The sequence below is a fragment of the Electrona antarctica genome (assembly GCF_951216825.1).
Source record: "Electrona antarctica genome assembly, chromosome: 20".
Classification (NCBI taxonomy): Eukaryota; Metazoa; Chordata; class Actinopteri; order Myctophiformes; family Myctophidae; genus Electrona; species Electrona antarctica.
The window spans coordinates 2,057,653-2,188,392 of NC_136801.1; the positions used below are offsets into that span (position 1 = coordinate 2,057,653).

At 45.9% G+C, this 130,740-nt stretch overlaps 3 protein-coding genes and 1 pseudogene across 6 annotated transcripts in view; 3 read left to right on the top strand and 1 right to left on the bottom strand.

Moving 5' to 3' along the window:
• LOC306913526 (guanine nucleotide exchange factor VAV3-like) overlaps positions 1-15,210 on the bottom strand; it is a 76,107-nt gene extending 60,897 nt beyond the window's left edge. For both annotated transcript variants that reach the window (XM_079490243.1, XM_079490244.1), the window contains exon 1: positions 14,676-15,210. In XM_079490243.1, coding sequence (XP_079346369.1) covers positions 14,676-14,885 — 210 coding nt within the window. In that variant the 5' untranslated portion in view covers positions 14,886-15,210. The remainder of the gene's footprint in view (positions 1-14,675) is intronic.
• A 20,342-nt stretch (positions 15,211-35,552) lies between these two features.
• LOC306912691 (crystallin J1B-like) lies at positions 35,553-65,956 on the top strand (annotated as a pseudogene). Its single transcript, XR_013792583.1, has 11 exons — positions 35,553-35,609; positions 37,601-37,667; positions 51,542-51,721; positions 54,293-54,391; positions 58,868-58,963; positions 60,020-60,176; positions 60,404-60,519; positions 61,319-61,396; positions 63,092-63,231; positions 64,050-64,113; positions 65,849-65,956. The product of XR_013792583.1 is annotated as a crystallin J1B-like (transcript).
• Positions 65,957-73,167: 7,211 nt separating this feature from the next.
• On the top strand, positions 73,168-94,995 carry sh3glb1a (SH3-domain GRB2-like endophilin B1a). Of its 2 annotated transcripts, XM_079489074.1 has the most exons (9): positions 73,168-73,363; positions 75,621-75,762; positions 76,465-76,593; positions 78,440-78,573; positions 80,501-80,593; positions 89,769-89,858; positions 91,424-91,524; positions 91,755-92,040; positions 93,369-94,995. In XM_079489074.1, the coding sequence occupies exons 1-9, from the start codon at positions 73,301-73,303 to the stop codon at positions 93,474-93,476; spliced, it is 1,146 nt and encodes a 381-aa protein (XP_079345200.1). In that variant the 5' UTR covers positions 73,168-73,300; the 3' UTR covers positions 93,477-94,995. The 2 variants fall into 2 exon arrangements, with proteins under 2 accessions (XP_079345200.1, XP_079345201.1); XM_079489075.1 differs by lacking the exons at positions 73,168-73,363; positions 75,621-75,762 and adding an exon at positions 75,896-75,909.
• A 15,374-nt stretch (positions 94,996-110,369) lies between these two features.
• Positions 110,370-120,046, top strand: nrros (negative regulator of reactive oxygen species; the record flags this gene model as incomplete). The annotated part of the gene is made up of 6 exons (XM_079489629.1): positions 110,370-110,478; positions 112,289-112,546; positions 113,770-113,973; positions 115,680-115,846; positions 116,433-116,627; positions 118,858-120,046. Exons 1-6 carry the CDS (start codon positions 110,422-110,424, stop codon positions 120,044-120,046), a joined length of 2,070 nt encoding a protein of 689 aa, XP_079345755.1. The 5' UTR covers positions 110,370-110,421.
• Positions 120,047-130,740: the final 10,694 nt, after the last annotated feature.

Sequence of the window (130,740 nt, forward strand, 5' to 3'; positions counted from 1 at the left end):
CCATAGGGCAGGAGCCATGAGGCCCATAGGGCAGGAGCCATGAGGCCCATAGGGGCAGGAGCCATGAGGCCCATAGGGCAGGAGCCATGAGGCCCATAGGGCAGGAGCCATGAGGCCCATAGGGCAGGAGCCATGAGGCCCATAGGGCAGGAGCCATGAGGCCCATAGGGGCAGGAGCCATGAGGCCCATAGGGCAGGAGCCATGAGGCCCATAGGGCAGGAGCCATGAGGCCCATAGGGGCAGGAGCCATGAGGCCCATAGGGCAGGAGCCATGAGGCCCATAGGGCAGGAGCCATGAGGCCCATAGGGCAGGAGCCATGAGGCCCATAGGGCAGGAGCCATGAGGCCCATAGGGGCATGAGCCATGAGGCCCATAGGGCAGGAGCCATGAGGCCCATAGGGCAGGAGCCATGAGGCCCATAGGGCAGGAGCCATGAGGCCCATAGGGCAGGAGCCATGAGGCCCATAGGGCAGGAGCCATGAGGTCCATAGGGCAGGAGTCATGAGGCCCATAGGGGCATGAGCCATGAGGCCCATAGGGCAGGAGCCATGAGGCCCATAGGGCAGGAGCCATGAGGCCCATAGGGCAGGAGCCATGAGGCCCATAGGGGCAGGAGCCATGAGGCCCATAGGGCAGGAGCCATGAGGCCCATAGGGCAGGAGCCATGAGGCCCATAGGGCAGGAGCCATGAGGCCCATAGGGCAGGAGCCATGAGGCCCATAGGGCAGGAGCCATGAGGCCCATAGGGGCATGAGCCATGAGGCCCATAGGGCAGGAGCCATGAGGCCCATAGGGCAGGAGCCATGAGGCCCATAGGGCAGGAGCCATGAGGCCCATAGGGCAGGAGCCATGAGGCCCATAGGGCAGGAGCCATGAGGCCCATAGGGCAGGAGCCACGAGGCCCATAGGGCAGGAGCCACGAGGCCCATAGGGCAGGAGCCATGGGGCAGGAGCCATGAGGCCCATAGGGCAGGAGCCATGGGGCCCATAGGGCAGGAGCCATGAGGCCCATAGGGCAGGAGCCATGAGGCCCATAGGGCAGGAGCCATGAGGCCCATAGGGCAGGAGCCATGAGGCCCATAGGGCAGGAGCCATGAGGCCCATAGGGCCATGAGGCCCATAGGGCCATGAGGCCCATAGGGCAGGAGCCATGAGGCCCATAGGGCAGGAGCCATGAGGCCCATAGGGCAGGAGCCATGAGGCCCATAGGGCAGGAGCCATGAGGCCCATAGGGCAGGAGCCATGAGGCCCATAGGGCAGGAGCCATGAGGCCCATAGGGCAGGAGCCACGAGGCCCATAGGGCAGGAGCCATGGGGCAGGAGCCATGAGGCCCATAGGGCAGGAGCCATGGGGCCCATAGGGCAGGAGCCATGAGGCCCATAGGGCAGGAGCCATGAGGCCCATAGGGCAGGAGCCATGAGGCCCATAGGGCAGGAGCCATGAGGCCCATAGGGCAGGAGCCATGAGGCCCATAGGGCAGGAGCCATGAGGCCCATAGGGCAGGAGCCACGAGGCCCATAGGGCAGGAGCCATGGGGCAGGAGCCATGAGGCCCATAGGGCAGGAGCCATGGGGCCCATAGGGCAGGAGCCATGAGGCCCATAGGGCAGGAGCCATGAGGCCCATAGGGCAGGAGCCATGAGGCCCATAGGGCAGGAGCCATGAGGCCCATAGGGCAGGAGCCATGGGGCAGGAGCCATGAGGCCCATAGGGCCATGAGGCCCATAGGGCAGGAGCCATGAGGCCCATAGGGCAGGAGCCATGAGGCCCATAGGGCAGGAGCCACGAGGCCCATAGGGCAGGAGCCATGGGGCAGGAGCCATGAGGCCCATAGGGCAGGAGCCATGAGGCCCATAGGGCAGGAGCCATGAGGCCCATAGGGCAGGAGCCATGAGGCCCATAGGGCAGGAGCCATGAGGCCCATAGGGCAGGAGCCACGAGGCCCATAGGGCAGGAGCCATGAGGCCCATAGGGCAGGAGCCATGAGGCCCATAGGGCAGGAGCCACGAGGCCCATAGGGCAGGAGCCACGAGGCCCATAGGGCAGGAGCCATGAGGCCCATAGGGCAGGAGCCATGAGGCCCATAGGGGCAGGAGCCACGAGGCCCATAGGGCAGGAGCCATGAGGCCCATAGGGCAGGAGCCATGAGGCCCATAGGGCAGGAGCCATGAGGCCCATAGGGCAGGAGCCATGAGGCCCATAGGGCAGGAGCCATGAGGCCCATAGGGCAGGAGCCATGAGGCCCATAGGGCAGGAGCCATGAGGCCCATAGGGCAGGAGCCTGAGGCCCATAGGGCCATGAGGCCCATAGGGCAGGAGCCATGAGGCCCATAGGGCAGGAGCCATGAGGCCCATAGGGCAGGAGCCATGAGGCCCATAGGGCAGGAGCCATGAGGCCCATAGGGCAGGAGCCTGAGGCCCATAGGGCCATGAGGCCCATAGGGCAGGAGCCATGAGGCCCATAGGGCAGGAGCCATGAGGCCCATAGGGCAGGAGCCATGAGGCCCATAGGGCAGGAGCCATGAGGCCCATAGGGGCAGGAGCCATGAGGCCCATAGGGCAGGAGCCATGAGGCCCATAGGGCAGGAGCCATGGGGCCCATAGGGCAGGAGCCATGAGGCCCATAGGGCAGGAGCCATGAGGCCCATAGGGGCAGGAGCCATGAGGCCCATAGGGCAGGAGCCATGAGGCCCATAGGGCAGGAGCCATGAGGCCCATGGGGCAGGAGCCATGAGGCCCATAGGGCAGGAGCCATGAGGCCCATAGGGCCATGAGGCCCATAGGGCCATGAGGCCCATAGGGCAGGAGCCATGAGGCCCATAGGGCCATGAGGCCCATAGGGCAGGAGCCATGAGGCCCAGAGGGCAGGAGCCATGAGGCCCATAGGGCCATGAGGCCCATAGGGCAGGAGCCATGAGGCCCATAGGGCCATGAGGCCCATAGGGCAGGAGCCATGAGGCCCATAGGGCCATGAGGCCCATAGGGCAGGAGCCATGAGGCAGGAGCCATGAGGCCCATAGGGCAGGAGCCATGAGGCCCATAGGGCCATGAGGCCCATAGGGCAGGAGCCATGAGGCAGGAGCCATGAGGCCCATAGGGCAGGAGCCATGAGGCCCATAGGGCAGGAGCCATGGGGCCCATAGGGGCATGAGGCCCATAGGGGCAGGAGCCATGGGGCCCATAGGGCAGGAGCCATGAGGCCCATAGGGCAGGAGCCATGAGGCCCATAGGGGCATGAGGCCCATAGGGGCAGGAGCCATGAGGCCCATAGGGCAGGAGCCATGAGGCCCATAGGGCAGGAGCCATGAGGCCCATAGGGCAGGAGCCATGAGGCCCATAGGGGCATGAGGCCCATAGGGGCAGGAGCCATGAGGCCCATAGGGGCATGAGGCCCATAGGGGCAGGAGCCATGAGGCCCATAGGGGCATGAGGCCCATAGGGGCAGGAGCCATGAGGCCCATAGGGGCATGAGGCCCATAGGGCAGGAGCCATGAGGCCCATAGGGGCATGAGGCCCATAGGGGCAGGAGCCATGAGGCCCATAGGGGCATGAGGCCCATAGGGGCAGGAGCCATGAGGCCCATAGGGCAGGAGCCTGAGGCAGTTTGATGTACAAGTACAGTTGGGTGCCACCGATATTGTCCCTTATCATTTGACCCATTTAGGCCTGACCTCAAAACTTTTAAAAATCCTTCTAAAACCTCCAGTTTTCTGAAATAAATATTTTCACGATTTTTCAAAAATAGCAGACCTACAAGCTCGTAGCGCGCCACTCGTGGCGCGCTATGAGCTTGTAGATCTGCTATTTTTTAATAGCTAAATTATAACATGTTTAAAACACCAAAAGGGGTTCCCGCCCAAAATGGGTTAACTGTCCTTTTGCGCAGATCACGCAAACCTCAGCAAAAAGAAAAGGACAATATCGATGGCCTCCAACTGTACACCCCCTGGACATTACGCTAGTATGTCGCAGGGACTTAACCCCATTCAACCCTTGATGCCGAGTGTCAAGCAGGGAGGCACTGGGTCCCATTTTTACAGTCTTTAGTATGACCCGGCCGGGGATCGAACCTCGACCTCCCAGTCTCAGGGCGGACACTCTAACCACAAGGCCACTGAACTGGTCTATATTCAACTGAAACTATCAATAGGCAGAAAAGCAAAAAAAAAACAAATCTTTGGTTTCAGACAGAAACCACATCTGTCTTTTAATCCGTCTCTCTAAAAAGATAAAAAAGACCTGGACGATGAAGTGCATTCCTTTGTTTTCATTTATTTTCTCTTTCGCTATGAGATCAATACAGTAAGAGATACTGTATGCTGTTTGATCCAGATGTTATGCTTCATCATCGTTCAACAGCGCTAGCTAACACCTACATGTGTATGATCTGCTATTTTCAGTTTACACTAAAGTTCCTTCCACACTAAATGCAAGCACACTTAAATGACCACTTCAACAATAAGGTCTATCTATCTTCATATAATTGGTCCTCACTATAATCTTCATGATAAAATCCCACCATTTCTTTCCACTCGGTCTGTGTCTCATAGGAGGGCTGTCTTCCTGTGACATCATCATTAGGCTGATTTTTATATATATTTTTTAAATTTGTATTATCGTGAGAACGATGTCTTCCATTTTCGCATTGTAACTTTTCAGGAACAGAAAGCCTGAAGTTTCTATTAGCTTGGATTCCCCAATCGATGATGTCACTGGTTTCTGAACTGCCCACAGCCCTCCTATGAGACACAGACTGGTTTCTGAACTGCCCACAGCCCTCCTATGAGACACAGACTGGTTTCTGAACTGCCCACAGCCCTATGAGACACAGACTAGTTTCTGAACTGCCCACAGCCCTATGAGACACAGACTGGTTTCTGAACTGCCCACAGCCCTATGAGACACAGACTGGTTTCTAAACTGCCCACAGCCCTCCAATGAGACACAGACTGGTTTCTGAACTGCCCACAGCCCTCCAATGAGACACAGACTGGTTTCTGAACTGCCCACAGCCCTCCTATGAGACACAGACTGGTTTCTGAACTGCCCACAGCCCTCCTATGAGACACAGACTGGTTTCTGAATTGCCCACAGCCCTCCAATGAGACACAGACTGGTTTCTGAACTGCCCACAGCCCTCCAATGAGACACAGACTGGTTTCTGAACTGTCCACAGCCCTCCAATGAGACACAGACTGGTTTCTGAACTGCCCACAGCCCTCCAATGAGACACAGACTGGTTTCTGAACTGCCCACAGCCCTCCTATGAGACACAGACTGGTTTCTGAACTGCCCACAGCCCTCCAATGAGACACAGACTGGTTTCTGAACTGCCCACAGCCCTCCAATGAGACACAGACTGGTTTCTGAACTGCCCACAGCCCTCCAATGAGACAGACTGGTTTCTGAACTGCCCACAGCCCTCCAATGAGACACAGACTGGTTTCTGAACTGCCCACAGCCCTCCTATGACACAGACTGGTTTCTGAACTGCCCACAGCCCTCCAATGAGACACAGACTGGTTTCTGAACTGCCCACAGCCCTCCAATGAGACAGACTGGTTTCTGAACTGCCCACAGCCCTCCAATGAGACACAGACTGGTTTCTGAACTGCCCACAGCCCTCCTATGAGACACAGACTGGTTTCTGAACTGCCCACAGCTCTCCAATGAGACACAGGCCTGTTTCTGAACTGCCCACAGCCCTCCAATGAGACAGACTGGTTTCTGAACTGCCCACAGCCCTCCAATGAGACACAGACTGGTTTCTGAACTGCCCACAGCCCTCCAATGAGACACAGACTGGTTTCTGAACTGCCCACAGCCCTCCAATGAGACACAGACTGGTTTCTGAACTGCCCACAGCCCTCCTATGAGACACAGACTGGTTTCTGAACTGCCCACAGCCAGACACAGACAGGTTTCTGAACTGCCCACAGCCCTCCAATGAGACACAGACTGAGTAGAAACAAATTGTGCTATTTTATAATGATCATTAGTGAGGACAAATTGTATAAAATAGGTTGAAAAGTGGTCCTTTAACGGTATGTATGGTTTCACTTTTGTGCCATTATTATAATTTTTTTGTAAAGAAAAAGGAAGCTGTGTGGAGTTTGCATGTTCTCCCCGTGTCCCCTAGGGTAGGTACCCTCACAAAAAACATGCCGTAATCCTGGTCTCTGAACTGCCTCCCCCTGGCCAGCCGGGGCGCCTGATGGAGGGGAAAGGAACTGGTCGGAATAACGTGTTCCTTCCACGAGCTACGTCCGGCCGGGGAAACTCTCCCCTGTCAGGTGAAAAGAAGCAGCTTGGACTCCTCATGCATAGAAGGAGGCATGAGGTCAGTCCGCTGCCCCCCCCCCCCCCCCCCCCCCCGTTGGCAGAGGAAGTGTAGATAATTGACACTGGGTGAAGAAATGGGTTACAAAATTGTGGGATGAAACATTTTTAAAAAAAAAGGAAAAAGGAAGCTGCCTGGAGGGAGCGGACGGTGGCAACATCACATCTCCAGAGTTATACAATGCATTGTGTTTTAATTACACTTCACACGCGCTGCGCGGCACAGCTTTGCCAGCCCTTTAGCCCCCCCCCAGCCCCCCTTGCGTCCTTGGAGACCATCCTTTGTAGGCCGTCCCGGCTGCGCTGCCTTTGTCTCTTCCATCTCGCCGTGGTCCCCTGGGTGCAAGGCCACAGCCGCGTCTCGTCTCCCGTGCGCCCTTATTGGCCAATGATAAAATAGCTGCCACTTGCGCTCATGAATTATGCAGAGCATTTGGGGGGGAAAGTTATGTAAATTTCAAACCCGCCCTATAGCTGCCAGACTCAAGGTAAAGGCGTAAAAGTCAAATGCTTATTGCTTATTTATCTGATAATATTCACACTCATCCATTCGGCCGAGCAGTGACAGTAAGTAAAACATCTACTTAATCCATTTTGGGCGGGAACCCCTTTGTGTTTTATTATGTTATGCTTTAGCTATTGAAAAATAGCAGATCTACAAGCTCGTAGGTCTGCTATTTTAGAAAAATCATGAAAATGTGCCTCACATCGTTGAATATATATTCTTTCAGAGTGAACGTTTTTAACTCAAATCTTTGCTTCTGGGGGGGGGGGGGGGGGGGGGGGGGGGTCCCTGGAACATATTTTCAGGTCGGCGGCCAACTTCATATAATCTTTGGGGTCCTTGACATGAAATACTGATATAGAAACATAGGTATTTCAGAAAACTGTCATGATTTAGAAGACATTTTTTAAAATTTGACGTCAGGCCTAAATGGGTTAAGCTGATGCACAAACTTGGACACATCGTCAGCGTTGTATACGTCTGGAATCGGTGGGTGTTTCAGAGACAGTCACTGGTAAATGGTGCATTTATATAGCGCCTTTATCCAAGGCACTTTATACATACATTGTGCATTACATTCACCCATTCACACACACATTCATTCATACACCGATGGCGGAGGAAACCACGCAAGGCACCAACCAGCACATCAGGAGCAATTCGGGGTTCAGTGTCTTGCTCAAGGACACTTCGACACTAACTCTGGGGGAGATGTCTTGATGAGATGTTGGGAGACACTAGGAGCCTCCAGACATACAGTACTAACCCATAACTCTGCATAACAGTGTATGGGAGTGGGAATAGAGGACATTTTTTTCGGGATTCCCGCTGGTCCCGTGGGATTCCAGTAGGATGGGATTAAAAATTGTATTAACTCTGGACTCTCAGTCCACAACAGTTGGCCTACTCCATCAATAGTTTTAATCTTTTCTTATGTTGTGTTGTGTTTGAAATGCATTATGTTTCTGTATGCCGTCCTCTCATGCCTTGTTATGTCAGTATTGTTTAGTGTTTATCGTTTAGTCCGGGGACTATTGATGGAAATTTGCATTTCTGCTAAATCCGTTGGATTTACGCAATATGTTTAATGTAATGTTCATTAATATACTCTGTCCCGTCCAAATAAACCAATACAAATAAAGTAAAGTAAAGTGCACAGACCCGAATGGAAACAAGACCGCAAGGTCTTTCTTCGGTGCTGTCCTTTTGGACCAATGTGCCCGACTGTACCCTATACTGTACCCTATACTGTACCCTATACTGTAACAATGTGCCTGACTGTACCCTATACTTTTTGCATTTTTTATTGTCTAATAAAATAATCCATCCATCCATCTTCAACCGCTTATCCGTGGTCAGGTCGTGGGGGCAACAGCTCCACCAGAGTAGCCTGGCTAATAAGCCAGACCGAATCAGCCGAATCTGCCTGCCGGCGGATTACGGTCTGGAGAGGCTCAATTGTACGCCCATTTCCTACACCAGAGAACTGGTGTGGCCAATCGGGACACGGTATGCAATATGGGTGGGCTTTGGTACAGTGACGTTCAATGCTTGAGACCTTTGACTGACAGTAGCTCTGACCAATTGCATCAAAGAGAAAATGTTTGAACCCGCCCCCCGGGAAACAAGATCCATACACAGCATCTCCAGACTCCAGACTCATATACCATACGACAGTGTGATTTGAGTCTGGCTTATTAGCCAGGCTACCACCAGAGAGCATCCTAACCAGATGCCTGAACCACCTCAGCTGGCTCCTTTCCAGGCGAAGGAGCAGCGGTTCTACTCCGAGTCTCTCTCGTGTGACTGAACTTCTCACCCTATCTCTAAGGAAGATGCCAGCCACCCGTCAGAGAAAACTCATTTCGGCCGCTTGTATTCGGGGCCTTATTCTTTCGGTCATGACCCACAATTCACGACCATAGGTGAGAGTAGGAGCGAAGATTGCAGATGAACTGTTCCTGGTACCATATCGTTTTAATTAAAACTGCATGAAACACAGCAATCTAAAAAGAACACAAAATCCATTGCCTTTCCCATGATGACTAACTTATTAATAACAATCAAACTCCTGTGAAGTGTGGGGCGCTCTTATCGGCATACATCATCATACAACACATTCTGTGCTGCTCAGCCAATCAAATCATCACAAATGTGGTGCACTTAAACACACAAAGCTGGCCATAGGAGGGGCTGGCACCCCTCAAAAGAACAGCAATAATGATAATCACACCTGTGTGAAGTGAGGGGCGCTCTTATTATCATACATCATCATACATCATCTCATCACAATTTGCGTCCTCACTTTTGTCTTCAATGTTTGCGTTGCTTATATAATGTTTGTGTTTACACAAACACTCAGAAATGGCTACTCACTTTCAATGGCATTCAATGTTTGTGTTTACAGGACACCCTCAAAGCTGAACATAGGAGGGGATATAGCGCCCCTCAAAAAAACAACAGGAGCGGGATGGGATCAGGAGTCATTTTACCAGGAGTGGGATGGATTTTGTTTTACTCTCTATATAAAGTACTAGTTTACACTTCACCCTTTTTGCAAAAACATACATGTAAATGACGTTTAGAAGATTTAGAACACTTCCCTGGGGGTCTTTATGTGTGTAATATGTGGTTTTAGATATTTTAGATTTTAGCAGTGAGCCCAGTGTCTCTGATGTCATGGACACTGGACTCACTTACTTCCTGGACTACATGTTGACTCTAAAGCGTTATTCATAGTCTGGATTTTCGGTGGTGGGGTGACCACCGAACTACAACATGACGTCACGAGCCGCGGTGAAGAGCAAACCACCGCCACCGCCCCAGCCCTTCTCTCTGTTTTTACTCAACACCGCTCAACGTTATTTCAGCTCCGGTGGTCACCTCACCACCGGAAATCCAGACTATGAATGAGCCTTCAGAAAGACAGCCCTCCACCTATACACAAGGTGGAGCAGTGCACCAAAGCATTATGGGAATTGTAGTCATTAACACATATTGTTTTACAAAAAGGGTGAAGTGTCCCTTTAAGTCTGTTAACTACACTACACATACATTTGGTACAGTATGTGTGCGCTACAAGTGCACGCATGCATACACGCTAGCGTGTATATATATATATATATATTGTGCTGCACGCACCTGCTTATTGTTTTTACACCAGTACACTTCATGCATAATGCATACTTGCATGTTCATGTTCAAATGCACTACCATGTTGTCCATTGTTGTCGCTGTGTGTCGGAGTGTGACTGCACTGTGTGACTAAAAGGCAACCGACCAACCATGCGAGTAACAAGCTCTGTGCTATAAATAGCCCACGACGTGAGCCGAGCCAGGCCAGGCCAGGCCAGGCCAGGCCAGGCCACGCCAGGCCCTGGGGCTAAACACAGGGCACAAGTTCAACCACCCCTTCTCTACGCATACATGGCCACTCCTCCGCTGTGTCTGTCATCATGTCATGACTGAGAGCACATGTCTAGAGCCGTCACCATTACACATTGAACCTGACGATGAAATTGTCAGCTTACATGACACAAATAATTGCCCCCTTTTGGTGTTTTTAAGCATTAGGTTATACTTTAGCTATTGAAAAATAGCAGATCTACAAGCTCGTGCCGCGCTAGGAGCTTGTAGATCTGCTATTTTTTTGAAAAATTGTGAAAATGTGGCGCAAATCTTTGAATATATATTCTTTCACAGCGAACGTTTTTACTCAAATCTTTGCTTCTGGGGGGGGGGGGGGGGGGGGGGGTCCCTGGAACAACACATTTTCAGATGGGGGTCCACGGACAAATTCAGATAATTCCGGGGGTCCTTGACATGAAGGCATTTTTTTTAGAATCGTCCTCAGGTCTAAATGGGTTCATTGTGTGGTTTTTAGCATAGAACATTGGGACGTTACAATGTGTGTTTCTGTTTGCCTTTAAGGCTTCGTAGTCACAAATTGCACAGGAGCAGATATGACAAATAACTGAAATATACAGAGAGATCACTGACACATTCAATATAAATTACAAAATAGCTGCTATTTCTGCTATTTTTGAAAAAATGTTTGAAAATGTATGGACATTTCTCCACATGGAAACGAGTGATGATTCCTTTGTCAAGTCCCGCCTCTTGGTACTCCATTGTTTGCTGTGCCGTTGTTGGGACAACTCTCTCTCTCCATCTCTCTCTCCATCTCTCTCTCTCCATCCACTACCATTGAAATAAGGTGTTTTTTCAGTTGCTTCGTATTGATATTCTGTACGTTCAATTCTTATTTTAACTTGGTGGTGTCAGTAAAAAGGAACATCACAGCTGCAGGATGGTGACTGGCCATATCATTTTTGGGTTTTGTTTTTTTTTACAAAAATGATGTTTAAGCAAATTCAACATATTCAAGGCGAAACCAGGGTGGTACAAGGCAGAAAGAGCCTGCTGGTTGGTCAGTCAGGGACCAATCAGAAGGCTGACAAAATGGTGAATTGTGATTAGGCGATCATGTTATTGTGACAGGCCTGATAACGACCTGCATTTATCAATCATTCATTGGACAACAGGACCAGAACCCTTACAGACAGCAGCCTATAAATCCACCAATCAGCTGTCTCCATAACCCTTACAGTAGCCTAAAATCCACCAATCACGTGTCTCGTCTTACAGCGGCAAATCTAATTTCACTTTGAGATCTCTGGGTAAACGGATCCTCCGTCGATGAGGGCTGAAAGCAATAAAAGCGATTATTATTATTTTACTTTAGCATCGTCCATGGATGTTCATTTGAATGCACGTTTGATCCATATATATAGGTTCACGTCGTCGAGACAATTCAATTGTAGAAGCGTCCCCGTACGAGAAAATCAATTCACGATGGTCGATCTGGAACAAAATGCACTCTGACATTTCCCTCTATATACTCGCTAGCTGTGCCATTGAATCCGGAGTGCTGTTTCCCCCCCTCCCCAAGAGGCCAGATCGAGTCAACGTGCTTTCCATCAATGCCTTGCCTTTTATGTCTTTTTCTCTGTGCGCGTGGCCGTGTGTGCGTGTGCTTGCGTGGCCGTGTGTGTGCGTGTACGTACGCGTACAGTACTTCTGCGTTATTATTGTTGTTTTTTCCAGGGCAGGTCTGTGGCCCCGCGGGGGAGAGTGCTGCTCTCGCTGTGTGTTGTCATCACGCCAGTACAGGCGCTAGATTTACTGTCATGAAGGAGAATTTTAATCTGACCCCGGCTCTGGCTGCCTTGTTACAGGAGCAGATGGTATTTGACAAGCTGCGGAGGAGCCACTTGGACGGCGTTTCTCTCCATCTATGTACCTCTCTCTCTCTATGTGTGTCTGTGACTGCGTAAAAAAGTCTGTCCGTCTGTCTGTCTGCCTTCCTGGCCGGGACATCAAACCATCTATCTGGTAGTTCCGACTGTCGGGGCTTGGCTTTCACACACACACACACACACACACACACACACACTGCACTGCGTGCATGGCAGGGAATACAATTAATTAGACGGTAACCCGGAATGCTCGCCTTAAAAACACGCTCGCCCTCAGTTTCTCATTTGTTTTTTTACTGAGAATAAAGGTTAGAAAGAAGTTTAGGGTTGGTTTTACTGGGGTTACGTTTAGGAATAGGGTTTTGGTACCGATTTACTGCAGGTTAAGGTTAGGAATAAGGTTAGATTTAGAAATATTTTCACTGAGGTTATGTTTAGGAATAAGGTTAGGTTTAACCGTTTAGGCATAGTTTACTGAGGTTACGTTTAGCAATAAGGTTAGATTGAACTACTTAGGCATAGTTTACTGAACTTAGGTTTAGGAATAAGGTTAGATTGAACTACTTAGGCATAGTTTACTGAACTTACGTTTAGGAATACCAGACCTGGGCTGTACACTGTACAGACCTCGGCCACTGTGTTTTGAGGAGAGCGCTCCAAGTACTCAATTAGACAATAGTAGACAGTTCTTGTTGTTCTTGTTGTTCTTGTTGTAGCCTAATGTTACAAATTACAATCACAAGCTAACTACAGATTTAGAAGGCATTTGTATAGAATCAATTTGTCTTAATAATGCAATCTTTCCAGTGGAAAAACATTGCATCTAAAGTAATCAAAAAAAGTCAACCAAACAAGAAGATCTTTGTACAAGACCTCCTAACTGGTCAGTAAGGATAGATAGATAGATAGATAGATAGATAGAGAGATAGAGATAGATAGATACCTTTATGAGTATAAGAAAAAGAAGACTACATGAGAAATGCACCTCAGGGTACCACAGCACCACAAAGGCCCTAGAAACAAGGCTCCAGACATCCCTCAGGGTACCACAGCACCACAAAGGCCCTAAAAACAAGGCTCCAGACATCAGGGTACCACAGCACCACAAAGGCCCTAGAAACAAGGCTCCAGACACCCCAAAACAAACTGCTCAGAGTACCGCTGCTTTGCATCCCATCCCTAGAACCCACTTAACCCCTGCTCACTGTGTTAATTAGGATGGGACGGCTCAGGGTGGAAGACAACAGGCCTGGTCTACAAGATACAGATACTCATGTTTGAACCTGTCGTCAATCAATCAATCAATCAATCAATCAATCAATCAATCCCACAACCACAACAGAAGAGGGGAACTGCACGGTTTTCATAATAATAATGGATTGCATTTTTATAGCGCTTTTCTTTGCACGATGCACGCGCTTACTCAAAGCGCTTTAGTAACAACGGTTCATTCATTCATACATTGGGAGGTGAAGCGGCGAACAGTCGACACCAGCATCCTCATGTCACACACCGATGGTCATGGTGGCGAGCTCACACCGACCAACTCACTGGAGGCAATGTAGGGTTCAGTGTCTTGCCCAAGGATACTTCGACATGTGGACAGGAGGAGGAGGAGCCGGGATTCGAACCTCCGACTCATATGGATCATGGGACGACCTGCTCTACCTCCTGAGCCACAGACGCAACCAACCAGTGGTCCGGGGACCACCAGTGGTCCTTGAGGAGGGGGTTCCAGGTGGTCCCCATACAGCTCAACTTAAATGATGGAGAGTTGGTAACCCGATCGACCCTTATTAGGCCTATAAATCCTTAACTCTAGAGAGCGTAAAATGAACACGGGTCCATTTGGTTTCATGTTACGCCCTCAAGAGTTAAATTAATGCCAAACATCATTACTTAATTTACAAGAAGTGTCCTGTCATCTCTCCTATGGATATTCGTATAGCCTACCACATCAATACAGCATGGAATTGTGGACAACATCTAAATGAATCAACAAAATATTCTCAGCCGGAAAGTTTTGGGTCTGAGAGGATAAACCTCATCAAATGGTGGCTCTTAATGCTGATGAATAAATAATGGACCTTGACATGAAAACCACTGCTGTGTATCATTATGGCCAAAAGGGGGCAGGCAGACAGAGCTGAGCAGCAGTTCACTCACTCACTGACTGTTGGCCAAAGTGGTCACTTACTTCACTTCCTCAAATCCAATATAGCTAAATAAATAAGCACAGAGGAGTCCTAAAAATCACTTACAATTAAGTTTGAGGACTTGAATCAACAGTCAGAATTAAGTAACCAACACATAAATCCCGTGTTTTGCGCACAGGCACATGTCTTGTGTCAGTCTGTTTAGTCTGTTGTGTTTACAAGCGGGTTCTCTCTCTCTCAGAGTCGCTTTCGGGACCTTTTAGGTCACCGTTTCTGTATTTGGGACATCGGTACCTACGTCCCAAATACAGAAACGGTGACCCAAACGGTCCCGAAAGCTTGATCTCAAAGTAAACGGTACAAGTAAACGGTTTCTCTCTCAGTTTGTTGTTTGTTTGTTGTTGCTTTGCCTTACCTGTGACATCTGCGGCCTGAGGTTGATCTCCTTCAGGTTGATGGCGGACCCCCCGCGCAGGTTGTTGAGGAGCTGACACAGCAGCACGCCGTCGCGGAGGGTCTGCGCCAGGTCGAAGACCCCCGCGGACCCCCACGTCACGCGGTGGCTGGCCGGCAGCACCTTGCACTGGATGAGCCACAACGCGCACTGCCGCCACCCCTCCATCATAGTGGAATGGATGGGGAGGGAGTGGGAGTACCAACGAGTTTAAATTAATTTAAAAAATAAAAGCCCCTATAAATACTGATTGGAAAGATCTAGATCTAGTTAATCGTGGTTATTCCGTGTCCATGTTTCGGTTATAATTCGCGTCGCCACGGTGAGAACGCGATATTGCGAAGCGAAAACTAACACATGCAGGAATAAGGAGGAGCGACGGAGGTGTGACTGCACTTTATTTCCTCTCTCGATCCGATCCGAGTCTCACACACTCCACTCCGTATAGGCTACTACCATGAATAAGAACAGCAGAATAGGGAAGCGTCCACTTGGTTAGTCCACGACTCCACGCACGGATGACACGCACACGCTCACGCTCTCACACACCATACACACACAGCTGCTCCGAGACCGAGGATGTAATGATGATGATGATGACAGAGAGAAAACCCGTTATTTGTGGGTGGTGCTCTGCTCTCTCTCTTCCTCTCTCTCTGGCGACTGACTGACTCTCTCTCTCTCTCTCTCTCTCTCTCTCTCTCTCTCTGCCATAACCAACCACTCATATTAAAGCTGACAGCTGACTGTGAAGTTTCAATTTACAGTAAAAGACACAATAATAGTCTGATGATCTGCACTTAAAAGGAACCCTGGCTATAAGACAAATATGCCTTAAAACATTATACTTGCCCTCTACAGCTAAAATAAAAATAAATAAAAACACCTTCAATATTGTATTTCTTTCATAAATAGAGAATCTTCCACTCAATAGGAGCTGCTCCTGACTGTCGCAAGTTGATGTGTGGTCCAGCCCTATCTATGGAATGTATGGAATGTACATGCTAATAAAATGTATATGAAATATAGCTTTGATGCTCATATTATCCTTAGGAAGCATAAAGTTGGTTTTTATTAGCATACACATTCCATACATTCCATATGGACTAGAGTCACTAGACCATATGGACATGTGACATCATCAACTTGCGACAGGAGCAGCTCCTATTGAGTGAAAGATTCTCTATTTATGAAAGAAATAAAATATGATATACTTTTAAAGCTTTAAAACGCACAGATTTTGAACAAACCTAACAGCCTTTGAAGTGACCATATATATTATTGATTGATGAGGTTTCTGTCTCATTATTTATACACTTTACCAAACAGTGGATTTCTCGAGTAAAAAACGTAATTTCCCTTACCTACATTTAGGTAAACTAAAAATATTATCATTTTATATATGTCAAAACAAACAAATAGCCTAAACAAATCTAAGAAATTACATAAATTAGCCACGGTTGCAAGCTTGTAGATCTGCTATTTTCACTATAGTTTGTGTCGCGGAAAAAATATATAATCTCTCTTCTTGGTCTCGACCTGAAACGTTTGGGAATCACTAAATTAGTTTTAATTGGCACAGTAACAGGGGACATTTTCTGTGGAAAACGTCAAAGAAATTCCAATGAAAAGCATGTTGGCAACTAGAAAGGGCACAGAGCTTATCTACGCCAGGCTGGGTGGCCTACCCACGACTGTACGTACTGTATAAGTCCTAGTTTTTGGACATGCCTGGAGTCGCAGGAAGCCAAGAAGCCTGACGCGCTTCCCATATAGGCTCAGTGCATGACTGTATAGTTCCCCTTTCTAGAAGGTTCCATTCCTGTTTCCAGAACCGGAAACACATATATGAAAGTCTCACAGTGCTACACACAATGTATATGTAAGTGCAAGCGTGCAAGCTTGCGTGCGTGCGTGCGTGTGTGTGTGTGTGTGTGTGTGTGTGTGTGTGTGTGTGTGCGCACGCGCAGCCGTGCGCATGTGTGTGAGTATGTACCCTATGTGTATGTGCAAGGCCTATGTATTATTTATAGGCAAAAATAACCATGTCTCCTGGCAAAAATAAAAAGTGTAAATCTTTGAGAATAATAGGCGATGTTTAGTCCTTGCCTGTGTAGCAGAGTGGTTAAGATGTTGGACATTCACGCGGGACGCCCAAGTTAGAATCCCGGGCGTTACGCCTGTCAAAGCCATTGAAGGTCAGTAGGTCACTAGCAACCAATTAAATTATATAAAATGTTCAGTGGTGATATTTTTGTGATGTTTTGTTTTGTATTTGGCAAATTATAGGCCAGTTCTGACCTTCTGGCTCCAGTAAAATGGGATTCCGCTTAAGTTCAGCTACTTAAGAGGGCACGGTGGCACAGTCGGTAGTGCTGTCGCCACACAGCCAGAAGGCCCTGGGTTCGATTCCCGCTGGGGACGCTGTGGGCGCTGGGGGCGTGTTTTATCCACCGCGTCATCAGTGCCCATACCCGAGGCAGGGTTGGCGAAGAGCCTTTCTGTGTGGAGTTTGCATGTTCTCCCCGTGTCCCCTAGGGTAGGTACCCTCACATGTTCTCCCCGTGTCCCCTAGGGTAGGTACCCTCACATGTTCTCCCCGTGTCCCCTAGGGTAGGTACCCTCACATGTTCTCCCCGTGTCCCTTAGGATAGGTACCCTCACATGTTCTCCCCGTGTCCCCTAGGGTAGGTACCCTCACATGTTCTCCCCGTGTCCCCTAGGGTAGGTACCCTCACATGTTCTCCCCGTGTCCCCTAGGGTAGGTACCCTCACATGTTCTCCCCGTGTCCCTTAGGGTAGGTACCCTCACATGTTCTCCCCGTGTCCCCTAGGGTAGGTACCCTCACATGTTCTCCCCGTGTCCCCTAGGGTAGGTACCCTCACATGTTCTCCCCGTGTCCCCTAGGGTAGGTACCCTCACAAAAACCATGCAGTAATCCATGGTCTCTATACTGCCTCCCCCTGGCCAGCCTGATGGAGGGGAAAGGAACTGGTAGGAATAACGTGTTCCTTCCACGCGCTACGTCCGGCCGGGGAAAGAAGCATATTGGACTCCTCATGCGTAGAAGGAAGCATGAGGTCAGTCCGTTGCTCACCCCAGGTTGGCAGAGGGAGTATAGAGCCCAGGATTACATTAGATAGATTGACACTGCGTCACAAAATCGTGGGATAAAAATTTGAAGGAATAACCCTGTCGATATGCATTCATAGCACAGCCACCCACCACCCAGTGCCTGAATGTGTGACTGGCATGACTGAATCAATCTGCTTCATAATTAATGCTCTGCATATAGATTATACCGTATTCTAAAAGTGCGTGCGTGCGTGCGTGCGTGCGTGCGTGCGTGCGTGCGTGCGTGCGTGCGTGCGTATATTGCACAATAGCCTTGAAAGGAGATAGAAATTGCCTTGGGATCCAACTGAATGGTCCAGTTAGATTTTCTAAATCCCTGCAGGATAATGACGGGGAATGGAAAGGATGATTGTATGAGTAAGCATGGGGAGCTGTGGTGGTGTGGGCAGTGGCGTGCACAGATAGACACTTACATCATCATCTTAAATGCAAATGATGAAACTTAACATGTAAATGTAAAGCACCGAAATAAACTATTCATTCATTCCGGCCAATCACAATTTGCGTCTTCACCTTCGTCATCAATGTTTGTGTTACGCAATGTTTGTGTTTACACAAACACTCCAAATTGTCCATTCATTGTCAATGGCATTCAATGTTTGTGTTGGGACAGAATTTGGGTTACACAACACACACACACACACCAAAAGCTGGACATGAAACACACTTGTGTGAAGTGTGGTACTACATGTGGTTGTGACATGCAAACGTAAAAAGTCAATAGACTTGACTGCCACATGTGGGTTCTGTTTTTTTTAGCGGGGCATGAAAGTCCATAGACTTCATAGACTTGGTTGCCACATGACATCATTAAGACATGACATCATTAAGACATGACATCATTAAGACCCTCATCGCCCCTCAGAAACTAAAAGCAGCTTACCCCATTAACGGTTCGGTTATAGATTTTTGGCTAGAGCAACTGAAAAATGGGTGGTTTAGATTAACATCAAAATTGCAGATGTACAAGCTCACCGCGTGACACTTTGTGCCGCGCCGGCGCTGCAACTGCAAGTTTGTACATCTGCTATTCTTTGAACATGTTTATAGAAAAATCTTGAACGGGTTCGAAAAACACAAATGTATCTTGTCTGGAGGCTGTAGCTTCACCATGGCTCCTTCTCCCTCGGATGGGGCCAGGCTGGAGGCTGCAGCTACACCATGGCTCCTTCTCCCTCGGATGGGGCCAGGCGGAGGCTGTAGCTACACCATGTCTTCTCCTCCCTCGGATGGGGCCAGGCTGGAGGCTGTAGCTCCACCATGTCTTCTCCTCCCTCGGATGGGGCCAGGCTGGAGGCTGCAGCTCCACCATGTCTTCTCCTCCCTCGGATGGGGCCAGGCTGGAGGCTGTAGCTCCACCATGTCTTCTTCTCCCTCGGATGGGGCCAGGCTGGAGGCTGTAGCTCCACCATGTCTTCTCCTCCCTCGGATGGGGCCAGGCGGAGGCTGTAGCTTCACCATGTCTTCTCCTCCCTCGGATGGGGCCAGGCTGGAGGCTGTAGCTACACCATGGTGGCTCCACTCCCTCGGATGGGGCCAGGCTGGAGGCTGTAGCTACACCATGGTGGCTCCACTCCCTCGGATGGGGCCAGGCTGGAGGCTGTAGCTACACCATGGTGGCTCCACTCCCTCGGATGGGGCCAGGCTGGAGGCTGCAGCTCCACCATGTCTTCTCCTCCCTCGGATGGGGCCAGGCTGGAGGCTGTAGCTCCACCATGTCTTCTACTCCCTCGGATGGGGCCAGGCTGGAGGCTGTAGCTCCACCATGTCTTCTCCTCCCTCGGATGGGGCCAGGCTGGAGGCTGTAGCTCCACCATGTCTTCTCCTCCCTCGGATGGGGCCAGGCTGGAGGCTGTAGCTCCACCATGGTGGCTCCAGTGGTGATTTTCACTGGCCCACAACTTACACGCTATAAAGACTGACTGTGGTTTGGTTTCACAACCAGGTTTATTCCCACATGTGAATGTTTGTAACTGTTACCCATGGAAAGCACTGAGCAGGGCATTCTCTGCAGACACAGGCAGGCAGGCAGGCAGGCAGGCAGGCAGGCAGGCAGGCACTGCCTGCAATATTCCGCCGTAGTCTGAAAACCCACTTCTTCAGACTCCATCTTAGCCCGTAGCACTTGCCCTAGCCCCGTAAGTCATTTAGATAGCATTTTATGTATAGACACAGGCAGCACTCAATAGTGTTGATCACTGTACAGATACTACTGTCAGAGAGCTGTTACGTTCTTAGCTTGATGATTCGTGATGACTATTTATATGCACATGATGTATTATTGCCATGCGTTGTTCTTGTTTACTGTAAGTCGATCGCTCTGGATTAAGAGCGTCTGCTAAATTTGTAAATTGTATCGTTATACCTTTGTGGACGAATCCACGGGAAAGGCTTGGCATTGTGTTGTTTGCTCCCCAGTGTGGAGATGAACTGCCCTTCAACAGAGCTGTGATGAACTGCCCTTCAACAGAGCTGTGATGAACTGCCCTTCAACAGAGCTGTGATGAACTGCCCTTCAACAGAGCTGTGATGAACTGCCCTTCAACAGAGCTGTGATGAACTGCCCTTCAACAGAGCTGTGATTAACTGCCCTTCAACAGAGCTGTGATGAACTGCCCTTCAACAGAGCTGTGGAGATTAACTGCCCTTCAACAGAGCTGTGGAGATGAACTGCCCTTCAACAGAGCTGTGATGAACTGCCCTTCAACAGAGCTGTGATGAACTGCCCTTCAACAGAGCTGTGATGAACTGCCCTTCAACAGAGCTGTGATGAACTGCCCTTCAACAGAGCTGTGATGAACTGCCCTTCAACAGAGATGTGGAGATGAACTGCCCTTCAACAGAGCTGTGGAGATGAACTGCCCTTCAACAGAGCTGTGATGAACTGCCCTTCAACAGAGCTGTGATGAACTGCCCTTCAACAGAGCTGTGATGAACTGCCCTTCAACAGAGCTGTGATGAACTGCCCTTCAACAGAGCTGTGATGAACTGCCCTTCAACAGAGCTGTGATGAACTGCCCTTCAACAGAGCTGTGGAGATGAACTGCCCTTCAACAGAGCTGTGGAGATGAACTGCCCTTCAACAGAGCTGTGATGAACTGCCCTTCAACAGAGCTGTGATGAACTGCCCTTCAACAGAGCTGTGATGAACTGCCCTTCAAAAGAGCTGTGATGAACTGCCCTTCAACAGAGCTGTGGAGATGAACTGCCCTTCAACAGAGCTGTGGAGATGAACTGCCCTTCAACAGAGCTGTGATGAACTGCCCTTCAACAGAGCTGTGATGAACTGCCCTTCAACAGAGCTGTGATGAACTGCCCTTCAACAGAGCTGTGATGAACTGCCCTTCAACAGAGCTGTGGAGATGAACTGCCCTTCAACAGAGCTGTGGAGATGAACTGCCCTTCAACAGAGCTGTGATGAACTGCCCTTCAACAGAGCTGTGATGAACTGCCCTTCAACAGAGCTGTGATGAACTGCCCTTCAACAGAGCTGTGATGAACTGCCCTTCAACAGAGCTGTGATGAACTGCCCTTCAACAGAGATGTGGAGATGAACTGCCCTTCAACAGAGCTGTGGAGATGAACTGCCCTTCAACAGAGCTGTGATGAACTGCCCTTCAACAGAGCTGTGATGAACTGCCCTTCAACAGAGCTGTGATGAACTGCCCTTCAACAGAGCTGTGATGAACTGCCCTTCAACAGAGCTGTGATGAACTGCCCTTCAACAGAGCTGTGCAAATACATCATCATAATGTCAGAGGAGGATCAGGTGTCACAGAGAACGGTTTACAGTATAGATGATATGAATGACAGCCTGAGAGCAAAAGAATGGCACCGACCGCGATACTGATGGACTGTCTGTCTGTGGACGATGCTCCGAGGCCTTTAACCATTAAGACCTGAGATCAGATTCTAAAAATGTCTTCTACATCCTGACAGTTTTCTGAAAAAGCTATGTTTCTATTATGTCAGTGGTTCTTCGATTTTTTCAAAAATAGCAGACCTACAAGCTCGTAGCGCGCCACTCGGTGGCGCGCTATGAGCTTGTAGATCTGCTATTTTTCAATAGCTAAAGCTACACCAAAAGGGGTTCCCGCCCAAAATGGGTTAACCATTTAGTCCTGAGGACGCGTCTGTGTCACCTCATAGCTTTTACCCATTTAGACCTGACGTCGAAATTAAAAAAAATGTCATTTAAATTCTGACAGTTTTCTGAAATACCTCATGTTTCTGTATCAGTGGTGCTCAATATTTCATGTCAAGGACCCCAAAAAGTATATGTATTTGGCCGCCGACCCCCCATCTGAAAATATGTTGTTAATTCCAAGGACCTCCTCCCCAGAAGCAAAGATTTGAGTTAAAAACGTTCGCCCTGAAAGAATATTATATTCAAAGATTTGCGCCACATTTTCACAGTTTTTCTAAAATAGCAGACCTATACAAGCTCGTAGCCGCGCTATGAGCTTGTAGAGAATAACATAATGCTTGAAACACCAGAAGGGGTTCCCGTTTCAGAATGGGTTAAATATCCTTGCTGTTGAAAAATAGCAGATCTACCCCCCCCCCCCCCCCTGTCAGAAATAGCTAAAATCCCTGAAACGAAAGAAAGCAGCAAATGGAAAAAAAAATGAACTCATCTTTTACTTTCTCTAATAACCTAAAACATGAACCTTGGTTGAACAAACTATTCAGTTCAGTATTTAATCCATGAGGACGATTCTACAAATGTCTTCTAAATCATGACCGTTTTCTGAAAAACCCTATGTATGTCAGTGGTTCTCAGTTTTTCAGTTTTTCATGTCAAGGACCTCCAAAAATGAAAATATGTTGAAAATATGTTGTTGCAGGGACCCCCCCCCCCACCCCCAGAAGCAAAGATTTGAGTGAAAAAACGTTTGCTCTGAAAGAATATATATTCAAAGATTCGCGCCACATTTTCACGATTTTTCAAAAATAGCAGATCTACAAGCTCGTAGCCGCGCTAAGAGCTTGTAGATCTGCTATTTTTTCAACAGCTAAAGTATAACATAATGCTTAAAACACCAAAAGGGGTTCTCCTGTCCTGAAGGGGTTCAAGTAAATGTACTAATACTTTCCACATGAGGGGATGCCATGCCACGCCATGCCATGCCATGCCATGCCATGCCACACCATGCCATGCCATGCCATGCCATGCCATGCCACACCATGCCATGCCATGCCATGCCATGCCATGCCATGCCACACCATGCCACGCCATGCCATGCCATGCCATGCCATGCCATGCCATGCCATGCCATGCCACGCCATGGCATGCCATGCCATGCCATGCCACGCCATGGCATGCCATGCCATGCCATGCCATGCCATGCCATGCCATGCCATGCCATGCCATGCCATGCCATGGCATGGCATGGCATGGCATGCCACCTGGGAATTCTGTGCCACGTCTTGCAAATAGCCTGCATATGGTGGAAGGTGAGGACAGGCAGGCAGACAGACAGACAGACAGGCAGACAGACAGATAGGCAGACAGACAGACATATGGTGGAAGGTGAGGACAGGCAGACAAGCAGACAGACAGACAGACAGACAGACAGACAGACAGACAGACAGACAGACAGATGGTGGAAGGTGAGGACAGGCAGGCAGACAGACAGGCAGGCAGACAGACAGACAGACAGACAGACATATGGTGGAAGGTGAGGACAGGCAGGCAGTGACCCTGCAGAGCAACACCCACACGTCTATTCTTTATTCCTGTACGTGGCGTACAGTACAGTACAGTACAGTACAGTACAGTACAGTACAGTACAGTACAGTACAGTACAGTACAGTACAGTACAGTACAGTACAGTACAGTACAGTACAGTACAGTACAGGACGCGTGTCCCCCAGACAGACAGACAGACAGACAGACAGACAGACAGACAGACAGACAGACAGACAGACAGACAGACAGACAGGCAGGCAGGCAGGCAGGCAGGCATGCATGCAGGCAGGCAGGCAGACAGGCAGGCAGGCAGGCAGGCAGACAGACAGACAGACAGACAGACAGACAGACAGACAGACAGACAGACAGACAGACAGACAGACAGGCAGGCAGGCAGGCAGGCAGGCAGGCAGACAGGCAGGCAGGCAGGCAGGTCAACCCTCTCTCCTTCAGACCACGGGCTAAAAGTCTGCAATTTCGGCGACGCAAACCCAAACACACTGCATGACATGTCGTCAGAAGCTGACCCTCCCTCCCGTAAGAATGTCAACTTCTTGCCAGTAACATGTGAGTGGCAACCTTGTGCCAGTCACCTACTGTACACAGCAGTGGTTCTCAACCTGTGGTTCGGGACCCCTGCAGGGGGGGGGTCCCCACGTGATTTTGGGAGGGTCACCAGATGACGGTGGCGTGACAATTTAAGGAAGGAAAGACCCTTACTTTACTGCATCAAAAGTTATCAACAAGCGATACTACAGTCTAAAAACAGGTAAAACATTAGCCAGATTGTTATAATATAAGAAAGAGGCAAACATTTTGAAAATAGCTGATCTTGTAGATTGTGTATTTTCCACAACGTCAAACTAAATGTAACGACTCCTACAATTCAACAAGTGCTTGTTGGGACGGTGGTTCCATGTTCTTTTTTTGTTTTTAAATGTTTTTTTTTGTGGCTTTTGCCTTTATTTTATTATTTGTTTATGGAGGGACAGACAGTAGGCTGACAGGAAATGGGGAGAGAGATGGGGGGAGTGACATGCAGTAAAGGCCGTCGGGATCGGGAGTTGAACCCGTGGCACACTGCCAGACTGGATTACCAGCCAAGGTGCCTGGACCGCTGAGCCACGGCCCAGGCCGGTGGTTCCATGTTCAAACATGACTATTGTGGAGATCCCAGTCGCACCACTCCCAGTCGCACATTTTTTTTGGAGGGAGTAAGTATAAGTATAAGTATTTAAATTTTGAAATACTCTAAATTGTACTTATACGTACAGTAAATGTAACTAGTTACTTTCCACCACATGGCCTTCTTTTCCCCCGTGGCCATGCACCTCTAAGGCCCCATTTACACTGGCAGACAAATCCAGCCTGAATCAGATCTGTGCCACATCAAGATTGAAATCCGATTGGTTTAAATGGAGTTGGTACAACATAAGTTCAGGAGGAAGACCACGCCTTCAATGATAAATCGTTGACTAACACTGCTCCTCCTCAATCTACCCTAAGCTCCATCCTCGGCCAACTTCCTGCAACACTCTGTGATCAATCACCATGGTAACCCATCCAGTACCTCCCCTCGACTTATCTACCATGGTAACTGATAACCTTCCACCCAAACCCCTCCCCTTTCTCCACGTATTTGTACCTGCACGTCTACCTGCCATTTCGTGCTTGGTTCTTCGTATGACTCACGTCACGTATCTCTCAGTCACACGGCCGCTTCCGTGTTTGCTCCTCCGCCGAATCCCCGTCCGATTTCAAAGTAATCATTACTTAACTTACCCTCAACTTAAGTTACCTTGCCACCACGGACGGACCACACTATCAGCATTCAGCACCGTCCCCGTCGGAGAAACCTCGGACAGACGCCACCAACGCCAGCCAGCCACCCCGTATTCCAGCGCTGACACCCCGCCATCAACTGCTTCCTCATCGATCTCGTTAATGCCGTCTCACTGAACCGCCGTTCAGTTTATTCTTCCAACGCCAACCTGGCCCATCGACGTCGCGGGACACAAACACCACCGCGATCCGAGAGACCACCTCTCTCCCCCCCCGCTGCAACTTCAAAACCGGCACACTTCTTGCCACGGACCTGTCACCTTCGCTGATTCGATGACGTCACTCCCAAATGCTGCGCTGACTGAGGCTGAGTTACACACCCGCCCACCAAGCAACTACAACACACAAAGCTAAGTTTCCTTCAACACCTTTCATTCATACTACCCAGCCAACATGTCCATCTGGGCCCCACATGGGTTTTGACATGGGCTAATGGGCTCGGGTTCCAAGTGGGCCGTGCATCCAGTTTCCACAAAGGGCCCCCCCTTACAAACCGCCGTGTAAGCACAGCTGGACAACGTTCTCTCTGCGGTGCCCTTCACGCCCACTCGCCGTAGCTATTGGCCGTACTGACAGCCTCTAGTTTTCATCACAACCACGCATTCTATTGCGCTACAATTCAATCATCCGTGTGTTCGTTTCCTCATGCTCCACGATCATGCAGATCACCCCCTCCTAACCTATTGAATTCATTCACCCTCCATTCAGCCTTTTACCCACCCACCCCTCACCCACCCAGTTCTACTAGTCCCCTCTCTTTGACATCTACAGTCAAAACAATTTACTGATCGTCTGCTCATTAACATCTGATGTAACGAGCATTTACCCAGTTATCTGCCCGCATGCTGGGCATCCGCTAACATCATCGGACATCTTCAGTCTAAACAATTTACTGATTGTGTGCTCATTAACTTTGACTTGCAGCCTTCATCCAGCCCTCCTTCCCCTCCCCCCCACCTCTCCTGGCACTGCGTGCTCCCTCCTTCCCTCCCTCGGCAGGGCGCTTCCTTCCCGCCTCCCTTCCCTCCCTCCTTCCCTCCCTCGGCACAGGGCGCCTCCCTCCCCCTTTGCAGCCTTCTTCCAGCCCTCCTTCCCTCCCTCCTTCCCCTCCCCTCCCGCCTCCCCCGGCACAGCGTGCTCCCTCCCTACCTCCCTCGGCAGGGCGCTTCCTTCCCGCCTCCCTTCCCTCCCTCCTTCCCTCCCTCGGCACAGGGTGCCTCCCTCCTTCCCTCCCTCGGCACAGCGTGCCTCCTTCCACCCCTTCCTACCTCCCTCGGCACAGCGTGCCTCCTTCCACTCCTTCCTACCTCCCCCGGCACAGCGTGCCCCCTTTACTCCCTCCTTCCCCTCCCTGCCTCCCTCCATCGACACAGCGTGCCACCGCCCCTCTGCACTACATGCTCAAGAATCGATTACCCCGTGATGCCGTTCGATGACAAGGATCAACTACCCAGTGACATCGGTCCATTACAAGAATCAATCGAATCTACCAGATCATCGTCGCGGCTTCCTTTGGGCTTAATTGACCAGCCGCCCGCTTCTCCACGCTCAAACAACCATCACAGTTCACAACACCAAACGGAAGCTCGTCCAGACCATTAAACTCCACCCTAACCACCTCCAACCTACCATTCCGTCCCAAACCATCATGGGGGGAAGACCCTACGACGACTCATCCCGGGTCACCGGCACGACTATAAACCACACCTACCTACCAAGCTCTCCGTCGGCGCTACTCACCCCCATTCTCTAACACCATAGACCTGCTTCGCAAATCCCACCATCAAGCAACAACTTCCCTACAGACTCCTGTCGGAAGCTCCTACCCCTCGTCTCATTCCACGTCACCCGGCTTCCCGAGAGCCTCTAAAGAACTAGTCACGTCATCCTCCTCGCCTCAAACCATCACCTCAAACCCACGTAGGACGAATCGACTCTCTCCTCGGACCACGTCAACCTCTCCTGCATTCCCTGGGTTCCTAGGGTACTCGGAATTCAGTACTTCAATCTCGCATGCAACCTCGCACGCATCAGACAAGGCGCCCTCGGGTCTAAGAAACGCCCACCTCGCCACCGTCAAGTAACTGTTTCTTACGCACTCCTCTCTTGGGGTCCTGTAATGACGGAGTGCGCCGTCTCAGACGTCAGCCTAGACGGACGCCTCTCTCTCCGGGCCGTCTCAGATGTCAGCCAAGACGGACGCCTCTCTCTTCGGACCCCAGGCCAATACTCAGGGTCCAATACCCCCATCGGAGCCCACACGGGCATCTCTCAGGGCCGCCGCCCCTCAATCCCGGGCTACGCCCTTCATCCTCCCCCCTCAGGGCTTCGCCCTTCATCCCCCCTCAGGGCTTCGCCCTTCATCCTACCTGGCCTTCGTCCACCACCTCCCCCCCCCACAGAGCTTCGCAACGAGCTGGCTCTTCCTTCACCTCCCCCAGGGGCTTAGTCTTCACTATCAGGGCTTCGCCCTTCATCCCCCCCCTCACCCCCTCCCCCCTCCTGTAACGCCAAATCATCCATGTCTCCCTCACCCCTCGACCCTCCCCCCCCCCCCCTTCACCCGTCACCCAGCCCCTCGGAAACCTCCTACATCCTCACTCCCCCCCTCCTTCCCCTATTCCCAACCCCTCATCCTCCTCCCTTCCCCCTCATCCCCACGGACAGCCAAGGCCATCCCACGCATATCAATATGCACGCATATCAACATGCACCTCATTTCTATCATTCCTTTTCATGTTCCACTTCTCTTCTAAATAAACGCTAAACCATGTCAAACGATGTTCGATTGAATGTGTGGTCTGTACTAGTGAAATGGAGTTGGTACAACATAAGTTCAGGAGGAAGACCACGCCTTCAATGATAAATCGTTGAATAACACTGCTCCTCCTCAATCTACCCTAAGCTCCATCCTCGGCCAACTTCCTGCAACACTCTGTGATCAATCACCATGGTAACCCATCCAGTACCTCCCCTCGACTTATCTACCATGGTAACTGATAACCTTCCACCCAAACCCCTCCCCTTTCTCCACGTATTTGTACCTGCACGTCTACCTGCCATTTCGTGCTTGGTTCTTCGTATCCCTCCCTCCCTCCCTTTTCCAGACCTAGAGTCTGGTCAGCCTGACTTTTCTTCCGCCGCCAAGGGGAAGTTTTTTGTCACCACTTCAGAAATTGCTTGCGCCCCGTCGCAATTGCCTACTCAGGATAGGACAACATCGGGTCTCCACAAGAGTGCACCGAGACAACTTGCAGTGTTCCACACCTTAACCAGTTTAATTGCAACCATATCCTCATTTTCAGGTTCCAGATGGGGGTCCTGTAATGACGGAGTGCGCCGTCTCAGACGTCAGCCTAGACGGACGCCTCTCTCCGGGCCGTCTCAGATGTCAGCCAAGACGGAAGCCTCTCTCTTCGGACCCCAGGCCAATACTCAGGGTCCAATACCCCCATCGGAGCCCACACGGGCATCTCTCAGGGCCGCCGCCCCTCAATCCCGGGCTACGCCCTTCATCCTCCCCCCTCAGGGCTTCGCCCTTCATCCCCCCTCAGGGCTTCGCCCTTCATCCTACCTGGCCTTCGTCCACCACCTCCCCCCCCCACAGAGCTTCGCAACGAGCTGGCTCTTCCTTCACCTCCCCCAGGGGCTTAGTCTTCACTATCAGGGCTTCGCCCTTCATCCCCCCCCTCACCCCCTCCCCCCTCCTGTAACGCCAAATCATCCATGTCTCCCTCACCCCTCGACCCTCCCCCCCCCCCCTTCACCCGTCACCCAGCCCCTCGGAAACCTCCTACATCCTCACTCCCCCCCTCCTTCCCCTATTCCCAACCCCTCATCCTCCTCCCTTCCCCCTCATCCCCACGGACAGCCAAGGCCATCCCACGCATATCAATATGCACGCATATCAACATGCACCTCATTTCTATCATTCCTTTTCATGTTCCACTTCTCTTCTAAATAAACGCTAAACCATGTCAAACGATGTTCGATTGAATGTGTGGTCTGTACTAGTGAAATGGTCACATGACTCATTTAGACAAGTCAGATTCCAATCTGGATGTGGCTCAGATCTGATTCAGGCTGGATTTGGCTGCCAGTGTAAATGGGGCCTAAGTCCATTCTCCACTAGACACTATGGATTGGTTTCTACGTCCGGACGGATACCCCGTCCGTCCAGGAGGCTCAGATCTGAACCCATATTGATTTGGCTTCATTAGGAACCCGTTGCGACTGCATGCCAGGCAGGGATTCGAACTCACAACCTTCCACATGAAAGGCATTATGCTATTGTAGTTGTAGGTTGTAGGTTTACACTCTACAACATACGACGAATTAGACCGTTCCTCACCCAGGAGTCAGCCCAGCTCCTAATCCAGACAACAGTCTTGTCAAAACTTGACTATTGTAACTCCCTCCTTACTGGCCTACCGGCATGTGCACTTAAGCCCCTCCAACTGATCCAAAATGCCGCAGCCCGCTTGGTCTTCAACCAGCCAAAATTCTCACACGTCACCCCCCTTCTCCGCTCCCTCCATTGGCTCCCGGTCGCTGCCCGCACAGAATACAAAACTCTGATGCTGGCATTCAAAGCAACCAAAGGCATGGCCCCCCCATATCTCACAAGTATGATCGTACCCTACAAACCCTCCCGCGCACTCAGATCAGCCAACGCAGGGAAGCTGGAGGTACCTTCACTAAAAACGCCAGGACAACGCTCCACACGTCCCAAACTCTTCTCCCTTCTGGCTCCAAAACTATGGAATGCACTTCCCATCACAGTCAGAACTGCAGCCTCACTCCCAATCTTCCGCCGTAGTCTGAAAACCCACCTATTCAGACTCCACCATGGCCCGTAGCACTTGCCCTAGCCTAGCCCCTTAGATAGCACATTATGTAGACTTAGATAGTATTTTAAACAGACTTATAGCTTGTTACGTAGACAGCTCTAGAATTGCACTTTATGTAGTCATAGCACTTTATAGTACACATGTATAATATATTATATAGTATAGTATGTATAGTTTACATAGATACTCCACTGTTACGTTCTTAGTTTACGCATGATTCATGATAACTACTTTTTATATATGTAAATCGCTCTGGATTAAGAGCGTCTGCTAAATGCCTAAATTGTAATTGTAAATTGTATTTGGCGTTCATCACATTGATTGATTGATTGAAATATTTATTAACAGTTAACAGCAGAATTTACAGTACATTTCAAGCACAAACTCAATACAAAGACTGTTAACTGTGAGTGGACGACCCAATAAAGCATTACACTTGTTTACAAGAGGGTCCACCTTGTTCAATTCATCAAAACATTTAGAGACGTACAAATAGACACTTCTATATACCGGTAGGAATAGTGATGACTGTCCTACCAGTCCGGAGGGGGTGACGGGGTGGGGGTGACGGGAGAGCGGGGGGGGGGGGGGGGGGGGGGCTGAAATTAGAGAAGGGTGCTGAGAGGTATAGAGGCTACAGTACACTGTGCGGTATGCCTGCTAGTCTAGCGTCCGGCCATTCAGCTTCGTTCTTCTCTCCTGTCAGCCATTCAGCTTCGTTCTTCTCTCCTGTCATCCGTGCAATGAAAGTCGTGGCATTCACCGAGTCAGGGACGTGCAGAGGGTGTTAGAGAGGCAGGGCTGACATCCCGTAAGACGGCACTTTTGGACCAAAAAAATAGCAGATCTACAAGATCTCAACGCGTCTCGCTGCGACGTGTTAGAGCTTGTAGATCAGCTATATTCGGGGCGCAACCCAGCACTCTTTAGCTAGTATAGAGATGCAGGTGTAACGACATGGATTTATAAACAAATTTGTTCAACGCAAAATACTGTGTTCGAGTTCAGGAGACGTTATGGAAAAAACAAGCAATTCTCCTGAATGCTGCCTTCCGGCATGGCATTGAATTCCTGTTCTGTCCTTTGTCTATAGAGAAGTGTCTATTTGTACGTCTCTAAATGTTTTTGATGAATTGAACATTGTGGACCCTATTGGAAACAAGTGTAATGCTTAATTGGGTCGTCCACTCACAGTTAACAGCCTTTGTATTGAGTTTGTGCTTGAAATCCCCCGCTTGAAATGTATACTGTAATTCTGCAAACTGTTAATACATTTTTAAATCAATCAATCAATCAATCAAAAGCATGGCATGGAAAGGAGTGTAATTTGCATTTCTTTCACCGTATAGTATAAATGCTGCATTCGTGGTCTGGAGAGGGCAGTTGTTTTACAGACGGGTAAAAGGGCAGGGGCCGGAGCCCCCTTTGATGTCTATGTGTGCACGACCCTGCACTGAGACAGCAGACAGAAAGCATGTCAACAGGAGAGCTTTACTTTTGTGGTTAATTACTAACCCGACGTCTCTATATTTTGGGCATAATCATTAGCCTATTTATAGGTGAAAATGTTAAAAAATTAGGGAAATAAACAGATCCACACTAGCTCATAATTAACCCATTTTGGGCAGGGACCCCTTTTGGTGTTAGCATTATGTTATGCTTTAGCTATTGAAAAATAGCAGATCTACAAGCTCATAGCGCGCCACCGAGTGATTTTTGAAAAATCGAAGAACGACTGACATAGAAACATTGCTTTTTCAGAAAAATGACAGGATGTAGAAGACATTTTTAGAATCTGATCTCAGGTCAAAATGGGATAACGCATGCATTGTGAGCTTGTAGATGTAACTATTTTATACACATGGATGAATAGGTACGGTAGAAATAACCTCGGCTTACAGAATTCCTGGTAAAATGCCCGGTTGTTACAGACTAAAGTATGCCAGGATATATGGAGGACTGTGAGCCATTGTGTCGTTGCTAATAGAGAGCCCATGGCTGCAGTGTTGTCTGTTCATTGTTTTCCATGGCATTATGTATTGATTCGTTGTAGGATGACATGACCTCTAAATACACTCCACTTGGCCCGTGTGGAAGGGGGGGGGGGGGGGAGAAATCGATGCCGCCCGGGATGGGGTCACAGTGGAGACCCCATGAGAGTCCAGGCATCAGTAGACAGTGGCCAGGGAAGACATGGAGGTGCATGACCCCCAGTGGTGTGTGTGGAGGCAGAGTGCTATTACTGGGAAGCCAGTGTTTGGTTTCGTTGACGAAACATGTTCTGCCGACTACCTTTTTTTCCCCACTGACTGCATCATGGCGGGTGATCCATCCATCCATCCATCTTCAACCGCTTATCCGTAGTCGGGTCGCGGGGGCAACAGCTCCACCAAAGAGCTCCAGACTTCCCTCTCCAGAGCAACATTAGTGACTTCCTCCTGGGGGATTCCGAGACGCTCCGAGGCCAGTGAGTCGATGTGTTTCCTCCAACTGCGCTTTGGTCTGCCCCGGGGTCTCCTCCCAGTGGGACGTGATCCTTGGTCTGCCCCGGGGTCTCCTCCCAGTGGGACGTGCATCAAGGACCTCCCTAGGGAGGCGCCCGAGAGGCAGTCCTAACCAGATGCCCCAACCACCTCAGCTGGCTCCTTTCCAGGCGAAGGAGCAGCGGTTCTACTCCGAGGCATGGCGGGTGATGAGCTCTGAAAATAGCAGATCTACAAGCTCAGAACACGTCCCGGGCAGCACAACGCGTTGGGAGGAGGCTATCTCTCCTGTTTCTGTAGCGTGACACAGCTTGATGTACAAGTACTGGAGATGGCGCTAGTATGTGGCAGGGACTGACCCCCCCAATCCATCCCTTGATGCTGAGGGAGTTCCAGGGGGTACGTCCCCTGCAGCTGAACTGTAGTTACTGTAGTTACTTTGGAGATTTAACTTTTTTTTTATCCCATGATTTTGTAACCCATTTTTCACCCCTGTGTCAATTATCTAATGTGATCCTGGGCTCTACACACCCTCCGCCAGCCTAGTCCCCATATATGGGGGACATGGGGAGAGCAACGGACTTGAACTCATGCTTCCTTCATGCCTGAGTGTCCCAAGTTGCTCCTTTAAACCTGACAGGGGGGGGGGGGGGGTGTTTCCCTGGTTGGACGTAGCGTGTGGAAGGAACACGTTATTCCAACCAGTTCCTTTCCCCTCCAACAGGCGCCCCGGCTGGCCAGGGGGAGGCAGTTTGTTTAGAGACCAGGATTACTGCATGTTTTTTGTGAGGGTACCTACCGTAGGGGACACGGGGAGAACATGTGAGGGTACCTATAGTGGACACGGGGAGAACATGTGAGGGTACCTACTCTATAGGGGACACGGGGAGAACATGTGAGGGTACCTACCCTAGTGGACACGGGGAGAACATGTGAGGGTACCTACTCTATAGGGGACACGGGGAGAACATGTGAGGGTACCTACTCTATAGGGGACACGGGGAGAACATGTGAGTGTACCTACCCTAGTGGACACGGGGAGAACATGTGAGGGTACCTACTCTATAGGGGACACGGGGAGAACATGTGAGGGTACCTACCCTAGTGGACACGGGGAGAACATGTGAGGGTACCTACTCTATAGGGGACACGGGGAGAACATGTGAGGGTACCTACCCTAGGGGACACGGGGAGAACATGCAAACTCCACACAGAAAGGCCCTTTCGCCAACCCCGTCTCGGGTATGGGCACTGATGACGCGGAGGAGGAAACACGCCGCCAGCACCCACAGCGTCCCCAGCGGGAATCGAACCCAGGACCTTCTAGCTGTGAGGCGACAGCACTACCAACTGTGCCACCGTGCCCCCTGGAGATTTTAATTTTGATTAGAACAAACAAAAAGGTAGGAGCGCACACCAGTAGTGGGGAGGTGCTGACCGCAGGAGATACAACTTTAATATGTCATAATAATAATGTCATAATGTCATATACCCTGAAGAAGGCAACCTGTTTGCCGAAACGTCGGTAAAATAAAGTTTATGGCATCGTGACAACGAGCTGTGCGGCCTCTTTCCTTTCTTGTCAAAACTTTGATTAGAAAACATACATTAACCACTTCAACCCTATACATTTCGGCCATTTGTACTTTTACTTTTAGTACTTTAAGTACATTTTGATGCCGATACTTTTGAACTATTACTCAAGTACTTTTACTTGTAACGGAGCAGTTCTAAATTGCAATATTGGTACTTTTACTTAAGTAAAACAATTCAGTACTTTTTCCACCACTGGTATACGTACGTAGGCCTACATTTACTTAAGTAAAAGATCTGAGTAGTAGTACTACATGACTGTCTGCCTAAATATGTCCCAAACCGCCCCTCAAGTCTTCGGGGCGACTCACACGGTCGCAACAGATTGATGTATGCTTGTTGTTGTATGAGATGTATAGCTGATGCAAGCTCGCAATGCATTTCCAATGGGAGTCACATGGTTTGACACAACATTTGTGTTGTATGAGGGGGAGGGGGGCAGTCGAAACACAGCCGAAAGCCATACAACAGCTTGTAGTCCAAAATGTTGTATCAAACCATGTGACTTCCATTGGAAATGCATTGGGGCGGCCATGACACTTACATCTTGCTTACATCTAGCATGAATCAATGTTGTATGCTAGATGTAAAGGTGTGAGTCGGGTCTTCCACTGCTGGCCTGCTCGCTGTGCCTAAAAACAAATGGCAACTAAAAAAAACACGGTGAAGCAGCTTTCTGCTTCTAGTGGCCAACGGCGTGGAACAAACTCCCACTGTACCTTCCACAGGCAGCCTCTGTAGACATGTTTAAAGCGCAGCTCAATACCTATACTTCTACACTCTTGCTTTTAATTGATCTTTTAAATTTCTTGTTATTTATGTCCTCACTGTATTGCATTACTGCTATTATTTTAATGTTTTATGCCTTGCTTTTCTTTTCTTTTTTTTCTCTCCATTGCTCTGTAAAGCACTTTGAGCTGCATTTCATGTCATGAAAGGTGCTATACAAATAAAGTTTATTATTATAACTTCTCTTCCCACACTGGAGTAAAGTTTGATCATCATGGCACTCTGCTGTGTTGGAGGAGACCACGCCCCCTGCTGGTCAAATGTGGCCCCTGGCCCTTTTCTCTCTCTCCAACAGCAGAGTGCGTGTGTGCGTGTCTGTGTGCTTGCGTGTGTGTGTGTGTGTGTGTGTGTGTGTGTGTGTGCGTGCACGTGCCTGCATGTGCGTGTGTTATCAGCCAGCTGGCCAGATGGTGGGTGCTCCAGTGCTCCACCCTCACCCGTATGTCACATAACTGACAGCGTCAGTCAAACTGGACAGTGAGTGGAAGACGCTGAAAAAGGATTTCTGTGGTAAGTACACTGTAGTTGTATACTAGTGAGAACATACTAGTTTAGTACTGGTACGTAGTGAGTGTCTATGTGGTAAATACACATGTAGTTTAATACTATAGTGTATACTAGTGAGAACATACTAGTTTAGTACTGGTACGTAGTGAGTGTCTATGTGGTAAGTACACATGTAGTTTAATACTATAGTGTATACTAGTGAGAACATACTAGTTTAGTACTGGTACGTAGTGAGTGTCTATGTGGTAAGAACATACACTGTATAGTTAAATACTATACCTCACTAGTAGGCCTACTAGTGAGGGTCTATGATTCTATCTATGTGGTACGAACATTAAAGTACTCGTATATATACACTAGTGACAGAAGCAATAATTCAACCCTCCTCTGTGCTGCATGATTGGCTTCTGTAAAGATTGATGCCATTCAGGTGATGCTAGTATAGCCTACGCGGTATATCCGGAGAACCCGCCAGTTTCCTTCCTTCATCAATGTCTTCATCGTTATGCTAACGTGCTGTCTTCATCAATGTCTTCATCGTTATGCTAACATGCTCTTCATCAATGTCTTCATCGTTATGCTAACATGCTCTTCATCAATGTCTTCATCGTTATGCTAACATGCTCTTCATCAATGTCTTCATCGTTATGCTAACATTCTCTTCATCAATGTCTTCATCGTTATGCTAACATGCTCTTCATCAATGTCTTCATCGTTATGCTAACGTGCTGTCCTCATCAATGTCTTCATCGTTATGCTAACGTGCTGTCTTCATCAATGTCTTCATCGTTATGCTAACGTGCTGTCTTCATCAATGTCTTCATCGTTATGCTAACGTGCTGTCTTCATCAGTGTCTTCATCGTTATGCTAACGTGCTGTCTTCATCAGTGTCTTCATCGTTATGCTAACATGCTGTCTTCATCAGTGTCTTCATCGTTATGCTAACGTGCTGTCTTCATCAGTGTCTTCATCGTTATGCTAACGCGCTGTCTTCATTAGTGTCTTCATCGTTATGCTAACGTGCTGTCTTCATCAGTGTCTTCATCGTTATGCTAACGTGCTGTCTTCATCAATGTCTTCATCGTTATGCTAACATGCTGTCTTCATCAATGTCTTCATCGTTATGCTAACGTGCTGTCTTCATCAGTGTCTTCATAGTTATGCTAACGTGCTGTCTTCATCAATGTCTTCATCGTTATGCTAACGTGCTGTCTTCATCAATGTCTTCATCGTTATGCTAACGTGCTGTCTTCATCAATGTCTTCATCAGTGTAGTATAATGTCAAACCCACAGACGTTATAGTTCATTCCCAAAGTGATGAAATGGTCAGCTAGATAATGATAAAAAGTGTGAATACCAAGTAAGTAGGTCTACCATTTCAGTATTTAGTTTACTAATGAATTACATTGTTTCGGTACTTTAGCATTCCTACTTCATAGGGTAAACTCTAAACAACTATCCTCTCTCTCTCTCTCTCTCTCTCTCTCTCTCTCTCTCTCTCTCTCTCTCTCTCTCTCTCTCTCTCTCTCTCTCTCTCTCTCTCTCTCTCTCTCTCTCTCTCTCTCTCTCTCTCTCTCTCTCTCTCTCTCTCTCTCTCTCTCTCTCTCTCTCTCTCTCTCTCTCTCTCTCTCTCAATTCAATTTCTGAGAAGTCTGAGAAAAATGAACAGGGATTTCTTTTCCGGGTCTCTCGAGGGGGCGGGGACTGTGACGCTCTATAGCGCCTTTATCCAAGGCGCTTTACATAGATTGTGCATTACATTCACCCATTCACACACACATTCACACACACACATTCACACACCAATGGCGGCGGAAACCATGCAAGGCACCAACCAGCACATCAGGAGCAATTAGGGGTTCAGAGTCTTGCTCAAGGACACTTCGACACTAACTCTGGGGGAGCCCACAGGGTTCGAACTGGCAACCTTGCGGTTACCATCCAGCAACTCCCCCTGAGCCACCGCCCCACGTGTATACGTTTGTTTTGCAGATGGCCGTGGATGTGTCAGACCGAGCCATCGGGGCCATCATCGGGGCAGCGGTGGCTGACGCAGCAGGTGAGAGCAGATCAACAGCACTTTCAGATCAACAGCAGACCTGCATGAGGCCCATTCTACAAACACCTTCTAAATCAGTGGTTCTCAAACGCTTCCGCTCACATGTGGTGTCTGTGACCCCTTTTCCACCGGTTGGTTCTTTGGTTCAGTTCTTTTTGGTTCTTAGTCCATGAGCCAGAGCTCCAAAACTGGTGGGAAAAAACTAGACCTATATACAATTGTTCATAGGTTCAATAGTCCTGCCTCAGGGCGGACCAGAGGTAGAAAGCTGTCGTTCCCTGATGTCATCGCTATACGGACACATGCTTCAGTAGGCAGGAACTGGGGGTTGCAATGAAGGACCGGGAAGTCTGGCGTAGCATTGTGGAATCCATGATCTCGACCGCGGTCAAAAAATTATGAATGATGATGATGATAAGTAAATAAATATATGATAAGTCTTCCACAGTAGTAGCTTTTTCAAAATGTATTTTTTTGTATGCATATTTTCTTATATAATGCAGATCATTTGCATATTTAAAAATAATAAAATTTGTAATACAATAAATCATTGTCTTAGTGTAAGTAATCAACTGGGGAAGTTTCATGGCGATAACAATCTAATATAGGTATGGTTTTGCACACTCATTTGCTATTTGGAGCTAAGAACCAAAAATAACTGAACCGGTTCCCATTGGGAACCAACCGGTGGAAAAGGGGTCTAATGAGTATGTGTAGATCAGCTAGTTATGATGAAAATAGTGGTGCCAGGTTAAAATCAATATAAGTCACATGTAGATCACATATTGGACTATATGTTTGACAAGTCAATAATTTGACTGTGAGTAAATGTAATCACATCAATGCCATAAATGTTCCATGAAGCCAGAAGTGGGGCACGGCACGGCGCGGCGCGGCGCGGCACGGCACGGCACGGCACGGCACGGCACGGCGGGCACGGCACGGCACGGCACGGCACGGCATGCAGCCCTGGTTCTGTGATCTAGTTCAGGGGTTCTCAACGTTTTTGGCCGGGGACCCCCGGAAATGCTTTGGCAATGTCTCGGGACCCCCGCCCCGCCCTCTCCCGACCCCCAATATAAATTAACTGCTACAATAACCTTAAACCATTTTGGGCGGGAACCCCTTTTGGTGTTTTAAGCATTGTTATAATTTAGCTATTGAAAAATAGCAGATCTACAAGCTCATAGCGCGCCACTCGAGCTTGTAGGTCTGCTATTTTTGAAAAAAAGTGAAAATAAAATTTAAAAATAAATCTTTTATTTTATTTTATTTTTTTTAAATAATTTGGGGGACCCCCTAAAATAATTTGGCGACCCCCCCGAGGGGTCGTGACCCACGGGTTGAGAACCCCTGATCTAGTTCCAGAACAGGCTGTGATGAATGTGGGTTACACACTATGAGATGGTACGATATATCTCCTGTTGTGGTGGAAGAAATACTCTCATTTTCTTTACTTAAGTAAAAGTATCAATACTATCATTTAGACAAGTAAAAGTAAAAGTCTGGTCTATTCCACATTTACCTGAGGAAAAGAACAAAAGTAAAATCACTCATTATGCAGTACTGTATGACATGTCCCATTTCAAAAGTGTGTTGTCATGTACTGTATAAACATCTTTTGAAAATAGCAGAAGCGGCACACTGTGAGCTTAACATCTGCTATATTCAAATAGGCAAAGTACTGAGTAGGATTGAGGTTGAAGTATATGTTCTGTAATACTATTGCAAATATTTTAAGTGAAAAGTTAAGTGAAAAGTTTTAAGTGACTAGTTCACTTAAAAGTTTTCAAATAATTGTAGTGGAGTAGTAAAAAGTAAAATGTTTGTCTCTGAGATGTAGACTAGAGACGTACATTTAGGCAAGAACAAAAGTATGGGAATACATCACATATATAAATGCATTTTATATATGTGATGTATTCCCATACTTTTGTTCTTGCCTAAATGTAAATCGCTCTGGATTAAGAGCGTCTGCTAAATGCCTAAATTGTAAAATTGTAAATTGTATTCAAAATTGGACATATATATAAAAAACAACCTCAACTTCAGTACTTGAATACATGTAGCCTACAGTAGCCTACAGACAGGAGTCAGTTACTGTGTTGTGCTCAGAACACAATCAGCAGGACACACACGTGCATGTTGTCCTGCTGATAAGGCTGTTCCTCACCAGAATGACTCGTTTCGTTCATGTCCACTTAAACCAAGTATACGCTCATAAACAACTGGATGTTCCTCACCAGAATGACTCGTTTCGTTCATGTCCGTTTAAACCAAGTATACGCTCATAAACAACTGGATGTTCCTCACCAGAATGACTCGTTTCGTTCATGTCCGCTTAAACCAAGTACGCTCATAAACAACTGGATGTTCCTCACCAGAATGACTCGTTTCGTTCATGTCCGTTTAAACCAAGTATACGCTCATAAACAACTGGATGTTCCTCACCAGAATGACTCGTTTCGTTCATGTCCACTTAAACCAAGTACGCTCATAAACAACTGGATGTTCCTCACCAGAATGACTCGTTTCGTTCATGTCCGTATAAACCAAGTATACGCTCATAAACAACTGGATGTTCCTCACCAGAATGACTCGTTTCGTTCATGTCCGTTTAAACCAAGTATACGCTCATAAACAACTGGATGTTCCTCACCAGAATGACTCGTTTCGTTCATGTCCACTTAAACCAAGTATACGCTCATAAACAACTGGATGTTCCTCACCAGAATGACTCGTTTCGTTCATGTCCACTTAAACCAAGTATACGCTCATAAACAACTGGATGTTCCTCACCAGAATGACTCGTTTCGTTCATGTCCGCTTAAACCAAGTACGCTCATAAACAACTGGATGTTCCTCACCAGAATGACTCGTTTCGTTCATGTCCGTTTAAACCAAGTATACGCTCATAAACAACTGGATGTTCCTCACCAGAATGACTCGTTTCGTTCATGTCCACTTAAACCAAGTACGCTCATAAACAACTGGATGTTCCTCACCAGAATGACTCGTTTCGTTCATGTCCGTATAAACCAAGTATACGCTCATAAACAACTGGATGTTCCTCACCAGAATGACTCGTTTCGTTCATGTCCGTTTAAACCAAGTATACGCTCATAAACAACTGGATGTTCCTCACCAGAATGACTCGTTTCGTTCATGTCCACTTAAACCAAGTATACGCTCATAAACAACTGGATGTTCCTCACCAGAATGACTCGTTTCGTTCATGTCCACTTAAACCAAGTATACGCTCATAAACAACTGGATGTTCCTCACCAGAATGACTCGTTTCGTTCATGTCCACTTAAACCAAGTATACGCTCATAAACAACTGGATGTTCCTCACCAGAATGACTCGTTTCGTTCATGTCCACTTAAACCAAGTATACGCTCATAAACAACTGGATGTTCCTCACCAGAATGACTCGTTTCGTTCATGTCCACTTAAACCAAGTATACGCTCATAAACAACTGGATGTTCCTCACCAGAATGACTCGTTTCGTTCATGTCCACTTAAACCAAGTATACGCTCATAAACAACTGGATGTTCCTCACCAGAATGACTCGTTTCGTTCATGTCCGTTTAAACCAAGTATACGCTCATAAACAACTGGATGTTCCTCACCAGAATGACTCGTTTCGTTCATGTCCGTTTAAACCAAGTATACGCTCATAAACAACTGGATGTTCCTCACCAGAATGACTCGTTTCGTTCATGTCCACTTAAACCAAGTATACGCTCATAAACAACTGGATGTTCCTCACCAGAATGACTCGTTTCGTTCATGTCCGTTTAAACCAAGTATACGCTCATAAACAACTGGATGTTCCTCACCAGAATGACTCGTTTCGTTCATGTCCACTTAAACCAAGTATACGCTCATAAACAACTGGATGTTCCTCACCAGAATGACTCGTTTCGTTCATGTCCGTTTAAACCAAGTATACGCTCATAAACAACTGGATGTTCCTCACCAGAATGACTCGTTTCGTTCATGTCCACTTAAACCAAGTATACGCTCATAAACAACTGGATGTTCCTCACCAGAATGACTCGTTTCGTTCATGTCCGTTTAAACCAAGTATACGCTCATAAACAACTGGATGTTCCTCACCAGAATGACTCGTTTCGTTCATGTCCACTTAAACCAAGTATACGCTCATAAACAACTGGATGTTCCTCACCAGAATGACTCGTTTCGTTCATGTCCACTTAAACCAAGTATACGCTCATAAACAACTGGATGTTCCTCACCAGAATGACTCGTTTCGTTCATGTCCACTTAAACCAAGTATACGCTCATAAACAACTGGCTGTTCCTCACCAGAATTACTCGTTTCGTTCATGTCCACTTAAACCAAGTATACGCTCATAAACAACTGGATGTTCCTCACCAGAATGACTCGTTTCGTTCATGTCCACTTAAACCAAGTATACGCTCATAAACAACTGGCTGTTCCTCACCAGAATGACTCGTTTCGTTCATGTCCACTTAAACCAAGTATACGCTCATAAACAACTGGATGTTCCTCACCAGAATGACTCGTTTCGTTCATGTCCACTTAAACCAAGTATACGCTCATAAACAACTGGATGTTCCTCACCAGAATGACTCGTTTCGTTCATGTCCGTTTAAACCAAGTATACGCTCATAAACAACTGGATGTTCCTCACCAGAATGACTCGTTTCGTTCATGTCCACTTAAACCAAGTATACGCTCATAAACAACTGGATGTTCCTCACCAGAATGACTCGTTTCATCATGTCCACTTATACCAAGTACGCTCATAAACAACTGGATGTTCCTCACCAGAATGACTCGTTTCGTTCATGTCCACTTAAACCAAGTATACGCTCATAAACAACTGGATGTTCCTCACCAGAATGACTCGTTTCGTTCATGTCCACTTAAACCAAGTATACGCTCATAAACAACTGGATGTTCCTCACCAGAATGACTCGTTTAGTTCATGTCCACTTAAACCAAGTATACGCTCATAAACAACTGGCTGTTCCTCACCAGAATGACTCGTTTCGTTCATGTCCACTTAAACCAAGTATACGCTCATAAACAACTGGATGTTCCTCACCAGAATGACTCGTTTCGTTCATGTCCACTTAAACCAAGTATACGCTCATAAACAACTGGATGTTCCTCACCAGAATGACTCGTTTCGTTCATGTCCGTTTAAACCAAGTATACGCTCATAAACAACTGGATGTTCCTCACCAGAATGACTCGTTTCGTTCATGTCCACTTAAACCAAGTATACGCTCATAAACAACTGGATGTTCCTCACCAGAATGACTCGTTTCATCATGTCCACTTATACCAAGTACGCTCATAAACAACTGGATGTTCCTCACCAGAATGACTCGTTTCGTTCATGTCCACTTAAACCAAGTATACGCTCATAAACAACTGGATGTTCCTCACCAGAATGACTCGTTTCGTTCATGTCCACTTAAACCAAGTATACGCTCATAAACAACTGGATGTTCCTCACCAGAATGACTCGTTTAGTTCATGTCCACTTAAACCAAGTATACGCTCATAAACAACTGGATGTTCCTCACCAGAATGACTCGTTTCGTTCATGTCCACTTAAACCAAGTATACGCTCATAAACAACTGGATGTTCCTCACCAGAATGACTCGTTTCGTTCATGTCCACTTAAACCAAGTATACGCTCATAAACAACTGGATGTTCCTCACCAGAATGACTCGTTTCGTTCATGTCCACTTAAACCAAGTATACGCTCATAAACAACTGGATGTTCCTCACCAGAATGACTCGTTTCGTTCATGTCCACTTAAACCAAGTATACGCTCATAAACAACTGGATGTTCCTCACCAGAATGACTCGTTTCATTCATGTCCACTTAAACCAAGTATACGCTCATAAACAACTGGATGTTCCTCACCAGAATGACTCGTTTCGTTCATGTCCACTTATACCAAGTACGCTCATAAACAACTGGATGTTCCTCACCAGAATGACTCGTTTCGTTCATGTCCACTTAAACCAAGTATACGCTCATAAACAACTGGATGTTCCTCACCAGAATGACTCGTTTCGTTCATGTCCACTTAAACCAAGTATACGCTCATAAACAACTGGATGTTCCTCACCAGAATGACTCGTTTCGTTCATGTCCACTTAAACCAAGTATACGCTCATAAACAACTGGATGTTCCTCACCAGAATGACTCGTTTCGTTCATGTCCGTTTAAACCAAGTATACGCTCATAAACAACTGGATGTTCCTCACCAGAATGACTCGTTCCGTTCATGTCCGTTTAAACCAAGTATACACTCATAAACAACTGGATGTTCCTCACCAGAATGACTCGTTCCGTTCATGTCCGTTTAAACCAAGTATACACTCATAAACAACTGGATGTTCCTCACCAGAATGACTCGTTTCGTTCATGTCCACTTAAACCAAGTATACGCTCATAAACAACTGGATGTTCCTCACCAGAATGACTCGTTTCGTTCATGTCCACTTAAACCAAGTATACGCTCATAAACAACTGGATGTTCCTCACCAGAATGACTCGTTTCGTTCATGTCCGTTTAAACCAAGTATACGCTCATAAACAACTGGATGTTCCTCACCAGAATGACTCGTTTCGTTCATGTCCACTTAAACCAAGTATACGCTCATAAACAACTGGATGTTCCTCACCAGAATGACTCGTTCCGTTCATGTCCACTTAAACCAAGTACGCTCATAAACAACTGGATGTTCCTCACCAGAATGACTCGTTTCGTTCATGTCCACTTAAACCAAGTATACGCTCATAAACAACTGGATGTTCCTCACCAGAATGACTCGTTTCGTTCATGTCCACTTAAACCAAGTATACACTCATAAACAACTGGATGTTCCTCACCAGAATGACTCGTTTCGTTCATGTCCACTTAAACCAAGTATACGCTCATAAACAACTGGATGTTCCTCACCAGAAGGACTCGTTTCGTTCATGTCCGTTTAAACCAAGTATACGCTCATAAACAACTGGATGTTCCTCACCAGAATGACTCGTTTCGTTCATGTCCACTTAAACCAAGTACGCTCATAAACAACTGGATGTTCCTCACCAGAATGACTCGTTTCGTTCATGTCCACTTAAACCAAGTATACGCTCATAAACAACTGGATGTTCCTCACCAGAATGACTCGTTTCGTTCATGTCCACTTAAACCAAGTATACGCTCATAAACAACTGGATGTTCCTCACCAAAATGACTCGTTTCGTTCATGTCCACTTAAACCAAGTATACGCTCATAAACAACTGGATGTTCCTCACCAGAATGACTCGTTTCGTTCATGTCCACTTATACCAAGTATACGCTCATAAACAACTGGATGTTCCTCACCAGAATGACTCGTTTCGTTCATGTCCACTTAAACCAAGTATACGCTCATAAACAACTGGATGTTCCTCACCAAAATGACTCGTTTCGTTCATGTCCACTTAAACCAAGTATACGCTCATAAACAACTGGATGTTCCTCACCAGAATGACTCGTTTCGTTCATGTCCGCTTAAACCAAGTATACGCTCATAAACAACTGGATGTTCCTCACCAGAATGACTCGTTTTGTTCATGTCCACTTAAACCAAGTATACGCTTATAAACAACTGGATGTTCCTCACCAGAATGACTCGTTTCGTTCATGTCCACTTATACCAAGTATACGCTCATAAACAACTGGATGTTCCTCACCAGAATGACTCGTTTCGTTCATGTCCACTTATACCAAGTATACGCTCATAAACAACTGGATGTTCCTCACCAGAATGACTCGTTTCGTTCATGTCCGTTTAAACCAAGTATACGCTCATAAACAACTGGATGTTCCTCACCAGAATGACTCGTTTCGTTCATGTCCACTTATACCAAGTATACGCTCATAAACAACTGGATGTTCCTCACCAGAATGACTCGTTTCGTTCATGTCCACTTATACCAAGTATACGCTCATAAACAACTGGATGTTCCTCACCAGAATGACTCGTTTCGTTCATGTCCACTTAAACCAAGTATACGCTCATAAACAACTGGATGTTCCTCACCAGAATGACTCGTTTCGTTCATGTCCGTTTAAACCAAGTATACGCTCATAAACAACTGGATGTTCCTCACCAGAATGACTCGTTTCGTTCATGTCCACTTAAACCAAGTATACGCTCATAAACAACTGGATGTTCCTCACCAGAATGACTCGTTTCGTTCATGTCCGTTTAAACCAAGTATACGCTCATAAACAACTGGATGTTCCTCACCAGAATGACTCGTTTCGTTCATGTCCACTTAAACCAAGTATACGCTCATAAACAACTGGATGTTCCTCACCAGAATGACTCGTTTCGTTCATGTCCACTTAAACCAAGTATACGCTTATAAACAACTGGATGTTCCTCACCAGAATGACTCGTTTCGTTCATGTCCGTTTAAACCAAGTATACGCTCATAAACAACTGGATGTTCCTCACCAGAATGACTCGTTTCGTTCATGTCCACTTAAACCAAGTATACGCTCATAAACAACTGGATGTTCCTCACCAGAATGACTCGTTTCGTTCATGTCCGTTTAAACCAAGTATACGCTCATAAACAACTGGATGTTCCTCACCAGAATGACTCGTTTCGTTCATGTCCACTTAAACCAAGTATACGCTCATAAACAACTGGATGTTCCTCACCAGAATGACTCGTTTCGTTCATGTCCGTTTAAACCAAGTATACGCTCATAAACAACTGGATGTTCCTCACCAGAATGACTCGTTTCGTTCATGTCCACTTAAACCAAGTATACGCTCATAAACAACTGGATGTTCCTCACCAGAATGACTCGTTTCGTTCATCTCCACTTATACCAAGTATACGCTCATAAACAACTGGATGTTCCTCACCAGAATGACTCGTTTCGTTCATGTCCACTTATACCAAGTATACGCTCATAAACAACTGGATGTTCCTCACCAGAATGACTCGTTTCGTTCATGTCCACTTATACCAAGTACGCTCATAAACAACTGGATGTTCCTCACCAGAATGACTCGTTTCGTTCATGTCCACTTATACCAAGTACGCTCATAAACAACTGGATGTTCCTCACCAGAATGACTCGTTTCGTTCATGTCCGTTTAAACCAAGTATACGCTCATAAACAACTGGATGTTCCTCACCAGAATGACTCGTTTCGTTCATGTCCACTTAAACCAAGTATACGCTCATAAACAACTGGATGTTCCTCACCAGAATGACTCGTTTCGTTCATGTCCGTTTAAACCAAGTATACGCTCATAAACAACTGGATGTTCCTCACCAGAATGACTCGTTTCGTTCATGTCCACTTAAACCAAGTATACGCTCATAAACAACTGGATGTTCCTCACCAGAATGACTCGTTTCGTTCATCTCCACTTATACCAAGTATACGCTCATAAACAACTGGATGTTCCTCACCAGAATGACTCGTTTCGTTCATGTCCACTTATACCAAGTATACGCTCATAAACAACTGGATGTTCCTCACCAGAATGACTCGTTTCGTTCATGTCCACTTATACCAAGTACGCTCATAAACAACTGGATGTTCCTCACCAGAATGACTCGTTTCGTTCATGTCCACTTATACCAAGTACGCTCATAAACAACTGGATGTTCCTCACCAGAATGACTCGTTTCGTTCATGTCCACTTAAACCAAGTATACGCTCATAAACAACTGGATGTTCCTCACCAGAATGACTCGTTTCGTTCATGTCCACTTAAACCAAGTATACGCTCATAAACAACTGGATGTTCCTCACCAGAATGACTCGTTTCGTTCATGTCCACTTAAACCAAGTGTACGCTCATAAACAACTGGATGTTCCTCACCAGAATGACTCGTTTCGTTCATGTCCGCTTAAACCAAGTATACGCTCATAAACAACTGGATGTTCCTCACCAGAATGACTCGTTTCGTTCATCTCCACTTATACCAAGTATACGCTCATAAACAACTGGATGTTCCTCACCAGAATGACTCGTTTCGTTCATGTCCACTTATACCAAGTACGCTCATAAACAACTGGATGTTCCTCACCAGAATGACTCGTTTCGTTCATGTCCGTTTAAACCAAGTATACGCTCATAAACAACTGGATGTTCCTCACCAGAATGACTCGTTTCGTTCATGTCCACTTAAACCAAGTATACGCTCATAAACAACTGGATGTTCCTCACCAGAATGACTCGTTTCGTTCATGTCCGTTTAAACCAAGTATACGCTCATAAACAACTGGATGTTCCTCACCAGAATGACTCGTTTCGTTCATGTCCACTTAAACCAAGTATACGCTCATAAACAACTGGATGTTCCTCACCAGAATGACTCGTTTCGTTCATCTCCACTTATACCAAGTATACGCTCATAAACAACTGGATGTTCCTCACCAGAATGACTCGTTTCGTTCATGTCCACTTATACCAAGTATACGCTCATAAACAACTGGATGTTCCTCACCAGAATGACTCGTTTCGTTCATGTCCACTTATACCAAGTACGCTCATAAACAACTGGATGTTCCTCACCAGAATGACTCGTTTCGTTCATGTCCACTTATACCAAGTACGCTCATAAACAACTGGATGTTCCTCACCAGAATGACTCGTTTCGTTCATGTCCACTTAAACCAAGTATACGCTCATAAACAACTGGATGTTCCTCACCAGAATGACTCGTTTCGTTCATGTCCACTTAAACCAAGTATACGCTCATAAACAACTGGATGTTCCTCACCAGAATGACTCGTTTCGTTCATGTCCACTTAAACCAAGTATACGCTCATAAACAACTGGATGTTCCTCACCAGAATGACTCGTTTCGTTCATGTCCACTTATACCAAGTACGCTCATAAACAACTGGATGTTCCTCACCAGAATGACTCGTTTCGTTCATGTCCACTTATACCAAGTACGCTCATAAACAACTGGATGTTCCTCACCAGAATGACTCGTTTCGTTCATGTCCACTTAAACCAAGTATACGCTCATAAACAACTGGATGTTCCTCACCAGAATGACTCGTTTCGTTCATGTCCACTTATACCAAGTACGCTCATAAACAACTGGATGTTCCTCACCAGAATGACTCGTTTCGTTCATGTCCACTTAAACCAAGTACGCTCATAAACAACTGGCTGTTCCTCACCAGAATGACTCGTTTCGTTCATGTCCACTTATACCAAGTATACGCTCATAAACAACTGGATGTTCCTCACCAGAATGACTCGTTTCGTTCATGTCCACTTAAACCAAGTATACGCTCATAAACAACTGGATGTTCCTCACCAGAATGACTCGTTTCGTTCATGTCCACTTATACCAAGTATACGCTCATAAACAACTGGATGTTCCTCACCAGAATGACTCGTTTCGTTCATGTCCGTTTAAACCAAGTACGCTCATAAACAACTGGATGTTCCTCACCAGAATGACTCGTTTCGTTCATGTCCACTTATACCAAGTATACGCTCATAAACAACTGGATGTTCCTCACCAGAATGACTCGTTTCGTTCATGTCCGTTTAAACCAAGTATACGCTCATAAACAACTGGATGTTCCTCACCAGAATGACTCGTTTCGTTCATGTCCGTTTAAACCAAGTACGCTCATAAACAACTGGATGTTCCTCACCAGAATGACTCGTTTCGTTCATGTCCACTTATACCAAGTATACGCTCATAAACAACTGGATGTTCCTCACCAGAATGACTCGTTTCGTTCATGTCCGTTTAAACCAAGTATACGCTCATAAACAACTGGATGTTCCTCACCAGAATGACTCGTTTCGTTCATGTCCACTTAAACCAAGTATACGCTCATAAACAACTGGATGTTCCTCACCAGAATGACTCGTTTCGTTCATGTCCACTTAAACCAAGTATACGCTCATAAACAACTGGATGTTCCTCACCAGAATGACTCGTTTCGTTCATGTCCGTTTAAACCAAGTATACGCTCATAAACAACTGGATGTTCCTCACCAGAATGACTCGTTTCGTTCATGTCCCCTTAAACCAAGTATACGCTCATAAACAACTGGATGTTCCTCACCAGAATGACTCGTTTCGTTCATGTCCGTTTAAACCAAGTATACGCTCATAAACAACTGGATGTTCCTCACCAGAATGACTCGTTTCGTTCATGTCCACTTAAACCAAGTATACGCTCATAAACAACTGGATGTTCCTCACCAGAATGACTCGTTTCGTTCATGTCCGTTTAAACCAAGTATACGCTCATAAACAACTGGATGTTCCTCACCAGAATGACTCGTTTCGTTCATGTCCACTTAAACCAAGTATACGCTCATAAACAACTGGATGTTCCTCACCAGAATGACTCGTTTCGTTCATGTCCACTTAAACCAAGTATACACTCATAAACAACTGGAAAACGTTCCACTGCAGCTCTACTAGAATTGATCCCTCGTTTCTCGCTGTATATTTTGTTACATAGAAGTATCAACACCACATTGTAGAAAAATACTACAAAGATACTACTTTACTATTTAAAAAGTATTGCCATCGAGCTGTACAGTTGGAGGCCATCGATATTGTCCTTTTCTTTTTGCTGAGGTTTAATTGCGTGATCTGCGCAAAACCCCTTTTGGTGTTTTAAACATTATGTTATAATTTAGCTATTGAAAAATAGCAGACCTACAAGCTCGTAGCGCGCCACTCGGTGGCGCGCTATGAGCTTGTAGATCTGCTATTTTTCAATAGCTAAATTATAACATAATGTTTAAAATTTTTGAAAAATCGTGAAAATATTTATTTCAGAAAACTGGAGGATTTAGAAGGATTTGTTTTTAATTTTGAGGTCAGGCCTAAATGGGTCAAATAATAAGGGACAATATCGGTGGCACCCAACTGTACCATTATGCAGAATTTCCCGTTTTTCCAAGCTTTGAAAATAGCCAATCTACAGTACAGCACTTTTATGGAAACTAAAGCGCTTTACATAGAACACATTACTGTACATTTACCCATTCACACACACACACACACACACACACACACACACACACACACACACACACACACACACACACACACACACACACACACACACACACACACACACACACACACACACACACACACACACACACACACACACACACACATTCATACACCGATGGCGGAGGAAACCAGGAGCAATTAGGGGTTCAGAGTCTTGCTCAAGGACACTTCAACACTAACTCTGGGGGAGCCCACATAGGGATCGAACCGGGAACCTTGCGGTTCCCATCCGGCTGTTCTACCGGCCACTCAGGGGTTCTCAATGTTTTTGGCTTCAGGGGACCCCCGCAAATGCTTTGGACCCCCGCCCCGCCCCCCTCCCCACCCCCAATACAAACTGACTGCAAAAATAACCTTAATTAATAATAGAGAAAATATATCATAAATGAATACCGAACCCAGATCTAATCATTAAGGAAAGTGTATGCATGTGTACTATATGTAAACTCTTAATTTCCATTTCCCAGCCATTCAGTTGGGGGTTTGAAATGTATTTGAGGACCCCCAAAATAGTTTGCCGACCCCCCCCGAGGGGTCGCGACCTACGGGTTGAGAATCGCTGCCTTAGGGTAGTACAGTACAGCGGGCTGAAGTGGTTAATGAATGTGTAATGACGTAATGAATATTGACAATAATCGACAGCAATTATGTTTGTGTGCGTGCGTGCGTGCGTGCGTGCGTGCGTGCGTGCGTGCGTGCGTGCGTGCGTGCGTGCGTGCGTGCGTGCGTGCGTGCGTGCGTGCGTGCGTTCCTCCCATGTGTTCAGCCCAGCCCATGCATTGGATCTACAAGCCAGAGCGACTGGCAGAAGTCCTGTCGGAGGTGGATCCGTGTCCAGAGTTCAGGCCCGTGTCGGCCAACCCGTTCTACCTCCGGACCACCGGGGAACAGACCTGCTACGGAGACCAGGCCTACGTCCTGCTGGAGTCCCTGAGTCTCTGTGGAGGTACAGTAGTCCAGGCCTACGTCCTCCTGGAGTCCCTGAGTCTCTGTGGAGGTATCGTCTAGTCTCGCATGGCCAGACTGTCAGAAGCAGCGAGTGCTCTGATCATGAGTAAAATATAAATGCTTCCTTCATACAGTCTGGAGCAACGGAAGCTCTGATAATGAGTAAAATATAAATGCTTCCGTCATACAGTCTGGATCAACGGAAGCTCTGATAATGAATAAAATATAAATGCTTCCGTCATACAGTCTGGAGCAACGGAAGCTCTGATAATGAATAAAATATAAATGCTTCCGTCATACAGTCTGGAGCAACGGAAGCTCTGATAATGAGTAAAATATAAATGCTTCCGTCATACAGTCTGGAGCAACGGAAGCTCTGATCATTAGTAAAATATAAATGCTTCCGTCATACAGTCATGGAGCAACGGAGGTGCCCAAAAGGTATAGATCGCGATTTACCAGTAGATCACAAAGGCTGTGCAGGTAGATCACATGACATGCCGCCTAAAGAGTATTTCATTTAAAAATATAAAAAACTATTTTTGGTATCTGCCACTTGAATTAAAGGTGACTTGATTGATTGATTGACATCAAAAAGCACCTGTCAGCTCAAATCCACAATGCAATATTTTGTTTTCAAGAGTGTTGCTGTGCACAAACGTCGGTAGCATTATGAAATACAAAAAACCTTACCTATTCCATTTCTCCGCCTCTATTTCCCATTCCAAGTGCATTTGTCTTATATGTAATGTCAGCACCACTATTCTAAAGCCTACTATTTTCAGCAATGGTGGGTAGATCTTGTTGAGCTGGTCATTTTGAAAGTATAGCTTTCAAGTCAGAAAAGTGTGGCCACCCCTGGAGCAACGGTAGCTCTGATCATGAGCAAGCGATAAATAAAGCGGAAGTGAAGCCTCCTCCCCACTTCCGTGTCGTGTTTACAGTCACGCAAATTTATCCTAATATAAATCAAGTCATCTAAGCATATATATAGCTTGCTGCTTATGGAAGACATCAATTAAAATAAATGTAAAGATATTTTAAAATATATTTTCGTGAATGGAAATGGCAGCTTCCTTACTGGGATTTGGGGAGGTGTACACTGTACAGTAATTTCAGACTCTTGTGGAATAGTTGTCTGACTATACACGAGACTACTGTGGATGTAGCTTAAAACACTGGCATGCCTAGTTTGGACAGGTTTACCTAAAATGTAAACCTTTTTTCCCTTCCCAAATAATTGTAACAGTAATTTCGCTATTCGGCGTACAAATTATGGCTTAAATTGTTAATAGCTGTCTGAAAGGTGACGGTGACAGATATCTGACTATCAGAAAAGGAGATTGTCTGTCCTGATGAAGATCTAATCGACCGAAACGTCGACCCAATAAAGAGCAACATTTTTGGCAAGTTTCTGACAGTGTGCGGGGACCCTTTCTTTGTTTTTCAAAGATACCCTTTTCATCAGAAAAGGACAAACATTTATAAAATGTTTATAAAAAAATCACACCCGTGTGAACTGAGTGGTGCAGTGACGTCACACTCTAACCATATCAACCATGCTCACCTGTGCGTGGGGCCACGTACAGGTACCACGTACAGGTACACGGGTACACGGGTACAGACAAAGCTGGTTGTTGGAGTGGTTTACACCACTCAAAAAAAAGATAATTCAAAATATAATTGTCACGCTGAAAAATGACACGCGTAGCAGATTATATCATATCCCAACTGGCTCTTTCTTAAAGGTCCAATGATGACATGCCCCGAAAATATCATTATGATACTGTACATCAGTGGTTCCCAAAGTGGGGTCCGGGGACCCCCAGAGGTCCCTGAGGGAGTTCCAGGGGGTCCCCAGCTAAATGATAGTTTGGAACCAAAACGGACCCTTATGAGTCTGTAACCCTAACGTGTCCATTTGGTTCGATTTGTACACTCCGAGTTAAATTTACTATTCATTTTTAAATATAAATTGGGGTCCCAGAGATATAAATACCATTAAATGGGGGTCCGTAGCCTAATGCATGTCAAACTGGGGGTCCTTGAAATTAAAATGGTTGAGAATCACTGCTATAGAGCCGTAAAAATCTTCTCTTATATGGGGGTCCCTGCAGGCATATCTCTTCAAATGGGGGGTCCGCGGAGCTAATTAGTGTCATTTTGGGGGTCCTTGACATGAAACGGTTTGAGAACCACTGCTGTACATCACATGGTCTCAGTAAACGGTCTTAACCCATGTTGGGCGGGAACCCCTTTTGGTGTTAGCATTATGTTATGCTTGAGCTATTGAAAAATAGCAGATCTACAAGCTCATAGCGCGCCACCGAGTGGCGCGCTACGAGCTTGTAGGTCTGCTATTTTTGAAAAATCTAAGAACGACTGACATAGAAACATAGCTTTTTCAGAAAACGGTCAGGATGTAGAAGACATTTTTAGAATCTGATCTCAGGTCAAAATGGGTTAAAGGGGGCATGACACGGCCCGTTATATATACTGTATATATATCATTTCCATACTGTACATCACGTACATGTTGTGATGACCGTTTTTTACCGTTTATCACCAGGGGTCAACGTGGAGGATTTGACCCGACGCACCTACAAGTTCTTTGGATCGGGAACCGTGTACGACCTGCCAATCAACAACCCACACCGACAGCAAGGAGGTACAGTCTTCCATACCACTTTATGAACAGAAAGGAGGTACAGCGTCAGGCTTCCATACCACTTTATGAACAGAAAGGAGGTACAGCGTCAGGCTTCCATACCACTTTATGAACAGAAAGGAGGTACAGCGTCAGGCTTCCATACCACTTTATGATCAGAAAGGAGGTACAGCGTCAGGCTTCCATACCACTTTATGAACAGAAAGGAGGTACAGCGTCAGTCTTCCATACCACTTTATGAACAGAAAGGAGGTACAGCGTCAGGCTTCCATACCACTTTATGATCAGAAAGGAGGTACAGCGTCAGGCTTCCATACCACTTTATGAACAGAAAGGAGGTACAGCGTCAGGCTTCCATACCACTTTATGAATAGAAAGGAGGTACAGCGTCAGGCTTCCATACCACTTTATGAACAGAAAGGAGGTACAGCGTCAGTCTTCCATACCACTTTATGAACAGAAAGGAGGTACAGCGTCAGTCTTCCATACCACTTTATGAATAGAAAGGAGGTACAGCGTCAGTCTTTCATACCACTTTATGAACAGAAAGGAGGTACAGCGTCAGGCTTCCATACCACTTTATGAATAGAAAGGAGGTACAGCGTCAGGCTTCCATACCACTTTATGAACAGAAAGGAGGTACAGCGTCAGTCTTCCATACCACTTTATGAACAGAAAGGAGGTACAGCATCAGGCTTCCATACCACTTTATGAATAGAAAGGAGGTACAGCATCAGTCTTCCATACCACTTTATGAATAGAAAGGAGGTACAGCGTCAGTCTTTCATACCACTTTATGAACAGAAAGGAGGTACAGCGTCAGGCTTCCATACCACTTTATGAACAGAAAAGAGGTACAGCGTCAGTCTTCCATACCACTTTATGAACAGAAAGGAGGTACAGCGTCAGGCTTCCATACCACTTTATGAATAGAAAGGAGGTACAGCGTCAGGCTTCCATACCACTTTATGAACAGAAAGGAGGTACAGCGTCAGTCTTCCATACCACTTTATGAACAGAAAGGAGGTACAGTGTCAGTCTTCCATACCACAGAAAGGAGGTACAGCATCAGTCTTCCATACCACTTTATGAATAGAAAGGAGGTACAGCGTCAGGCTTCCATACCACTTTATGAATAGAAAGGAGGTACAGCGTCAGGCTTCCATACCACTTTATGAACAGAAAGGAGGTACAGCGTCAGTCTTCCATACCACTTTATGAACAGAAAGGAGGTACAGCGTCAGTCTTCCATACCACTTTATGTACAGAAAGGAGGTACAGCGTCAGGCTTCCATACCACTTTATGAACAGAAAGGAGGTACAGCGTCAGTCTTCCATACCACTTTATGAACAGAAAGGAGGTACAGCGTCAGGCTTCCATACCACTTTATGAATAGAAAGGAGGTACAGCGTCAGTCTTCCATACCACTTTATGAACAGAAAGGAGGTACAGCGTCAGTCTTCCATACCACTTTATGAACAGAAAGGAGGTACAGCGTCAGGCTTCCATACCACTTTATGATCAGAAAGGAGGTACAGCGTCAGTCTTCCATACCACTTTATGAATAGAAAGGAGGTACAGCGTCAGGCTTCCATACCACTTTATGAACAGAAAGGAGGTACAGCGTCAGGCTTCCATACCACTTTATGATCAGAAAGGAGGTACAGCGTCAGTCTTCCATACCACTTTATGAATAGAAAGGAGGTACAGCGTCAGGCTTCCATACCACTTTATGAACAGAAAGGAGGTACAGCGTCAGGCTTCCATACCACTTTATGAACAGAAAAGAGGTACAGCGTCAGGCTTCCATACCACTTTATGAACAGAAAGGAGGTACAGCGTCAGTCTTCCATACCACTTTATGAACAGAAAGGAGGTACAGCGTCAGTCTTCCATACCACTTTATGAATAGAAAGGAGGTACAGCGTCAGTCTTCCATACCACTTTATGAATAGAAAGGAGGTACAGCGTCAGGCTTCCATACCACTTTATGAACAGAAAAGAGGTACAGCGTCAGGCTTCCATACCACTTTATGAACAGAAAGGAGGTACAGCGTCAGTCTTCCATACCACTTTATGAACAGAAAGGAGGTACAGCGTCAGTCTTCCATACCACTTTATGAACAGAAAGGAGGTACAGCGTCAGTCTTCCATACCACTTTATGAACAGAAAGGAGGTACAGCGTCAGTCTTCCATATCACTTTATGAACAGAAAGGAGGTACAACGTCAGTCTTCCATACCACTTTATGAATAGGACAGGGAATATTATCAGAAGAAATGTCCAATCTGGGAATAAATTCCTTATGAAGAAAGTTGTCCTAGCCTATAGGGGGATCTGTGAGCTGCTGAAAGTTGGTGTACCATTAACAACCTATATGCAAATTTCCATTTGGCTCTAAATAGCTGCCACTTTTCAAGCAGTGGTTTTTGGTAGCAAATTTCTATTTTAGTTTTAGTCATAATAGTCTCTTGAAACGTTTTCATTTAGTTTTAGTCACATTTTAGTAACTTGGAATGTTTTAGTGTTAGTCTAGTTTTAGTCGACTAAATATCATACGATTTTTGTTGATTAAATCTACAGTTGATTTCGTCGACTAAAATGTGTTTTGGCGGGCCTTGATGCCATAATGGCTGTGAGCTTGTAGATCTTCTATTTTCAGCATGCAACCAAGTTAGTGGATCTCTTGTCCACTAGTCCCTTCCTAACATTTTAGTCTAGTTTTTATTTGTTGACGAAATCGACAGATAGTCATAGTTTTAGTCACCATATAGCTTAGTTTTCATTTAGTTTTCGTCAGTGAAAAAAGGTAGTCGACGAACATTTTTAGTCATATAGTTAGTCGACGAAAATCACATTTGTGATTGTGTTAATTACTAGACACCAAAACAAACACATTGGTGAAGACATCTTTTATGGGTAAGAGGAATGTATTGTCAGATTAGTATTAGTTCTATATCCCCGGACTAGAAGGTGTACATCTAATCATCAAATAACACACTTTGTAATATCAAAGAGTTAATAGTTACCCAGACCTTTGATGGTGATGGGGGCAGTGGCGTGCACAGATAGACACTAGGGTGTGCTAGAGCACCCCCTGTCCTTTTGGCAATGTGCCCTTTTGGAGAAAAAAAAAACATTTCAGTGTACACTCTGTACAGTATGTGGACCATGGTGACATTGATCAATTCTTGATAAAAAGCTTCTAATATATTATTTAGGCCCCACAATAAATCTCACACTATTAAGGCAACCGGCCGGTTCCACGCGCTGAACAAGGTGCCCTTTTTTTCTTCACTTGAGCACCTGCCCCTCTAAATGTCTGTGCACGCCACTGGATGGGGCACATGAGAAACAAGAGCACTTTCCGATAACACTGATTATGTGTTTTATTATGTCCCAACTGCTCAGTGCTCACTGGGGAATTACTTTACCTCTCTGTGGAAAACATTCCATGCACTCACTCTTCCCTCGTTGAGGGTACATTTGGTGTTTTTTTCCACAGTCAGTCAGGTTATTATAATATAGAGTTCCTGCTAATTTCACGGAGAGCCATATGTTCCAGCTAAACGGTTAGCGCTATAGAAGAAAATGTCTTTATCCCATTCTGGGCGGGAACCCCTTTTGGTGTTTTAAGCGTAATGTTATACTTTAAATAGCTATTGAAAAATAGCAGACCTACAAGCTCATAGCGCGGCGCTACAAGCTTGTAGATCTGCTATTTTTTTTAAATCGTGAGAATGTGGCCCAAATGTTTGAATATATATATTCTTTCAGAGCGAACGTTTTTAACTCAAATCTTTGCTTCTGGAAGAACCCTGGAACAACATATTATCAGATGGGGGTCGGCGGCTAAATTCATATAATCTTGGGGCTCCTTGACATGAAAATGTTTGAGAACCACTGACATAGAAACATAGGTTTTTTCAGAAAACTGTCAGGATTTCGAAGACATTTTTGTAGAATCGTTCCCAGGTCCAAATGGGTTATTCCTCTCTAAGCATTACAAAGCAAACAGTCTAGAATGCCGAGGGAGGCACAGCCAAATCTGTCACAATCGACTGTGAGATCACAGGCTCGGTACGCCTATAGGATTACCGACCGAGTCACGTGATTTTTAAATGGAAAAATCGTTTTGCACGTCGTACCCCCCGCTGTGCTCTGTCCCATTTAGTCACATGTGTATTTATAATAATTCTACACCAGGTTTCTCTCACCCCGAGAAACTCGAGGAGCCAAAAGTAGCTTGTCAGATGTCCTGGCAGCGTCTCAGACTGTCAGAGGACCCAATATCGTGTTATTTTAATGCATTTGGTCCCCTGGCTTCGAGGTCAACACAACATCGGGGTCCCTCTTCAAGAGGCCATTTGAGCTTGGGATAATCTTTACGTTCCCCCCCCCCCCCTCCCCTGACCTGACAGACAGATCCATTATAAGTCGTATTAACTCTCCATTAAATGTAACACCTTTACCAGCGGGCCCCAAGCCTGTGCTCCCCATCGACGGCCCCTGGATGAACGCCAGCCTGAAAGCCTTCTTTAGGAACGTGGACAGTGGCAAAGAGGAAACCGGTAAGGGCGCGCCGCGCACACGCACACATGATACACAAAATATACGGAAAACTACAAACTACACAAACCAATTTTGAGTTGATGTTACAAGGGTTGTTTAATCAATCAATCAACTTTATTTGTTCAGACTCAGGGTCCAATATAAAACACTGCATACAGAGAAGAAACACCCCTATCCCATAAAAACATACATTTTACAATAAACATTCATACCAGTGCTTCCAAAAAGCAGACCGGTACCTGGTGCTACTGAAGCTGGGGTTACATAGCAGACCGGTACCTGGTGCTACTGAAGCTGGGGTTACACAGCAGACCGGTACCTGGTGCTACTGAAGCTGGGGTTACATAGCAGACCGGTACCTGGTGCTACTGAAGCTGGGGTTACATAGAAGACCGGTACCTGGTGCTACTGAAGCTGGGGTTACATAGCAGACCGGTACCTGGTGCTACTGAAGCTGGGGTTACACAGCAGACCGGTACCTGGTGCTATACTGAAGCTGGGGTTACACAGCAGACCGGTACCTGGTGCTACTGAAGCTGGGGTTACACAGCAGACCGGTACCTGGTGCTACTGAAGCTGGGGTTACACAGCAGACCGGTACCTGGTGCTACTGAAGCTGGGGTTACACAGCAGACCGGTACCTGGTGCTACTGAAGCTGGGGTTATACACAGCAGACCGGTACCTGGTGCTACTGAAGCAGGGGTTACACCGCAGACCGGTACCTGGTGCTACTGAAGCTGGGGTTACACAGAAGCATAATTATACAGTTTTGAGACTAATTGAGCCGACACAGATTTGTACATTAAGTTTCTCCGTAAGGCATGAAAAGTGTACACTACCACACTTGTTTTTTTCAACAATATCCGTATGCAATAATTATAGGCAAACGGCTTTTTACTTTAGTTTAGTTTAATTTCAAATATTAACCACAAATTACAAATCATATATTGCAGTCTTACTTCTTCCCCCACTGAAAAACATATTCATGTGTGTTTGTCTGTGTCTGTGTCTGTGTCTGTGTCTGTGTCTGTGCGTGCGTGCTCATCCATCCCAGGCTGCGAGGTGGACCGTCAGATGGACGGCGTCACCAAGCTGGCTCCCGTGGTCGCCATGTTCGCCGGGCGAGACGACATGCTGGACAAGGTGGAGGCGGCTGTGAGGGTCACCCAAAACGACGACATGTGTGTGGCAGTGACCCTGGCCGCGGCGAGGTGAGTGAGGGGCACCCCAAAATAAGGACATGGCAGTGACGCTGGCCGCGGCAAGGTTAGCGAGGGGCACAGGGGCACCCCCTCCCCCTCCTCCCCTCTGTAATTTAGTTTTAGTCACATTTTTGTCATCTGAAATGTTTTAGTGTAGTCTCGTTTTCAACTAAAATCGTACTAAAACTAAAATGTGTTTTGGCTGGCCTTGATGACTCTGTTGTGTGTGTTCTCAGATTCGTGGAGCATTTCATTTTGAAGGGTCCGGACCCCAACGCTCTGGCTGCAGTGTTGTCCCAGCTGAATGACCCCAACAGATGCAACCCACAGGTGCTGGACAAGGCTGTCGTTGGTACGCATTAATGCACGCACGCACGCACGCACGCACGCACGCACGCACGCACGCACGCACGTACGCACGCACGCATGCACGCACGCACGCACGCACGCACGCACGCACGCACGCACGCACGCACGCACGCACGCACGCACGCACGCACGCACGCACGCACGCACGCACGCCACACGCCTTGCCATCACTTTCATTTCTCCAGACATGTGCCTTCACTAACTAAAAACAGCGGCCGGGACAACGCTTCACACGCTCCCCAAACTCTTCTCCCTTCTGGCTCCAAAAACTATGGAATGCACTTCCCACTGCGATCAGAACTGCAGACTCACTCCCCAATCTAAGGTGCGATTCATACTCCTATTTTAGAGCCGAATAAAAGTGGGTTCGGCTCTGTAGAGCCTACAATGTGACGTCATTTGAGGTTCGGGGGGGCGGGTACCGTCCTAAAGTCGGCTCTTCGGTGCTACTGAAAATTTCTGACGAGCCGAAATCATTTCGGCACTACAGCGGTAAAATAGGAGTATGAATCGGCCCTTAGCCTGTAGCACTTGCCATAGCCTCAGTGACCTTTTATGTAGACATACAGTAGCACTCTATAGTGTATGCATACGCATAGTTTCAATATATAGATATTCCACTGTTATGTTAGGTTCTTAGCTTACGTATGATTCATGATGACTATTTTGATGTATTTGATGGTAATATGTTTTTGTTCTGCTTACTGTAAATCGGATTAAATCTGGATTAAGAGCCTAAATATGTCAATTGTATATTGCATTTTAAATCATCTCTGTTGCAGCCCAAATCCAGGAGGTGAAGGAGAGCCTAGCCAGGACTTCCCAACAGCTCATACCGGCCGTGTTCACCAACACATGAGGTCAGCGAAGATACGTGTGCTCTCTCCCTAAACTACTTTTATTGGACTGCTCTACTTCTTTTGATCATCTGTAGGCCACTTAGACTCAACTCTCTAAAAGTGGCTTTTTCTATTTTAATTAATATTTCAAAAACGTTTAAACACACTCACGGATGATGACATGCATGGAAAAACTGCTGCTTTCTACCAAGAAAGATGTGCTCTCAACACATGAGGTGTGCGTTTATACGTGTGCTCTCGCCAGCAGAGTCACTATTAGTGACTTTAAAAGTACTTTTAAAGTACTTTTACTGGACTGCTGTACTTCTTTTGATCATTTGTACTCATCATGATCATTTAGACCTGAGCTTGATTCTACAAAATGTCTTCTAAATCCTGACAGTTTTCTGAAAACCCCATGTTTCTATGTCAGTAGTTCTCAAACATTTTCATGTCAAGGACCCCCAAAAATATATGTATTTGGTCGCGGACCCCCATCTGAAAATATGTTGTTCCAGGGACCCCACCAGAAGCAAATATTTGAGTTAAAAACGTTCGCTCTGAAAGAATATATATTTAAACATTTGGGCCACATTTTCACGATTAAAAAAAAATAATAGCAGATCTTACAAGCTCACAAGAGCTTGTAGGTCTGCTATTTTTTAATTTTTCAATAGCTAAAACATAACTTAAAACACCAAGAGGGGTTCCCGTCCAGAATGGGTTAAGTATACCGGCACTTTGATGCCAATACTTGTATACCTTTACCATGTTGAACACAGGATTTTTCTAACAGAGTATTTTAAGTATTGTTAAGTACAGTACGTTCAGAGTAGCAGTGCCGTGCTCGCCAGCGCGGCTGCAGGTCACAGCGGAACTCGTGGCGGGTCTGTTGACTTGGCACGGCGGCTGGCATTTCCCTTCCTGTCAGCACATCCGTTAGCCTGGCTCCATAAGAAGGTGCTCCTACCTTTGATCTGGGATTTAATGATCCCTCCTCCCATACAAGCTCTCTCTCTTTCTTATGGCCACCCCGCTGAGCTCAGTGGCTCGCTTTCTTTTTGAATTTACCGCATGGGGATAACAAAGGATTCTTGCTGTAGCATTTGATGGGAAGAATTATTTAATCTCGTAACAACACATCCACCAGAAAGAAATTCCAACCAGTGGTCCGGGGACCACCAGTGGTCCTTGAGGGGTTTACTTTCCAGGTGGTCCCAATGTAGCTAAATGAGGGAGAGATGGTAACCAAATGCACCCCATATAGATCTTTAACTCTAAAATTAAACCATTTTCATTTTATTTCATTTCATTTTCAGTTTCATTTTATGCTCTCAAGAGTTACATTACTGTTACGCATTACTTAATTTACAAGAAGTCTACACAATTAGAGAATGTAGAAGAATTGTTATATTTAATTAAGGTTTGTCTGTTATCTCTCTCTCGTAATGGTACCAACATCAATAAAGCATGGAAGAAAATATTTTGGGTCTGAGAGGCTAAATCTCACCAAATGGTGGTCTGTGGCTCAAATGCCCAATAAATCTTAGACCTAGATATGAAAAAGGTTTAAAATCATGTCATTTCTTCTTTTGTCTTTCTTCGGACTGCACCCCGGACTTATTGCACCCCATGGACTTATCGCTGTATACTTTACCTATATAGCCTATATAATGTGTCATGATGGTTCTCACGTTGGCGTTTCCGTGTGTCCAGCCGTGCCCGGTGCGTTCCAGGGAGCGCTGCACGCCGTGCTGACCCTGACCCGCCTGGACGAGGCCGTCAGGACCACCATGCGCTGCGGGGGCTGCACCGCCAGCCGGGCCGCCTTCATAGGGGCCTGCTTCGGGGCACAGGTCGGTGAGAGAGAGAGGAACTGTCTGAGAGGCAAACATGGATTCTCTGAGTACAACTGTCTGTTTAACAAGTCTCTGAGTACAACTGTCTGTTTAACAAGTCTCTGAGTACAACTGTCTGTTTAACAAGTCTCTGAGTACAACTGTCTGTTTAACAAGTCTCTGAGTACAACTGTCTGTTTAACAAGTCTCTGAGTACAACTGTCTGTTTAACAAGTCTCTGAGTACAACTGTCTGTTTAACAAGTCTCTGAGTACAACTGTCTGTTTAACAAGTCTCTGAGTACAACTGTCTGTTTAACAAGTCTCTGAGTACAACTGTCTGTTTAACAAGTCTCTGAGTACAACTGTCTGTTTAACAAGTCTCTGAGTACAACTGTCTGTTTAACAAGTCTCTGAGTACAACTGTCTGTTTAACAAGTCTCTGAGTACAACTGTCTGTTTAACAAGTCTCTGAGTACAACTGTCTGTTTAACAAGTCTCTGAGTACAACTGTCTGTTTAACAAGTCTCTGAGTACAACTGTCTGTTTAACAAGTCTCTGAGTACAACTGTCTGTTTAACAAGTCTCTGAGTACAACTGTCTGTTTAACAAGTCTCTGAGTACAACTGTCTGTTTAACAAGTCTCTGAGTACAACTGTCTGTTTAACAAGTCTCTGAGTACAACTGTCTGTTTAACAAGTCTCTGAGTACAACTGTCTGTTTAACAAGTCTCTGAGTACAACTGTCTGTTTAACAAGTCTCTGAGTACAACTGTCTGTTTAACAAGTCTCTGAGTACAACTGTCTGTTTAACAAGTCTAATTTGATGTGTTTTCAGGCCGGCCTCCAAGGAATCCCAGAGTCATGGAAGGACAGGACATTTCGCTATCCTCGGCTGCTGGAGTTAGCCAAGACCATAGTCAGCACAGAGTTAGTTTAGTAGCCAAGACCATAGTCAGCACAGAGTTAGTCTAGTTAGCCAGGACCATAGTCAGCACAGAGTTAGTTTAGTTAGCCAGGACCATAGTCAGCACAGAGTTAGTCTAGTTAGCCAGGACCATAGTCAGCACAGAGTTAGTCTAGTTAGCCAGGACCATAGTCAGCACAGAGTTAGTCTAGTTAGCCAGGACCATAGTCAGCACAGAGTTAGTATAGTTAGTTAGCCAAGACCATAGTCAGCACAGAGTTAGTTTAGTAGCCAAGACCATAGTCAGCACAGAGTTAGTCTAGTTAGCCAAGACTATAGTCACACTAGTTAGTTAGCCAAGACCATAGTCAGCACAGAGTTAGTCTAGTAGCCAAGACCATAGTCAGCACAGAGTTAGTCTAGTAGCCAAGATCATAGTCAGCACAGAGTTAGTCTAGTAGCCAAGACCATAGTCAGCACAGAGTTAGTCTAGTTAGCCAAGACCATAGTCAGCACAGAGTTAGTCTAGTTAGTCAGGACCATAGTCAGCACAGAGTTAGTTTAGTAGCTAAGACCATAGTCAGCACAGAGTTAGTCTAGTAGCCAAGACCATAGTCAGCACAGAGTTAGTTTAGTAGCCAAGACCATAGTCAGCACAGAGTTAGTTTAGTTAGTTAGCCAAGACCATAGTCAGCACAGAGTTAGTTTAGTTAGTTAGCCAAGACCATAGTCAGCACAGAGTTAGTTTAGTAGCCAAGACCATAGTGAGCACCGAGTTAGTTTAGTTAGTTAGCCAAGACCATAGTCAGCACAGAGTTAGTTTAGTAGCCAAGACCATAGTCAGCACAGAGTTAGTTTAGTAGCCAAGACCATAGTCAGCACAGAGTTAGTTTAGTAGCCAAGACCATAGTCAGTACAGAGTTAGTTTAGTAGCCAAGACCATAGTCAGTACAGAGTTAGTTTAGTAGCCAAGACCATAGTCAGCAGAGAGTTAGTCTAGTAGCCAATACCATAGTCAGCACAGAGTTAGTTTAGTAGCCAAGACCATAGTCAGTACAGAGTTAGTCTAGTAGCCAAGACCATAGTCAGCACAGAGTTAGTCTAGTTAGTTAGCCAAGACCATAGTCAGCACAGAGTTAGTCTAGTTAGTCAAGACCATAGTCAGCACAGAGTTAGTCTAGTTAGTTAGCCAAGACCATAGTCAGCACAGAGTTAGTTTAGTAGCCAAGACCATAGTCAGCACAGAGTTAGTTTAGTAGCCAAGACCATAATCAGCACAGAGTTAGTTTAGTAGCCAAGACCATAGTCAGCACAGAGTTAGTTTAGTTAGTTAGCCAAGACCATAGTCAGCACAGAGTTAGTCTAGTTAGCCAAGACCATAGTCAGCACAGAGTTAGTTTAGTAGCCAAGACTATAGTCAGCACAGAGTTAGTTTAGTAGCCAATACCATAGTCAGCACAGAGTTAGTCTAGTTAGTCAGCCAAGACCATAGTCAGCACAGAGTTAGTTTAGTAGCCAAGACCATAGTCAGCACAGAGTTAGTTTAGTAGCCAAGACCATAGTCAGCACAGAGTTAGTTTAGTTAGTTAGCCAAGACCATAGTCAGCACAGAGTTAGTCTAGGTAGCCAAGACCATAGTCAGCACAGAGTTAGTCTAGTAGCCAAGACCATAGTCAGCACAGAGTTAGTTTAGTAGCCAAGACCATAGTCAGCACAGAGTTAGTCTAGTTAGTTAGCCAAGACCATAGTCAGCACACAGTTAGTTTAGTTAGTTAGCCAAGACCATAGTCAGCACAGAGTTAGTCTAGGTAGCCAAGACCATAGTCAGCACAGAGTTAGTCTAGTAGCCAAGACCATAGTCAGCACAGAGTTAGTTTAGTAGCCAAGACCAGTCAGCACAGAGTTAGTCTAGTTAGCCAAGACCATAGTCAGCACAGAGTTAGTCTAGGTAGCCAAGACCATAGTCAGCACAGAGTTAGTCTAGTAGCCAAGACCATAGTCAGCACAGAGTTAGTTTAGTAGCCAAGACCATAGTCAGCACAGAGTTAGTCTAGTTAGTCAAGACCATAGTCAGCACAGAGTTAGTCTAGTTAGGCTCAATGTTCATTTAACTCTGAGAGTGCACAAAATGGAACCAAATGGACCCTAACAGGTGCATTTGGTTCCATTTGTACACTCTCAGAGTTGCAGACCCATAAGGGTCGATTTGGTTCCAAACTATCATTTATTTGGGGACCCCCCGGAACTCCCTCAAGGACCCCTGACCCCACTTTGGGAACCACTGTTTTAGAGAAGATACGATGATAATCAAATTTCAAATGATGTACGAGGGGAAAAAAGTGCTTGTATGTTGTATGCTCTAAGTAAAACAAACAAACGAAACAAAAACAAAAAACCTTTTGAAAGTTGCATTTCAAGTTGCAGTTGTACTTTGCTCATGGCCATTCATGAAAGTTCCATTCTAAAGTCTTATTGCACTGAATGAAACCTGATCACTTTTGCCTCTGTCAAAGCAGCATCATGTAACCGAGTAAATGTATATGACTATAAATGTAAACAATAACTTCTATTACATTGTTACATGACTAATGTTTCCTTGTAACATCTGGCTGTCTATATATTAAAATACTGGGTCCCTTGTTTAAATATTGCATGTTGACTTTTCATAAGGGTGAGAATTTCAGTCACGCTAGAGAGACTCGGAGTAGAGTTGCTGCCTCTTCGCCTAGAAAGGAGCCAGCTTAGGTGGTTCGGGGCATCTGGTTAACATGCCTCTCGAGCGTCTCCCTAGGGAGGTCCTCGAGGCACATCCTACATGGGAGGAGACCCCGGGGCAGACCAAGGATCACGTCCCACTGGGAGGAGACCCCGGGGCAGACCAAGGCACAATTGGGAGGGATTATAGAGCGTCGCAGTCCCGCCTCCTACCCGGGACCAGGAAATGAAATCCAATGCATTATTCTCATAGACATTTCTTAAAGTATTTATTTAAAGACGGTTACGCCGCGGACAAAGCCAACTCGAGTCGTGACAACTCATGACAACACAAACAATATTTTGGACCAAACAAATAATTAGAAAGAAGAAAAAAACGGCAGGTTACAACACTTTTTTTGTTGTTTTTCTTCTTTGTAATTATTTGTTTGGTCCAAAATATTGTTTGTGTTGTCATGAGTTGTCACGACTCGAGTTGGCTTTGTCCGCGGCGTAACCGTCTTTAAATAAATACTTTAAGAAATGTCTATGAGGATAATGCATTGGGTTTCATTTCCTGGTCCAGGGTAGGAGGCGGGACTGCGACGCTCTATACACATCGACTCACTGGCCTTGGAACGCCTCGGGATCCCCCAGGAGGAAGTTACTAATGTTGCTCTGGAGCTCTCTGGGGGAGCTGTTGCCCCCCGTGAACCTGGAGCTCTCTGGTGGAGCTGTTGCCCCCCGTGAACCTGGAGCTCTCTGGTGGAGCTGTTGCCCCCGTGAACCCTCTGGTGGAGCCTCTGGTGGAGCTGTTGCCCCCCGCGACCCGACGGATAAGTGGATGGATGGATGGATGGATGGATGGATGGATGGACTTCTCACAACATCTGAAATCTTGATCTGAGAGCAAACACGGTGCATTTTTGCTCAGTGCGGAAGTGTGTTTCCGCTATTTTTGACCCTCAGTAATGTATTCCCTTGAACCTGTTGTGTTGTTCTGAGGTGAAAAACAGATACACAGAGATTTATACTCATGAAAAGAGACAACCTATACTCCCCCTCGGAGCTGCTTCACAAAAAACTGCTGATGTCCATATTATTCACGTGTTCAGAGAAAACCGCCCAAACTATTTTGAACGGTGTCCATAAACACCACCGCGCCAAACTCCGTAATATCTTTGACATACTGTGGTGTACGGAGTGGGGTGAAGTAACTAGGTACATTTACTTAAAGCACTGCATGTAGCCTACTTACAAAAAACCCTGATCTACAAGCTCGTAGCGCGGCACTCGGTGCCGCACTACGAGCTTGTAGATCTGCTATTTTGCAATAGCTAAAGTATAACATAATGCTAAACACCAAAAGGGGTTCCCGCCCAAAATGGGTTAAGTATGATTGAGGTATTTGTACTTTTGAGTATTTACAATACTTTTACTTCTACTCCACTACATCTCAGATCCAAATATTGTACTTTTACTCCACTACATTTATTTGACAGCTTTATAGTTACTATTTATTTTGTAGATTTGGAACGGGAAAGAAATGCAAAAAAAAAAACATTGCATGGATGCACCTGGGACGTATCCTCTGTGATGTATTCCAAGGTCATCAGGGTTTCGGGTCTCTCGAACCTCATACCCCTTCACTCAGGTGACCCGGCCGGGGTGATCATGATCAAGTCCCGACTTACGTCCCAGTAGCTACCCTTGATCAGTCCCATTAGGGCAAGACCAGGGCCACACAATACTTTGCTCCGGAAACGACTCTACTCTACCGGGACTGGGAGGTACAGTACAGTAGATGAATCTGGCACGTGGAAGGACTAGGCTGTGGCTCAGGAGGTAGAGAAGGTCGTCCAATGATCTCTGGGTCGGCGGTTCGAATCCCGGCGCCTCCTCCTGTCCACATGCCGAAGTGTCCTTGGGCAAGACACTGAACCCTACGTTGCCTCCAATGAGTCGGTCGGTGTGAGCTCGCCACCGTCGGTGTGTGAATGTGGGAAGTGAGGACGCTGGCGTCGACGGTTCGCCGCTTCACCTCCCAATGTATGAATGAATGAATGAACCACAATGTAAAGCACTTTGAGCACTTGGAAAAGCGCTATAAAAAATGCAATTCATTATAGGCTCTGTGGGTTGACTCCTGTCCTGGGTTGCCCCTTTGATTATTATTACAAAACATACATTACTCACTTCAGCCCCAATTTGGCCATATGAAAATAGCCATTCTACAAGCTCACAGCGTGTCGCATCGCAACGCATTGTGAGCTTGTAGATCTGCCATTTTCAAAAGATTTTTTTTATACATTCAAAAACTTGAAATGAGACACTCTGCATAAAGAGTACTTTGTATTTTTGGTACTTTAAGTACATTTTTATGCCAATACGTTTGTACTTTTACTCAAGTAAACGTTGAATTCCGGAGTTTTACTTGTTAAGTAAAAGAAATGCGTGTATTTTTCCCACCACTGCTGTGGTTATGTGGTTAAGAAAGAAGCAACCCTGTAGGCTACTATTCAGTCCTCCAGTACATTTTCACAGTTTGTCAGCAAGTAGAGAGACAATAAAAGCTGTTCTGCATCATAAATAACATGACGTTTATAGTCCACCATAAAATAATGTGACAATTTGATGGCAAACTTTATTTGAAAACACCACGTTCAACGTTTTCCAACATGTGGATTGCTGTTGTAACTTAAGTCAGGTTACATTTTTGCAGTTTAACATGAAACATAATTCCCAAGCTCCGAGGGCATTGTGTATAATTTACTGTATATTATCGCCTGTCTCCGTAGGGTGGACAAAAGCATCCAAAGTAGTTGTTTCGAGCTTACAGATCTGCTACTTTTGATGTCGTTGTGTGATGCTGTAGTATGATCAAGTGATTGGATGGATGGATGGATGGATGGATGGATGGGTTAAAGGGGCGACTGTGGCTCAAGAGGTAGAGCAGGTCGTCCAATGATCCATGGGTCGGCGGTTCGAATCCCGGCTCCTCCTGGCTACATGTCGAAGTGTCCTTGGGCAAGATACTGAACCCCAAATTGCCCCCGATGTGCTGGCTGGTACCTTGCATGGCTTCCGCCGTAATCGGTGTATGAATGTGTGTGTGAATGGGTGAATGTAATGCACAATCTATGTAAAGCGCCTTGGATAAAGGCGCTATATAAATGCACCATTTACCATTTAAAAGAAAACTAAACTAAAATACTATATTACTCAAATCTAAATCCACTTTTAAAACAAATTTAAAACGCCATTAGTTCACAGAGAGACAGATATTGCACGATAGGAGACCTTTTAGAAGCATAGGGATAAAAAGTTGAAATATGGAGATATAGGTTTCTGCTGACAGCAACGATACACCTTTTGTCAAATGATTCTTCTCACACACAGATGTAGCACAGGAAGAAGAAATCTGAGTAGGCTACATCTTCTGTCCCTGCCCGCCCGGGCATTTTGCAGCCATGCGAGGAAGTCATTTGATGACTCTCTCCCTCTCTCCCACTTCCCTCCAACACAGCAGGTAAAAAAAGAGGCTATCTGTGAATAATTGCATCCAGACCTCCGAAAGGTTTTGTTTCCCCCAAACCGAACCCCGCCGTCGTCGTCCACTTCTTCAAAGGACTTCACGGGACAGATCAGAGGGTTCAAGAGGAGAGGCAATACGGTGTCAGTGAATGTGGCTGGAAAGTATTCCTAAAAATAAAAATCACACCCGTGTGAACTGAGTGGTGTAAGGTTTTATATAGCATGATCAGCTGTGGTCTGACGTAATGTCTGACGTAATGAAATCACACCCGGATGTGATTTCACAACTGGCTTTTTTTGTGCAGAAAAAATGAGCATGGTTGCTACGGTCATCCAGTTCACCCGGGTGTGATTTAATTACGTCAGAAATTATTTTGAACATAGCAACCATGCTCATTTTTTTCTGCACACAAAAGCCAGTTGTAGGAGTGGTTTACACCACTCAAAAAATTGGAGTGTGCAGTATCACGCCTAGTAGTGGCTCTCACTCACACATTTTCATGTCAAGGACCCCCAAATAGATTTGGCCGTGAACCCCTCATAACTCCCAGAGACAGTTATGAGGGGTTCCTTGGATTGAATTAAATGGATTGATTGATTTTATTTGGTGACATCACCACCCCCAAATAGATTTGGCCGCGAAACTTTTCCCACATTTATTTTCTTGTAGTAAATATGTAGTTCAAGTCTTAAAGCCCATGGTTTGTTTCCATTGGGGTCTGTCATACTCAATCAAAATAACAACCAAAGTCTATGAAACAAAAATGTATAGTATTTTTGCTGGGGACCTCCTGAATCCCCTCAAGCCAACGGGGATACCTGGGAGAGGGTCCCCGTACCCCACCTGGGAGAGGGTCCCCATACCCCACCTGGGAGAGGGTCCCCGTACCCCACCTGGGAGAGGGTCCCCGTACCCCACCTGGGAGAGGGTCCCCGTACCCCACCTGGGAGAGGGTCCCCGTACCCCACCTGGGAGAGGGTCCCCGTACCCCACCTGGGAGAGGGTCCCCGTACCCCACCTGGGAGAGGGTCCCTGTACCCCACCTGGGAGAACCACCGGTTTATGGTGATGAAGTTGATGTTGCTTTTGTAGCTATAGGCCTATGTATTCTGGTATGTGGCCTGGATGTTGGCGCAAAGATGTTCTTTGCAATAAATAAATCAAAATCACACCCGTGTGAAGTGAGGGGCACTAATATAATAAAGTCTAACTCATGTTGATTAGGTGATGTAATGGTGATGAAAAACAAACGGTGCCATTTTGATGAATTGAACAAGGTGGACGGTGGACCCTCTTGTAAACAAGTGTAATGCTTTATTGGGTCGTCCACTCACAGTTAACAGTCTTTGTATTGAGTTGTGCTTGAAATGTACTGTAATTCTGCAAACTGTTAATAAATATTTCAATCAATCAATCAATCAAAAGTAAACACAAACATTACATTCTCTTTATTGTTAATGGCAATGGCGTTTATGTGTTACGGACAAGATGACGTAATTGTTCCCTTCATTGTCAATGGCGTTTTTAAAACAAACATTGAACTGAAGACAAACATTAAACCTGTATAATTAGGCCCATATATTTTATACATAACTTAATTGTTATGTATGAACAGGGGGAACATGCAGTTTGGTTGGAGAAGCATACATTATTTTAGGAATTGATAGCCTAGATATACCTTCAACATCCTATGGAGGGTAGCAAAGAGTCTTGTTGTCAGCACAGCAGACACAGCTGTATGTAAACCTTAGATGTAAACATACAGTAATATGTTTTGCCATGAATTTTACTGTATTGAATTGTATTGTATTGTATTGTACTACATTCTGCTTTGTGAAGCACTTTGGTACAATGAGTTGTTTTTCAATGTGCTATATAAATAGGCCTACATTTGATTTGATTTGATTTGATGTAATGAAGGAACGATCCAAGACGTCACGATCAAATGCTTTTGATTGATTGATTGAAGTATTTATTAACAGTTTGCAGAATTACAGTACATTTCAAGCACAACTCAATACAAAGACAATAAAGCATTACACTTGTTTACAAGAGGGTCCACCTTAAGTTCAATTCATCAAAACATTTAGAGACGTACAAATATACACTTCTATATAGCCAAAGAACAGATCAGGAATTCATCATAAAGGAGGTAAAAAGGGAAAATAAACATACAGTGAGGGAAAAACGGGGTGGGAATATAACTTCTAATAAAGAAGCGGTGGCCTATAGGCTAACTGTCTTCATGTAAAATCAATGAGAATTAAATTATTAGAGAGATAAAATGTCTCTTTTATTCTCCACGAAATACAGAGTGCCTGGTATAATACTATTCTGATTTAGTTTTAATGACAATCTATTGCGCGCATGTGCGACACTGACACATTCCTTCTCTTTTCTCAGTTTAATATCTTTGTTTGTAGTCCAATTCAACACGTCGTCAACCAAACAGCTGATCTCGTCTCCTCTCTCTGATCTTTGTTTAAATTGTTGCCAGAGTACAAAACAAAAACATATTAAATATTAATTTGGGGGTCCATGAAATGAAAATATTTGAGAACCACTGGATAAAATAATAATACAAAAAAACTAAGAACTAAGAAAGCCCAAATAAGCAACTACACTACACACTCCAGAAACAAGACAAAATTGCATACCGGTATTTACAAGCAAAAAAACAAGCCCAAAAGTCGCTTATAACACACTTCAGAAACAAGACAAAATTGCAATATTTACAAGCAACTTTACAAAAGAAAAGCCCAAAGGTCGCTTATAATAACCCGACATGGCAACACCGTTTGTAGTCCAACAACAGCTGGGCGGAGGAAGGAACTCCGTCAAAAAAAAAAAAAGTTGCCTCAATGACATTTTCTACAGAGATATGAAGTGTGAGTCCAGTTAACGACTAAATAACTAACTAACCTGTAATATATAAAACAGTTACTTCAACAGCATGGACTTCAACGTGAAGCGCTTAGCAGCGGACGCTGGCACGTTTCTGAGCCGTGCCGTACAAGTAAGTGGTGTTTCTTTCTCTCTCTCTCTCTCGTTTAGACATAATGTAATGATGATGGGTGGTCTGAAATGTTAGCCGTGGCTGCTAATAGCTGCTACAATGCTAAAGCCCATGGTTGGTTGGTTAGGTTTCCCCCCAGTTTTGGACACTAAGCAGCAGACCCTCTACTTTACTGTAAACAGAAAAACACCCGACATAAAGTTCCACGCGGCCCTCACTCCCAGTGGGACGTGGCAGATCTACACAGTCGTTATAAAAACAAACGGTTGTATGTTTGTTGACAGCCTCAGCACAACAAACTAAACAGGCCTATCAACGTTAGCTGTCTGTCTAGTGTCTGTCTGCCTATAATCTAGTTACGTTTTGATTGATTTAAACTTTATTAGCAGTTTGTAAATAGTACAGTACAGTCAGTACGATTATTGTACCACAATGGTGCTGAAAAAAAAGCCCCCCGAGTGCTTATAATTTGATTGTGGCCATGTGTATTCAATTAATATAGAGAGAATGATATCTATATATATGTAATGATAATTATGATATGTACCATACTGTTGTCAATGATAGCCTGAGATATGTCAGCAATAAATAATCTTATAAGTGTGAGTAAATTCTGTGTTTGTTCAGTGTCTGTGTTGTTTACCTTTTTTGGGTTCTTTAAAGCGGGGCCCCTTCAGGGTTCCTGGACTCCTGGACAGGGGTTCCAAACCAAATGGACCTTAACTGCTGGCTTCTAACCCATAGAGTTCCTTGAAATGTAATGGATTGATTGATTTTATTTGGTGACTGACATCTAACATCATGAACAAAAGCCAGGGCTTGCAACTCCCTTTGTGATGCTCCAGGCATTTTTATTCACAATCACAGTAGCCTCGGTCCCAGGCTTACTTATCTGCGAAAAGCCCAAACAAATGATAGCCTCTACAGCGTAGGTCTTGCCCAGGGTGCAATCACAGACCGGTATTGGTTACTTTCTCAGGTATAAATGAGATAACAGGAAAGGATTCATTTTTATACAGTGTGGACGAAAGAGCCATCAGCCCCATCTGGTGTTGTGGGGTGGCTCCAACAATTACAAGTGATTAGAAACATGATTGGCATAAACAAAAACATGATTGACCCACAACATTCTAACACACACATGAAAACACAACTTGGAGATGGAATCCTGGGCTGGAATGGGCTGTCTATGCACACAGAATAACTATTCCTACTTCCTCCACAGGTGTTACCGATGATACAAATTATTAATTAAGGTTCTGTTCCATTTAGTGTGCAGTGGTTGTCAAACGTTTACATGATTTCAAGGATCCCCGTAACTCTGAGAGTCTCACACACCCGGGTATCGGTTATCGTCGAGCTCCATCCCTAATCATTATGAGGGTAAAAAAAAGGTGTCTTCAATTAGGTAGGGGGCGTGTAAATCGTTGTCCAATCAGAGGAGAGAGAGAGAGAGAAGGGTCGTTGAAAATAATGTTAGAGAACGGCTGACCTATAGTGGACGCCTAATGTGTCCTAGTAAATCAGTTTCATAATAACATATTCTGGAGACTGACAGATCAGTAATTGGGTCTTCTACACACCCATGTGAAGTGAGCGGTGCCTTTTTATCATGATGATGATGTAGAGTGTAGTGTACTGTACAGCCACTGTCTGACTGTCACCCACATGATCTCACATGACGGTAACCACAGGGACCGTGCTGCTAATAGACACCCACACATGACGGTAACCACAGGGACCGTGCTGCTAATAGACACCCACAAACAAACACACACAGTCACATGTTTGAGTGGCACTGCTTAAAACAAACAAACAGTCATCACGGACGAGGCCAAGTCTTGCCACTACTGTATATTACAGTTCTGATAACTTTTTGCTGTACGGCTGACTGTGTGTATATGGACTGTACTGGGCCTCCTCACAACCGTCAGGGGCAACCGTGGCTCATCAGCGGTAGAGCGGTCGCTCACTTGGGAACCGGAAGGTTCCCAGTTCGATCCCGCCGTCGAAGTGGCCTTGAGAAAGACATTCGCCATTGGTGTGTGTGTGTGTGTGAATGGGCGAATGTAATGCACGACCTACGTGAAGCGCCTTGGATATGAGCGACATATAAATGCACCATTTATTTACTGTAAATCGCTCTGGATTAAGAGCGACTGCTAAATGCCTAAATTGTAAATGTATTCATCGGCTCTCTCTGTGTGTGTGTGTGTGTGTGTGTGTCTGCCTTTGTGTGTGTGTGTGCGTGCTTCAGTTCACAGAGGAGAAGTTTGGCCAGGCGGAGAAGACGGAGTTGGACGCCCACCTGGAGAACCTGCTGGGCAGAGCAGAATGCACCAAACTGTGGACCGAGAGGATCATGAAGCAGACCGAGGTCCTGCTGCAGCCCAACCCAAGTACGACCGCGCACACACACACACACACACACACACACACACACACACACACACACACACACACACACACACACACACACACACACACAGAGCTGTGGACCGAGAGGGTCATGAAGCAGACCGAAGTCCTGCTGCAGCCCAACCCAAGTACGAGCACACGCACGCACACACGCACGCACATCACAGGCCTTTTTAACTACGTGGTTCTCAACCTTTTCGGGCTGTGACTCCGACCCCCCCCCCCCCCCCCCCAAATAATCGTATTTGAGCTGGGAAATGTCCTTTTAAATTTTTTAACATTTTCAAACATTTTTCAAAAAATAGCACAAATGGCAGATCTACATCAACTATTTCCGCTATTTTGGACATTTTTTGGACAGAAAAAAATATATTAAATGTGTCAGTGATTTCTTTGTATATTTAAGTTATTTGTCATATCTGTCATGTGCAATTTGTGATTACAATTAAATCCTTGTGATAATTATGGGTACATCTCTAGCCCTGAGTCAACGCACATGGAGGTGGTTCAGGACAGTGGAATGTCCTGCCGTGAAGTGAACGACTATACTGTACTTAAATGTTGACCTAAATGCGGCGTCCAGCTCTTGAGGTCTCGGCCGTGGCCTCTTGCCCAGCAGCCTGGTCTTGTGACTGACCGTCCTAATTGAGTTTTGGGTCTTTTTTTCTCTCCCCAACCTGCAGATGTCCGCCTGGAGGAGTTTGTTTATGAGAAACTGGAGAAGAAAGCGCCGTCGCGAATGAACAACCACGAGCTGCTGGGCCAGTCCATGATAGAGTCTGGCAACGAGTTTGGACCTGGGACGGCCTACGGTGAGGCGTTACACCTCAATTAGCTCCAGATTCCTTAAAAGGCATCCTTAAAAGAGGATAAACGCTAGGGATTAGAGATCAGCGGATGAGCTTTTTTGTCACCCGAATCCGAGTGTGCATATTTATAATCCGCCTGTTATCCGACCGCATTAAAGGAGCATTCAGTGATTTGGGTGATTTGGAAAAAAACCCGGTCCACCCGGTAACAAGATGTGCACGTGCACATGCACACGCTCTACAGTGGGGGAAGTACAACAGACCAACAGCACGTGCACCAATGCCCGGTCCACTCGATCATGATTGGAGGAAGGCCCCTCTCATCCTGATTGGATGAAGGCTTTGCCACCCAAAGCCCAAACCGAAACTAGGGTTTTTTTGACCCCAGGGGCTCACTGGGGACAGGGAGGAACTCCTTATATGGTCAGCACACTTTATAGTAGGGAGGATTATCCAAAAAATAAGTGATATTTGAATTAAGTGAAATCACTGAATATGCCTTTAATTAATTAATCCAATGTATATATCCGCAACCACCCGAAATCCGCTGCAGGGAAGCAAAAGCGTATACTGTATACAGTAGTATAGCCGATCTACAAGCTCACAACGTGTCGCTGGCTCGCTGCGAGGCGTTGTGACTTGTGAGCTTGTAGATCGGCTATTTATAAGCTGTGTCACTCACTACTGCCGACAGTTGACCAAAGTTACGGTTGTATATTCCCATTTCCATGACAACAAGGCTGCCGTCCGTTCAGTCATTCACGTTCTCACATCGCAACGAACGTCTTTTCATGTGGCATATCCAGCCGTCGCTCCCATGCAGTCCCATGGCACCGAGTCCCACGCCAAACTTATATTCTTCCCTTCCGTTTCAGTTAGTTGTAAGTTTCTTTCATACTCTCAGATGCCTGTTAGCCTAGCAGCTAGCAGCCCACTCGCTCTACACCGTTGTTGTGGTCCTTCCTTAGCCAATATAGGCGTCTAATTTGTGCCTGGTGGAAAATATTAAAATACTAGTAACGCACGCCGAGATTTTGTGCCCTTTTAAAAACTATATTATAAGCTTATAGATGGATGTCAAAATTGGTTTTCTGTGAATGTAATGCTGTCTGCGTGCGCACGTGGCCGAGGAATGCACATGTGGGCCGGTTAAACCCCCCCCGCCCCCCCCCCCCCCCCCCCCTCCACCTTGGTAGCCAGAGAAACATCTCTGCTTTTGCCTGTGATGTGCACTTTTCATTTAATTTCATTCCTCATACAAAGATGCCATTGCCTGGCCCTGTAGGTCTAAATCAGGTTATCAAAGGAGTCACATGGTTGTCTACAAAGACCCTCCTACATGGGCCACAGGAGGGGGGATAATTGAGAATTTGTAAAAACGAGAAGAATGCAAAAAGAAATCACACCCGTGTGAACTGAGTGGTGCATCTCCGTGCGGGAGTCCCTGGTGGGCCTGGAAGTTCCAGACCCACATGAACGTGCCCAGGGTGCCAGCCCGGTTCCGGCGAGCCGCCCTGCGTCTGAAACGGTCGAGAAATGACAGAGTTACTGTGTGGAGGAATTAGCAGACACCTCTCCCTCTCTCTCTCTCTCTCTCTCTCTCTGTAATTATCAGGCAACAGTGCAACACTATCTCTCTCTCTCTGTTTCTAGCACAACAGCGCCACTTTTGCCCCTACTGGTACTCTAAACATAGGGACATAGGTTGTGTTTCTTGGAGTGGTTGCACCACTCAAAAAACAACGGATAATGGGACACTTTTGTGTGTGTGTGTGTGTGTGTGTGTGTGTGTGTGTGTCTCCTCTTGTCCAGTGTGTGTGTAACTGACTGACCTCTGACCTTTCTACAGGAAACGCTCTGATAAAATGTGGCGAGACGGAGAAGCAGATCGCCGGCGCCGAACGGGAGCTCATCCAGAGCGCCGCCATTAACTTCCTGACACCTTTCAGGAACTTCCTGGAAGGAGACTTCAAAACCATTCTGGTGAGTTCTTCGCGTTGTGGCCGTGGCTGTCGACAATAAACATAAAATGCGATCTTTTTGACCTGATGTAAAAATCACTCAAGGCAAATTGGCATTGTGGTGCATTTGCTGTTGTCGGGATATTCGTGTTTGGGTCACTGACGTACCCCCGAGAGAGGGATTTTAGTGCCAGTGGGCTCATTCATCCATCCGTCTTCAACCGCTTATCCGTAGTCAGGTAGCGGGGGCAACAGCTCCACCAGAGTGCTCTAGACTTCCCTCTCCAGAGCAACATTAGTAACTTCCTCCTGGGGGATCCCGAGACGTTCCAAGGCCAGTGAGTCCATGTGTTTCCTCCAACTGCGCCTTGGTCTGCCCCGGGGTCTCCTCCCAGTGGGACGTGATCCTTGGTCTGCCCCGGGGTCTCCTCCCAGTGGGACGTGCCTCGAGGACCTCCCAAGGGAGACGCTCGAGAGGCATCCTAACCAGATGCCCGAACCACCTAAGCTGGCTCCTTTCCAGGCGAAGGAGCAGCGACTCTACTCCGAGTCTCTCTCGCGTGACTGAACTTCTCACCCTATCTCTAAGGGAGATGCCAGCCACCCGACGAAGAAAACGAATTTTGGCCGCTTGTATTCGCGACCATATTCTTTCGGTCATGATGACCCACACTCCATGACCATAGTTGAGAGTAGGAACGAACATTGCTCGGTAGACGGAGAGCTTTGCCTTCTGGCTCAACTCTCTTTTCGTCACAACAGTGAGCGGTACAGCGACCGCAATACCACCCCTGCTGCTCCCATTCTCCTTTTGGCTCGTCTCTCTCTCTCTCTAGGCCACAAAGCTTACAGTAATGTTTGATGACAGAAAAGTGACAGTGATGTTTTTTTATTTTTTATTACTAGAACTAAGGTTCAAAGTGGAACGTGTTGTCGGAGCGCCACTCACTGTCCACAATGGGCCCTGAGTTGACACGGCAGCCTAGTGTTCAACTCTAGCCTAAATAATAGTTCAGTTCCGTCATAGTGAAACTAGATCAGGGTTCCCCAATAGGCGGCCCGCGGGCCATTTGCGGCCCGCGGAGCGCCCCCTGGCGGCCCGCGGAAGAACTTCTTTTTTGGGGGGGGGGGGTTCCCAGATATAAATGGCATTAAATGGGGGTCAGTGGCCTATGCATGTCAAACTGGGCATCCTTTTCAAATGGGGTCCTGCCCTGAAAATGAATGTTCAGGGCAAGACCTCGACCTCACGCGTGCGGACTCGGCCCACAGCCTGGTACCCTAGTCAAAATATGGCCCTCGAGGAAAATTAATTGGGGAACCCTGAACTAGATTATCAGCAGATAAATATCCGTTGTTTTGCCGTCTCATGCTGCTTATCAGTCGTATAACGCAACAAGCCACCGACATGGCGTCGGCAAGGCACCACTTTGTGGTGACTTTTCCAACATAACATTATGCAAACAACAGGTGCTTATTAGACCATTAAGATCCCTTGTCTTGCACACACCGACCATGCCTCTATACTATGTCTGTGGTTCCCAAAGTGGGGTCTGTGGGCTAATGAGTGTAAATGTTGCGGTCCTTGCCAGTGGGCTAATGAGTGTAAATGTTGCGGTCCTTGCCAGTGGGCTAATGAGTGTAAATGTTGCGGTCCTTGCCAGTGGGCTAATGAGTGTAAATGTTGCGGTCCTTGCCAGTGGGCTAATGAGTGTAAATGTTGCGGTCCTTGCCATGAACATATTTCCCTACCATGCATTTGTACGAATACTTTCATGTTTTAGTGCTGTTTTTATTCATTAAAAAACACACAAATATATTATACAAGTTAAAATGAATGGCAATTAAAGATATTTATGGGGGGGCAATATCTCACAACGGGTAAGGACTAGTGTGTTATAATTCTGTTGTTCTTAATTTTACGTGTTTTTTGTCTCCTTGGAATCCAGAAAGAACGGAAGCTGCTGCAGGTCAAGCGCTTGGATCTGGACGCCGCTAAAACCAAGCTAAAGAAGGCTAGGATGACCGACGCTCGCGTTCTGGTGAGTAGAAGGCGTGTGCGCACGCACGCACACACACACACACACAGTCACACACAGTCACACACAGTCACACACAGTCGCACGCACGTCATGTCATCAAAGTAGCTTGATGTTGTGAATTCAGTGTTGGTGAACTCTACATTCTTCCAAATAACGAACCGCTTCCTTTATTCCGAGTATGAGAAGTGCTCCCCCCTCCCCAACCATCCCTCGTTGGAGGCCACGATTGATCCACATCGGCTTTCACAACACACGAAACCACTCGTCTTCCTCTCATGACTGAAACACCAACAGTCACATGGGAGCTTTTAAGTTCCCTTTTCTTTTTCTCTTCTGCACAAAACAATCCCTTACTTAAGGGTTAGTTTGTTTCACACACTCCAGGCAGAGTTGATCACTTTCATCCTGGTGTCCCTGTGTTGGGCGTATCATTATAGGAGAGCATTTCTTAACCCATTTTGACCTGAGATCAGATTCTAAAAATGTCTTCTACATCCTGACAGTTTTCTGAAAAAGCTATGTTTCTATGTCAGTCGTTCTTCGATTTTTCAAAAATAGCAGACCTACAAGCTCGTAGATCTGCTATTTTTCAATAGCTAAAGCATAACATAATGCTAACACCAAAAGGGGTTCCCGCCCAAAATGGGTTAATACTTCTCTACTGAATAAAAACAAACAAAAACAAAATCCCCTATTTTCTTTAACTATTAATTTTCCATATTACTTCGGTATGTATTTCCATCATGATTACGAACTATTATTATTACCACTATATGCATTATTATATCTATCATGCAAAGCCTCGATAACCTCGATATAAATTCTATATATGTGACTAAATTTGACTGAGGGACTGTCATTGGATGTTTTTGAATTTTCGTTTTTCGTATGAAAGCAGGGGATCATAGCTTCAAAATGACATGTTTGTTGTTCAGTTTGACCCACCAGTTTTGGAGATATGGCTTATAGAGTAATGTCTTGCAGAGAAACAGCGAGTTGAGAAAACAGGCTTGAAAGGTTCACTTCTGTGGTCTCTAACATTTCACCTAGCTACATGTTTAAGCATTTATTTCATATTTACATGTCGATTTCAGCTCTGACACTTATTTCAGACATGCTCGAGTCTAGTATGTGAAGAGTCTGCCTGTGCTATTATTAACTCATTTTGGATCAAAATAAAATAAAAAAACAGTTTTTCTCCTCTCCTGAACAGTTAGTCTTGGTTTTTGGTTTAGACTAGACATTGGTTAGACCAGTCATTAGTCCTACACCTACAACCTATCTCAAACCCTCACCCTAAAACTAACCTCCCACGGGGCAGCACACCTAAACCTAACCTCCCACGGGGCAGCACACCTAAACCTAACCTCCCACGGGGCAGCACACCTAAACCTAACCTCCCACGGGGCAGCACACCTAAACCTAACCTCCCACGGAGCAGCACACCTAAACCTAACCTCCCAAGGGGCAGCACACCTAAACCTAACCTCCCACGGGGCAGCACACCTAAACCTAACCTCCCACGGGGCAGCACACCTAAACCTAACCTCCCACGGGGCAGCACACCTAAACCTAACCTCCCACGGGGCAGCACACCTAAACCTAACCTCCCACGGGGCAGCACACCTAAACCTAACCTCCCACGGGGCAGCACACCTAAACCTAACCTCCCACGGGGCAGCACACCTAAACCTAACCTCCCACGGGGCAGCACACCTAAACCTAACCTCCCACGGGGCAGCACACCTAAACCTAACCTCCCACGGAGCAGCACACCTAAACCTAACCTCCCACGGGGCAGCACACCTAAACCTAACCTCCCACGGAGCAGCACACCTAAACCTAACCTCCCACGGGGCAGCACACCTAAACCTAACCTCCCACGGAGCAGCACACCTAAACCTAACCTCCCACGGGGCAGCACACCTAAACCTAACCTCCCACGGGGCAGCACACCTAAACCTAACCTCCCACGGGGCAGCACACCTAAACCTAACCTCCCACGGGGCAGCACACCTAAACCTAACCTCCCACGGGGCAGCACACCTAAACCTAACCTCCCACGGGGCAGCACACCTAAACCTAACCTCCCACGGGGCAGCACACCTAAACCTAACCTCCCACGGGGCAGCACACCTAAACCTAACCTCCCACGGGGCAGCACACCTAAACCTAACCTCCCACGGGGCAGCACACCTAAACCTAACCTCCCACGGGGCAGCACACCTAAACCTAACCTCCCACGGGGCAGCACACCTAAACCTAACCTCCCACGGGGCAGCACACCTAAACCTAACCTCCCACGGAGCAGCACACCTAAACCTAACCTCCCACGGGGCAGCACACCTAAACCTAACCTCCCACGGGGCAGCACACCTAAACCTAACCTCCCACGGGGCAGCACACCTAAACCTAACCTCCCACGGGGCAGCACACCTAAACCTAACCTCCCACGGGGCAGCACACCTAAACCTAACCTCCCACGGGGCAGCACACCTAAACCTAACCTCCCACGGAGCAGCACACCTAAACCTAACCTCCCACGGGGCAGCACACCTAAACCTAACCTCCCACGGAGCAGCACACCTAAACCTAACCTTAACCCATGTCTAACCAATGACTAGTCTAAACTAAAGTATGCACCCCGACTGTCTCTGTCTCAAAAAGAGTCACATTATTATATAAAAAAAAAAAAATTGGTATGCCAGCCACCGCAAGATCACATGGAGAAATGCGTTATCGGCTGGCGTTCCAGATGTGTTTGGCCGAAGCACATCATGTCCGAGTCCAGCCGTTTCTCCCCTCCTCTCTTCCTGCATCTCCCTAAGTTTAGCTTCCGTCTGTCGTTGCTTCTTCTCTCTGTGGCCATTCTCTGGATGTTGTCCCTTTTGTTGGAGGAACTGCTTGTTGCAGCTTGGGCTAAATTTAGTAACACATCATTCGCCGCCGCTGTCCCGTTGTGGGATGAGACGTTTTGTCGACTGTCAGGTCACCAGACCGCTGCGTCACATGGTCTCCTCTGGACTGCTGCACACCGGGCTGTATTGACCCGACGGGACGCGATGATGATGATGACACTCCATATTACACTTTTAGCGACCTGCGACTTCTGTTAACCCATTCTGGGCGGGAACCCCTTTTGGTGTTTCAAACATTATGTTGTACTTTAGCTATTGAAAAATAGCAGATCTACAAGCTCTGCCGCGCTACGAGCTTGTAGGTCTGCTATTTTTGAAAAATCATGAAAATGTGGCGTAAATCTTTGTGTATATAGATTCTTTCAGAGCAGAACGTTTTTAAATTCAAATCTTTGCTCGGGTCAAAATGGGTTGAAGAGCTGCTAAAGAGTGGAGTCGAAGCTGGGCTTTACTAGGACGCTTGTTTCCCGAACAGCGGGTCCATTTTGGGCTTTACTAGGACGCTTGTTTCCCGAACAGCGGGTCCATTTTTAATGGGTCGCAGGTAAACGTCCCTTTTTATCATTTTGTTTTTAATAGTTTTAATAGAGAACTGAAGAACTGAAGAACAAAAGAACTGAAGAACTCATGTTGAGGTTAAAGTTGGACAGAATGACAATTTACAATTTAGGCATTTAGCAGACGCTCTTAATCCAGAGCGACTTACATTAAGCAAGAACAAAAAGCATGGGAATACATCACATATGTAAAATGCATTTATCGCGAAACATGCGTAAGCTAAGAACGTGACTAGAACATATCTATATAATGACACTATACATATAAACTATAACTAGAACATATCTATATAATGACACTATACATATAAACTATACATATATGCTATACTATGCTGTACATATATACTATGAAGTGCTATGACTACATACAATGCACTTATTGTGCTGTCTACATGACATGCTATAAGTCTGTTTCAAATGCTATATAAGTCTAAGAAGTGCTGTCTTGAGTGTTAACTTCATCAAAGCAATTGTCCTCGACCGAGCCCAACCCCCCCCCCCCCCCCCCCCCCCCCCCCCAGTACAGTGTTTGCTCTCTCTCTCTCGTTTCTCAGCGACCTGATAGTTGTCTCTTGAGAAACATTTGTAATAATCCCCATAAAGCCTCAGTGTATGGAGAAACCCGATCCCTTAACCCATTCTGGGCGGGAACCCCTTTTGGTGTTTTAGCTATTGAAAAATAGCAGATCTACAAGCTCGTAGCGGCACCGAGTGCCGCGCTACGAGCTTGTAGGTCTAATATTTTTTTTAAATTGTGAAAATGTGGCGCAAATCTTTGAATATTATATTCTTTCAGAGCGAACGTTTTTAACTCAAATCTTTGCTTCTGGGAGGGTCCCTGGAACAACATATTTTCAGATGGGGGGTCGGCGGCCAAATACAGATATATTTGGGAGTCCTTGACATGAAAATGTTTTCAGAAAACTGTCAGGATTTAGAAGACATTTTGTAGAATCGCCCCCAGGTCTAAACGGGTTAACCACCACACGATTACACAATCCTCTTTATATACTTGATCCTTTTTATGTAACGCTTGATGTAGTAGTACAGGGGTTCTCAACCCGTGGGTCGCGACCCCTCGGGGGGTCGCCAAATTATTTTAGGGGGTCCCCAAATTATTTAAAAAAAAAAAGATTTTGTTTAAAAAAAAAAAAGAAATAACGATTTTTCAAAAATAGCAGACCTACAAGCTCGTAGCGCGCCACTCGGTGGCGCGCTACGAGCTTGTAGATCTGCTATTTTTAAATAGCTAAATTATAACAATGCTTAAAACACCAAAAGGGGTTCCCGCCCAAAATGGTTTAAGGTTATTGTAGCAGTCAATTTATATTGGGGGTCGGGAGGGGGCGGGGCGGGGTAGCCTGGTTAATAAACCAGACCGAATCAGCCGTTGGCAAAAAAAAGTTGCCTACCAGCGGATTACGGTCTGGCGAGGCTCAGTAGCACGCCTCTTTCCTACAGCAGAGAACAGGTCGGACCAATCGGGACACGGTATGCAATATAGGCGGGCTTTGGTACAGTGACGTTCAATGCTTGAGACTTTTGACTGACAGTAGCTCTGACCAATTGCGTCAAAGAGAAAATGTTCCCCGGGAAATGAAATCCAAGTGGAGCCAGCCCAGACTGATATACCGCGACTGTGTTGTGTGATATTAGTCTGGCTTATTAGCCAGGCTAGGGGCGGGGGTCCCGAGACATTGCCAAAGCATTTCCGGGGGTCCCCGGCCAAAAAGGTTGAGAACCCCTGTAGTAGTAGACAGGCGTACCAGGGATACACACACACACACACACACACACACACACACACACACACACACACACACACACACACACACACACACACAACAGCACTTTGTGTGAGTTTGTTTTCATGTTCCGGGGGCATTCCTTGCGGTCACTTTTAAGCAAGAACACATGTTTTGGGTGTGAGGAGAAGGAAGCACAGACAACGGGTTAGATTAGAAGCTGTGAAAACGACCAGGCTTGACCCCGGCTCACCTCTACGTTCGCCGTTTCGAAGACGGATAGGACTTCCCAGCAACCTCCAGGCCAGCCTCCCCTTCGAGCCTCCCCTTCTCAACCTCCAGGCCAGCCTCCCCTTCTCAACCTCCAGGCCAGCCTCCCCTTCGAGCCTCCCCTTCTCAACCTCCAGGCCAGCCTCCCCTTCGAGCCTCCCCTTCTCAACCTCCAGGCCAGCCTCCCCTTCGAGCCTCCCCTTCTCAACCTCCAGGCCAGCCTCCCCTTCGAGCCTCCCCTTCTCAACCTCCAGGCCAGCCTCCCCTTCGAGCCTCCCCTTCTCAACCTCCAGGCCAGCCTCCCCTTCGAGCCTCCCCTTCTCAACCTCCAGGCCAGCCTCCCCTTCGAGCCTCCCCTTCTCAACCTCCAGGCCAGCCTCCCCTTCGAGCCTCCCCTTCTCAACCTCCAGGCCAGCCTCCCCTTCGAGCCTCCCCTTCTCAACCTCCAGGCCAGCCTCCCCTTCGAGCCTCCCCTTCTCAACCTCCAGGCCAGCCTCCCCTTCGAGCCTCCCCTTCTCAACCTCCAGGCCAGCCTCCCCTTCGAGCCTCCCCTTCTCAACCTCCAGGCCAGCCTCCCCTTCGAGCCTCCCCTTCTCAACCTCCAGGCCAGCCTCCCCTTCGAGGTTCCGCTGTTTACGCAGCAAAAAAAAAAGGCTCAGCCACAGCAGCAGATTAGAAAACCACACACACACACACACACACACACACACACACACACACACACACACACACACACACACACACACACACACACACATACATAACACAGGCAGGCCCACACATTCCAGCATGAGTCTCCCTGGGCAGCACCACCACACATGGCCAACAAGTTTGCAAAAAACACGATTCTTTGCTCAAATGTGAATCTCAATTTTCCTCCACGAGAATTGACATTACGATTCTCACACGATTCAAACATTTTCCATGAATATATTCATTACAAGAACATAACGGGGTGCATACTTAGTTTAGACTAGTCATTGGTTAGACATGGGTTAGGGTTAAGGTTTAGGTGTGCTGCCCCGTGGGAGGTTAGGGTTAGGTGTGCTGCCCCGTGGGAGGTTAGGGTTAGGTGTGCTGCCCCGTGGGAGGTTAGGTTTAGGTGTGCTGCCCCGTGGGAGGTTAGGTTTAGGTGTGCTGCCCCGTGGGAGGTTAGGGTTAGGTGTGCTGCCCCGTGGGAGGTTAGGTTTAGGTGTGCTGCCCCGTGGGAGGTTAGGGTTAGGTGTGCTGCCCCGTGGGAGGTTAGGGTTAGGTGTGCTGCCCCGTGGGAGGTTAGGGTTAGGGTGAGGGTTTGAGATAGATTGTAGTTGTAGGACTAATGACTGGTCTAACCAATGACTAGTCTAAACCAAGTACTGTCTAAAAAAACCATAAGAGTGATGCATTGGACAGCCAATTCTTCACAAAATGAGATTGCACAGGTGTCTGAATCGGGGTGCATACTTAGTTTAGACTAGTCATAGGTTAGACATGGGTTAAGGTTATGTTTAGGTGTGCTTCCCCGTGGGAGGAGGTTAGGTTTAGGGTGAGGGTTTGAGATAGGTTGTAGTTGTAGGACTAATGACTGGTCTAACCAATGACTAGTCTAATCCAAAAACTGTCTAAACTAAGTACTGCACCCGTCTGAATCTAGAGCTCGATCTTTTTTCGATGAATTGTGCGATGAACAGTGAACACTATCGGCCATTCATCGGCCATGGCGTTTTTCAAAAGTCAGTGAGGAATATCGCTGTATTCGTGTCCGCTTGTTGGTTTTTGTGAAGAGAAAACCCTGATGTGTTTTTTTTCTGAAGTATGGACAAGGCTGTGCACTTGGTGTGTTGCTCTCTCTCACACACGCACGCACGCACGCACGCACGCACGCACGCACGCACGCACGCACGCACGCACGCACGCACGCACGCACGCACGCACGCACGCACGCACGCACGCACGCACGCACGCACGCACGCACGCACGCACGCACGCACGCACGCACGCACGCACGCACGCACGCACGCACGCACGCACACACACACACACACACACACACACACACACACACACACACACACACACACACACACACACACACACACACACACACACACACACACACACACACACACACACACACACACACACACACACACACACACACACACGTGGCCGTGGCTGCGTCGTGGCAGCAGCAGCTGTGCCTCCCTCCAGTAACGACTGTGTCACTGTGTTCTGTTTTTAAATGCAACGCAGCAGATGTGAGCCCAGGAAGTGACGGAGAGGTGAGTGGAATGTTGCCGGGGCCCATCTTTGAACGGAGCACACACACACACACACACACACACACACAGTCGCACACACACGCACACAGGCGTGCGCCTGTTAGGAACGTCAACAGCTCGACTCCCCACTGTGTCTACTCTCATTTATTGGTGGCCTCTGGGAAAACGGGGGGGAACGTCAACCCCCTTGTGGAATACACGAGGAGCTAATACACACACACACACACACACTGCACACACACGCACGCACGCACGCACGTGCACACACCTAGGGCTTTCACTTCTAGTCATTTTTACTATTTGAATAGTTGCCTAGTTTACTAGTCGACTGGTTGTTGAACTACCTATTATGTAAAAAATAAGAATAAATAGTTGTACATTTAAAAACTGTACATTGGTGACTATAACTATAATCTAGTCAACTAGTACCAACAAGGTCGACGAGTGGTCGACTAGTTGCTTATAGACCCCCCCCCCCCCCCCCCCCGACGACACACGCAGCAAATGTAAGTGTAATCCAAGCTGCACAGTGCGGACAGTGAGGTCATTGTGCGATGCGTGTTGTTGGTCTATCTGGGCATCGGGCTCTATATTTACCGGACCTCTCCTCGTTTAGGCGTTGTCAACAAGCCATTGTTGTTCCAGCCCCGGGGGGGTGGGGGGGGGGGGGGGGGGGGGGGGGAGAAAGGAACGGCTATGGCCGTTTTTAGCCCAAGGATACCAGATTTCCCACTTGAATCAAAAGAAGTCTGTTGGCTGCTTACTCACTGCTAGTCAGTTATTGTGGTTTTGAAAACCACCAGTGGTCCTTGAAGGGGTTCCAGGGGGTTCCCCATGCTGCTAAATGATGGAGAGGCACTGGTAACCAAATGGACCCTAATGCATTTTTATTTAACTCCTAAGAGCGGTTTATCTCTCCTGATGGTACCGACCAACATCAATACAGCATGGAATTAGGAGCAAAATATTAATAGAACGATAACAAGATATTCTTTAGTGTTTTTGGGTCTCGTCAAACGGTGGTTCCGTGGCTCAAATGCAGAATAAATAAATAATAGATTAGATTTCACCCCATTGTGCTGTAAAATGTTCATCTTTTTTCCTTGTCTTTGTGTAAATATCATCCATCCATCCATCCATCTTCAACCGCTTATCCGTACTCGGGTCGCGGGGGCAACAGCTCCACCAGAGTGTTCCAGAGCAACATTAACATTAACATTTGTGTATACATTTGAGTCGTTCAGTTTTTGGTAACTCCGAAGTGTGTTTTGCATTAGCTCTGTGAAAGCCTGATTTATCAAGAGTGTGTGTGTGTGTGTGTGTGTGTGTGTGTGTGTGTGTGTGTGTGTGTGTGTGTGTGTGTGTGTGCTTGTGTGTGTGTGTGTGTGTGTGTGTGTGTGTGCGTGTCCGTTGGTTCCCAGGCCGAGCAGGAGCTTCGGATGACTCAGAGTGAATTCGACCGCCAGGCTGAGATCACTCGTCTTCTCCTGGAGGGCGTGAGCAGCACCCACGTACGTTTATTTATTGATTGATTGAATACTTTATTAGTCAGAAATGTAAACGGCACATGGTACATTAAGGCTAAAATGGTAAATGGTGCATTTATATAGCGCTTTTATCCAAGGCGCTTTTACATAGATTGTTTAGATTACATTCACCCATTCACACACACATTCATACACCGATGGCGGTTTAGTAAATATGTGTTTGGGTGAGCGGTGAGTCTCTTACCACCGCGGCTCAGTGACGTCATGTTGTAGTTCTAGTAAAAACAGAGAGATGTGTTTGGGTGAGCGGTGAGTCTCTTACCACCGCGGCTCAGTGACGTCATGTTGTAGTTCTAGTAAAAACAGAGAGATGTGTTTGGGTGAGCGCCGGTGAGTCCCTTAACACTCAGTGATGTCATGTTGTAGTTTTATTTTAGTAAAAACAGATGTGTCTGGGTGAGCGGTGAGTCTCTTACCACCGCGGTGGTAAGAGACCTCAGTGACGTCATGTTGTAGTTTTCCCAGCCACCAGGCTGAGAACTTAAGTTATCACCTAAAAAACTGGAGTATGCGTGGGACTTTACTGTGATTTATTCTGTTGAAATTATCTATGCATTTTCACTGTATGCTAATCTCTGGATGACCAACCAGACGCACCACCTGCAGTTTATGTTGAATTATCTCTTTATTTTCAACGATAATCTCTGATGACCGATCAGACGCACCACCTGTAATCTATGTTGAATTATGTCTTTATTTTCAACGATAATCTCTGATGACCGACCAGACGCACCACCTGTAATATATGTTGAATTATCTCTTTATTTTCAACGATAATCTCTGGATGACCGACCAGACGCACCAACTGTAATCGATGTTGAATTATCTCTTTATTTTCAACGATAATCTCTGATGACCGACCAGACGCGCCACCTGTAATCTATGTTGAATTATCTCTTTATTTTCAACGATAATCTCTGATGACCGACCAGACGCACCAACTGTAATCTATGTTGAATTATCTCTTTATTTCCAACGATAATCTCTGATGACCGACCAGACGCACCAACTGTAATCTATGTTGAATTATCTCTTTATTTTCAACGATAATCTCTGATGACCGACCAGACGCACCACCTGTAATCTATGTTGAATTATCTCTTTATTTCCAACGATAATCTCTTGATGACCGACCAGACGCACCAACTGTAATCTATGTTGAATTATCTCTTTATTTCCAACGATAATCTCTTGATGACCGACCAGACGCACCAACTGTAATCTATGTTGAATTATCTCTTTATTTCCAACGATAATCTCTTGATGACCGACCAGACGCACCAACTGTAATCTATGTTGAATTATCTCTTTATTTTCAACGATAATCTCTTGATGACCGACCAGACGCACCACCTGTAATCTATGTTGAATTATGTCTTTATTTTCAACGAGAATCTCTGGATGACCGACCAGACACACCACCTGTAATCTGTTGAATTATCTCTTTATTCTTTATTTTCAACGATAATCTCTGGATGACCGACCAGACGCACCACCTGTAATATATGTTTCATTATCTATGTATTTAGGCGCACCACCTTCGCTGCCTGAACGACTTCGTGGAGGCTCAGACCACGTACTACGCTCAATGTTACCAGTACATGGTGGACCTGCAGAAACAGCTGGGCAGGTGAGACGTTTACTCAGTGTTACCAGACACAGCTGGGCAGGTGAGACGTTTACTCAGTGTTACCAGACACAGCTGGGCAGGTGAGACGTTTACTCAGTGTTACCAGACACAGCTGGGCAGGTGAGACGTTTACTCAGTGTTACCAGACACAGCTGGGCAGGTGAGAAATTTTAATTTTCGTTCATTGTATAGTTTTCTTAACTATAATAACCCCCCCCCCCCCCCCACAGCTTTCCATCCTCGTTCTCCAACAACAACCAGTCGTCCTCCATGTTGTCCGGAGGGGGCGGAGCCAGCATCTCGGTGCCCACCCTGCCCGTGTCGGCGCCCCTGCCCAGCCCCACCCCGGGGAGGGGGGGTAGCAGCGGTGGGGGCACGGGGGGGCCCGCCGGCATGGCGTCGGGGGGCTTCAGCGAGCTGCGCAGCGGAGGAGGAGGAGGGGGCAGCCGCAAGGCGCGCGTTCTCTACGACTACGACGCCGCGGGAAGCAGCGAGCTGTCTCTGCTGGCTGACGAGGTGAGTCTGACACCATACGCGCCTTTTGAACATCACACACACACACACACACACACACACACACACACACACACACACACACACACACACACACACACACACACACACACACACACACACACACACACACACGGTTCTTTTGTTACCGCAGATCGCAGCGCGAGGCCATGTGAGCCTTGTAGATTGGCTATTTTCGACAAAGTGGTTTGGTGTACAGTAGAGGGTAGCGAGCACGTGTCTACCCGGAACTGAATACCGCGAGTATCACAGCGCCTGCTACAGGCCGTTGGAAATGCTTGTCTGGCCCAGAGATACAGGGATCTGAATGCAGGGCTTAGAATGGAAGCGGATGTGACGGTTCGGGCCCCAAAAAAATGTACTTGTCCCTCGAGGCATTGGGTCGGTTCCATTCCAAATTGCAGCGGGTCTCGGCCGGGGTCAGGTAGGTCTAAATCGAATGCATTTACCCAAAAGGGCCCGTGAGGACCCCGAGCTTTAAATATATTAAAATAAACCCACATTATGCGTGCATTGTAATTATTACATTCTAAAATGAATATTGTCTGTTCTACATTCACGCCATGGCGATGTGGAATGGAACGCACGTTAGAGACACTTATTTGTTGTGATTTGCCGACGGCTCCGGTAAGAATGTCGGTGCCGCTAAATGCACTAATATCATGCAACCCTCCGCTCCGCTGCGTCGGAGAGGCGGGGCTGACGTTTCTCGGCTCCATTCGCTTCGGTCCAAATATCCTGGGCTCCGTTTCGGACCCGGGACCAATTTTATGGACCCGTGCTACCCGCTAGTGTAGAGGGAAGAAAGAGCAGACCAAATACGGAGCCAACGGTCAAGTTTACTTTAGTATTGAGTGTTTAAAGGAGCATTCAGTGATTTGAGTGATTTGGAAAACCACCCAGTCCGCCCCGGTAACAAAATGTGCACATGCACGCTCTACAGTGGGGGGAAGTGCAACAGGCCAACAGCATGTGCACCAAGGCCCGCCCCCACTCGATCATGATTGGAGGAAGGCCCCTCTCATCCTGATTGGATGAAGGCTTTGCCACCCGCCACCAAAACTGAAACTAGGGTTTTTTGACCCCAGGGGCTCACTGGGGACAGGGAGGAACTCCTTATATGGTCAGCACACTCTATAGTAGGGAGGATTATCCAGAGAAAAAGTAAAAATAAGTGATATTTGAATTAAGTCAAATCACTGAATATACCTTAAGTTAAAGTTAAAAAAATAAACATTTTCCTAGATATCGTCTTTGATAAATAAGAACTAGAATAAGAAGGTAAATGTCCCTTCCTTCCTTCCTTCCAGGTGATCACAGTGAGCAGCGTCCCCGGCATGGACTCAGACTGGCTGATGGGCGAGAGGGGCAACCAGAAGGGCAAGGTGCCCATCACCTACCTGGAGCTGCTCAACTAGAAGACCCACCCTGCCCTGCCCGATGCCCCGCCCGCCAGCCCACCCTGCCCTGCCCAGCCGGCGGCCTCGCTCCTCCCCATCACCTACCTGGAGCTGCTCAACTAGAAGACCCACCCTGCCCTGCCCAGCCTGCGGCCTCGCTCCTCCCCATCACCTACCAGGAGCTGCTCAACTAGAAGACCCACCCTGCCCTGCCCGATGCCCCGCCCGCCAGCCCACCCTGCCCTGCCCAGCCTGCGGCCTCGCTCCTCCCCATCACCTACCAGGAGCTGCTCAACTAGAAGACCCACCCCACCCTGCCCCGCCCGTTCAGTCGGTTTCAGTCCAACAGTCGAAATATATTTCATCTCTTTGAGAGCCGAGTTCCAGCAGCCATCCTCTCGGCTCTGTCGCCGGGCGCCAAACGGGCGGAGATCTGAGTGACAGGAGGGACAGGGAGACAAACGGGCGGAGATCTGAGTGACAGGAGGGACAGGGAGACAAACGGGCGGAGATCTGAGTGACAGGAGGGACAGGGTGACAAACGGGCGGAGATCTGAGTGACAGGAGGGACAGGGAGACAAACGGGCGGAGATCTGAGTGACAGGGAGACAAACAGGGCGCCTTCCTCGCGGTGTATGCTGAGTACATTACTTTTTTTTGTTTTTTTTGTAAACCGCTTCCGTGCCTTTTTTTGATTGCCTTCATCCGCCACATGTGCCAGAATTTGTCCTTTAACCCATTTTGACCTGGGAACGATTCTACAAATGCCTTCTAAATCCTGACAGTTTTCTGAAAAACTTGAGCTAAACACGAACTCTCTGAAAGAATATATTCAAACAATTTGGGCCACATTTTCACGATTTTTCAAAAATAGCAGACCTACAAGCTCATGGCGCGGCACTCGGTGCCGCGACATGAGCTTGTAGATCTGCTATTTTTCAATAGCTAAAGCATGACATAATGCTTAGAACACCAAAAGTTCCCGCCCCAAAATGGGTTAAAACAAAAAAAAACGAATCCATTTGAAAGATAATTACATTGTTTACAACGTTACAGTTTAACTCAGATGGTTTGACCTAGAATGCTTCTTTTGATGTGACGCTTTTTTTCTTCACTGCAGATGATGATGATTATTATTTTTTATTAATATATATATATATATATTCGCAAAAATACGCACTTAAGCGTGAGACTGAAGATGATGCTTGTTGTTTATTATTTTAAAGTCTTATTTTATGGTTGATGATGGTCTGATATGTTGACGACAGGTGGCGTCCTCGCGAATCAGACTCTAGTGTGAATATAGTTCTATGGGGCATAGCAGTGGCCGTGGTGGGTTTTCTGGCTCCACTGAAAAATCTGCCATTCATTTTCCCCACCAAAAAAATATCTATCTATACCAGGGGTTCTCAACCCGTGGGTCGGGACCTCTCGGGTGGGTCGCCAAATTATTTTAGGGGGTCCCCAAAAATTAAAATAAATAAATAAAAAGTTTTTTTAATTTTTAATTTTCACGATTTTTCAAAAATAGCAGACCTACAAGCTCGTAGCGCGCCACTCGGTGGCGCGCTATGAGCTTGTAGATCTGCTATTTTTCAATAGCTAAATTATAACAATGCTTAAAACACCAAAAGGGGTTCCCGCCCAAAATGGGTTAAGGTTATTGTAGCAGTCAATTTATATTGGGGGGCGGGGCGGGGGTCCCGAGACATTGCCAAAGCATTTCCGGGGGTCCCCGGCCAAAAACGTTGAGAACCCCTGATCTATACGTATCTCTGTAATCCACATAACTTGAGAACCGTTCCCCACCCCCCCCCCCCCCCCCCCCCACCGACCTCAAATTCGACACACGCGTTCCACACCCCCCACGGGGAGTGGAGTCCGTGCCCGGTGTCGAGTCGGTCGAATCGCCGGTTGTCCAGAAACCAGCACGAAAAGCCTCTGCCCGGGGCTCTGGTCAAGCAGGGCCCAAATCCAGATCACCCCTTGCTACATCTCCATTATGATATAATGGAGCTGTCCTGTTCTGTTCACCCCCCCCCAGGCCCCAACGGGCACTGATCACGCCTAGATCTCCATCATATATGGAGCTGGGCAGCTGGCCTGTTCTGACAATCTCACAATTATGCACAACCTCGCCCTTTTATTAGGCAATAATTGATCACACCTGATCAGCCCCCAACGGGCACTGTTATAATTTAATAGATTATACCCTTTTGTTTAGCCGTTTTAATTCTAGGCTTAAAGGTATATTCAGTGATTTGACTTAATTCAAATATCACTTATTTTTTCTTTTTTTCTGGATAATCCTCCCTACTATAGAGTGTGCTGACCATATAAGGAGTTCCTCCCTGTCCCCAGTGAGCCCCTGGGGTCAAAAAACCCTAGTTTCAGTTTTGGTGGCGGGTGGGCAAAACCTTCATCCAATCAGGATGAGTGGGGCCTTCCTCCAATCATGATCGAGTGGGGGCGGGCCTTGGTGCACATGCTGTTGGCCTGTTGCACTTCCCCCCCACTGTAGAGCGTGTGCATGTGCACATTTTGTTACCGGGGCGGACTGGGTGGTTTTCCAAATCACCCAAATCACTGAATGCTCCTTTAAAATAATTGATGTATACCGGTACATATTTTTGTAAATCTCTGGGGGGGAAAAAATAAATGAATGGCCGATGTTTCAGTGGAACCAGAAAGCCACGCCCACTGCCATACCCTATATCTAGTGTGAATAGTGCTATTGTGTAAAACGCGTGCCTGCTTTTTTTTTTTTCTCCACTGTGCCAGCTTTTTTTCACTGGACGGGTCGGCGAGTTAAGTCGAAAGAAAGTGTTGCGGTGAGATTTCAGTGGATTGAGGGGGAGATGCTTCCTAATTTGGGTTAGGGTTATGTACTCACCAGTGGCGTGCACAGACATTTAGAGGGGCAGGTGCTCAAGTTAAAAAAGGGCACCTTGTGCAGCGCGTGGAACCGGCCGGTTGCCTTAATCCATTTTGGGCGGGAACCCCTTTTGGTGTTAGCATTATGTTATGCTTTAGCTATTGAAAAATAGCAGATCTACAAGCTCATAGCGCGCCACCGAGTGGCGCGCTATGAACTTGTAGGTCTGCTATTTTTGAAAAATCAAAAAAAAAAGAAAAGTTTTTTTTTCTTTTTTTTCAAAAGGGCACATTGCCAAAAGGGCAGGGGGTGCTCTAGCACCCCCTAGTGTCTATCTGTGCACGCCACTGGTACTCACTGTGTACCAGATACCGTCTCAAGTGCCAAAAAATAAATAAATAAAATATTCTCTACACCAAGTCTTAACCCATTTAGGCCTGACCTCAAAATTAAAAAAAAAAAATCTTCCAAATCCTCCAGTTTTCTGAAATAAATATTTTCACGATTTTTCAAAAATAGCAGACCTACAAGCTCGTAGCGCGCCACTCGGTGGCGCGCTATGAGCTTGTAGATCTGCTATTTTTCAATAGCTAAATTATAACGATGTTTAAAACACCAAAATGTGTTAACAACAACAACAACAACAACGCCGGTGAAGACTGACTTGACGATAAAAATAATTTAAAAAAAAGTATTTTCTAAGCAACCAAATCCAATGCCGAAAAGTATTCCGATTTCTAAAGCCATTTCAGACTTACCTGCATGCTTCTTCTTACCGACTGAGCCCTGCATGGTATTTTGTCGTATTGGATTCACGGGAGAATTCCGGGAACTTTTCAACAGTGTTTGTGTGTGTGTGTGTGTGTGTGTGTGTGTGTGTGTGTGTGTGTGTGTGTGTGTGAGTGAGTGTGAGAGTGTAGGAGAGTGTGTGTGTGTGTGAGAGTGTGTGTGTGTGTGTGTGTGAGTGAGAGAGATTCAAGTTCAACTAGATCAGGGGTTCTCAACCTTTTTGGCCGGGGACCCCCGGAAATGCTTTGGCAACGTCTCGGGACCCCCGCCCCGCCCCCTCCTGACCCCCAATATAAATTGACTGCTACAATAACCTTAATAATAGAGACAATACACCATAAATAAATACTGAAACCATAATCATTAGGGAAGGTGTATGCATGTACTATGTGTACTATTATGTAAACTCTTCATTTCCACTTTACAGCCATTCAGTTGGTAAAAAAAAAAGAAGAAAAATCATTTTTTTTTATAATTTGGGGACCCCCCAAAATAATTTGGCGACCCCTCGAGGGGTCGCGACCCACGGGTTGAGAACCCCTGAACTAGATAACCGAAACCTGCCGTGGCCAATTGACCCTTTAAGACCGGGAATGCATCCGTGTCGCCCTATAGCTTTTAACCACGTCGTCGTTAACCAATACTTTATCTGTTGGGGAAAAAATAGCAGATCTACAAGCTCGTAGGGCGCGGCACCGAGTGCCGCCCTACGGGCTTGTAGATTTGACTATAGTGCAAATCTTTGAATATAAATTCTTTCACAGCGAACGTTTTTTTTAAAAACTCGAATCTTTGCATTTGAGATGGAGATCGGTGGACAAATACATATCATTCTTGACATGAAAAGGTTTGAGAACCACTGGAGTAGAAACATATAGGGTTTTTTTTTCACAGATTAATGCAGGGGTTCTCAACCCGTGGGTCGCGACCCCTCGGGGGGTCGCCAAATTATTTTAGGGGGTCCCCAAATTATTTTCAAAAAAAAAATATATATATTTTCACGATTTTTCAAAAATAGCAGATCTACAAGCTCGTAGCGCGCCACTCGGTGGCGCGCTATGAGCTTGTAGATCTGCTATTTTTCAATAGCTAAATTATAACAATGCAAAAAACACCAAAAGGGGTTCCCGCCCAAAATGGTTTAAGGTTATTGTAGCAGTCAATTTATATTGGGGGTCGGGAGGGGGCGGGGCGGGGGTCCCGAGACATTGCCAAAGCATTTCCGGGGGTCCCCGGCCAAAAACGTTGAGAACCCCTGGATTAATGGCTTAATTGGTGTCATGAATATGCAACAGGCTCATTCATCGATTCGTCGCGTGGGAAAGGTCGAGCGCCATTTCTTTCTTCTTCACCCAGTGTTTACGTGGGAGAGAATAACGTGCCTTATGAGGTGGCCTTATAGTTTTGACTTTACACTAACATGTCTGTGTCATTATCCCCCCTCGTTCCATACAGCTCAGCCATGTCTCCACAACATTACACACATTTATTATTGCATTCTGGGAGTTTAAATGTTTTACGGCTTATCTCTGGCCGCATGTTTTTTGTTTTGTTATTTGTGTAACTGATTTGATAGCATACTATTGTAAAAAAAATATATATATACACTGTATTATGCCATTATGATGCATTAAACTAAAAGTAAGTAAATGTTTCTGACTGAGGTTAAGTCATTTAAGTTATTTTACGTTTTTTTCATGTCATGTGAAAGCAGGGAATCATAGCTTCAAATTCACATATTGGTTGTTCAGTTTGACCCACCAGGTTTGGAGATATGGCTTATAGAGTAATGAATGTCTTGCAGAGAAACAGCGAGTTGAGAAAACAGGCTTGAAAGGTTCACTTGTGGTCTCTAACATTACACCTAGCTACGTGTTTAAGCATTTATTTCATATTTACATGTCTTATGTGGTCTCTAACATTACACCTATAGCTACATGTTTAAGCATTTATTTCATATTTACATGTCTTCTGTGGTCTCTAACATTACACCTATAGCTACATGTTTAAGCATTTATTTCATATTTACATGTCTTCTGTGGTCTTTAACATTACACCTAGCTACATGTTTAAGCATGTATTTCATATTTACATGATATAGTATTGATTTCAGCTGTTACAATTCCAAACCAAACAATTTAATGACTAGTATTAAATGTTATTGTTATTTTGTGTCCAATTATGTTAACAGTTCATAAAGTTAACATAACTATAACTAAATGCATTTGAAATTCAATAAAAAGGTTACTTTTCAGGATTCCAATTCAAAAATAGCAACAAATTATTCAGGTTTTCAAAAATAACAGAAAATGATTATGACGTTAACTACTTTTGCTGGGGACCCCTGGAACCCCCCTCAAGGACCCCCTGGGGGTCCCCGGACCCCACCTTGAGAACTAATGATTTCATACAGATAAAGGCTACTACCTCACTTACTGCATGTTGCGTCCACAAGGGGGCAATGTTTGTCATGCATATTTTAAACCTGTAGGCCTAGTGCTGTATACTGTTCTGCACTGCATTATGCTAGAGCAGTGGTTCCCAATGGCAGGGGTCCTTGAGGGAGTTCCAGGGGGTCCCCAGCTAAATGATAGTTAGGAACCAAATGGACCCTTATGGGTCTGTAACTCTGAGAGTGTACAAATGGAACCCAACGGACCCTTATGGGTCTGTAACTCTGAGAGTGTACAAATGGAACCCAACGGACCCTTATGGGTCTGTAACTCTGAGAGTGTACAAATGGAACCCAACGGACCCTTATGGGCCTGTAACTCTGAGAGTGTACAAATGGAACCAAACGGACCCTTATGGGTCTGTAACTCTGAGAGTGTACAAATGGAACCCAACGGACCCTTATGGGTCTGTAACTCTGAGAGTGTACAAATGGAACCCAACGGACCCTTATGGGTCTGTAACTCTGAGAGTGTACAAATGGAACCCAACGGACCCTTATGGGCCTGTAACTCTGAGAGTGTACAAATGGAACCAAACGGACCCTTATGGGTCTGTAACTCTGAGAGTGTACAAATGGAACCCAACGGACCCTTATGGGTCTGTAACTCTGAGAGTGTACAAATGGAACCCAACGGACCCTTATGGGTCTGTAACTCTGAGAGTGTACAAATGGAACCCAACGGACCCTTATGGGTCTGTAACTCTGAGAGTGTACAAATGGAACCCAACGGACCCTTATGGGCCTGTAACTCTGAGAGTGTACAAATGGAACCCAACGGACCCTTATGGGTCTGTAACTCTGAGAGTGTAGGCCTACAAATGGAACCCAACGGACCCGGTTCCATTTGTACACTCTCAGAGTTAAATTAACATTGCACACGAGTTCTTTAAAAGTTCTATACCTTTGAGTAAAGATCAGTGTGGAAGGAGGTAAGAACCTTAAAGAGCGTCCAAGGCAGCTCTGTGCAGTTGAGGTAGAAAAATCCTTTTATTTCATTAGATTTAAAAAACAAGGGTTAAAAACGTTTAAAACGACCACTGCGTTTCGTCCTGCATGGGCCTTCATCAGGGTCACCTGTGATTCATTAATGATGGTGATGATAATAATAGGGAAGGAAACGGGAAGGAAACGTCACAAGCTGCACTCCTCCACTTCCTGGTTCTAATTCCCTATTTTCACATGGCCCACGTGGGAGTTTCCATGGAAGAACTAGATGCCCTTTTCTACTTTCTACACTATTTGATAGAGTTCAGCAGTGTAAATGTAAATGTGTGTGTATGCACGGCCATGTATACTGTACTATTATCATTTTACCCATTTTGACCTGAGAACTGATTCTACAAATGTCTTCTAAATCATGGCAGTTTTCTGAAAAACCTATGTTTCTATGTCAGTGGTTCTCAACGTTTTTACCCCCAGAATTATCTGTATTTGGCCGAGGACCCCCCATCTGAAAATATGTTGTTCCTCCAGGGATCCCCCAGAAGCAAAGATTTGAGTTAAAAACGTTTTTTCGTTATTTTCAGGATTTTTTAAAAATAGCAGATCTACAAGGTTGTAGCGCCCGGGCAAAAATGCTGTTTCTTAGTGTGGGACGTCCTCGTGACCGTGTGTTGGTTCCCAGAGCACCAGTTTGCTGGCTGGCAGTTCTTGATGTCTTTGGCAGTGTCCTGCTATAGTCTCATTCTCCTGGCTACTACAGTGTTTTCTGGCTCACCCTTGGTATTCCCTCATACAGGGTATTGTTGCTAACATGTACACTCTTGCTGATGTTAAGTAGGCCTACTACAGCACGCAGCATTCTGGTGTAGCACCCGTCTAGAGAGACGTCTGCAGGGTTGGCTTCAGGGTCCAGCATTCTGGTGTAGCACCCGTCTAGAGAGACTTCTGCAGGGTTGGCTTCAGGGTCCAGCATTCTGGTGTAGCACCCGTCTAGAGAGACTTCTGCAGGGTTGGCTTCAGGGTCCAGCATTCTGGTGTAGCACCCGTCTAGAGAGACTTCTGCAGGGTTGGCTTCAGGGTCCGGCATTCACCGCCGTATAGGAGAACAGACTCCACCGTTGTGTAGAAGAAGCCGAGGTTGATTTGACCGGCGAGATTGAGATCTAGGTCGTCTGAGGACGACCTATAGAGGAGATTGGAGTTCCATACACTGGTCATGCCATTCAGGGACGTAGCTGACCATTTGGTTTCCCTACTCGTAGGATATTTGTGCTGCCCCCCCCTCCCTACGAGAGAGCTGCTATTCCTCATCCAGATCGGCTATTTTCTATTTTCGCTGTTTGTGAGGACGCACACACGGCCGCTCGTTATTACGCGGCGAAAAGGAGAAATTTGTTATTTTGAGGGTCGGCTTGGCACTTTTTGGCACATCTTGTTGCCCCCCCTCCCCCCTCGGCGTGTTGCCCCCCCTCGGCGTGTTGCCCCCCCTCGGCGTGTTGCCCCCCCTCGGTGTGTTGCCCCCCCTCGGCGTGTTGCCCCCCCTCGGCGTGTTGCCCTACTCGCAGTGTGTATTTTGCGCGTATAGGTAGCGACGGCACTGCCTCCATGCAAGTGTCTTCTTCACTTTCAGGTCTTGCTCCGTTGAGTTGACCCATACGCCAGCCCAGGTACTTGAAGTCCTTGACTTCCTTCAGCACAGTTCCTCCTGTTGTTGTGAGAGGTGGATGTTCCGGTGAGATGTTATAGACCGTGATAACCTCCGTTTTCTTGGCATTTAGCCTAATTAAGGCCAATCAATTGGCACACTCCAACTCCACTCTATGATAAGAGCGCCCCTCACTTCACACGGGTGTGATTTTTTACAAATCACTAAATAATGTACTTTATTTATCATTATTAGCCTATAAATAAACTCTAGACCAAGAAGTGACAGTCTAAATGGTAAATGGTGCATTTATATAGCGTTTTTATCCAAGGTGCTTTACATAGATTGTGCATTACATTCACCCATTCACACACACATTCATACACCAATGGCGGCGGAAGCCATGCAAGGCACCAACCAGCACATCGGGAGCAATTTGGGGTTCAGTGTCTTGCTCAAGGACACTTCGACATAGACATGGAGGAGCCAGGATTCGAACCGCCGACCCATGGATCATTGGACGACCTGCTCTACCTCTTGAGCCATGCACAGTCACTGGCAGTCTACACTCTACACCATGTACTGACAATTAAAAAAAACTGTTCTTATAGATTTATCCGCCATATCACAGGATATGCATGGTGGCGCTAGAGAGCTGCACAAACATGGTGACATTGGAATGGTTGAGAATCACTGACACTGTGGTAACCTATACAGATAGTGATGATATTATTATAGCCACTCTATAGCAGGAAGGCAGTTAGGGTGTGATCGTTATAAAGTGGTTTCCTCTCTCTCTCTCTCTCTCTCTCTCTCTCTCTCTGGTGAAGTCGGCTGCTCATCTAAACCCAGGGGGTGTGACATGTTCATGTTGGCTTCTGTGGTCGTGTAGAAGAGCGCTTCTTTCTTTGCACAGCATGCACTTCTCTCACACACACACACACACACACACACACACACACACACACACTGTCACACACCCTCCCTCCCACCCACCATATTCACACACACACTGCGGGGACCGATCTTGTCCTCTTGAGCTTTGTGATGATTGATGAGAACAGAGTTGAGTTATAACTACTCGCTGCTAGACTATAGACAGAGATGGATGCTTTTTCCGAATGAAGTCCAACATGTGACTTTTAGCTTTCCGTTGTAACCCTACTTGACTCTGCCTGCTTCCGCCACGAGAATAAAGAGAGAGAGAGAGAGAGAGAGACTCTCTGTTAACAGAACTGACAGGCTGACTCCGCTGCAACCAGTGAAGCAGCGGTATGGTCAGCCTCTGGCCATCGACCGCATGCAGTGTCTTGTTGGGATCACCTCGACGACACCAGACCACCTGAGTGAGTATCCTATATACCTATACCTGTAGAACTATCTATAATGTCATGTGCTTCTCTGATGAATTGAAAATGGAGGACCCTTTATGTAAACAAGTTCTGATTTTGATATCCTCTTTAGCAGTTTTTGTAGGCTAGTATTGACCTGTACTTTCATTGAACTGTACCCATTCTGCACACTGTTGATACATATTTAAATCAATCCAATCAATCAATCAATCAATCAATCAATCAATCAATCAATCAATCAATCAATATGTGCACCTGCAGTGTGCCCTGGCTGTAGCCTATTATTATGTTACGGTTGTGTGTCAGGTGAAAACAAAGTAAGCTGCACTTTAATATACTTATATAAGCTATATAAGCTGACTTCATGATTTGCATCACCATTGCTCTTGAACTCTGTGTCTGTTCTGGTTGAGTAGAATGTTGTCTATTATGGCAGGGGTTCTTTCAACTCAAGGTCAATTAAGGACCCCCAGGGTGTATTTTAACATAGCCTACTTTTGCTGGGGACCCCCTGGACCCCCCCCCCCCTCCCCCCATGAAGGACCCCTGGCTGTTTGAAAACCACTGACCCTAATGGATGGATGGATGGACATTGATCAACTGTTTAAATGTTATAGAAACAGAACATCGTATAGTCTTCCATCTTTTATTTATACAAATGTACAAAAAGAAAATGCCTGAAAAGGCATTTACTAAACCAATAATAATTCTGAATGGGGTAAATGATGTAGGGTTGCAGGACACTTTGAATTAGGCCTACATTACTATACTACTACATTACTACAACGTAGTAATGTAGTAGTATAGTAATTACTACAACGTAGTAATGTGGCCTAGGCAGATCTACAAGCTCGAGCTTGTAGATCTGCTATTTTTCAACAGATCAAGTATAACATAATGCTTAAAACACCGAAAGGGGTTCCGCCCAGTACATGCTGTCAGTGTCAGTGGTGCTTGAATGGATCCAAATCCGTTGTAGCGTCCACGCTATAGTGGAACTATATCTAACACCTCATTGAATGGATCCAAATCCGTTGTAGCGTCCACGCTATAGTGGAACTATATCTAACACCTCATTGAATGGATCCAAATCCGTTGTAGCGTCCACGCTATAGTGGAACTATATCTAACACCTCATTGAATGGATCCAAATCCGTTGTAGCGTCCACGCTATAGTGGAACTATATCTAACACCTCATTGAATGGATCCAAATCCGTTGTAGCGCCCACGCTATAGTGGAACTATATCTAACACCTCATTGAATGGATCCAAATCCGTTGTAGCGTCCACGCTATAGTGGAACTATATCTAACACCTCATTGAATGGATCCAAATCCGTTGTAGCGTCCACGCTATAGTGGAACTATATCTAACACCTCATTGAATGGATCCAAATCCGTTGTAGCGTCCACGCTATAGTGGAACTATATCTAACACCTCATTGAATGGATCCAAATCCGTTGTAGCGTCCACGCTATAGTGGAACTATATCTAACACCTCATTGAATGGATCCAAATCCGTTGTAGCGTCCACGCTATAGTGGAACTATATCTTCCACCTCATTGAATGGATCCAAATCCGTTGTAGCGTCCACGCTATAGTGGAACTATATCTTCCACCTCATTGAATGGATCCAACAAAACCCCCCAAATCCGTTGTAGCGCCCACGCTATAGTGGAACTATATCTTCCACCTCATTGAATGGATCCAAATCCGTTGTAGCGCCCACGCTATAGTGGAACTATATCTTCCACCTCATTGAATGGATCCAAATCCGTTGTAGCGCCCACGCTATAGTGGAACTATATCTTCCACCTCATTGAATGGATCCAAATCCGTTGTAGCGTCCACGCTATAGTGGAACTATATCTAACACCTCATTGAATGGATCCAAATCCGTTGTAGCGCCCACGCTATAGTGGAACTATATCTTCCACCTCATTGAATGGATCCAAATCCGTTGTAGCGCCCACGCTATAGTGGAACTATATCTAACACCTCATTGAATGGATCCAAATCCGGTGTAGCGTCCACGCTATAGTGGAACTATATCTTCCACCTCATTGAATGGATCCAAATCCGGTGTAGCGTCCACGCTATAGTGGAACTATATCTTCCACCTCATTGAATGGATCCAAATCCGGTGTAGCGTCCACGCTATAGTGGAACTATATCTAACACCTCATTGAATGGATCCAAATCCGGTGTAGCGTCCACGCTATAGTGGAACTATATCTAACACCTCATTGAATGGATCCAAATCCGTTGTAGCGTCCACGCTATAGTGGAACTATATCTAACACCTCATTGAATGGATCCAAATCCGTTGTAGCGTCCACGCTATAGTGGAACTATATCTAACACCTCATTGAATGGATCCAAATCCGTTGTAGCGTCCACGCTATAGTGGAACTATATCTAACACCTCATTGAATGGATCCAAATCCGTTGTAGCGTCCACGCTATAGTGGAACTATATCTTCCACCTCATTGAATGGATCCAAATCCGTTGTAGCGTCCACGCTATAGTGGAACTATATCTTCCACCTCATTGAATGGATCCAACAAAACCCCCCAAATCCGTTGTAGCGCCCACGCTATAGTGGAACTATATCTTCCACCTCATTGAATGGATCCAAATCCGGTGTAGCGTCCACGCTATAGTGGAACTATATCTTCCACCTCATTGAATGGATCCAACAAAACCCCCCAAATCCGTTGTAGCGCCCACGCTATAGTGGAACTATATCTTCCACCTCATTGAATGGATCCAAATCCGTTGTAGCGCCCACGCTATAGTGGAACTATATCTTCCACCTCATTGAATGGATCCAAATCCGTTGTAGCGTCCACGCTATAGTGGAACTATATCTAACACCTCATTGAATGGATCCAAATCCGTTGTAGCGCCCACGCTATAGTGGAACTATATCTAACACCTCATTGAATGGATCCAAATCCGGTGTAGCGTCCACGCTATAGTGGAACTATATCTTCCACCTCATTGAATGGATCCAAATCCGGTGTAGCGTCCACGCTATAGTGGAACTATATCTAACACCTCATTGAATGGATCCAAATCCGTTGTAGCGTCCACGCTATAGTGGAACTATATCTAACACCTCATTGAATGGATCCAAATCCGTTGTAGCGTCCACGCTATAGTGGAACTATATCTAACACCTCATTGAATGGATCCAAATCCGTTGTAGCGTCCACGCTATAGTGGAACTATATCTTCCACCTCATTGAATGGATCCAAATCCGTTGTAGCGTCCACGCTATAGTGGAACTATATCTTCCACCTCATTGAATGGATCCAACAAAACCCCCCAAATCCGTTGTAGCGCCCACGCTATAGTGGAACTATATCTTCCACCTCATTGAATGGATCCAAATCCGGTGTAGCGTCCACGCTATAGTGGAACTATATCTTCCACCTCATTGAATGGATCCAAATCCGTTGTAGCGTCCACGCTATAGTGGAACTATATCTTCCACCTCATTGAATGGATCCAACAAAACCCCCCAAATCCGTTGTAGCGCCCACGCTATAGTGGAACTATATCTTCCACCTCATTGAATGGATCCAAATCCGTTGTAGCGCCCACGCTATAGTGGAACTATATCTTCCACCTCATTGAATGGATCCAAATCCGTTGTAGCGCCCACGCTATAGTGGAACTATATCTTCCACCTCATTGAATGGATCCAAATCCGTTGTAGCGTCCACGCTATAGTGGAACTATATCTTCCACCTCATTGAATGGATCCAAATCCGTTGTAGCGCCCACGCTATAGTGGAACTATATCTAACACCTCATTGAATGGATCCAAATCCGTTGTAGCGCCCACGCTATAGTGGAACTATATCTTCCACCTCATTGAATGGATCCAAATCCGTTGTAGCGCCCACGCTATAGTGGAACTATATCTAACACCTCATTGAATGGATCCAAATCCGGTGTAGCGTCCACGCTATAGTGGAACTATATCTTCCACCTCATTGAATGGATCCAAATCCGGTGTAGCGTCCACGCTATAGTGGAACTATATCTAACACCTCATTGAATGGATCCAAATCCGTTGTAGCGCCCACGCTATAGTGGAACTATATCTTCCACCTCATTGAATGGATCCAAATCCGTTGTAGCGCCCACGCTATAGTGGAACTATATCTAACACCTCATTGAATGGATCCAAATCCGGTGTAGCGTCCACGCTATAGTGGAACTATATCTTCCACCTCATTGAATGGATCCAAATCCGGTGTAGCGTCCACGCTATAGTGGAACTATATCTTCCACCTCATTGAATGGATCCAACAAAACCCCCCAAATCCGTTGTAGCGCCCACGCTATAGTGGAACTATATCTTCCACCTCATTGAATGGATCCAAATCCGGTGTAGCGTCCACGCTATAGTGGAACTATATCTTCCACCTCATTGAATGGATCCAACAAAACCCCCCAAATCCGTTGTAGCGCCCACGCTATAGTGGAACTATATCTTCCACCTCATTGAATGGATCCAACAAAACCCCCCAAATCTGTTGTAGCGTCCACGCTATAGTGGAACTATATCTTCCACCTCATTGAATGGATCCAACAAAACCCCCCAAATCCGTTGTAGCGCCCACGCTATAGTGGAACTATATCTTCCACCTCATTGAATGGATCCAACAAAACCCCCCAAATCCGTTGTAGCGTCCACGCTATAGTGGAACTATATCTTCCACCTCATTGAATGGATCCAACAAAACCCCCCAAATCCGTTGTAGCGCCCACGCCAGTGGAACTATATCTTCCACCTCATGTCAGTCAGAGCTTCCCAAACCTGGCCTGTGTTTTAAAATCACGTTTGAAAACTCACTTTGTACTCATTGGGTGTTCGAACATGCTGACTCTGCATTTATGATTTATGTTGCCATAGTTATTATGTGTTGTTGTTTTTGCCCTTATTGTCTCCACCAGGCCGAAGGCATGGGGAGAGAGTATGTTTTGCACCTCGTCCGTGTGTGTGTCCGTCCGTGTGTCCGTGTGTGTGTCCTTCCGTCCGTCCGTTACCAGCTAATCTCCGGCACCGTTAACCCGGTCGATGCCAAACTTTGCACACACGATCCCTGGATGCCAACAATGAACCTCTGCCCCACATTTTCCAGAACGGCCTGTTATAGCGCCACCATGAGGCAGCTTTTCACATGTTTTACCTCAAACTGCACCGATCTGCGTGAAACGTTGCATGCACACTCCCTAGAGGCCAAGGACAAACCGTTGACCTGCATTTTCCGCATCTGCCTTTTATAGCGCCACCAGGAGGCCGACTTTTGTAAAACACATTTTTTGATATTACTCCTCCAGATTCTGTCCAAAAATCTCACAAATCGTTACACACTATCTCTATGGTCATGTGCTCAAGTCGGATCTGTCCGATATTTCATCTTCCATCCTAATTGGCTATAATTAGCTTTCACAGTTTGCAAGATTGCCCCGTTTTGAACAAAATCCTCAAATCATGAACGCAGCATGCAATTTACGTGAAATCTTTCACACATGTTCTTACTAGGCTGAGGAATATATCCCACCCTTTTCACATTGGCCTGTTATAGCGCCACCAACAGGTTGATTTTTGCAAAACACATTTTTGGAACAAAATGCCTCAAAAACATGTTTATATTAATCCTAAACATTTTGCCAAACATCTCACACAGTCCTATCCTCCTGGTGGAGACCTGTGCCCAGAAGGGCACTTTTTCTAGTTGGTATTTTATTTATTTTCTTTCTTTCTTTCTTTCTTTCTTTCTTTCTTTCTTTCTTTCTTTCTTTCCTTTCTTTCCTTTCTTTCTTTCTTTCTTTCTTTCTTTCCTTCCTTCTTTCTTTCTTTCTTTCTTTCTTTCTTTCTTTCTTTCCTTTCTCTCTCTCTCTCTCTCTTTCTTTCTTTCTTTCCTTTCTTTCTTTCTTTCCTTCTTTCTTTCTTTCTTTCTTTCTTTCCTTTCTTTCTTTCTTTCTTTCTTTCTTTCTTTCTTTCTTTCTTTCCTTTCTTTCTTTCTTTCTTTCTTTCCTTCCTTCCTTTCTTTCTTTCTTTCCTTCCTTCCTTCCTTCCTTCCTTCCTTCCTTCCTTCCTTCCTTCTTTCCTTTTTCTTTCTTTCTTTCTTTCTTTCCTTTCTTTCTTTCTTTCTTTCTTTCTTTCTTTCTTTCTTTCCTTCCTTCCTTCCTTCCTTCCTTCCTTCCTTTCTTTCCTTTCTTTCTTTCGTTCTTTCTTTCGTTCTTTCGGTACTGAGTGTACTTGTTTCAACTATGTTGTTTTAAATGTGCTTTAAATAAATAAAGTCGATTTTGATGAATTGAACAAGGTGGACCCTCTTGTAAACAAGTGTAATGCTTTATTGGGTCGTCCACTCACAGTTAACAGTCTTTGTATTGAGTTGTGCTTGAATTGTACTGTAATTCTGCAAACTGTTAATAAATATTACAATCAATCAATCAATCAATTTGGATTGGATCCCCGAAATGCCCTCAAGTAAAAAGGTGTATTTTCTATTTTCCAACCTGTGTTCCATTCCCCCGGAGGCTTTGTGGATGTTAAGATGCCAGTCCATCACTGTGTGAAAAGAGGGATTAACGGGCAATTATGGGCACTAGATTTGCCCGGAAACCTCAAGTTTAGCAGCATATACAGTAATATACAGTAATATACAGGTGTGATGGTACATTTCGGGAGTTTACCTGAGTTTGTTGGTAAATTTACCGGGTGTTTCCTCTGGAATATACTCAACCGTATTCCATGCTTTTTGCGCAGTGCCACAGGCTCAGCTTTGGGGACAGCGAGGAGGACGTTAAGATGCCAGTCCACGCCGGACTCACCCTGGTCTGCCTCCTCTTAGCCGTCGTGTTCAGCATCCTGATGACCCCCGCTGCCTCCTCCGGTCTGCCACCACCGCAGCACCACCTCTGCCAGCTGGTGAGTGGCGAAGGTCTCTTTAACTCATTTTAGACCTGAAGGCGATTCTATAAGTACCTTCTAAATCCTGACAGTTTTCTGAAAAACCCTATGTTTCTTATGTCAGTGTCAGTGGTTCTCAAACATTTTCATGTCAAGGACCCCTAAAAATATATGTAATTGGTAATTGGTAGCGCGGCACTCAAGCTTGTAGATCTGCTATTTTTCAATAGCTAAAGTATAAAATAATGCTTAAAACACCAAAAGGGGTGATTTTGGCGATGATTTATCGCCAAAATCACCTTTTGATGCCTTTTGACGCCTATTTTGGTCAGTACTTCTTTGCCTTTATTACTATTTTGTAAAGCATGTTTTGAATAGTTCAAAATAGCCGATCTACAAGCTCACAACGTGCCGATGTGCAGCTGTACTGGCCAATGAGATGTGATTGAAAGGTTATGTTGTAGTAAAAGTGTAAAAAGTGGAAGGAACTATAACTACAGCCCAGTGAGTGGTTGGTTACGCATTTCTTAATAGCTATAAGAAGTATGTTGTCAAACCTCACAAAACACGCTCATTACATTTCTACAAGTCTTCGTGGTGGTGGAGGCATATATATATATATACGACCGCGATGTGGTATTTCTAGTTTTATCAGCTAATTGTTTCGTGGAAAGTTCGGTGGGAACTTGCAGACAAAAGGCCCTTTCTTCTTCTTCTTCTTCTTCTTCTTCTTTCTTCGACCGTTGCAAAATCTGTAAACCAAACCTGAACAGGCCAGAAGTGGATGCATTGGTTTGTGGGGACAGGAAGGGAGGGAGCATAATTTGATACAGACTTATAGCATGTTATGTAGACAGCACTATAATTGCATTGTATGTAGTCATAGCACATCATAGTACATATGTAGCATAGTATAGCATATATGTATAGTTTATATGTATAGTTTCATTATATAGATATTCCACTGTTACGTTCTTAGCTTACGGTACGCATGTTTCATGATAAATGCTTTTTTATGTGATGTATTCCCATGCTTTTTTGTTCTTGCTTAATGTAAGTCGCTCTGGATTAGAACGTCTGAGCGTCTGCTAAATGCCTAAATTGTAAATTGTAAATTGAGCACAGTTTTACCACACATGTTGCTAAGATAAGATCAAAGCTGAGCTGAGCACACACACACGCACGCACGCACGCACGCACGCATGCACACACGTTCTTCAATTTCTTTAGTCCACATTTATAAAATACAATTATCAAGGGCTCAAATATTTTTCAGTTGCTTCTGCTGTCCAACACACTTTAAACATGTGTCTCAGCGCTGCTTGAATCCAACCTCGAGTGTGAGAATGTGCAGAAGTTTAGACATACTATTGGTCCGACTGTCATTAGACAGACACCCTATACCTCAAACCCTAACCTAACACAACCTACGCACGCACACACACACACACACACACGTCACACACACGCACGTACGTACGTACGTACGTACGCGTGCACGCTTCACTTAAATTTCTTTAGTCCACATTTATAAAACACATTGTCAAGGGCTCAAATATTGCTTCTGATGTCCAACACACTTTAAACATGTGTCTCAGTGCAATGAACAATGTAAATTAAGTTGATTTTCCGATCATTTGGCACCCGCTCGCATTCATTATGACATACACCTGTGTACCTGTGGTACACAACCCTTTTTGAATGGCACAGGAGATTTTCGCAGGTTCAGCGTAGGTTATAAACACAGTCCTTTACACACTTCATTTACACCTGGGAGTAAATTTCCGTTGTGAATGAGGACCATTGACACTGTCTATTTTCATTGCAGGTCCAAAGAAGAGCTCTGTGCAATCACGGCGCGCGCTCCTCGGCTCCCTCGGACCTTCCGGACGACATCGAGGAGCTCCAGCTCAACCACAACTCCATCAGGACGTTGGCGGAACGTTCCCTCGCCCGCTACCGCTCGCTAGAGACCCTGAGCTTGGCCGGCAATCACCTGGAGACGCTAGAGTCGCGCGCCTTCGGCGGCTCTCCGAGAATAGAGTGTCTTAATTTAGCGGAGAACAGTCTCCACGTCGGATACCAGGTAGGGATGGGGCGATAATCGTTATTGTTTATCGTGATAAAAAAAAAATAACACTCTCACAATATTCGTATTGCAGAGATTTAAATGTATGGTGAAATTGTCCTCTGTCAAACGCTATAGGAGGAATTAGCTTTGGTTGAGCTGCAAATTCAGCACCACTTAAACGCTCAGAACGTTAAACCCCAGAATAGGGCTGTCAAACGATTACACATTTCAATTTCAAACACAGCTTAAAAATTTCCAAAATATGCCATGTTATTGTTGTGGGAGTGGAAAGGTAAATGACAGAAGGCGGATATATATTCTTTATAACAAATCCTGTGTGGTAGCATGATGTCTCTCTGTCTCTGATTTGAGCTGCTGCCTGTGTATGTAAATTGTGCAGCCTTTTATGGCAATGACAGACGTTGTATTCCCCCAAAGTAGCATTTTCAAAGCCTTATACGGTAACAGGGAAGCTGGAGGTACCTTCACTAAAAACGCCGGGACAACGCTCCACATGTCCCAAACTCTTCTCCCTTCTGGCTCCAAAACTATGGAATGCACTTCCCATCACAGTCAGAACTGCAGCCTCACTCCCAATCTTCCGCCGTAGTCTGAAAACCCACCTCTTCAGACTCCACCATGGCCCGTAGCACTTGCCCTAGCCTAGCCCCTTAGATAGCACATTATGTAGACTTAGATAGTATTTTAAACAGACTTATAGCTTGTTACGTAGACAGCTCTAGAATTGCACTTTATGTAGTCATAGCACTTTATAGTACACATGTATAATATATTATATAGTATAGTATGTATAGTTTACATAGATACTCCACTGTTACGTTCTTAGTCTAGGCATGATTCATGATAACTACTTTTTATATATGTGATGTATGCCATGCTTTTGTTATTGCTTAATGTAAGTCGCTCTGGATTAAGAGCGTCTGCTAAATGCCTAAATTGTAAATTGTAATTGTAAATTGTAACTCTAAAAATCTGAGCGCTGTCCAAGGTTCGGATTTCATTTGTGATTTTGTACCGCATCGCTCGCTCCCGACATTTCTGGCGAAAGATAAAGAGCGTGATCTAAGGCTAATAATCGTTACAACAGTAAATTAATTAATTCTGTTATTTCTGTTATATAATTTGTATTATTGTGATAACATCGATAATAATCGCAATAATGTCTTTGCCACAGTAATGGTGACAGTGTAATTTTTCTCTCCGTCCCTGACCACCAGGAGACGGGCAGCGCCCTGCGCAGCCTGCCGCGGCTCAGGGTTCTGGACCTGTCCCGTAACGAGCTGGACGACGAGGCGGCCTCGCACCTCCTCCAGAACCTGACCTCCCTGGAGCAGCTTGACCTCTCCTGGAACGTCCTGCTGCGTCTGGACGAGACCTCCTTCCTCCAAGGCCTCCGGCAGCTCCGTGAACTGGACCTGCAGGTACAGTAGTATAGTAGGGGCTGTGGTTCCCAAAGGGGGGGTCCCCGGGGACCCTCTAGAGGCTAGAGGGTCCCCGGCTAGGCTCTAGGCTAGAGTCTAGCCTATAGGGGTCCTTGAGGGAGTTCCAGAGAGTCCCCAGCTAAATGATAGTTAGGAACCAAATTGGCCCTTATATGGGTCTGTGACTCTGAGAGTGTACAAATGGAACCAAATGGACCCTTATGGGTCTGTAACTCTGAGAGTGTACAAATGGAACCAAATGGACCCTTATGGGTCTGTAACTCAGAGAGTGAACCAAATGCATTTGGTTCCAATACGGATACGCGGTTGAAGATGGATGGATGGATGGATGGATGGATATATATATATTGTGTATATTACAATTTACAATTTACAATTTAGGCATTTAGCAGACGCTCTTAATCCAGAGCGATTTACATTAAGCAAGAACAAAAAGCATTGGAATACATTACATATGTAAAATACATTTATCGCGAAACATGCGTAAACTAAGAACGTGACTAGAACATATCTATATAATGACACTATACATATAAACTATAACTAGAACATATCTATATAATGACACTATACATATAAACTATACATATATGCTATACGATGCTGTACATATATACTATGAAGTGCTATGACTATATACAATGCACTTATTGTGCTGTCTACATGACATGCTATAAGTCTGTTTCAAATGCTATATAAGTCTAAGAAGTGCTATCTAAGGGGGTAGGGTAAGTGCTATGGGCCATGATGGAGTCTGAAAAGGTGGGTTTTCAGACTACGGCGGAAGATCGGGAGTGATGCTGCAGTATTGTGGAAGTGACAATAAAATCGGATTGATTGATCATCTCAAATGATTGCGATGAGACGATTATAACGTAGTGATGGTGACAACAACAACCCTACTACGCCGCACAGGGTAAGGCCTCGATCACACCTAAAAAACATTTGTCTTGTCCGTGTCTTTTGTCTTGTCCGTGTTTAATGGCCGCCCCAATGCATTTCCAATGGAAGTCACATGGTTTAACCACACATTTTTGTTTGATGCGGGGGAGGGGGGCACAACACAGCCATCAAACAAAAATGTTTGGTCAAACCAGGTGACTTCCATTGGAAATGCATTGGGGCGGCCATTAAACACGGACAAGACACAAGAAGGGTGTTTATTAGGTGTGAGTGAGGCCTATCATGCTGTTATAACATAACGTAATGATGAACAACCCCTACTACGCCCGCAGGGTAACATGCTGTTCAATCATAACGTAATGATGAACAACCCCTACTACGCCCGCAGGGTAACATGCTGTTCAATCATAACGTAATGATGAACAACCCCTACTACGCCTGCAGGGTAACATGCTGTTCAATCATAACGTAATGATGAACAACCCCTACTACGCCTGCAGGGTAACATGCTGTTCAATCATAACGTAATGATGAACAACCCCTACTACGCCTGCAGGGTAACATGCTGTTCAATCATAACGTAATGATGAACAACCCCTACTACGCCCGCAGGGTAACATGCTGTTCAATCATAACGTAATGATGAACAACCCCTACTGTACGCCTGCAGGGTAACATGCTGTTCAATCATAACGTAATGATGAACAACCCCTACTACGCCTGCAGGGTAACATGCTGTTCAATCATAACGTAATGATGAACAACCCCTACTACGCCCGCAGGGTAACATGCTGTTCGAGATCGACGGGGCCTTCGACGGCGGCGTGGTGCCTCGTCTGCGGAGGCTCAACGTGGCGTTCAACTACCTGCCGTGTCTGACCGACTTCCACATGACCCAGCTGGTGCTGCTCAACGCCAGCCACAACGCCATCGAGTGGTTCGTCGCCAGGTTAGGACACTTTGGGGCTTTTTCTGTCATTATAGTTTAGTTTTAGTTAGTATAGGCTATTGACATTTCTTTATTCTTTTTTTATTTTATTTTATAATTCAGTTAGTTTTAGTTAGTATAGGCTATTGACATTTCCTTTTTTCTTTTTTTTGGTTATAATTCAGTTAGTTTTAGTTCGTTTTTAGAGCGGGTTTTGCTAGTTTTTATTAGTTTATTTTTATTTTTGTAAACGCTTAGTTTTAGTGTTAGTTTCAGTTTTTTTTGTTTTCTTATTTTTTTTTCATACTTTTTGGGGGTCAAGTGCAGGATTAAACAAGGTCACAGTAAGTAGGCCTATTTTATAATAATAATACAAGAACTCAACAAAAGATACAATTAAAAAATATATACTGTATAACTAAGGGCATTTTGTCTTGTTTTTGTAAACACATAATACATAGTTTCAGTTAGTTATCGTTTTTGTTTTTATTAATATAGTTTTTTATTTAGTTCAGTTAACAAATGTTTTTTGTTAAATTTTAGTTCTTTATGTTATGTTGTTACTTTTCGTGAACTCTAATAACGTTGGTGTTTCGTGGCCGTGCAGGCAGGACCCGGCGATGGGCGTGTTCCGCTTGGAGACGCTGGACCTGAGCGACAACAGGCTGCTGTTCTTCCCCTTCCTGCCCAGCAGGAGTCGCCTGCGGAACCTCCACCTGTCCCGAAACGCCATCCGCTTCTACGAGCACCTGGCCGACCAAAACGCCACCGCCACCCACCCCAACTGGACCACGAGTGTCCGGTAAACTACTGTTGATTTCGTCGACTAAAGGCCTGTTCATAGTCCAGTTTTAGGTGATAAGGTGACCACCGAAACGGTGGTTAGTAAAAACAGAGAGATGTTTGGGTGAGCGGTGAATCTCTTACCACTGCGGCTCAGTGACGTCATGTTGTAGTTTTAGTAAAAACAGAGAGATGTGTTTGGGGTGAGCGGTGAGTCTCTTACCACTGCGGCTCAGTGACGTCATGTTGTAGTTTTAGTAAAAACAGAGAGATGTGTTTGGGTGAGCGGTGAGTCTCTTACCACCGCAGCTCAGTGACGTCATGTTGTAGTTTTAGTAAAAACAGAGAGATGTGTTTGGGTGAGCGGTGAGTCTCTTACCACCGCGGCTCAGTGACGTCATGTTGTAGTTTTAGTAAAAACAGAGATGTGTTTGGGTGAGCGGTGAGTCTCTTACCACCGCGGCTCAGTGACGTCATGTTGTAGTTTTAGTAAAAACAGAGAGATGTGTTTGGGGTGAGCGGTGAGTCTCTTACCACCGGGGCTCAGTGACGTCATGTTGTAGTTTTAGTAAAAACAGAGAGATGTGTTTGGGTGAGCGGTGAGTCTCTTACCACCGCGGCTCAGTGACGTCATGTTGTAGTTTTAGTAAAAACAGAGAGATGTGTTTGGGGTGAGCGGTGAGTCTCTTACCACCGCGGCTCAGTGACGTCATGTTGTAGTTTTAGTAAAAACAGAGATGTGTTTGGGTGAGCGGTGAGTCTCTTACCACCGCGGCTCAGTGACGTCATGTTGTAGTTTTAGTAAAAACAGAGATGTGTTTGGGTGAGCGGTGAGTCTCTTACCACCGCGGCTCAGTGACGTCATGTTGTAGTTTTAGTAAAAACAGAGATGTGTTTGGGTGAGCGGTGAGTCTCTTACCACCGCGGCTCAGTGACGTCATGTTGTAGTTTTAGTAAAAACAGAGATGTGTTTGGGTGAGCGGTGAGTCTCTTACCACCGCGGCTCAGTGACGTCATGTTGTAGTTTTAGTAAAAACAGAGATGTGTTTGGGTGAGCGGTGAGTCTCTTACCACCGCGGCTCAGTGACGTCATGTTGGTCACCTCTTCACCGAAAACTGGACTATGAATTGGCCTTAAAAATATGACGAATAATGTTCCTCAACTACCTTTAAAACCTAGGAAAAAAAGAAAAAAAAAAAAGAAAACTAAGCTACTATGACTAAAGCTAAGACTACATATACATTATACAGTACTGACAATTTCATAAACAAACTAGAACTCCACTCTGTCGAGTGCCTACTTGCTTGTTGCACACAAGTAGGCCATAAATGGCCGCACTAGTGCGCACTAGTGTTGAAAAATTATGATGGTAATTACTTATAAGCTTGTTTGACGTCACACTGGAACACGTCATCGTTACGTCACCGTCAACTATACCCTGGCACTGCTGGTACATATATTTAACACGTCATTATGCTCATGTGTCCATATATGTACATGTATATATGTATGTATATTTACTTTTCTGAGTGGTTGGTGGTATAATGTAATCGGCTGGGTCAATTGACACTGAAACGTATCACCATCGTCAACCAATTATACCCTGGCATTGGTACATAATCTAAATCACGATTCACGGAAAACATACCTGCACGGTCAGCTTCCGTATGTCCGTATGACATCATATCACGTGCATTCTAAGGGACATTTGTACATATCTTCATCACGTCATGGGACATATGCTTCGTAGCATGACAAAAACACACCTGCGCGGTCAGCTTGGGGCCAGCATATGACGTCATAACGTGTGCTGGCCCCAAACATCGCACCTGGCCGAAAACATGACTTGCACGCTCTGCTTGCGCAAGTAATAATTAAAAACTAGGCTAAAATGTTAGGGAGGGACTATAGTGGAGAAGAGATCCAGTAGAACTAAAAGACAAGCCATTTTATGCTTGGTTGCATGCTGAAAATAGCAGATCTACAAGCTCACAACATGTCGTGCTCCGACGCGTTTGCAGATCGGCTATTTGTGTAAAACATGTGTAAAACCGGCCATTACAACGCCATAGGCACTGCCAAAATACATTTTAGTTGACTAAAAATCAGCTGTAGATTCGACATGTCGACCGACATTAGACTTAACACAAAACAAAATAACACATCAAATATGAAATAAAAGTGTCATTACAAAGTTCATGACAAAAAAATCTAAAATAAAAAACTCATAAACCATCACCACCAACAGGTACTACAACCTGAGGGGGAACGTGAGCAACGTGACGGCGGACCTCTGGGACGAGGGTCTCCACGGCGACATCTCCTCGCTGGACGTCCTGGAGCTCAGCGGGAACCAGATCGACTACTTCCCGCGAGGCTTCGTGGCCAAGATGCCGGCCCTGTCGACGCTGCGCGTCGCCACCAACTGTCTGGACGCCCTGCACCTGACGCCGGGCCAGTTCTCCGACGGCCTGCTGCGCGAGTTGGACGTGAGCGACAACAGGCTGCGAGAGGTCGCCGTGACGGCGGACCACCGCGGCGCGCTCGGAAACCTGACGTACCTCAACCTCAGCCTGAACGGGCTGACGTCGCTGCCCTCCGGGCTGCTCTCGTCTCTGCCGAGCCTTCGCTCGGTGGATCTCAGCTACAATCCCGAGCTTGGCGTTCATTTTTGTCCGGACGACGGAGAAGACGTCGGCGGAAGTAGCGGCGGCGGCGGCGCCGCCTCGGACTGCGTGGCGTGGAGAAACGCGGGCTCCTCGTTGACGCGGCTGTACCTCAAAGGATGCGGCGTGGCGAGGCTGCCGTCGTCCGCGTTCGCGGGGATGTCCCTGACGCACCTGGAGCTGTCCGACAACGCCGGGATCGAACTCGAACCGCGGTCGATACGAGCTCTCAGCGGGACGCTGCGACACCTCGGCCTGGGCAACACGGACGTGCGACTGTTCGACTTCTCCCCGTTCCGCAAGTTGGAGTATTTGAATCTGTCCAATAACTCCCTCGCCCGTTTCCCTCCCTCGCTGGCGAACACCGGCCTTCGGGTGCTGGACCTGAGGGACAACAAGCTGTCCACCATCCCCTCGGCTCACGCCAACGCCATGGCGCCGAAGCTCAGGAGGGTTTTCCTCAGCGGGAACCCGTTCAACTGCTGCCGGATGGAGTGGAGCGACACGTTCGGACGGACGGAGACGCTGAACGTGGTCGACGTCTCGGACATTCTGTGCGAGGATCTCTTCAAACGGACGCACAGGGCGCTGGACCGCCTGCCGCCGCTTTCGTGCGGCGGCCGCGAGGAGGGCGAGTCCATCCTCTGGTACTTTCTACTAGCGGTGCCCATTTTCATGTCTTTTCTGGGCATTTCGGTCATTTTCTGTCTGACCTTCAGGCCCAGACTGAAAACCATCAAAAAGAAATGTTTTAAGTCCACGCCATACTAATACATGCAGATATAAGAGGCTTTGTGAAAACCTTGTAAAGACATTTTGAGTAAAAAGAAGAGAATTGATGTGGAGTTTAAGTCCATCATTATTGTCTTTGTCCGGCCCTCAATCACTGTTAAAGTATCGCAGGGAATTATCGCTCACGTTTAGCAAATGAAATAGTGTGTGTGTGTGTGTGTGTGTGTGTGTGTGTGTGTGTGTGTGTGTGTGTGTGTGTGTGTGTGTGTGTGTGTGTGTGTGTGTGTGTGTGTGTGTGTGTGTGTGTGTGTGTGTGTGTGTGCGCGCGTGCGCACTGTCGCGAAGTGTGGTTCTAATTCTAACCAAACGTTACGCCTAGAGTCTTGATGCAAACATGTGGCTCCGCAATCCGTTTGTCTTGTGGGACACTATGTGTGTGTGTGTGTGTGTGTGGGTGTGTGTGTGTGTGTGTGTGTGTGTGTGTGTGTGCGCACACACAGTGCACATGCGAGCACATATGCAGAAGTCGTGTGATGCAAGTTGCTATAAGCAGCAGAGGAAACTTGAAATTTCCTGTTTTGCAGTAACTGCCCAGTTCTGTATCTCGGAGGGGGGGGGGGGGGGTTGCGGTTTCCTTCTCACCGGTGAGAAACAGCTGGGCCGGGCCGGGCGCTTTGTCAATGAATCCTCAACTAGAAGTACCTACTGGGTATGGTCCAGTTCATTAAGCTTAGCTGACCAAACAAACCTCATGGCATTCTACACTTACGACAGTTCAAACGTTTCAACTTTTGAATGGAACACACTACAGTTCCATTGAACTGTGTTCCTCAAGCGTGGTTGCGCTGTTTTCGAGGCTTTATTAACACATTTAGCTGGGGACCCCCTGGGCTGGAACCCCCTTAAGGACCCCCTAGGGGGTCCCTAAAGACCCCTCTTGAACCAGTGGCTGCCTTACGGCACCGATGATTAAGCCATATCAACTCATCGCAGCTCTTATCAAACATCACTGCACATCCTGTGCTCTGTGAGAACTCAGAGACCTGCAGATTCTCTTGCTACAGGATCCTACTGCAGGGGGGGGACACTTTGAAGATGGAGATTCTCTTGCTACAGGAGCCTACTGCAGGGGTGGGACACTTTGAAGATGGAGATTCTCTTGCTACAGGAGCCTACTGCAGGGGTGGGACACTTTGAAGATGGAGATTCTCTTGCTACAGGAGCCTATTGCAGGGGTGGGACACTTTGAAGATGGAGAGGGGCCACTATATATTTCCACACTCACTCCAGAGGGCCACATAATTATGCATATTTCTGTCGTAGCAAAGAATAGCCGATCTACAAGCTCAAAACCCGCCGCATTGCAACGCGTTTTGAGCTTGTAGAGCTTGTAGATCTATTTTTGAATTGGAATCCTGAAAAGTAACTTTTTTATTTTATTTCAAATGCCTTTAGTTATTAACTTTACGAACTTAAAGGACAACTTTAGATTTTTTTCAACCAAGGTTCATGTTTTAGGTTGTCATTAGAGAAAGTAAAATATGAGTGTACATTTTTTCCCTGTTAAGATGGCAGTTTGAGAAAGAGAAAGAGAGAGAGAGAGAGAGATGAACCTTGTATTGATCCCCGAGGGGAGAATATTCAGAGGTTAATAGAGCACCGCAGTCTGACGTCAAGGACTAGAGGGCGCTAAATCCACAGGTCCCTGTACTTTTATTTTGCATTGTAATCCCCATAGGGGTATTTTAGATCGCCTCATATAAGAACTGTGTTTGAAAAAAAAACATGTCATCCCGGCCGTTTCACTCATATGGATATGAAGAATCAACTGACTGAGAGAAAACGCTATTGTTACTGCTACTGAATTAGTTACATTTTCGCTAGGAACAGACTGTATCAAATATGAGTGACTGACTGTCATAATCGATACAGACACACCTCCCCGACAATAGACAGTTTGTTTATTATCCGATCACAATTCTTACATGATGAGACGATTTTAAGATGACCCTCCATAGAGAAAAAACGTCCTTGAACCAGGGGTTGAGCGAGTGGACGTCAGGACTTGGGCGCTAGTCAGTGGCTGCATTTCCCCACTGAGGTTGCACTGACTTGCCTTGACATCATCATGGCTCCCTGTGTGAAGCCTTGACATCATCATGGCTCCCTGTGTGAAGCCTTGACATCATCATGGCTCCCTGTGTGAAGCCTTGACATCATCATGGCTCCCTGCGTGAAGCCTTGACATCATCATGGCTCCCTGTGTGAAGCCGACATCATCATGGCTCCCTGTGTGAAGCCTTGACATCATCATGGCTCCCTGTGTGAAGCCTTGACATCATCATGGCTCCCTGTGTGAAGCCTTGACATCATCATGGCTCCCTGTGTGAAGCCTTGACATCATCATGGCTCCCTGTGTGAAGCCTTGACATCATCATGGCTCCCTGCGTGAAGCCTTGACATCATCATGGCTCCCTGCGTGAAGCCTTGACATCATGGCTCCCTGCGTGAAGCCTTGACATCATCATGGCTCCCTGCGTGAAGCCTTGACATCATCATGGCTCCCTGCGTGAAGCCTTGACATCATCATGGCTCCCTGTGTGAAGCCTTGACATCATCATGGCTCCCTGCGTGAAGCCTTGACGTCATCATGGCTCCCTGCGTGAAGCCTTGACACCATCATGGCTCCCTGCGTGAAGCCTTGACACCATCATGGCTCCCTGCGTGAAGCCTTGACATCATGGCTCCCTGCGTGAAGCCTTGACATCATCATGGCTCCCTGCGTGAAGCCTTGACATCATCATGGCTCCCTGCGTGAAGCCTTGACATCATCATGGCTCCCTGTGTGAAGCCTTGACATCATCATGGCTCCCTGCGTGAAGCCTTGACGTCATCATGGCTCCCTGCGTGAAGCCTTGACACCATCATGGCTCCCTGCGTGAAGCCTTGACACCATCATGGCTCCCTGCGTGAAGCCTTGACATCATCATGGCTCCCTGCGTGAAGCCGAGCTGTGACATCATCATGGCTCCCTGCGTGAAGCCGACATCATCATGGCTCCCTGTGTGAAGCCTTGACATCATCATGGCTCCCTGTGTGAAGCCTTGACGTCATCATGGCTCCCTGCGTGAAGCCGAGCTGTGACATCATCATGGCTCCCTGCGTGAAGCCGACATCATCATGGCTCCCTGTGTGAAGCCTTGACATCATCATGGCTCCCTGTGTGAAGCCTTGACATCATCATGGCTCCCTGCGTGAAGCCTTGACATCATCATGGCTCCCTGTGTGAAGCCGACATCATCATGGCTCCCTGTGTGAAGCCGAGCTGTGCCATATGGCTTGCTCTGAGTGCATTAGACCTAACCCAGGAGGTAACCCGAATACCGCCGTGCGGTGATGCTCTGGTTGGTGGTGGTGGTTGGAACAGAGAGAGAGAAAGAGAGAGAGAGAGAGAGAGAGAGAAGCCTCGCTATGAAGCTTGGAGCTGCTGCAGCGCTACCGAACCCACCCCTATCGCATTCTTGCCATTGTAAATATGTGACAGTTTCAAGTCATTGAATTATTTTTATTTTTTGTTTTTCATGTCATGTGAAAGCAGGGAATCATAGCTTCAAATTGACATATTGGTTGTTCAGTTCAGTTCAGTTTGACCCACCAGTTTAGGAGATATGGCTCATAGAGTAATATGTCTTGCAGAGAAACAGCGAGTTGAGAAAACAGGTTTGAAAGGTTCACTTCTGTGGTCTCTAACATTACACCTAGCTACATGTTTAAGCATTTATTTCATATTTACATGTTGATTTCAGCTCAATCTGACCTTTATTTCAGACATGCTCTAGTATGTGAAGAGTCAGTTTTTCTCCTCTCCTGAACAGTTAGTCTTGTTTTCTCCTCTCCTGAACACTTAGTCTTGTTTTCTCCTCTCCTGAACAGTTAGTCTTGTTTTCTCCTCTCCTGAACAGTTAGTCTTGTTTTCTCCTCTCCTGAACAGTTAGTCTTGTTTTCTCCTCTCCTGAACAGTTAGTCTTATTTTCTCCTCTCCTGAACAGTTAGTCTTGTTTTCTCCTCTCCTGAACAGTTAGTCTTGTTTTCTCCTCTCCTGAACAGTTAGTCTTGTTTTCTCCTCTCCTGAACAGTTAGTCTTGTTTTCTCCTCTCCTGAACAGTTAGTCTTATTTTCTCCTCTCCTGAACAGTTAGTCTTGTTTTCTCCTCTCCTGAACAGTTAGTCTTGTTTTCTCCTCTCCTCAACAGTTAGTCTTATTTTCTCCTCTCCTGAACAGTTAGTCTTGTTTTCTCCTCTCCTGAACAGTTAGTCTTATTTTCTCCTCTCCTGAACAGTTAGTCTTGCCGCCATGACTGTCTCTGTATCAAAAAGAGTCACATATATTGACACTTAAGTCAACAAATACAAAACAGACTAAAATGTTTGGGAGGGACTATAGTGGAGATAGAGATCCAGTAGAACTTAAAGACAAGTCATTGTATGCTTGGTTGTGCTCGCGTGTTGCGCTCTGAAAATAGCAGACATTTTATTCGAAAGACACTTAAAAACAACTCAAAATTTGCTGTCAAAACTATCACTGGGCCAGAGGCTTGAGCATTAACCCGTTCTGGACGGGAACCCCTTTTGGTGTTTTAACTAAGCATTATGTTATACTTTAGCTATTGAAAAATAGCAGATCTACAAGCTCATAGCGCGCCACCGAGTGGCGCGCTACAAGCTTGTAGGTCTGCTATTTTTGAAAAATCGTAAAAATGCGGCGCAAATCTTTGAATATATATTCTTTCAGAAGACTTTTTTTTTTCTAAATGGGTTAATTAAGTAGGTAGGAGTAGGCTTTTTGTCCAGATGTGTTGATTAGCCGTGAGGTTGATCGATCGATGGATGATGAAGTCAAACTTCCACATAAGTCAAATATCTATGATCTAGCTCCAGGCGTAATGCTGAAACCATATTATTATATCTCCATATTGTAACTTTTGAGTTTGAATCCTGAAACGTAACATTTTTGGACATAATGAGGTTTCCACTCGACAGAGACGACATACAGCGCTACGTCTTTGTTGAAAACGTGCGTTCTAACCAATGTGAACAAACTACTGTTTGTGGAGAAAACTATACCTTCAAATAAAACAATGCTTGGAAGAATGTGATGCTCAAAAGGTATAAAGTTGTTGCAACTGTTGAGAATGAGCATTTAAACTGGCATCGATTTATATAAGTGTAAAGTGTTTCAAAGTACTGTACAACGTGAACAAGGACAGGACTAGATAGTTTCCCATCTGTGTGAACTGTTGCATTGAATAGGCTAAAGTTTAAACAAATAATATGCATTTGCAATACAAGTAAAGTGAGAAGCCAGTAGGCCTACAAGTGAGAGAAACGGAATGGACGGGCACCCATTTCTCTGGCGTGGGAGGCCGTGGCGGGATCAGCCCGAGTCCCTTTGAGGCCGCGGGCGCGACGCTATAGTATACTGTTATATTAGTTCAATTAATTGTTTATCAGTCACTACTCAGATTGAGAAGCCTATTTCAGTAATAGACGACGGATGTGGAATGTCAAAACAGGGAGGATGTTGGAGGCTGTATTTGTGTCATGTATTGTACCCCTCCTGTGAGATATGTTGGGCTAAGGTTGATATTCTTTGGGGAAGGAACTGAACTGCACGGGGGGGCCTCATGGTGCCATGTGAGGCTCAGAGAGGCACTTTTCTTAGGAAGTCAACAAGCTGCTCTCTCACAGAGCCCCACTTCCACTTAACCCCTTCAGCTCACAGCCACATGGCCTGGAGTGCAACACGGATGCCAAGATGATTATTTAGCCGCAGTCGCCGTGGCTCAGGAGGTAGAGCAGGTCGTCCAATGATCCATGGGTCGGCGGTTTGAATCCCGGCTCCTCCTGTCTACATGTCTAAGTGTCCTTGGGCAAGACACTGAACCCCTAATTGCTCCTGATGTGCTGGTTGGTACCTTGCATGGCTTCCGCCGCAATCGGTGTATGAATGGGTGAATGTAATGCATGTAAAGCGCCTTGGATAAAGGTGCTATATAAATGCACCATTTTATTTATTAGCTGTAGGTGGGAAAAGTACTCACAATTTTACTTAAGTAAAACTATCAGTACTGCATTAATATAGAAATACTCTGTTACAAGTATAAGCTAAATGTCCGGAATTCAAAATATACTTCAGTACAAGTATTGGCATCAAAAGTATCGGCTACTAATTATGAAAAATGTCCCGTATTTCAAGTTTTCAAACGTGTGCAAATCTTTTGAAAATATGGCAGATCTACAAGCTTGTGTAGGCCCATCCATTTGGTTTCATTTTACACTCGAGAGTAAAACAAAGATCGATAAGAGTCCATTTTGTTACCGACTGCATCATTTAGCATGCGGGGACCACCTGGGACCGCCCCAAGGACCACTGCCTTAATCCATTTAGGCCTGACGTCGAAATAAAAAAAAACGTTCGCTCTGAAATAATATATATTCGGCATATTCAGATTTGTGCCGCATTTTTACGATTTTTCAAAAATAGCAGACCTACAAGCTCATAGCGCGCCACTCGGTGGCGCGCTATGAGCTTGTAGATCTGCTGTTATATGTAATTGGCCGCCGACCCCCATCTGAAAATATGTTGTTCCAGCCAGGGACTAAATATTTGAGTTAAAAACGTTCACTCTGAAAGAATATATATATATTCAAAGATTCGCGCCACATTTTCAATATTTTAAAAAAATAGCAGATCTACAAGCTCGTAGCGTGGCACTCGGTGGCGCACTATGAGCTTGTAGATCTGCTATTTTTCAATAGCTAAAGTAGAACATAATGCTTAAAACACCAAAAGGGGTTCCCGCCCAGAATGTGTTTGGAACGTAATTTCGATATGCAAGCGTATTAATCAGCCAGTGCAATTATGTGGTTTATATAAAATGACACTGTGCCAATTAAAGACCCAAAGTTATCCCCCTGCCAGTTATATTTAGACATTTTTGTAAATTAAAATCAGTTTTTCCATGTCAAGGGCCACCAAATTGACACCCATTAGCCTGCGCCCTGCGGACCCCCATTAGAAATGATATGACATGCAGGGACCCCCATAAGTAAGCTCTCTAGCAGTGACTCTCAACCAAACTGGACCCCCAGTTTGACATGCATTATTAGGCTACGGACCCCCATTTAATGGCATCTCTTTTCCACCTCTGGGACCCTGGTGTATATTGTTAAAATCAAAGTTAATTTAGTGTACAAATGGAACCACTCAGAGTTACAGACCCATAAGGGTCCATTTTGGTTCCTAATTTTCATTTAGCTGGGGACCCCCTGGAACTCTCTCAAGGACCCCTAGGGGTCCCCGGACCCCACTTTGAGAACCAATGAATTAAATCAATCAATACATGAATAAATCCCACTGATCAGAACAGAATGACTGTGTCTATACTGGACATTGTTGTTCTGCCCTCTGCTGGTCATATTATGCAAGAGCATCCACACATACACGTGACTCTTTTTTGATACAGACATTCATGGCAGCAAGACTAACTGTTCAGGAGGAGAACAACTGATTATTGTTTTATCCAAAATGAGTTAATAGCACAGGCAGACTCTTCACATACTAGAGCATGTCTGGAATAAATGTCAGAGCGGAAATCGACATGTAAATATGACATAAGTGCTTAAACATGTAGCTAGGTGTAATGTTAGAGACCACAGAAGACATGTAAATATGAAATAAATGCTTAAACATGTAGCTAGGTGTAATGTTAGAGACCACAGAAGACATGTAAATATGAAATAAATGCTTAAACATGTAGCTAGGTGTAATGTTAGAGACCACAGAAGACATGTAAATATGAAATAAATGCTTAAACATGTAGCTAGGTGTAATGTTAGAGTTCACAGAAGACATGTAAATATGAAATAAATGCTTAAACATGTAGCTAGGTGTAATGTTAGAGTTCACAGAAGACATGTAAATATGAAATAAATGCCAGTGGTTCAGCTTGGAGGTCAGATAGGCAGTGGTTCAGCTTGGAGGTCAGATAGGCCAGTGGTTCAGCTTGGAGGTCAGATAGGCAGTGGTTCAGCTTGGAGGTCAGATAGGCCAGTGGTTCAGCTTGGAGGTCAGATAGGCAGTGGTTCAGCTTGGAGGTCAGATAGGTCAGTGGTTCAGCTTGGAGGTCAGATAGGCCAGTGGTTCAGCTTGGAGGTCAGATAGGTCAGTGGTTCAGCTTGGAGGTCAGATAGGTCAGTGGTTCAGCTTGGAGGTCAGATAGGTCAGTGGTTCAGCTTGGAGGTCAGATAGGCCAGTGGTTCAGCTTGGAGGTCAGATAGGTCAGTGGTTCAGCTTGGAGGTCAGATAGGCCAGTGGTTCAGCTTGGAGGTCAGATAGGCCAGTGGTTCAGCTTGGAGGTCAGATAGGCCAGTGGTTCAGCTTGGAGGTCAGATAGGCCAGTGGTTCCCAAACATTTTCATGCCAAGGACCCCCAAATTGACACTAATTAGCCCGCGGACCCCCATAAGAGAAGATCTTCACGGCTCTAGCAGTGATTCTCAACCTGTTTAATTTCAAGGAACCCCCCCCAGTTTGACATGCATTAGTCTACGGACCCCCCATTTAATGGCATTTCTATCTCTGGGCCCCCGATTTATATTGTAAAATCAATGTTAATTTAACTCTGAGAGTGTACAAATGGAACCTTTCCATTTGTACACTCTCAGAGTTACAGACCCATAAGGCTCTGTCTAGCTAGGGGGGGGGTCCTTCATCATCATCATCATCATCTTCACTTCAAGGGAAGAGCCACAACGCTGAAACACAACCCAACGTACATTTGTATTATTTATACATATACAGTACAAGATTCTTATTTTATTTGTATTATTGGTACAGTACAAGTTAATCTGGTCCGGGGACCACCAGTGGTCCTTGAGGCGGTTCCAGGTGGTCCCCATGCAGCTAAATGATGGAGATTTGGTAAACAAATGGACCCTTATTAGTTCTTTAACAATAATTTAACTCTTGAGAACGTAAAATGAAACCAAATGGACCCGTACAGGTCCATTTGGTTTCAATTATTGTTTAAAAAAAAAATCTGCATTACTTAATTTACAAGAAGTAAGAAGAATTGTTGTTATGATCAACGTTTGCCTGTTATCTCTCCTAATGGTACCAACATCAATACAGCATGGATGGAATTGTGGATAAAATCTTATCTGGTCTGAGAGGCCAAATGTCATCAAATGGTGGTCCGTGGCTCAAATGGGTCTGAGAGGCTAAATGTCATCAAATGGTGGTCCGTGGCTCAGATGGGTCTGAGAGGCCAAATGTCATCAAATGGTGGTCCGTGGCTCAAATGGGTCTGAGAGGCTAAATGTCATCAAATGGTGGTTCCGTGGCTCAAATGGGTCTGAGAGGCCAAATGTCATCAAATGGTGGTCCGTGGCTCAGATCGGTCTGAGAGGCCAAATGTCATCAAATGGTGGTCCGTGGCTCAGATCGGTCTGAGAGGCCAAATGTCATCAAATGGTGGTCCGTGGCTCAGATGGGTCTGAGAGGCTAAATGTGATCAAATGGTGGTCTGTGGCTCAGATGGGTCTGAGAGGCTAAATGTCATCAAATGGTGGTTCCGTGGCTCAGATGGGTCTGAGAGGCTAAATGTCATCAAATGGTGGTCCGTGGCTCAGATGGGTCTGAGAGGCTAAATGTCATCAAATGGTGGTCCGTGGCTCAGATGACGAATAAATAAATAAATAATGGACATTGAAATGAAAAGGGTTGAAAAGCAGTTTTAATGGATGGTGTGATACCAGGACATTCCACACGATGGCAGCAGAGCAGTAGAATTGACAACAATCTCTGCTATTAAGCCTAACTGGGGTGTTTTACTCAAGTAAAAGTATCATTTAAAAGTAGTACAATATTGGAATTCTAAATGTAACTTAATTACTGTTTTATTAAAATAAGTACAAAAACTAAAAGACATTGTGAAATGAGGCCTTTTAGAAAAACAATCACCTGCACAGAATGTCTTGACAGAAAGTATATCTCATAACATGTCTAGTGTCTACGGGGGCTTTTTATGAAACAAACTCTTTGCAGATTGAAAGAGGATAATTCAACCTTTCCCTACAGCTGTTGTTCAACTGTGTTGACAGTCAGACACACAATGGTTGTGATATAATAGACTATACTCTACCATTTACTCTTATAGGCAACTAGCCGGCCTAGCCAGTTATATAGTTCAGTGGCGGGGACCCACAGGGGTCCTTGAGGGAGTTCCAGGGGGTCCCCAGGTAAATTATAGTTTGGAAACAAATGGGTCCTTAAAGGGATACTTAATATATATTAAGTGATCCACTTTACTGCCTCCAGGTAGATCTAGGACAGGGGTGCCCAAAAGGTAGATCTGTACAGGTAGATCACATCACAAAGGCTGTACAGGTAGATCACAGGACATGTCCCTAAAGAATATTTAATTTAAATATATAAAAAACTATTTTTGGAATCTGCCAAGTTAAAGGTGACTTGATTGATAGACAAAAGGGGCCTGTAAGCTCAAACTCACAATGCAATATTTTGTTTTCAACAGTGTTGCTGTGCACAAATTAAATACAAAACCCCCCTAACTATTAGATTTCTCCCCCTCTATTTCCCATTCCAAGTGCATTTGTCCTATATGTAATGCCAGTATTCTAAAGCCCCCTCAGGTACATATTTAAACTATT

Excerpts from the sequence above, each read along its gene's own strand:
- sh3glb1a (XM_079489074.1), top strand. The coding sequence starts at position 73,301 with ATGGACTTCAACGTGAAGCGCTTAGCAGCGGACGCTGGCACGTTTCTG. Across the intron at positions 73,364-75,620 it reads TTCTGAGCCGTGCCGTACAA|TTCACAGAGGAGAAGTTTGG; the intron begins GTAAGTGGTGTT and ends TGCGTGCTTCAG. Across the intron at positions 91,525-91,754 it reads CTGCAGAAACAGCTGGGCAG|CTTTCCATCCTCGTTCTCCA; the intron begins GTGAGACGTTTA and ends CCCCCCCCACAG.